The sequence below is a fragment of the Coffea arabica genome, chromosome 6e, assembly GCF_036785885.1.
Source record: "Coffea arabica cultivar ET-39 chromosome 6e, Coffea Arabica ET-39 HiFi, whole genome shotgun sequence".
Taxonomy (NCBI): Eukaryota; Viridiplantae; Streptophyta; class Magnoliopsida; order Gentianales; family Rubiaceae; genus Coffea; species Coffea arabica.
In genome coordinates, this window is record NC_092321.1 from 3882266 (window position 1) to 4007254 (window position 124989).

Sequence of the window (124989 nt, forward strand, 5' to 3'; positions counted from 1 at the left end):
CAAACCATCACTTTTTTTTTATTGAAAGCTCATATGTAAGAAGGACAATATTTTCAAATTTGGACCAGGGACTGAATAGCTTTCGATTTGTGATTAGATTGGTTCAACCAATTCAATTCTGATTCAAAGATTTAATTTTTTTTATATTTTAACATTAAAAATTTTGAAGAGAACTGAATTATTTATTTTAGAAAATAGAAAATTAATGAAAACTGATTGAACATTCAAATTTTTATCCGTTCAATCGATTCTCGATCGAGTTTGACCTATTTAATACATTCTTTGAATTAATAGTTGTTTCAGATCGAAAACATAACCGATTCACGGTTTGATCGATCAAACCAGCCAATTTAGTCCGATTTTCTAAACATTAGTGAAGAGTGATGACTCACTTGGTTCATGATTCATTGTGTGTAATTGGTATCACTATATCACGTGATAGTACAGTATGGCATAAACTTATCATTTGAGCATTATTTTCTACGGATTGGACTACTACTACTACTAAAACAATACAATATTAATTACAAAAGGCAAAAAGATTCAACAAAAATCTAGTAATATTAGTACACACCTGACCACGTGTTATCACTCAGGTTGCATGTTTTGTCTGATGTTTCTCGTTCTTTTCTCCCGGGCCGCTTAGTGATTTTCTCGAGACATTCGAACTTCTAGGTCCATTGATGCCAATCCGTGTAGTTTACAGAAAGCAAATAGCCCAATTGTCTGCTCCTCATGAGTAAATCGGTTGATTTCAACAAGTCTTATTAGGAGCTGGTGTCCAGTGCCCGTAATGGTCGGAGTCCCGTGATTATCGTGTTCGGGGGATGGGGTCTCTCCTTCCGGGCTGGAGTGGGATTAGTCAGGCCCCGCAAGGATTGACCCACACATCCACTCCGTCAGCGAAAAAAAAAAAAAAAAAACCAATTTCTTACCGTCTGATGGAAGCATAGGACAAGTTTTTTTTTTTTCTTTTCTTTTCCGACAGAGGTAAATAAATATGTCGGGCCTGCCTCGTGGCCTCTTTCGTTTTTTATTTCTTACTTACCTTTGGGAGATGGCGGAAACAAGGATAGGAATTTTGGAGAAAGAGCAACAAGTTGTTTTTGGCTTTTTTTCCTGTTCTTGGTCTTGGCTATCCATCGATATCCATATGCGTCGCTTTATTTAGATGGAACTCGGAGGCGTATTAAAGCGAACTTCGCAGCCAAAATTGAAGTGAAAACTGACTAGCTTTTTGTCTGGTTGCACCGCGGAAAGGAATCTCAAGAATGAAAGAAAGTGCAAGAGAAAGAACCAAGAAATGTATTCTAAATTAACCAAGAAATCTATCAAATAAATTCATCATCCACACACACATAAGATACCGCTTCTGCATGCAGTCCTGTTTTACATGTGCCGGCCGTAATCAATTATTCAAAGATTGGCGGATATTAAGACAAGTCTGAAGAGAGAAATGATCAGCCCACCGGTCTGTCATATTCATTGATACAGAAAGAGCAACTACTAATACATCACAAATTATTGCTTGCCTAATTTTGGATTAACTCCAAAGTTAAACTCTTATTTGCTTTTACCTTCTCGTATTGGCTTTATCTTAAGCTGATATATTAATGGCTCCGTTTGGCAAGTGAGTTTTTTGTATGTTTATCTAAAACTTTATTGTAACTTACTGTTGAAATTATAGAAAATATTTTTGAACTGTGTAAATTTTTTGATATTTTGAAATGTATAATTTAAAATTTTTGAAATTTTTTTTAAGATTATTATAATTAAAATTGTTAAAAAACTTGTAACAAATAAACTTCGTAAAAAACTTACTTGCCAAACAAGGCCAATATTATTTGGTCGTGGGAAGCCATTATTATTTTTTCTACCCTATCCACGCAAATGCATATGTAACTATTGTTGCTACAGAATCAGTTTACCAGTAGTATTATGGGAAGAATCCAATATATGTACGAGGAGATTGCGTGCCCCGGAGCTAGAGCTCTTAATCGAGTCGAGTCGAGCCGAGTATTTGGCTGCCGAGCTCGACTCGAGTTTAATTCGAGCCGAGCTCAACTCGAGCTCGTTAGGAAAACGAGCTTTAAAATGTGTTCGAACTCGGCTGGTTAAATGTACATGTGGCTCAAGCTCGAGCTCGTGGAAATTAACCTTAATAAAAATCTATAATTTTTAATTTGTATAATTTTAATTTCTAAAATGACAAATATGCCATTCATTAACGAGCTCTAACGAGCTACTCGAGTATCAAACGAGCTGAGCTTACTCAGCTCGTTAACTAAACGAGCATGTTTCGAGCTCGAGCTCGACTCGTTAACCAAAATTAATGAGCCGAGCTCGAGCCTTAACGAGTCGAGCTCTAACGAGTTTTCGAGCTACTCGATTGACTTAACAGCTCTACCCGGAGCATTATTTTTTTGCTCCAAAGCAAAGAGCCCGAGAAAAGAGATCCTCCCTGGTCCATTGCAATAACTATTAATGGTAGATGTTTAGGTCTGAGGGCGTAGCAGCACTGGGCCATAGGCCCAATTGTTCATGATTAGTGTATTTTTGAGTAAATAAATTATTAACCTATCGAATTAGACTTGTAATTGTGGAAGCATAACAGGCCCGAGTTTGACATATCCGAATGCTAAAAACTAATAAGTCCCCTTTTTCTCTGGTGTAAATTGTAGAACCCTAACTATTACAATTAATCTATATCAATTTGCAGAATTATGGATTTGAAGGAAAAAGATAGGTAAGAGAGGACGAAAATTAGAATTCACAATAAAATATTGTTGGCAATCAAACAATGAAGAAACAAACTCTCGTAACAATAAAGAACCCATGGTGGTGTATATAAATTTTCAGTAAATCCTTTAGACTTCGTTTCGATTGAGAGATTTGATGAAAAATTTGAAATCCTATCAAGTTGTTTTAGTTTTTTAAGAGGCATTTGGATTTGAAATTCACCAATTATTTAAGTACATTTTAAAGGTTAGAATAATTAGTGATTAACAAATTCGAATATCTATTATATAATATAAACAACTAGAGAAATTTGAGGGAATTTCGAAACCCTCTTCAAACCCTTTAATCCAAATGCAGCCTTAAACTCTCTTTGAAATTACTTGGATCAATCCCTTTCTCATAACCCAGATTAATTTTGCATCTTCGTATTTGTTTACAAACTTTGACCCGAGCTATAAAATTAATAATGAGTTTTGGAGCATTATTTATTCAAAATTGAACGAAGACGACTATAGCAGATTTGTAAGCAAAATAAAAACGAAGGGACAACTAAAAGGCACGGCGCAGTAGGTGCAGTCGCAGCTGCAAATTGAGGCACATAAAGATATCCACTCACAGTTGTCAGAAATATTAAACAGTGATTCGTGGAGTATATATTAAGCTAACCGAGTCGTAAGTCCTAAAGCGTGGACAGTAAAGTATTAAATGGCGTGTGATTGTGAGGCAGCCGAAAAGGGTTCTGCTTCTCCATGCATCACTGTCACTTTAATTATCACAATATCAGCTACTATCTTTCATGCTTACTCCATTTATCTTCTCTTTTTTTTTTTTTTTGTGTGTGAAACAGCAGGAAGTTAAACACAGACGCACAAAAATTAATTAATTTTTTCTTGGGTAGGCTTCTTGGCGGTCCCAGTGACTTCTTCAAGTATAGCAGAAAGAAAGAAAGTAGGGATAATTTTAGAAGCCTCCTATTTATCAGATATCTGATAATTTCACTGGCCACCCTTGAAGTTTATAAAATTACATTTAACTCCTTTTGTTAGAATTGTGGGTCCAATTACTTACACCATATGGGGAGATATTACTCATATGCTCTAAGACATTATGTCTTATGGAAACTAATATATAACAATTGAATAATTAGAGCACTGGTTAATTATTAATAACTAATTAACGAGAATAATTGTCAATAATTTCTTTAATGAGGAACAGTGATTTGTAATTATAAAATAAGGCCAATTGATATACCAAATGGCATTATCTTATGATTGATAGAACTTGATAATGATCAGAAACTAGTTGTATATAATGTGAGCAAAAAAACATTTGGTAAAAGAAAAAACACCGGGTAAAAGACGATCGTTCATGAGAATTTTTTCTTTGAAACTCTTAAAACTTTAATAGTTGTAGAGTAATTTTGTGAAAATAAATGAGAAATGAGGAAAAAAGAAAGGAAAGTTTAATTTTTTTTTGTATGTTCAAAATTACAAGAATCATAGCAAACCTTATGTTAAGAGTGTTGATTGGTCTATTTCACTGAATCTTATGATCATCCGTGTAACTTTATTGCTTATTTGTATTATCTAATGCATTGAATACGAATTTCTTGAATAATGAAACGTGTGTATTAATTGTTTTCATTTTATTACTAATACAACTTATATACACATATATAAGGGGTAGTTATGGGATAAAAGTTTCATCTCTCTCCTTAAAATATCTTTTTAATAAGGGGTACTTTTTCTGATTTGGATTAATTTTGTTACTAAAACGTTAACCTCAAGGGAGATTAGTGAAATTGTTAGAAATCTCAGGAGATGTTTCTGAAATTATCCCAAGAAAGTACTAGTTTTAAATGCTTCTTTCTAAAGATTTCATGTCCGGTGATGTATTATACCGAGTACTACCATAAATTTTTAATTTTAAACAGTCGGCCTCTTGACAAAAGGCTAGTTTAACATGTGCCGGAGAGCTACTTTATCAAGAGGAAGAAGATATTTCATCAGATATCGTGTTTTGGAACTCCAAATCAACTGTTCAAAGCTCACTTTTTAAACAAGTTGGCAGAATGCATACGCATGCACGGTCCAGCAAAAGGATAAAAGCAAGATAGTAAAGTATTCTACGACATAACTACATAGCTATATATTTTAGTACTATACGAGAGAACTACGTAACTATTTTAGTGATACAGAAGATACTATACTAAACTATTACTAATTGGTAATCTTGGAGGGCTCGAGGCCCGCATGCTTTGGAATCTCTTTTCCGCAATATTATTGCTTTTCCTTTTGTTTGAATCCGTTTAGACAAAAAAAAAAAAAAAAAAAAAGGGAAGAGGGAAAGAAAAAGAAAAGGATTAGAGATAAAACGATTTTAGCGTTGCTTTAGTACTACTACTAGCTAGTAACTTTAAAAAAGCTACTAGTTTATGTGTTTCTCCCATGGCCGGGGCTGAGTTTCAGAAATCAACAGAAGATGACTTCCCAAGACGGGAGGATTAAAATTTTTTTTTATAGATTATAAAATGTTGATTACACCAACTATCTCTAACAAATACTACTAATAAACTCTACAAAAGTTGGAATTTTCCTACTGGTCTGAATTAGGAAAACTTACTAGTCTAGGTTTTTGTTAAAGATAACTACTCTTTCTTTGTGCATCAAGGAGTTGTATTGAAGGTACATATTTTACAAGGGAAGGAATATTCTTCGGGTTTAAAAAGAAAAAGAAAAAGATGAATAAAAGAAATGGCATCTTTTGATTCATTTTGGATTGGATTACAAAGAAGAGGAGGAGGAGAAGAAGAAGTCTCATATGATAGCCTTGCAGTGCCAAAACCTTTCATACTAATTTCCTGTATTTTTGAGTAGGAAACCATCACTACGTGATTTTCCGAGATGTTGATTAGCAATTTGAAGTTGATAAAAAGTACTTTTCTAAGGTCATGTTTGGATTGCACTTTTCTGGATTTTTTGTAGAAAAATTACTGTAATAATTTGATATATGTAAGGTAAAATGGTGATTAGGAAATACATTCACGGAAAACGTAACAAAAATTTTTTTTTTTTTTGGAATATTGCTTTCCAAAGCCATGACCGAGTGATGATATTCGTTGTCTAAAATTTCAGCCCATATAATAAATTCAAAAGAAACATCATTGGATTGGAATTCAAAAGGAAAAAAAGATTAAAAAAAAAAAACGACCTAAAGAAAGAATGGTTCTGTAGCTCTGAGAGTGCTCAAAGTCCAAAGCTTCAAAATATATGTGTTAACTATTGTTAGAACGAGTGATTAGAACGAATTTTTTAATTTGCGAGTCTTGTCAAGAAAAAAAAATCGGGAGTTGTTGAGCCCATAGACCTTTTTTTTTTTTCTTTTGGAGGGGGGCCAGAAATTAAACAAATGGACTAATTTCGTATGGCTTTGTTGACTGGCTTTCTGGCGCTTCGTCTGGGTTGCAAGCGTTTTCCCATAACTATTCTTTCTTTGTGCATCAAGGAGTTACACTGAAATTACCCATTACCAGTAATACGACATAAAGCCCAATTAAAACTTGTGCTGTATAATCTACCAGTGATGTAATAAATATTTCTTGAGTCACAAAAAGATGAATAAAAGAGATGGCAATTTAATGTACATTTTGATTCACTTTTGGATTACGAAGAAGAGGAGCAAAATGGAAGAAGGAAGAAGAAGAAGTCTCGGATGGTAGCATCGCAGTGCCAAAAACCTTTCATCTTGCAGTAGTTGAGCAGGAAACTATTACTACATGATTTTTCCGAGATGTTGATTAGCAATTTGAAGTTAATTACATGCAGTACTTTTTTGAAATTCATTAAAGCCATGACCGAATAATGATCATATTCGTTGTCTAAAATTTTAGCCCACAGAAAAGATTCAAAAGAAACAATCATTTGAATGTGAATTCAGAAAGGGGGACAAAAAATGCGACCCAAAGTATGGTTCTGTAGCTCAGAGAGTGCTCGAAGTCCAAAGTTTCAAAATAAAAGCTTTTATGGATTTTACTATTGTTAGGTTTGAAAGATGCTCCGAGTAACTCGATATTTGAATAGAATTTGATTTGGTAACGGTTCGTTCAAAGGTTGATTTGCCCAATCAGTCAAACCAAATTTGAACAGCATTTTATATTTATTAACTTTTAACGTCGGTAAAAACTCATTTAAATTCGATTCGATAAATCAACAAACTAAGTTTAAATAAAATTTCGAACTCATTACAATAATTAAATAAATCTAAACACTAGGGTTTTCGATTTGTTTACATCTCTAAATTGATAGTAAATTATTTGTCAAAATTTATTTAATTACATCATCAACACATTTTTTAACTACCTATTTATTTCACATATATTATATCGAAAAAGTGTTATAGTAATTTTTTTTTTCAAAAAATTATCCTAACCAATCGACTAGCCAAACAAGTGATTAGAAGGAAAAAGTGTGATTAGAAGGAATTTTTATTCTCCAGTCGTCAAGCCCGTAGACTTTTTGTTTTCGGGATTTGCAGAAACTAAACAAGGGATTAATTTAGAATGGTTGTTTACTTCAACAACCCACCACCCGTTGACTGGCTTTCTGGCGCTTCTCATGCTTTCAAGCGTTTCCTCGTAATTATTCGTTCCCATTTTTGCCCTTAAGTTTATCCATTGCGCGCTCCAATTCTTCAGATTTTAGAATGACCTCCCACGGCAATTCAAATCTGTTTGAAGAAGAAAAAAGCCATAATAAATTTGGGCTTCGATTTAATCACGAAGACAGGTTTTCTATTTACCATAAAATCTTGCCGGTAACTTTTTTATGATGATCTTTTTTTCCTTATTAGAGCAATTTTTATTGCATGGAAAACTATGAATTTTCAAACGTTATAAATGCTTATTAACTTGCCTTTTCATTTAATGACTTGAATATATTTCTGGGTATTTGAATTGTTCAAAACCATAATATTTGTGCATATATTAAATCTAACAACCATGCATGCAAGAACGACATTATGCTAATTTTATGCTAATTTTTCCATATTCAAAAGTATGCAATTTATTTATTCTCGTAGATGTGTTTTTCCTCCAATAACATCCCACAACAATAAAATGACGTCAAAATATTTTTCCAATTATTGAGAAATACTAACAGCGATGTGATGGAACTAAAATGACAACAAATGGGAAAAGAAGGGGAAAAAAAATAGGGTTTGCTAGTTATATTTCTTGGTAGCACATAAAACGACACGATCATTATTGAAAACTCGGACACAATTCAACAAAATGAATAATAAATAAAAAGAAACTTATAGAGATTTAAAATTCAATAAAATTTGAAAAACAAAGATTGAAATGACTAATCAAGAGCTGCTCTTGATCTTTTATATTAGCTTTAGTTTTAAAATAAGGATAACATGTCAAAAAAGAAAAGATTTAGCAGTATAATAATCTCGTCAAATAATCCAAAAAGATATTATTGAATTAGATAAATGTCTATTTTCTCCTCGTGCACGTAATAATGAAAGATTAGGATGGCAATTTTATAAATAAGAGATTTAGTAATCATTATACCAAATATTCCAAAAAGATGATAAAATGAATAATTGGACAGAAACACCAATAGTTATCATATTGAATAATCAAAATAAGATAATAAATAAATTATTATCCATTTGGTTATAGTGCTGAAAATGATTTTAAAGATATTCTAACACAAAACTCAATCTCCGTATATGGAAGGCAAATCCTAAAATATTCATCATTATGTTATGCATAAGTACAACCGGTGAGTATCTCTAAAAGTCCACAATACACCTAACAAGTAAGTAGTAGCAGTAGACTAGCAGTATACTGTACATACATAAATACATACACGATGCATACAATGTGAAAAGGGTAAATTAGGAAGCCCAAAGTAAACTTTCGACTTTCTAAAATTTCTCTGGTCACAGCAAAGTCCAGACACTTGACCACGGTTAGCCTGCGGAGGACTACTACTATTCACTGCTGCACTTTTCCTTTCTCCTTAATCACTCTCTCTCTCTCTCTCTCTGTGTTACCATACCGTAAGGCCATTAATGGAGGGAACTCGACTTTACAAACTCTCTCTGTCTCTCAACAACACTCATCTCTCTAACTGAGGGTAAGTAGGAGTACTAAATTCCAAAAAGTGACAGCAACATCTTCAACCCTTCTGCCTGTGGCGCCATCTGTTCACCAAACCTTCTTTCAAAACTTTCTCCTAAATCGTCCAAACCCAGTCCTCTCTCTGCCCCCTTCTTTCTCTCTCTTTAGATTACCGTAAATCATTCACTCCCTCCTCGCTACTAGTATTTACTTACTAGTACTATATCTATACTAGCACGTATTCAATTGTACCTGCCTGCTGTAGTTTTTTTTTTTTTTTTTTGTCTTTTTCCTTCTCCAAAAAAAGAAAAAAAGAAAAGCATATATATAGTTTTCTCTTCAAGAAACAGTGGTATGGACTTGGAAGAAAAAGAGAGCACTGAATCCGGGTCACCCGGGAAAACTGAGTCATCCCCGCCGGTGAGCGGTGGTGGCGAAGGGATGGTGTTGCCAGTGGTGATGAACATGGCCGTGACCATGAGCATGGAGAACAGCCTTGGTGTGAGTGCAGCCACCATGGAAGGAGGAGGAGGAGGAGGAGGTAGTGCTGAACCTGGTGGTGGGGTGGTGGTGGGGAGTGGTGGTGTGAGTAGCAGGAGTGGTGATCTGGGGTTGCTCAGTGGGTCCAGGGGTAAAAAGAAAAGAGGAAGGCCAAGGAAGTATGACTCGGAAGGAAACTTGCGACTTCCATATATGGCTACGCCTACAAACCCACCTGGCTTTACTTTGACATCACCAACTTCTCCTCCTCACTTTTCCTCTTCTTCATCGAAAAGGGGCCGTGGTAGGCCTCCTGGTTCTGGCAACTGGCAACTTCTTGCTTCTTTGGGTTAGTTTTTCTTTTCTTTTTCTTGGGTATTTTTTTCTTCCTTGCATCTGTCTCGTCATTTTAATAATGTGAATGGAATTTTGCAGTATCCGTGTATACGCACGTACATGTGAAATTTTTGCTTAGAAAAAGAAAAGAAAAGGAAAAAGAGAATTTAGCCTTGCCAGGAAACTTCTAGTGTTGCTTCTGTTATCAACAAGTATTTCTTTCTTGAGATTGGGGCTTTGATTGGAAAGGAATTAGGTAGAACAAGAGTTAGGGTTGCTCCATAGCGCTTTCCTTGGGAGACTTTCCAATTACTGCGACTGTGAGTAATCTTTAATGATTCTGTACCCTGTATGATGTATAGGAATGTTAAAGTTTGCAGCTTTCATTAGTCGTAAGTTACTCGTGTGTTTTTGTGTGTGTGTGTGAGAGAGATAGAGAGTGAAATAAAAGACCAACTCTGGTAAAAGTAGGCTAATTTATTTCAGTAATTAGTTTATGGTACTGATTTCTGATATCGGGTTACTTTGATTTATTAAGGTGAACTCTTTGCAAGCACAGCAGGTGGGGATTTTACACCTCATGTGGTGAATGTCTATACAGGAGAGGTAATATTGAAATGGATGACATGGCCTTTGTCATCTCTCTCTTTTATAAGTTTATATGCGGAGGACAAACCCCTGCGGTTGATTAGTTATGCGAATTTACGTTGTCATGCAGGATGTTGCAGGAAAGATCCTTTCATTTGCACAAAAGGGACCCCGGGGTTTATGCGTTCTTTCTGCAAATGGGACTGTTTCCAATGTTACAATTCGCCAGCCTGGTTCTTCTGGGGGTATCTTGACATACGAGGTATGATCATTCAATCCGTGGCTGTGGGAATCGTTTTCAAGTCTTTATTGTTTCTCTGCTGCATCACAGTTTGCTTACTAGTACAAGTTATTTGTGGACAGTAATCTTTGGGACAATAACTTTGGATATCGTTTACTAACAATATGTTCAATTTAATTCATCATTCTGGTTGTTCTTGTTGCGTTAAAAGAAGGTTGAGAGTTTTTCAGTTGTGGTCTATCTTTCTTTCCCTGTGAATTGATCTTACGTTAATAGAAGACTATTTTGGCTTTTCCAGTTCAAATCTTGCTTTTCAGTTACAGTAACTGACCTTCTTACATAAGGGAACATTCTTTTGGAGTTTTTTGAGCTTGCGTCTAGCTTTTCACTTACCTTACTTGGTCCTCTTAAGTTACAGGAATGTTATCTTGTTGTTTTTGACTATCAACTTGTGTTTTTGCTTGTTGTTAATTTATCTGTATGCGTTAAAGGAACTCTGGTTTGGAGCTTTTTAACCATTGCATTTTGAACATTATTCTGGAGTTTTTTGAGTTTAAATCTGTGTTGTTTACTTGCCGTTATTGATCGTCAAACGATAAAGAAACATTAACTTATTGCTTTTGGCTTAACATTACTTGATATCTATGTGTTAAAAGAACTCTCTATTGGAGGTTGATTTGTTTGAAATTTCCGTTTATCTTACTTTTGTTTGTATTTCTGGTAAAACTGTTGCCAAATAGAAATTGTTCATGAGATGAATTATTATTTTCATATTGCTGATGTACAAACGTCCTGATAAATGCAGGGCCGCTTTGAGATTTTGACGTTAACCGGATCATTCACAATTTCAGAAAATGGAGGCATCAAAAGCCGATCAGGTGGATTAAGTGTTTCACTAGCTGGTCCTGATGGGCGCGTGATTGGTGGTGGAGTCGCTGGTTTGCTTTTGGCTGCCAGCCCAACCCAAGTAGGCCTTTCTTATGTGCCACAATTTTGCTAGCATCTGTTTATTGCTGAGCTGCCTAATCTGTCATTACTTATTGAAATATAATAACTTTCTTTATGGGGAAAGAATGGTTTCATGTCTTCTTGTCAGCTTTTTGTAACATGATATATAGGAATACATGTATTCTCTAATTACAGAGTTGATGCTTCATTTCCAAGGGAATGGCAAGGATATGGTATTCATAAAACATGATAAACTAGCGTAATTAACATCCCACTACAAAGACCTCACATGTTCAAGCAAAATTCTTTGAGATATAGTTGGGTATGTTATGTCTCTTGGAGATGTAGGCTGCATATGTCTTCTTTTGGTGATTGTAAAAGTACCTATGTAAGATAACCATAATGTGCTTTATCTGAAAGGATTTTTCTAATGAGTGCTTCGGGGGCACTTGGGCACCCATTAAGACACCTAAATTACACCTAATTTACCATGTGAATGCATACACTCGCATTTATTCCCCCTTCCCCTGCAGGGGGGCATTTAGATACTTTTCAAATTAGTTTCACTTCTGCAAATAAAATTAACACGTCAAGCTATCTGAAAAGTCTCCAGTGCAAGTTTGCTGATATCGTATCAAAGGGCATCATCCATGTGCCCTCTCTAGCTTAATGGATGGCTTTGCGACTTGTATAGTGTTTTCACTGTAGTTTAGAGATACAAATCATTGCACAGACACATTAGATATTTTTTTTGACATTCTTAAGTATACACTTGAGGGTACAAATTCTAGGAAAAGGAGGATGAAACACTCACTGCATAATTCTAAATCACTCCTCTAGATGTTGATGGTGTGTTATTAGTCTGTGGTTAGCTTTCTCCACATAGACGTGGTCCAAGAGGCCATTAGGGTCATTTGTTGTTTAGAAGACTTTTGTCTGATAGCCCATTAAAATAAAGAGTAAATCTTATATATTCTCTGGCAGTATATACACTATCACTGTTCGATCCATGACATATGTGTAAAAGTTGAATTTTAAATTCAAATTTTGCATAGTGTTCATTCATCTGAGACTGATAGTGTATGCACTATCAATGTAGAAAAGATTAATCCTAAAATAAACTGGCTAGAAAAATTACTAATATACTTATTGTGGATCATGGCCTTTCTGCAGATAAAGATTTCAGTTTGAATATCTAGTCACTGATGCGAAAACATTTAATGCTGTAGCTTTATCCTCTGCATGCTGATACTTAAGGTTCTTAGGAGTAGATTTGTCCTCCGTAATTACTGATACTTAAGCTTCTTCCTATGAGTTTGGCATGGGTATGCATTCATTCTGATGCTTTGTAGAATCTCACTTGGGACTGCTACTGTTCGTATAATCTCCACGTGTGATTTTTTTGTTGGAGGAATCCATGTGTGATTTCCATTAGCTTGGCATTGATCAGACGTGATATCACTATGTTCATTCTAGTTCTTTCTTCTTGGTAGATTGTGGTTGGAAGCTTCATGCCTAATGGTTATAAAACGCATAGAAGGAAGCACAATTCTGAACCCAGAACAGCAACTGCTGTGCATGGTGCTTTGGATGCTGTAATGTCAGCTAAACCAGTATCTCAAGCACCACCGGAGAGCAACATTTTGCATGCCCCAACATTTAACTTGTCAGTAGAAACTAATGGGGAACTGGAGAACAGCACAAGCAATGCGGATAATCCAAATTCGACCTCCACTGACAATGCTGATTGGAATGTTTCAGATCCCACACCAGATCAGAGGTCAACTCCTGATATAAATGTGTCTGTGACATTTGAGCACCAATGAAGGTGGCGTTGATTGCTTCTGGCGTGAGAGTTTGACTGCATCTTGAATGCGCTGATTGTAATTTGAGGATTGTAGGTTCATCGTGGAGAGGCATAGAGGCTGACAGGGTAGTTAAAAGAAGCTAATTTTACCCTTTTTATCTTGTATTTTCGTAAGGTACATGCAACTCTAGAACATTACATTAGGCTGCCGGTTATTTTATTTTTCCATATTTTTACATACTGGATTTGATGATGGGGCTTATAAAATGTCTGATTTATGTCCGTACTAATTCCTCCTCACCACCTTCTCTTCCTCTGGTTTTTGTTGTGCCAATTCATAACGGGTTTGTGGGATCTGCTGAACTTAGTTGGAAATAGGGTAAGTCCCTGGTCCATTTAACTTTAACAATAACTCCATACAGCACCTACGAAATGCCAAACTTTTATTCCTTTTTTAAGCAAGAAAAATAGTAGCCAAATGATTTGTTCATGTTGTAAGCGTTCTATCTGTCTAAAGCTGCCTTTGTCCTCTGAAAATGCCGAACGACGCTTTCAGAGTAGCCCCAATCAGGATGTAAGGCGGTTATTGCAGGCTGCCCAAGCGCATGTTCTTTCACATAAGAAGGAACTTCATCAGCATCGGCAAGGCCATCTAAGAAGACCTGCAATTCGCCTTTGGGACCTGGTGATTAAACTAGAGGATGAGGCATCTGTCGTACACTTTGCACGGTTATATGCAGTCGAACAACATATTTCAGTGTACCTAAAAATGTATCCTTGCAGTTGTCTGACTTGTACGGATGAGGGAAAATTGATGTATGAGGCTGCAGTCAAATATAACAGAACAAATCAGGGTCCTAAACAGTAGTAAGAGAACCTTTATTATTGACTTTGTAGCAACAAAAGTACGCTGCCAGTTACAGGATTCAGGAGGGCCTTGCAGGGCTCGTCATCAATGAGCAATGTGTTGGATGATGAATATTTGCCACTCGGCCAAGGGAGACTCCGGTCTTTGTTTTCCCAAACTTTATTCAGGTCCTTCAAGAATAAGGGCTTCTGCTTTTTATGCAAGCTCCGAAATCCAGAGTCTATGCATTCTTCCTGATCCTGTTAAAAAAAGAGAAATAAATAAAAAGGTTCCCCAAGTTCAGATTTCGATTAAGCTCTTGGTTTTGTGACGACAGAATTTTAGTAAATGAAATTCTGGCCATAGCGGACATAGACATACATACCCACACAAAGGCAACCTTGCGTCTCACACTATCATCCATGATGAATCTCAGAACATAATCCATATTTCGTCTAAAACGAGAAAAATCGAGCAGAGGTTAAAAAACAATACAGAGAACCTTTTTTTTGGGAATTTAAGGAGAAAGAAAGTGTGGAAAGATGATACGAGGACAAGCATAAGTAAATTGTACGAACTCCCTGGCTGAAGACCATAATCCCACTTCAAATCGCTGGAAACAGAAATTGAGGAATTCACCACAAAATGGCCTCTTGAATACTGTAAGAAAAGAAGATGAAAATTTAGTTTAAGAGCTGAACGAAGGCTAACAATGCAAAAAAGGCTGCCCATAATTCCAGGAACATAACACACTGTACCCAGAAAGTTGCCGTAAACAAGATCCGGACGGCGGCCTTGGACCGAGGCCGAGTGGCGCTTGTGCACCCTGTGCGCCAACAAGCCGCCCAGACACAGTACTAGGAGTTTTTTACTGGGACCAAGCTTCAATTTCTCCAAGGAAAGGCCACCTAAGTCATCTGCTGCACCGTCGCTGCCGTCGTCATCCCCAACAACATTCTTCAGCTTCATGCCTTGGATTTTTGCTGCCATTTGATGATTCAAGAGCACCACGTGTCAATGATTTTCACAGCGAGAGAGGTAGAAAAGAAAGGTTAAATTTATAGATGGAGGAAGCGAAATGAATATGCATTTTTAACTTCTCTTTTACGTGTGTGTCAACAAAGGAAAATCTTTTGGAATTTCGAGGTTCATGCTCATGCATAGAAATACAGAGCCCCAAGGAGGCAGTGACCAATCGAATTCTATACATTCTATTCTTCCTTCTACTGCTATTGTAATGCTGAATTAAGTACACTAGGGGTCCGTTTGCTTTCTCTAATGTTGTGGCTTTTCGTTTTTTTCAATCTGACTCAGTCCCACCGTCGCTATCTGCTTCCCGTGGAAGATTATTATTGGTCCATTTTCTTTTTTGGTTCCCAAAGAAAAAAAAAACGCAAAAGGAGAGGAAATCTGAAAAGCAGAAGGAAGCAAAAATTCTGGGATATAATTTTTGTCATAAATTCCCCATTCCATTTCCACATGTTAATAGTCACTAGTAGTCTCAATTCAAGTAGTTCTCTTCGCCATCTCTGCAAATGAAAGTCCATTATTGGAATAGTAAATTTTTTTTTTTTTTGGGCTGCTTATGAGTTCGTTGAGCCCAGAAGCAAAATCTGGATAACAGTCCCTTTTTGGAAAGGCTAGAGGCTGCTTGATGCCAAACTTGAAGTGCAATTTACCATCTTTATCTTCCGTCGTAGTAGACTACTGGTGACTATTGAGCAGGTGAATTCCTGATTCCCGGAGCAATTGGGCCTTCTGTTGAACCCTTGACGACCCCTGAGTCTAAAATTGGGTCCAGGCAGAGGGACAAAATCATTTGAAGCAAGGCCCACTAGGTTCTCTTTTTTGCCATCCCTTCGCACACCTCTCCACCCTGAGCCATCAGCTCCAGTATCAGTATTCGAACTCTGAACCCGCCAATGTCATTCTTAGTTCCCACTTGGTTCATTATGAACATCATCGTCGTTGCATTAATAACTATGTACTTAATTAATTGGATATTGTGAAAATATTACTCTGTTCGTCTCATGATTTTTATTGTTTCTCGAAAATCAAATTTTTTTGAGAGGAATATGTTGTGTTTGGATAAGGAAGATTTGGGTGATTTTATAATATAATCCTCAAATTCGAAATTTAAAAATATACGTGAATTAAGAAGATTATTAGGAAATATGTTCACAAAAAATGTAATTTTTTTTAAAATATAAAATGGCTTTGCTTTTGCTTTTTTCCAAATTGTACAGTAGCATAACTAATAATAAAATGTTATGTTGATTTTTAGAGAGTGACTCTAATTTCGAGATATTAAAAAATGATAAGTATCAATCAGGCGAAGAAGTATCCAGTAACATCCTAATGGTCCAATGAGCACGTAGCCCAATATATATCTCCTGTTGAATCTCCCTGTAATAAGTAGTTAAGAGCAGAAGTAGGAATAAACGTAGAAGATGACAATTGATTACAAAATAAAAAAAAAAAAAAAAGTATACCTATCCAGCAGCTTCTTAATTACCATTGCAAGAATCTAGAACAGTCGGAACCTTCTAGCTGGTCCTTGTCATCAATTCGCCAGCACCTTCCAACATCCTAATCCTTATTCTTCTATAAATAAATGAATAACCTACCTCGAGCGAAGAAATCAAGACTCAGATTAGCAAGTCGCAGATTAATCTACTTGTAGTAAAACCACGTACCAAATTTCAAAATAAAAAATTATACGACTGGTATATATAACCTCTTATTATCTGGTGTTGAAAGAGAAGATAATTCGGAAGAGAATGAAGCCCGTCGTTCACAAGGACAAGGAGAAGAAGGAGAAAGTGGAAATCAGAGCGGATTGCAGAGCTGAAGAAGGGAGAAAGCACGTGGAAAGGGTCCAGGTGAAGACCCGTGATGTCGATACCCTCAAGTATATCGAAAGGAAGCTGATTGACAAAGGGGTGCAGAGAATGGAGCGCCACCCTGCAGATGGGCTGCCGCTGAAGCATGATCCCAAGAAGGGACATGGAGGGAAATACTCGTGGGAAGGCCCTGACGAAGAGTTCATGAATGAGCTGCAGGCCGCCCCCCCAGCCATTGATGAGAAGGATCCTAATTATGTGGATGAAGAGGCAGAGGCGAGGTTGGTGAAGCCGGGAGAAAGCGCTGCTGGTGATGACGATGATGAGGGAGGAGTGGTGGTGGGTGAAGTCGAGGCTCCCAAGCTTGCTGAGGAAGGGGTGGCAAGGATCGAAGTTCATCCTCATTCGACGGGTTGACCATTGGATGATTTTAAAGGATTTCCGACGGCTTCCGTTGGTTCTGGGGTCTCATGATGATCTCTTATATTCCATCGTTGGTCTGTCTTAACTATTGTGTGTTGGTTTATGCCGTGCGTCTTCGTCTAACACTACTAAGCGTGTGTGTAGAAAAATGTTGGGAGAGATTCTGCATGAAACAAGAGACACTCCTGTGGCTTGTAATGACATAGGCTAATAAAGATTTGCAGACGCTGCAAGCTTCTTTCTATTCCTTTTGCTTATGAAATTTATTGGAATTAGAAATTTATAAGGGGTATGCCCCGTATTTTGTTGTGTATTAATAAAATCATATCTACCAAAAATGTACACAAATCTATTCTTAAAAATCGAGGGTTGGCCCCTTTAATTTCCTAAAAAATGACCCTTGGTATTTATATATTAGGAATTTAGGATATGAGGATATCTTTCCTTTACCAATAGCTATTTGAGTTGTTGGTCATCACCGTAGCTTATTAAGGTTTAGTGGGGGGCTTATTAAGGTTAGTGGGGGGTGAGAGGTCGAGATTTTAAATTTTGTTTTCCATCCTTTGTCATTATATGTGACTATCACTTTAACTGATTTAAATTTTACTTAAATTTATACTGATGCGTGGTACATCTGTTTGATCTGACGATGATTCAAGTTTCGTCGATTTTTTCATGGTCCAAGTGAACCCTCTTTCTAAATATAGGTTAAAGTAAGAGTAAGAGTGAGTTTAGAATAGATAACTGTTGATTGACAAAAAAAAAAAAGGATCTGCCTCGGACTGATATCTAACGCCTATCCAGACATCATCACGTTGTGGGATGTGTATGGAAGTAATATTGGGCCAGGGTAAAAGCAAAATGACGCAACCATATCTGGGCCATGAGCGATCTACAATCGGGAAAGATAAATATTTGTACAGATAAGCAACTTCGAGTTGCTAATTGCAGCCCAGATCTGACCCGGATTAACCCCTGAAAATCATAAATATTATTTGTGCAAGTGGATCTGAATTAAATAATGAAGTGCGGTCCTTTCCTCTAACGTATTTTTCAATCAATTTTTTATTTTATATATATATTAGATTGTTACAATATATTTTTTTTACAAAAATTTTAAAAAATAACAATCGAAACGAGATATAAAATCTTTGACTCAGTAATTCTAATAGTGATAATCGGATTCAGGATGCTAAACTGCTTGTTTGTACATTATCAAGTTGAAACAATGAGGTAGCTCATTGTCTAGATAGACATGCAAGAGAGGTAACTCATTGTCTAGCTCATTGATCGGAGTCTTTAAGTTTCCATCTTTTGTAACATTCGCTGTGTGCAGGGACATTTACGTTTGATGAAATGAAATTTAACGATCTTATTTATTAATTACTAATTAAAATAAAATCTTGATTAAAGAAGATCTTGTTGACACGAAATTTTATTACATTGCAAATAAAACCCACAATAAAGTGAAGCGTTATTTACACTCCAATTTTATTAATCATATTTTTACTATCATTTTAATCATATAGTTTTCATCTATTAAATTATAAAATAAAATAAATAATGAGGGTGTAAATAATAAAAAATAAAATGCAAATACCATTTTCTTCTCTTTGACAAATTAAAAACACGAATGAATAAATTAGAAGGCATTAGTCACTGCATCAGGTGACGGGAACAAGACACGTTACCGCATCCACCAAGTGGCACTCATCCCTCTCTCCCACCTTGCCAACGAATTCTCAATGCCGTGGCTGCCAGCCAGCCTGCCTCTCGGCCTAGCTTCCCCAGGTAGAATCCTCTCCGTCAATAACGTTTCAACAACATTAAAGACCCACGCCCACAACATATTTTTCTTCAGCAGCAAAATAAATAAAAGTTGAGAAAATGAATCGCATAGATGATGATACCAAAGAAACTGTTACGTTCAGAGCCGTAAGCGGAGACGAGGAGGGGCGAAAGCGTGTGGAGAAAGTCGAAGTAGACAGTTCCAACGTGGACACGCTTAAGTACATAGAAAAGAAACTGATTGACAAGGGCGTGCAGAGACAAGACCGTCGTCCTATTGATGGGATTCCGTTAGGCCGTCAGCATAAGTCCGGTCACGGGGGAAAGTATACGTGGGAGGGGCCCAGGGACACTACAGAGAATGAACTGGGTGCAGCTCCTCCTGCCATAGATGAAAACGATCCAAACTATGTGGACGAAGAGGCGGAGGACAGGATACTTAGGGGGGAGGTTAGTGGGGTCGCCGGATTGGTGGTCGGAGAGTTGGAGGTCCCTAAACTTGCTGAAGAAGGTGTGGCTCGGATTGATGTTGATCCTCAATTGCAGACCAATATTTAGTTTTTTTTTCTGTTTTTTCAATTGGAATGATTTAATTTTGTAACTGAGAGGTTTAGTTTGTAGGCATGCAAACTTTGTGCTTTTCTTTTTATTTTTTTATTTTCTGGGTAACTTAAACTTAGTAGTGCTTTTCTGCCTTTTCTTGAGCAGCCCTGCTGTCTCGGTAGTGGTAACATTTTTTGTGGTCGCTTTTTAGTTTTTTTTTTTTCCCCAGTAAAATCAGCGCTTCTGAGTTCAGTTCTCAATAAGCACCAGTATTAGTGTGCAACTGTAATTGAATGCTTGATGGAATAAAGAAACATCTTTCCTGTTGAATTTTAGTGTTTCCAATAAAATTGGGAGCAAATTATCTAGTAGCTATTAAACCTTTGAATAGTTGAGTTTTGGTAATTCAAATATTAGTAATATATTTTTACTCACTAAATTATTAAAAATATAAATTTTGAGTCATTTCAATGTTATTGTTAATTCTGTCAGATTTAACTATTAATAATGTGTCTTGTGACACGTGCATATCTTCAAATTTGATAGAGTTAATGATGAAATCAAACGAAATGTCCTAAAATTTATATTTTGATAGTTGGATAAGTAGAAATATAATATTATTTAAATTCACACATTCGATAGTAGAACAATGTAAATGTAATATTAATCATTAAGTGATCAAATTTTGACTATTAAAAAAATTTAGTGATTATCGAAATACTTTACTCTAAAATTGGAGTTTCGACACTTTTGAAGCTACGCGAATCTTCTGGCATTGTAACGAGGTATCGGTTATTCTCGTTTAGCACCGGCAGTCCGGCACCATCATCGTCTGCGGATGATTCTATTTAGTGAGTATCTAATTTCCATTGCTACAGTGGTCATACGAGGGGATGTAGCTCAGATGGTAGAGCGCTCGCTTAGCATGCGAGAGGTACGGGGATCGATACCCCGCATCTCCACTAAGGACTTATTATTCCAACCGCTAGTATGGATCGTGATGATGCTAGCTCTCCATGGTTCCTACCTTTTTATCCCGCCATCATAGGGAAGTAGAGGAGCAATTACTTTTTTCCCAACCAAAAATCTTTTTACAACTTAAGAGTACCTGCAAGTGGGGTAAATAGGGTTTGTAGATAATACTCTTATTCTCAGGTAACTTAAACTTAGTGCTTTTCTGCCTCTTCCTTAGCAGCCCTGCTGTCTAGGTAGCAGTAACATTTTTGTGCTCGCTTTTTAGTTTTTTTTTTTTAACTAGTAAAATCAGCACTTTTGAGTAGGGACGAGTAAAATTACCCGCTAACTAGAAAACTCGCCATATTCGATTTGATCTGATCCGAAAATTAGGATACTCGATCTGCATTATTTGATCGGGTCAAAAGGAGGTCAGGTACTTGTTTAGATGCGAAGCAGGTTAAGATTACATAATTAAAAATCCATGAGTATTCGATTCGTCCTTCATATATATATTTTTTATTTTTATACATATATTATAAAAGAATATTTTTAGAGTTAAATAAGTAATTTCATTGAACAAATTGCATTACAAATATAAGAGACTATAGTTTATTTACAAGATTCATTTGTAGAGATCATCATCTTATATTTTATAGAAAATAGTTTAATTAACGTGGAACATATATTTTTAAAAAAAGGTACTTATTTCAAAGTTTTATTGATTTTAAATTCTTTTAAATTCTTTTCTTTTTTCTTTTATTCTCTTCTCATTTTGTTTTTTGATGGGAGGTTTTTTTTAGAAAAAAATCTTTATTAAATTTTAAATGAATGTGTAAAATGTAAAATTAAATTAATATAAATCATTTTTTAAAATTAAATGATAAATTGGACGGGACAAGTACTCGTTGATCCTGACTCTATCTCAGCGGGTATCTTATAACTAGGTACTTATTGATATGCAGGGCGGATAATAGTCAGAAAATGGTTGACTGCAAAATACGGGTCAGAATAACCAAATGATTGACGGGACGGGTACCCAACTTGCATCCAATCCTACGTCTAAGTTCATTTCTCAATAAGCACCAGTATTAGTGTGCAACTGTAATTGAATGCTTGATGGAATAAAAGAAACATTTTTCCTGTAGCTTTTCAGTGCTTCCAATAAATTTCTGAGCAAATTATTCAATAGCCATTAGACCTCAGAATGGTTGAGTTTTGGTAATTCAATCATTAATAGTATATTTTTATCCATTAAATTATTAAAAGTATAAATTTTGAGTCATTTCATATGATGTCATTGATAACTTTGGCCCTGTTTGGAAGCTTGGTTTTTTACCAAGTTTGTATAAAACTAGTTTTTTAACAACTTTTGCTACAGGAACCCCAAAAAATTTATCAAAATTTTTAACCTACACACTTAAAATATCCAAAACACAACAAAAAAAAATTCCCTTCCCCTTTTCTTCTTCTTCCTCTCCCACCACCACCTCCATAGCCGGCTCTGTCACCAATTTCCGGTGCCGGTCTTTTTTTTTTTCCCCCTTTTTTTTCCCTCTCCCCCTCTTCCTCCCCTGCCATCATTCTCTCTTGTCTTTTTTTTTTCTCTCTACGTCCGGCGCAAAGGGGGGTGGCGCAGAGGGGGGCGGCGAGGGGGGCAGAGGGGGGCGACGCAGAGGGGGACGGCGGGGGAGAGAGGGAAGGCGGGGGGAGGGGGAAGGGGCAGAGGGGGGTGGCGCAGAAGGGGGCAGCGGGGGAGAGGGGGAAGGCTGGGCAGAGAGGGGCAGCGGGAGAGAGGGGGAAGGCGGGGCAGAGGGGGACGGCGGGAGAGAGAGGGAAGGCAGGGGGAGGGGGAAAGGGCAGAAGGGGGTGGCGCAGAGGGGGGCAGCGGGGGAGAGGGGGAAGGCGGGGCAGAGGGGGGAGGTGAGGGAGAGAGGGAAAGCGGGGGGAGGGGGATGGCGGGGCAGAGGGGGCAGACGGGAGGTGGAGTTGCTGCTGGGGGTGGCGGAGGTAACGGGGAAGAAGAAGAAGGAGAAGAAGAAGAAAAAGGGAGGAAAGAAAAGAAAAAGGAAAGAAAGAAAAAGAAAAAGAAGGGAAAGAGAAAAAAAAAAAAGAAAAAAAAGTTTTTCATCTTACAAAAACTTCTACAAAATTTTTTCAAAAACTTCTACAGTGCGCTACAGTAAAATTTTAGACAAACCCCCAAAAAACTCAGGTTCCAAACAGGCCCTTAGTCAGATTTAACTATTAATAATGTGCCTTACGAATCGTGCAAACCTTTAAAGTTGGTAGAGTTAACGATGGAATCAGACGAAGTGATCCAAAATTCACACTGTTGATAGTTCAACGAATAGAAATATAATATTATTTAAATTCACACTTTTGATAGTGGAAATATAATATTAATCATTAAGCAGATCAAATTTTGACTATCGAAAAAATTTAGTGACTATCCGAATACTTTAATCTAAAATTGGAGTTTGCGACACTTTTGAAGCTACGCGAATTTTCTAGCCATTTAAATTGCAAATCGGTTATTCTAGTTAAGCACCGGCACCATCATCGTTTGCGGATAATTCTAGTTGCTGACCCTGTAATATTCCATTCCCCATTCCCACTGGGTGCACACGAGGGGATGTAGCTCAGATGGTAGAGCGCTCGCTTAGCATGCGAGAGGTACGGGGATCGATACCCCGCATCTCCATTATGGAGTCATTATTACTGCCAACCGTCAGTATGGACCGTGATCTCGCTAGCGCTCCATGGTTCTTGCTACCTTTTTCTCCCGCCATCACAAACAAGTCTCCTGAATTCCCAAAATGAGTGGAAGTAGAGGAACAATTCCTTTTTCCCAACCAAAAATCTTTTTACAACTTACAAGAGTACCTGTAAGTGGGGTAAATAGGGTTTGTAGATAATACACTCTTATTAGTTGCATATCTTTTATATTATATTTTAATGTCGTCGGTTGGCACTGCAAACACGTTCTTGCATTAGAAATGTAGAAAATCGCACAATTTCATTTATTTCTAATGGTTGATTACCAAATTCAAGATCAGTCGTTTGTACAAGAATCTCAATCAATGGAACTCTAAAAACATGGTACTGTTTGCAAATTGACTGCCAAAACGATATTGGATTTGGGGATCATAAAGGTGATTGCTGATCAATCACCGACACCATTCTCATCAAGCGCCTACGTCTGATTGAGATGTAAAGAAGTTTGTTTTTAGCATTAGAGTTCATCAGTTTAGTGGGTTACAACAATCTGATACTATGCATGAATTGGTATTCGATTATTGGATAGGTGATGGCGATACCTCTCGCATCATGATTTTGTACATGACCAGTGTTATTTTTTTAGCATAAAGTTAAAACACGTTAAATGCCCCGCGTGAATGGTCCAGCGGTAGCACCTCTCAATGGTGACCGCGAGATCCCGAGTTCGAGTCTCTACTTTGCTGGATTCCTCCGCGCACTTATCGTGCTAGGATCGGGTTGGGGCGTCGGACCTGGATCGCAGGGGATTAGTCGGGCCCCGTAAAAATTGACCCGGACACCCTGTGTCGACAAAAAAATAAAATAAAAAAATAAAAAAAATAAAAAACGTTAAACAAATAAGCAAATAAATTGTAAAGAAAAGGCATAAGGGTAAATGTCGTAGAGGTATCGTCGTCGTCCTTCATTGGCTCTTAGTCGTCTCATATGTTCGCAAGCTTCTATATATAGGATTCTTCTCTCCATCTTTGAGGAAGGGGGGGGGGGGGGTTGGACCAAGCTTGTCGTCTAACGGCACCATTATATTGTATATAACAATAACAATAACAATAATAATTCTTAGTAGTATACGATCGATCAATGTAATTGCTTAATTCAACGGTTTAGGATTTTCTAAATTTTGTAAGACTTTTACAGGTAGGTAGTTTGTAACACTCAACGTACTATCAATTATATAGTAAGAAGATTAAGAAATCAGAAGCGGAGGCCATGGCAGTAGTATTTCGTAACTACCCACCAACCGCAGAATGTCCATACTTGTTTGTTTGCAACATTACACCGTCAATCTTACGTTCGATCTCCAACTATGACTGTTTTCTGATCTACTTTTGCTATTCAAAATGGTATCGGCTGTATACATACGTTCCTTCCTTCCATCCTTCCTGGAGTACGCAGCTGGCAGTATCCTTCGTATCTTCCCTTCTACTTAGTAAAGGTTATCGTGCATGGATAAACCTGGCGATAATAGTACCTTTGATAATCTTCTTGACTTCTTTCTTTCCAGAACCAGAAGATCTCCAAACCCTTCCACCCGATCGAGTTCCCAGCTGGATATAGAGTACTAGTAGCCCTTCCAGCTCGCAAGTGTTCCGGCCGCTTGGCTCAACTTAGTACGAACGCAGTAGTATTTCAGGAGCGGTAGCATTCCCAAGGAATTCGTATTTGAATTGGTTAACCCACTACGATATATATGAGTATAAGTATAGCAACAGCAGAAGCAACGTTAATTATGAGTTGGCAGTGGCACCGTCCAACATTTTTCTTTTTTAAGTTTTCGTGAATATGGTGGCCATATAATACAAATGCCCTGGGGAAATCTCACGGCCAAATTGTTTAGTACTCCAGAAGAGCAGATGGTATTTGACCTTGGTTTTCTAATGCTACTACGTACTATGCGAGATGAACAGGTCGCTAAAGCTTTCTGAGTTCAATCTCCTAACTAATGCATGAAGCAGAAGCCATTTTCTATTGCTGTGGAATACCAGTAATCCTCGTAAACTATTATGCCACGAGACGAGACTAATTCTGTTTGTCAATGGAAACGAGATAAAAAGGCGATCAACACAATTAAACTCCAATATTTTTATGCGGATTAGGTGCTGAATGATAGTCCGGGTAAGGTCCGATGTCTAATCCAGGGTTAATTAACTATGAACTTCACAACATCTCAGATGAGAACTCAGGAGACAGCTTAGCCACAACATCGCCCTCCATGTCTGCTATGAGAGTCTACCAACTACACTTACCAGAACTTTAGCAGTCAAACCGCGGTAATACTTCCAAACGGGAAAAAAAAAAGAAAAGAAAACTGGAACCTTCTTGATTAGCAATATATTTCTCCTGAAATGGACAGTGAAATTTCATCTTTTACATTCTACTAGCACTATTCTACCCTGCATTTTGCAACTTGAAAATTTTTCTTAGCTTATCAAATATCTTTCTATTGATTCTACTTAATTTAGACCTGTAAACTACTGTAACAGCGATGCTTTGCAACCTAACGAACAATTTGGAGAGTTTTTTTTTCTTTTTTTGGGGGGAGGGGAGGGGGTGATTGTGTTGAAGACATTTTAGAAATTCATAATTGACGGGGATCTTACACGGTGATTAGTTAGAAAACATGTTGTAGTGGGGCCCAGACGCATATCGGCCCGGGCCACGAACAGCCCAGTCCGACCCACGAGCTCGGACTGGAGGTGCTGGGCCACGGTTTCAGGTCGGCCCATGCAGGCGCCGCCTCTCAGGCGTAGGGACCTGATGGGCTGCGAGGTCCGCATCCTTAGGCTTGTGTCATGGAGCCCTAGGAGTCATTCACTCCAGTAAGGACTCCTTGTCCTACCAGGAAGCTACTACCTGAGCATCTATAAATACTACACAAAAGAGAGGCACAAGGTACGCTATTCATAGCACAATCTCTACTCTTTCACTTACAAGATCTTCCTCTGACTTGATCGTCGGAGTTGCTACAGGGGACTCAGCCCCGCAGCTCGCCCGCGTGCAGGTCGGACCTTCACTTCGGCAGTCGCATCAATTGGCGCCGTCTGTGGGAACACGTTACTTTTCTTCGCGAATCATGCCGAAAACAAGGTCTCAAAGGAACGCTGGTGCATCTAAGGGGAAGGAGAGAAGCGCCCCCCTAAATTCTCATCGGGATCCGACACCTGAGGGAGCAGGGGCGGGGCCTTCACGGATTCCGCCTGAACAGCTGGTGCAAACGGTGGCGGCAAACCTGCCCACCTTCGAAGCGATCGTGGACTACCTCAAAGGGCAGTCGGGAGGTTAGTTCGACAAGGAGCCTAAGGTCCAAGGAGCCGACCTGTCAGAGTCCCGAACTGGGAGCCCCAATCACGGGGCCAAACGGGCGCGTCGGGAACTCACGCGAGAGCAGGTCGAGGTCGTGGAACCATCTCACAAGAACTCCCGAACTGAACATCCGGAGCCCGTCCGGGGGCTCTCCCCCCGGAGGGAGCGACAACAGGTACGGGACGAGCTGGACCTGATGCTTGACCCGGAGGCGGACAGGTACATTGCTTCCCCCTTTGCGCTTGACATCGAGGAATACCAACTGCCCGCGAAGTTTAAAATTCCAACCATGAAACCTTACGACGCTACTACGGATCCGGAAGACCACCTGTTCGTATTCATGACGCAGATGCGCTTACAAACGGCCGCAGATGCGGTCAGGTGCAAGACCTTTCCGATGTTCCTAGAAGGAAGGGCTCGGCAGTGGTTCCAGGGACTTCCCCCCAGGTCGATTAGTTCTTTCACTCAGCTCGCGCGACTGTTCTCAGCACAGTTCGTTTCTTCACGAGCCTTCTCCAAAAGCACCGCTCATCTTATGACCATTCAACAAAGGGTCGAGGAGTCACTGCGTGAATACATGGTGCGGTTCAATAACGAATCCCTCCAGGTCCGCGACCGAGATGACAAGGTGGTCATGGCTGCCTTCATTAACGGGCTACGGAAGCAGAAGTTATACACCGAGCTCGTGGAGCGACCACCCAAGTCAGTTCGGGAGATGTTGGATCGAGCTCATGAGAAGGCCAACGCTGAGGAGGCCAATCGCCTGAAGAGCGCCCAGGAGAGGCAGAGGGATGACAAGCGCAGAAGGACAACTGACCAGGGGGACGTGCGACGTGACCAAGGGCGGAAAAGTACCTATGACCACCCGCCTAGAAGCCAACCCTTAGGGGCAGACAAGCCTTGGACTTCCCTCACCGCCCCCCGAGCTCGGGTCCTCGCGGTGATGGAGCAGGAAGGGCTATCCCGACCTCCCCGACCCTTGGCCGGGGATAGAAGCAGGAGGGATCAGGACCTGTACTGTGCGTACCACAGAGATGTGGGCCACGACACTGAAGACTGTCGCCACCTTAAGAAGGAAATTGAGAAGCTGATCCGGAGGGGTCATCTTGGCCAGTTCGTCCGCGAAGGGCGAACTGATCAGAAGCAAGGAGGATTCAAGTGAGATCGGGCGCCCAACTCGCACGACCGACCTCGGGGTCCTCGGGAGCGGACTCCGGTACGCGGGGAGCAGGCTCTGGCGGGGGTGATCAACACTATTGCAGGGAGACCTGCTGGAGGGGATAGCCATTCGGCTCGGCGAAATAACAGACCTCCCCCCAGTGGGGAGAGCTCAAACAAGCGCTTAAAGATGTACGAGGAGATCATCTATGGGCCGGAGGATGCGGTACCCCTAGCTTCCAATAACCACGAGGCAATTGTGATAGAGGTCGTCACGTGTAACTATAGGGTAAAAAAGGTGTACATAGATAATGGGAGCGCCATCGATGTGTTGTACTACAAGGCCTTCAGAGAACTGCAGCTGGAAGATAAACAGCTCATCCCAGTTCGTACCCCCTTGATAGGGTTTGCAGGTCCACCGGTAAGGCCTAAGGGAATGATAACCCTCCAGGTCACTATAGGGGAGTCACCAAGGTGCCGAACTGTTCAGGTAAATTTCGCGGTGGTAAAGGAGCCGTCCTCCTACAACATGATATTGGGACGTCCAACCCTAAACGCGCTCCGAGCTGTCTGTTCGACCTTACACCTCAGCATGAAATTCCCCACTCCCGAGGGAGTGGCCGAGGTGCAGGGGGACCCGGAGGTAGCTCGAGCCTGCTATATTGCAACCCTCAAGGGTAAGGAGAAGCTGGTGGCGCAGACAGTCCTTCTGGAGCCCTGGGAGCCTACTGAGAAGGAGGAGAGGTTGGAGACGGACGAAAATCTACTTGAATTGCTTGTCAACCCCGAGCGACCTGATCGTGTGGTTAAGGCGGGATCTGGACTAAACGAGCAGGTAAGGAGGGCCCTGGAGTCCCTCCTGGAGGAGTACGCCGAGATCTTTGCTTGGAGTGCCGATGACATGCCAGGAGTTCCTCCCGAACTGGCAGTCCACAAGCTGCATGTGGATCCGAGCATCCGGCCAGTGAAACAGAAGAAGAGAAACTTTGCACCTGAACGCAACGAGGTCGTTAAAGAAGAGGTGGGCAAGCTGTTGGAGGCTAGAATTGTGAAAGAGATCCACTATCCGACCTGGCTGGCCAACCCGGTGCTGGTCAAAAAGGAGGACAAGGCTTGGCGGATGTGCGTGGACTTCACCGACCTGAATAAGGCTTGCCCGAAGGATTGCTACCCTCTCCCTCGCATCGACCAGCTGGTCGACTCAACAACTGGGTACGAGATCTTCTGCTTTCTGGATGCTTTCAAAGGGTATCACCAGATAGCTCTGGATGAGGAGGATCAAGAGAAGACTGCCTTCATCACCGAATACGGTACGTATTGTTATACCACCATGCCATTTGGCTTGAAAAATGCAGGCGCGACCTATCAGCGGCTGGTCAACAAGCTGTTCAAAAACCAGATCGGCCGAAACATGGAGGTATACGTGGATGACATGCTGGTGAAAAGCCGAACTCAGGAGCAGTTCGTCGACGACCTCAGGGAGATTTTGACGTCCTACGGAGCTCGCGGATGCGACTAAATCCCAAGAAGTGCACCTTCGGGGTCAGGTCGGGCAAGTTCCTTGGATACATGATATCAAAAGACGGAGTAAGGGCTAACCCCGACAAGGTAAAAGCCATCATGGACATGGCTCCTCCCCGAAGCATAAAAGAGGTTCAACGGCTAGCTGGCAGGATGGCGGCCTTGAACAGGTTCTTGTCGAAATCTGCAGTTCGGGGTTTCCCTTTCTTCAGGGCCCTGCGAAGAGGCCCTCAGTTCGAGTGGACCCCCGAGTGTCAGCAAGCGTTTGACCAGCTGAAAGCCCACATCGCGCGATTGCCGTCCTTGACCTCTCCTGCGTATGGAGAAACCTTATTTATCTATCTAGCAGTAGGGGAGGAGGCGATCAGTGCGGTACTAGTTCGGGAAGAAGGAAAAGTCCAGAAGCCTGTATACTATGTCAGCCGAGCTCTGCAGGGCGCGGAGACAAGGTACACCTCGATTGAGCGATATGTCTTGGCGTTAGTTCACGCGGCTCGGAAGCTCAGGTCATATTTCCAAACTCACCCTGTGGTGGTTATGACCGACCAGCCACTCAAGCAAATTCTTTCAAGGCCTGACGCCTCAGGGAGAATGGTGAGGTGGGCCGTGGAGCTGTCCGGATACGACCTCGGCTACCAACCTCGCACGGCCATTAAGGCCCAAGCATTGACAGATTTTATAGCCGAAGGGGTCTCCTTCGGACAACCGGAACCACAGGTCAAACGGACCAGAGACGCAGCCGAGGCCCCGCAGGTCGGAGAAGCTGTCGAGGCCACGCAGACCACCCAGTCCCGAACGACCCAAGGCGTGGCAGAGGCCAGGCAGGCCGAAAAAGTTGCCCAGGTCGAGCGAGCCACCAAGGCTTTCGAGGCCGAGCAGGCGGAGGGACATGTCAAGGTCGGGCAGGCCACAAAGGGAGCTCAGGCCGGACAGATCGGAGAAGCAGCGGAGGCTGAACATGCCGAAGAGGCTGTCGAGATCGAACAGGCCACTGGCGAAGTTGATCAGATCATTCCAGTCTGGACCCTGTTCGTGGATGGGTCGTCAAGCAAGGAAGGATGCGGAGCAGGGCTCCTCCTGACTAGCCCTATGGGGGATGAGTTGGCCTATGCCCTAAGGTTTGATTTCAGGGCCTCTAACAACGAGTCCGAATATGAGGCCCTGGTCGCAGGGATGGTGATAGCTCGGAAGTTGGGGGCCGAGTCAATAGAAGTCTACAGCGACTCACAGTTGATAGTCAACCAGGTAGGGGGAAGTTACGAAGTTAAGGAGGAGCCCCTAAAAAGGTACGTCGCCAAAGTGCATGAGCTAAGGGCCCAGTTCAAAGTATTCGCGCTCAAGCAGGTCCCTCGGAGCCAAAATAAGAGGGCGGATGCCCTGTCCAAGCTAGCTTCCACCTCGGTTGGCACGTTGAACAAAGAAGTCTTGGTGGAAGTCGTCAGAAATCGGGCGTATGACCAGGTGGACTTGTCTGTTATTCAAGTAGTGAGCTCATGGATGGATCCCATTGTACGGTGTTTAGCTAGTGGAGAGCTCCCTCAAGACCGGGTGGAGGCGCGAAGGGTCCTCCTCAGGTCGCGGGGATACGAGCTCTCAAATGGGGGTGCTTTACAGGAAATCCTACCTACGCCCGTGGCTGAGGTGCATTACTCCGGAAGAGGGACACTACATCCTGCGTGAGCTGCACGAGGGCATCTGTGGAAACCACGTCGGCCCGAGGGTTTTGGCCAAGAAAGGAATGCTGTCTGGTTACTACTGGCCGACCATGTTCTTGGATTCGATTGAGCTGGTAACTCGGTGCAAGTCCTGCCAGCTGCATGCGCCGATCCATCACGCCCCGACTCAGGAGATGATCCCTCTTCAGAGCCCTTGGCCTTTTTTCCAATGGGGAATCGACCTGTTGGGTCCATTTCCCCGAGCTCCAGGGGGTTATGAGCATGTGGTTGTGGCTGTAGACTATTTCACCAAATGGGTGGAGGCCGAGCCCCTTATCACCATTAGCAGCAGGTCGGTGCAGAAGTTCCTCTGGAAGAACATCGTTTGCCGATTTGGTATACCCCATGTCCTGGTCTCAGACAACGGACGCCAGTTCGCTGACGTTGCTCTTCAAGGTTGGTGCACGGAGCTCGGAATCCGGCAGCACTTCACCTCGGTAGGCCACCCTCAGGCAAACGGCCAGGTCGAAAACGTCAACAGGACCATACTGCACGGCTTAAAGACACGGATGGAGTCCGCCCGAACTGGGTGGTTAGACGAACTGCCGACCATACTGTGGGCTTACCGAACCACTCCCCGAACTGCTACTCAGGAGACTCCTTTCGTGCTGACCTATGGAGCAGAGGCTGTGATCCCGGCGGAGATAGGTGTTCCTTCGAACAGGGTTCAGAACTTCATAGCTCAGGACAATGAAGAGGAGCTGCGTCTTAACCTGGACTTGCTGGAAGGAAGGAGAGAAGAAGCAGCTATACGCATGGCCAAGTATAAGGGACAGATCGCGCGACACTACAATGCTAGGGTAAAGCCTCTGGCTTTTAAGCCAGGGGACCTGGTCCTGAGGAAGAACAGCGTAAGTCGGCTTCAGGGCACTGGCAAGCTGGGTCCAAATTGGGAAGGACCCTATGTGGTGAAAGAAGCAGACCGAGCTGGATACTGCAGGTTAGCTCACCTCAGCGGGGAAGAGGTCCCTCGTACTTGGCACAATTCCAACCTGAGGATTTTTCGTTAGGCTCGCACATGACAGTTCGGCTAAAGGTCAAAACTTCGATTAATGTTGATGTATTTCGATAACAAGTTATTCTGTCTTAGAGTAGCTCGTTTAGGTCGGTATCGGGCCGAACGGGTGTATCTTGTGACAAAGTTTGTCGAATAAAACTAAGTATGAAGCAAAATTATGCAAATGGCTTTTCATTGAATTCATCAAGACTGTTCAAAAGGGAGCCGAGCTCACACAAAAGAAATTGAGCGGGGGCAGAGCAAGGCTCGTACAAAAAGAACTGCCTGCCAACAGTTCGGGACCTATCCTACGACCTACTCTAGTTCTCCCCCTCTTCTTCCTCCTGCTCGGATTCGGGGGTGGTCACAGGCAGTAGGGGGTCCGCCACCAGGTCGGCCAGCTTGCGCCCGCGCGTGTAGCCCTCTACCAGACGGTCCACTTGCTCGATAGCCTGGGGGTTGTAGCTTGTGAACTTTCCCAGGTCGAATCCAGGCAGACCCAGCTCTTGCACCTCCTTCAGGGCCAGGGAGTACCCATGATGAAGCACGGGGGTGTTCAGGGCAGCCAGGTCATTCGTAAAGTCTGTCGACCTGAGATAGGTCCGCACTCCCTCTTGGCGACCTTCGGCCCTGGCCGCCTCGATCTGAGCAGACAACTCCGCGCTCTTTCTCTGCTCCTCCTTCAGCTGGGAGGACAGTTCGGAGTTTTTCTTCAGTTCCAGTTCGAAGCTTGAGTGCGCCTGGGCGAGCTGCTTTTTCAGACCTTCAGTTTCGACCACGGCTGCTTCGTTTTGGCTTAGCAGTTTCTCGTTGGCAGCCTTTGTTTCGCTCATCAGGGGGAGCAGGCTCTCGTAGCGCTTTGCCAGCTCGGACCCGACCACATTCACCTGAGCCGCGCCTGTGTAATAGTAGTCGAGGAGGTCGGACGACTCCGTGGCCTTAACCAAGTTGAAGTCTCGCGGTAGGATGGCCCCGTGGGCGAGCTCCCTGGCTACATGTGGAAATTGGGCTCGATCGTTTATGGAGAGCCTCCATTGGGGACAGAAGTGCATTGGATGTTGGTGCGTGACCAACCGCGTCTGCGGGTCGAACAGCAGGGTAGAGCTCCGGTGTTGCCACAGGTTAGGAGGAGCTCCGGCCCGGGCTTGCTCCTCGGCGGTGTTCACACCGTAGTGGACGTCCTGACCGGGCTCAGGCGTCGGCCTCTCTTCCTGAGCTGGGGACGAGGTCGTCTCCACCCTGGCTCTCTTGGCGGTCGTTTTCTTCTTCTTCTTTTTTTCAGCCTCTACGGGCTTAGAGGACTGGGCAGGAGCTGGCTGGAGCGGTGGAACCGGAGCCGAGCTGGCCGGGATGGCTGCGGAGGGCTGCGGGGTGGTGCCCGGAGTGCTGGCGCCTCCGATGGTCAGAAGTGAAGAAAATCTCTTCACTGCACATGAAGAAGATCAGAAGGTCAGTAGATGCATTAAAAAAAAAAAAAAGAGGAAGAAAGGAAAGACTGAGGTCCAGGTCGATTACAGGCTGTCAGCTCGTCCGGCGATAAGGATTTATTTTCAGGCGAGGGATCTGAGGTATTAGCTCGGATCAGCCCCGCCGCCCAAAGCTGGGCATTGCTGAACTCTTTCACCTCCAGTTTCTCTTCCGAGCTGAGTAGCCGGTTGAGCTCGTTCACAGGGAGCGGGGACGGAAGTGGATCCGAGACCTGAGACTCCGCCCTCCAGGTCAGGGGGGAAGCCCAGGTTCTTCACAAAGAAGAAGTAACGCTTCCAGTCTTTAATTGAGGAAGGTGCTCCCGTGAACAGTTCACGGGTGGGGGTTTTTGCTCCACTTCTGCGGGCAAAATAGAACCACCCAGGCACCTTCCCGCTGACCTTCATCTGGAAGAGGAACAGGTCGTGAGAAAATGGGATTTCTAAGGCACGGCATAGGATAAAGAAACCTATGATGGAGCGGACGCCATTGGGAATGACCTGGGTTATGCGGATGCCCCAGAAAGTGAGGATAAAGAAAAGGAAATCAGGGATAGGCAAGCGAAGGCCAGCCATTAGCTGGTCCCTGTAGATCGCCACGAACCCGGGAGGAGGTCGGCTGGCGACCTCTCCTGGGTGGGCAGCCCTAGGTTCAAAATGGGCTGGGATTTCGTACTTTTCTACCAGCACGTCTACGTCCTTTTGCTCCAGGGCTGGGGGGATAGTGTCGACCTCTCCGAAGTCGCCACTAGGTCCTCCCGAGGTCCCTGCTGCCGTCTGGATCGGAGCTGCCTGTTCAGCAGCTCCAACTAGGGGCTGGGCAGGTCGCTCCACTGGGCTCATGTCTCTAACAGGAGGTTGGACGGAAGAAGACGCGGGTATTGGCCCAAATGAAATTGAAGGGGAAGAACTAAAGGAATCGAAGGAGCTGCTATCTAAGAGTATGGGGCTAGACGTCCTATGCCTAGGGGCTGAGCTGGTGACGTCAGAACTATCAGAACTATAAGAAGACATAAAAAGGAAAAGGGGAACTTACTGATGGGAGGAGATCGGATGAAAGGCTGATCTAAGGATAGCGCGAACTGACTCTGGACTCCTAAAGCTGGGCGATCCGACGTGCTCTCGAAAGAAAGAAAGTGAAACAGCGAACTAAGGAGGGGAGGAGCGAACTGACAAAATGAAGGAAGGGGTGTGAAAATGACGCCCAAGAAGCCTATTTATAGACAACTCACAAGGCGGGAAGATGAAGGGACGTGCATTTATTTGAACCGTTATGGGAAACCGTTCCTAACCGTCGTAGCTGGCGGATGTGACGATCGAGGTGACTGACGCGAACCGACGCGACGGTTGCGTGCACCACTCTTAGACAGGGGCCCCACACCGAGCTGACGCGATGCCAGAAAGACGGCTAGACTCACGCGCACAGTCGATGACTCTAGACTAGAGGGGGGCTAGTGTAGTGGGGCCCAGACGCATATCGGCCCGGGCCACGAACAGCCCAGTCCGACCCACGAGCTCGGACTGGAGGTGTTGGGCCACGGTTTCAGGTCGGCCCATGCAGGCGCTGCCTCTCAGGCGTAGGGACCTGATGGGCTGCGAGGTCCGCATCCTTAGGCTTGTGTCATGGAGCCCTAGGAGTCATTCACTCCAGTAAGGACTCCTTGTCCTACCAGGAAGCTACTACCTGAGCATCTATAAATACTACACAAAAGAGAGGCACAAGGTACGCTATTCATAGCACAATCTCTACTCTTTCACTTACAAGATCTTCATCTGACTTGATCGTCGGAGTTGCTACAGGGGACTCAGCCCCGCAGCTCGCCCGCGTGCAGGTCGGACCTTCACTTCGGCAGTCGCATCACATGTCATTATAGGAAGGTTTATCGATCAATCGAGTAACTATGGGAAATTAAAATTTTTGCAAGAAATAGTCAAATCTAAACAGTACATATGATGATGATGGTGTCAATATCTCATCGTGCCAAGTCTATGAGTTGGTAAGAGGCTGCGAAAGACGAAGACCTGTTTATTTAGAGAATCCGATGCGGCAGATCGACGTTTCATAATCTAAACGTATTTAATTGAAATTGATTATAGGACAGAGTTTTCAATTATTAACAAAACAAAAAAAAATTCGTTAAGTTTTTGCACAAGCTACTAACTTGTAGTATAATTCAATCAAAGCTGGGAATTCATAAAATCCAATAACCATAAAGGGCCAACCCTGGTTTTCCCACCCAAAAAAAAAAGAAAAGAAAAAAGAGTCTATGATATCATTCTTCGTGCCGTTAACCACTGTGAAGCAATTCAATCTGCCAGGCCCGACTAAGGAACAAAAACTTCGGGGCGTTTCAGGGATTTGAAACCCAAGCGCAAAATGTTTTCAACCACCAAATTATATGTTTGCGGATATTCTCTGCATTGTGCCGGGGAACTTCCAGGGCACGGTACAGATAGATAGTGCGATCAAACGTTAGATTGTAAACTCAAATGATTCTATGGCATGCCATTGATTTACGGGATGTTGAGAGATCATGGACAGTCGAGCAGTCTCCAGAACATGTCTGTCTTTTTTTTTTTTCAATGTCTAGCTGTAGCAGCTGCGAACTGAAACGACAGCGCGTGCCACAAAACAATTCCCCCAACTCCATCAACTCAATTCTGAATAATTCATCGCTCCACCTAACAAAGACTTGCTAGTATATATGTACGCATGCATCCTAGAACTTGTATCAGTATATATATATTCCTCTTTGGCAAAGTTTGAATACCGTATATGAAAATTGCGTTGTACTCCTTTCTTGAGGTTGTAGCGGTTTTCGAAATTATAATAATATTATTATATAGGAGGAGTGCTGAATGGTACTGAACTAAATTGCGTTGTTCCTGTTCGATTCCTCATCACTGTGGCAGTACCTGTAAATTAAAGGCAGCAATTTCTACTGATACAAGAGTCTTTACAAGGCAAGGAAAAAAAAAAAAAAGTGATTTGTGTAAGAATCTGCAAGTCCATGGAATGGTGACGCAAGGGGTTCTACCCAGTCAATCCATGGACAAATCTTTTGTCAGGTAGCAGCTTTGAGAAGTCTCTAAAGCGAGAAACGCCAATGCTGCGGGAAGATATTATAGCAGATGATTACGTTTCTTCCAGGGAAAGTCCGAATTGGATACATTCATCCGTTTCAGCTCTATTAGGAGGCTAAACAATGCAGCTTACTTTTAAGTATTCATTAAGTTAGATAGGAATTCCAACTGCTAATTTTGTTCTTACCAAGAAGTATACATCCAAATATAATTAAATCCACGGTCAAGTGTGCATGAAAGAAAATAACAAGTATGGGGCCCAAAATATATATGATATTATCTTGAAAATTTAGTGATCGAGAATCTTAAACTTGTTCTTGCTTTTATGCTTGAGTTGGTAGATGGATTAATGTGACAAGCTTGCTAGCTAGTAGACCCATTATCTTTCTATATATAAAAAAGTATGAGGAAAGAGTTTGGCATTGAAATTTCACGTCATCTTTTATTTTTTTTTATTTTCATTCTCACAAAAATAAATATTTACTAAAAATAATTACTTAAGTTTAGTAACTTCTTATAATTTTTACATCCAATAAATTTTTTTATTTGCCAAAAAAATCATAACTTCTTTCTTTTTCAAAATATAAAACTTCCATTGGTTTTAATAAAAACAACTTAATTTTTTCTAATTTGCACACCTTTCTATACATAAAGCATGAGGAGGGCGTTTGATATTAAAGTTTTACGTGATCTTTTAGTTTTCCAATTTTAATCTCACAAAAATAAAGATTCACAAAAAATAATTAATTAAGTTTAGTAAATTCTAATAACTTCCACTTCCAATATATAGCTCTTTTTTTTTCCTTTTAAAAAAAATCTCTTTTTTATTGTTTGCCAAAAAATTCATAACCTCTTCTTCTTTTTTTTTTCTCTCAAGAAAAGAAAACTTCTAATAACTTCAGTTGGTTTTTTTAAATAAGACAACTTAATTTTTTCCCCCAAATCTTACATATATAAAGCGTCCAACGCCTTATGAACAGTGCAGGATAAGCCGGTTATGCCGTTATTTGTCTGGCTTTGAGGGGCCTTTTGGTCCTTTGATGAAGTGGTTTCGTTGTACATTGTCACTTATGTCCAGGTGGCTCTCTATTGGGGTTACAGGGACGGTTACAGTGCCTTGCTTCTTTGGTGAGATGTTGTACCCTACCATTTAAATGCATGAATACGTTCATGAGATATCATGTCTCGAGCTTCCTAATTTTCAAAACCATTTCAGGGTTTAGAAATATTCCAGTGAATGAGTCAGGGGATCGTATTTAATGTGGTGTAGTTAATGAACAATAGGACCTGTGAAGATTTAGTCAAGAAGAATTGGTCTGGTCCACAACCGGGGATTTGGCTCTTTCCAGTGGATCCCTTTTCCGTTGTTTACAATGCATAACATAAATACATTACACCCCTATTTCATTTATCGGTAAAGATTAGGATTAGTCAAATTTAATGATGACCGTGTTCCTTCCTAATAAATAAAACACATGTCATGTATCTAATTATGATGGGCATGGTGAGAAATGAAGAGGGGATCCACTGAAGAGAGGAGCTGAATCTGACAACAAGAACCTGTGAAGATTCATAAGCCAAGTTAAGAAGTAAGAATTGTCTATAAATACTTACCTAATTGTTTGTACTCTTTATATTTTGTTTGTAATTAATTAAATCAGTTTTTTTTGGGACAAATTAATTTTATCATTGACTTGACTTGTTATTGTAAATATACTCGTTTGACTTGTTAGTACTCCAAAACCATGAAGTGATCATTTATCCAAGAGAACACTTTTCTATTCTCTTAAAAGAGTCACACTAAACCTTATAAGAAGGAAGAGGAAAATGGAAAGACTTAACAGCCAAAGGAGAGATTTACAATTACCTAATTACCATTTAGTGTTGTTATCACTGACCTAGTTGGGAAAAAGAACATAGGACTACGTAATAATTTCGGCACAATTCAAGAACTTGGATTTTTTTTTTTCAATTTGAAGTGAGACTCCAAGACTTATGAGGATGCATCTCACAATCATTTAATTAATGGTTAATCATAATTAATCCCCTTAAAGTATACCTCATTTCTCACTTTACCCCCTAACCATTTTTTTTGTCTCACTTTACCCCTATTTTTAATGAATTCTTTGGAGATGGAAATTCATTTGAAAAAATAACTAAACAATAAGGCTCCGTTTGGATTAGCTGTTTTTGGGTTTGTTTTTCAAAAACACCACTGTAGCATTTTGAATCTGAAAAACAAGTCCGTTTGGATTAGTTGTTTTTGGGGTTGTTTTTCAAAAACTATATGAAAAACTTTTACTGTAGATTTTTTTGGATTATTTTTTGAGGTATTTTTGAAACATATTTTTGAGTATTTTTAGAATATTATAAAGTGTTTGGTAACCCATTTGAATAGACTTTGCTACAAAATACATTTTTGAGAGTCACCCAATAGTCAAGTTTATCTCATCCTTAAACTTGAATTATATTTTAAAATCAACAAAAGAAGACAATTTTCTTTAACAAAATATTTAATTTTGATTATCGTTGATAGGTTTAGAATTTACTTCATTTTCCTAAGGTTGCCATGACTTTGGCCTTGGTGGGTCCAACATCTTTAAAATGGCCTATATTGACCGTAAATAGCCTAATGAACTTCACTCTCAGAACTCCGGTCTCTCGGAACTATAGTAGCAATAATTTTTATAATGAAAGAAAAGGAAATCTTACATATATAAAGCGTCCAACGCCTTATGAACAGTGCAGGATGAGCCGGTTATGCCGTTATTTGTCTGGCTTTGAGAGGCCTTTTGGTCCTTTGATGATGGGTGGCAGTGGTTTCGTTGTACATTGTCACTTATGTCCAGGTGGCTCTCGGCTCTCTTCTAATTTATGTCCGTGATTCTTGTGACTTTGAGGGGCGTTTTGGTCTTTTGGTATTGGATGGCAATGGTTTTGCTGGAAATTCACTTGTGTCGGAGTGGGTTATCCAGTAATTTTCACCAACTTTGAGGGCATTTGGTATTATTAGTGGGGTAACAAATTTTTTGGAATGGTTGGTGTGCGTTTAATTTCCTTCTTCAGGTGTGCGTTTCCTTTTGCGAGCAAAATTCATAGATATCAGACTGGCTTGTGGTTAACTGTCCAATTGTACGAAATATATTACATTAAAATTAGGACCATCAAATTAAAATTAACTCCTCTTACCAACAAAAAAAATTAAATTAACTCCGCTTGCGAAGTTTATTGCATGGAAATTAAGACCGCTTCACAAATTAAGATTAGTGGTGAGTGGGCGATGTAACCTTGCACTTTCTGCAAGCTGTTGCCCGGTTGTTTCTTCAGTTAAAATGGTTAGAGGGTCCACCTGTTTTGCAATATATATATATATATATATAAGGATCCCCATGTAAACATTTTTTTTTGTTGCAAAGGATAAACTTTCGTCATAAAAAAATGCAATTTAAGCAATGGATTATAGTTTTTGAACTTTTACAGTAGGCCCAACTTTTTTCTTTCGAGCATGAAAAAATGATTGAATAAATACATATTTTCTAACCCTAAGCACGAGTTTATCACCCCATTTGATAGAATAGTTCCACCAGTTATTTTTTAGCATTTTATTCTAACCATCCTTAAACACAAGTTGATTTGGAATTCACTATTTAAAGTTTCCAACTATCTCTTGATTTTGAATACCATTTTTATTAAAAAAGAAAAGAAAAAGAGAAACTCACCTATTTTAGCACATGATTTAAGAACACAAAATAACCTATAATTTTGCAGCTTATGATACAGATTACCAAAAAAAAAAAAATCATCAACCAAGTAAGAGAAAGAATCATCAAATAATTAAGAATTATAAATCCAAAGAACCTAGAAAGTAGAAAAGAAAAATTTTGAGCTCAAGAAATTATTAGATATTGTATATATCTAAGCCATTATCTTAGTGAAAATTCAAAGAGCTTCTTCCATACTCCTCGTACTTACCACATAAAGTGTTGCCTCCCATACAAAATATCAAAACCAAAATTATCAAAATTTCCAAAAAAAAGAAGAAGAGATAAACAGCCTAAAAAAGGGAAGAAAGAAAGAAAAATAAAAAAATATGTATATTCACCCTTGCAATTTAAAGTTGTTTAATATTGAGAGTCCATGATCATTTTCAATAGATGATGTTTTGTCCAAAGAAACCATTGGTGCTTCCTCAATTCTTGAACACTTTTAATCTATCAATCAAACAATCATCTGAATTGCAACAAAAAGAATAGGATCCAATATGAAATCTTGATTAGGAGACATGTATAGCCATATGCCTTTTAGTTCTACCTAATTGTAGGCATTAATTACTTATTAATGCTACATTAAAAATGTTAAATAATCATGCCTTTTAGTTCTGTCGAATTTTAGGCATTACTTACTGATTAATGCTATATTAAGAATGTAAGATAACCTGATTTCAAAGTCGTGTTTATTTGTGCAATTAGGAAAAAACACACACTCACACACATGACTATTATATCTAATAAAGAAAAAAAAAACACACAAACATAACAGCAAAATAATGAATGAGTTTCTAAAAAACTAGTAGTTATTATAACGTGAGAAGTTTTTGCAAAAGTTTAAACTGGAGTTTTGCAGTACTGGTGGCCTCTTTGGGTACGTAGATATTTGCCTGTATCGTTGACCAGATTGACAGATTTTTGTAGCTTTACCGCGAGGTCTTTGTACCATTATCATTCTAAAATGGCGTACAACGTGGGTCAATTCATTTGGTCCAACTGTATTCAGAATGAACACAAGGTTAGTTCCGTTTTCCCATCATTTTACTCATACTTCCCCATCATTGATTTCTTTTCTTCTTGTTTTGGCAAAGCAACAAGAAACCATATGAAGTAATAATAAGTATGTATCCATTCATTGATGCCAGAACTAGAAAAAGATGTTTGAACTTTGAAGTACTTGGAACCCATCCTACTTCCGACTTGTGAAACTGAAGCATTTGATTGATGAGACATGTTTCTTTAACAGGGCAACAATGGCTATCTCCGAACTGCTTTTTGTTATTCCCATTATTGTTTCCTTTGTACAGTATCACCGGATGTTGACTGACTCAATAGTTTGCCCGTCTGTTAACAAGAAAAGAGAAGAGTTAGCCGCTGCTGCTACCCAGTTTCACTTGCCATCACTCTCCCAAACTCGAACCATTGCGTTGAAAGCTGTTACTCTTGACATTCTACAAAGTTCATGATTTTAAACGAAAATAAAACTGTTATAATAGATGCAGCGGAACAGAAGAACAAACAAGAACAGACAAGAACAACTTGGGAGAAATCAGATTTTATTAGGGTTGTAATCAGAATAGTTTACAGACTAAAATAAGGTGTATATATATACAACCAAACGGACTGGATCCAAAAATAAGCCCAAAACGAGACCCGAAATAAAACAGACACGGTAACTAATATGTACAATAAGAAATCTCCACCTTAACTTGAATCTTCAAAGACCCCCGAACAGTTCAGCGAAGGTCGAAAATCTAATTCAAGGCATCTCAACAAAAACCTTTTAGAAGTTGAAATAAGTAGTTCCACATTTCGACAACATTAACGTTTCTATTACTACTAGAAAGCTGTAATAAGTATCTCCCGACAAGAAACTCAAGCTTCATATAATTAATTAACTGGAGAGAGATATCTCTTCGTGTGTACATCTGTTCGTATTTTCATGTGTGTACATATGACAAATTATAACAGTTGGGAGGTCGTAGTTGTAGTAGGTTACTTATGATTAATACGTTTTAACACGAACCACTCGACTTTTAATTATAACGTCATTTCTTTATCTTTTCCCTTTCTGATGAATTAATTAATTTGTCTTCATTCGAAGTGTCGAACACACAAAAGATGATTTGCAGACTCTGCATTTTGAATTAAGCGAAAAGTTTCTTCAGGAGCTGAGTCCGACTTATGTGGTGTGCTGAGGATGATGAGTTACGTACACAGACAATCGCTGCTCCGGTGGAGTTTATTAATTGAAATTACGATTAAAGTAAAATGCTTGTTATTATAGGAAATAATTATGACTGTTTTGACAAACAAAAGTATGCGAGGGCTTTGTAACCTGGAACCCTTTAAGACCAAACAAGTCATCCAAAATTATTAAACTCGAGTACTCCGCTTCCTGCTCGAAAAACCACTTTTTGTTTAATTTCATATGTGGACATCCTAACGAAGGTCAGTACTTAATTTGACAAGCATCTAATTGTAAAACCACTTTCTAGAGGCTCTTGTTTTTCTAAAGACATTACAGCTTTAATTTGATTAGACAGACATTACTGTTGCGATCATTTATTTGATTTGCCAAAAATAAACAGTTTTTGGGTAATATCCAGCATTTCTCTAGTTTATCGTGTGTTAATCATCAAGCTAATAATTGACAATCTTTTCATGATATACTATCATTTATTTGGCTGTGTAAATGAGGTGATTATCTCTATTCCCTTGTGCATCAGTTCCTAAAGGCGAATGATCAGGTTGTCAGCTTGACTCACGAGCCACATCAATGTCTACTACTCCCTCCCTCCGTCCCACTTTGATAGTTCTGTTTCCCCTTTTCGTCTGTCCCAAATTATAGTCCACTTTCCAATTGAAGAATGTAGTTTTATTTTAATTTTCCTACAATACCCTTATTCAATGTAAGTTTTGTTACTATAAATCTATCCCATTTAATGAGAGTTGATTCTTTTTTTACCATCAATTCAAGTTCCCATAAAGTTGTACTCTAATTAATGTGAGGGTATTTTAGAAAAATATCTACCTAAATTGATTGTTCCAACAAAGTTAACTACTTTTTATTAAACTGTGTGAAAAAAGAACCAGGACTATGAAAGTGGGACGGAGGGAGTATTGTCTTGAATAATTTCAAGGTTCAAATGGTTCAATTCGCTCCCTGAACTTTCTAATTGTTTGAACGTGGTGCAATTAACCTAATCAAACCTCAAATGAAGTTCAGTTTCATCACGTGAGACGCACATGATATTAAGAAAAGATAAATACATCCTGAATGAGATTAATTATTGGGAGTATGATGCAAGTAAAAGCACAAATTGGCCCTCAGTGTTTGAGAATTTTGTCGACAAATAACTAGTTTCTTTGATTTCATCATGCGTATCTCACATGCTGAAATTTAATATACATTTTTGGTTTCTTGAATTGATTGAGTCGGAGAAGTTATACCATAACAGAGCCAAAATGGGAAACATGAAATATCAAACGGGGGAATTTTATGATTGACCCTAATATCAGTGTAGAATATATATTCTCATTTTTTTTTTTTTTTTACCAAGCAAGTTAAGAATGTATATTCTCATGAGTAATCAAAATCAAACCTGAAGCCGTTATCTGCTTCTAGCCCAGTTAGTAGTGGTGGCAGATTAATTTTCATAGCCAACTTGAGAGTCCGCTAGGTGACATAGTTTGAATTGATAATGACTTACCAACTTATGTTCGAAAGTCACCAAAACATTAGAAATGTTTTTCTCAAGAATATTACTAAATTTGGAGAAGAATCTTGAAAAAAAATTATTTGCACTCCTATTTTTGTTAATCACACTCCCACCATCATTTTAATTTTATAGGTTTCATTTATTAGACTATATAATAAAACAAATAGTGAAAATGCTAATAATAAAAAATGCAGCTCAAATAACAAAATACTTTTCAGGAAGAAAAAAAGAATTTAAAGTATGTTTTCTGCTTTTAACTCAACTTCTTTTGTGCCCAAACTTTTATTCAGTGGAGTTAAGAGGGAGCTAATTTGACATCTTTAGGGCACTCATTGAGTTATCTGAGTCAAAGAACGCCGGAATTAACGTAAATAGAGACTTGATATCTAACCCCACCGAGGAAGAAAAATTGTTTTGATTAAGATCAAAAGCGAATTACCCAAAAGGCCATTGAGCTATCACATAGAATGCGACCGTGAGAGGGCACTTGTGTTTCAATTCGTCATAATTTTCCCGGACTCACTTCATCTGCTTGTCCGTTTCATTGATCTCCCAAAATTAATTCTCATTCTTTATTTTCCAAACAAAAATTTCAAAAAAAATAAAAAAAAATTTAAACGTTAATGACCTTACCCAAATATGGAGATTATTACATAATTATATACACGTAGGAATATCAAAGAATGAGCTGTCTGACTGACGTAATTGGTCGGAGGGCATGCATGCCGGGAACTGCATGTAACAGCCGGCGGTGAGTTCCACATTGTCATTCAATTATTGCACGTATAATTGTCAACCGCACACCAGAACCAAAATAATGTACAAATTGAAAAAAAAAACATATGACATATTATTGTTGGCCTTGGTATTTGTGTTCTGTGGTTCTAGACGATATACTGCGAATGAGAAAATTTGAAAGTTTGTAACCAAAAAACAAAAAACTTTAATTGAAAGAGTTGGTAGAGCAAAAACAAGGGGTAAAAATAGAACAGACCCGAACTAGAAATCCCAAACAAACCTTCTATAAAGAGTGATTCTCTTTCTCCTCTCTCTCCGCCCTTCTCTCTCCCGTCGACAATCTCTCTCTTCCGTATTTTCCCTCTCTCTGTTTCTCTATCTGGTCTCCTGCAAACATACATTTGCAGCCATTGCAGGCATTTTTCTGCTTTTGCTCTTCTTTTGATTAAAGAAACCAAAAAACCTTTAGCGTTTTGGTATATTCTGAGAGGTAAAGAAAGGGCCCCAAAAAAAAAAAAAAAGAAAGAAAGAAGAAACCCTCTTCTTCTCTCTTTTCCCCCATGAACATATCCTAATTCTGCATCACATTGGGGAGGGTTTATTTCAGGTGTTATTTTGCGTCTCGAAGGGTTTAATATTTTGAGATATTCAGTCAAGAATCTTTTAGACCTTCCTAAATTTAGTGGGTGGTTCGAGCTAGATATTTGTCTCTGACATTCCAGCTCTGCCACCATTGTTTGTTTTGCGTATCCAAGAAGCAAAAATCAGAGGAAAAAGAAATTAACAATTCTTTTGCTTTTCGCAAGGAAAAAGCTTATATACGTTGAGCTGTAGATCTGTTGGCCTGCTTACCTCGAAGAAACTCCTCTTCTTTCCTCTGTTTTTGTCCGTACTCTATTTTCGTGGCACAAAAACAGAGAAATGGATAGGCATTCATCCGCCACGCTTCTTCCGGATGGCTTTATAGGGGGCAGAGATGATATGACGGAGCAAATTAGCATGGTCTGGGCTCAGATCAAAGCACCATTGATCGTCCCGCTCCTTAAACTCGCTGTCATGGTTTGCTTGATCATGTCTGTAATGTTGTTTATTGAGAGGGTGTACATGGGCGTAGTGATTTTGCTGGTGAAGCTGTTTGCGAGAAAGCCCGAAAAGCGCTACAAATGGGAGCCTATAAAAGATGATTTGGAGTTGGGCAATTCAGCTTACCCTGTGGTTCTTGTTCAAATCCCAATGTACAATGAAAAAGAGGTCCTCTCCTTTTTTCTTTATCCTTTTATACAGACCCATCAGGATTTTCACTCGCCCTATTCCCCTGTTAATTTGCAGTCTATATACTACTATTACATGATTCACCCCCCTTTTTCCATCAGGGACTAAATTATTCATGTATATGTAAAAAAAAAAACAGGTGTATCAGCTCTCCATAGGAGCTGCATGCGGCCTTTCTTGGCCATCCGATCGTATTATAATTCAAGTCCTTGACGATTCAACAGATCCCATTATCAAGGTACAGACACGATACCAAATCAAAACAAAGCCACCAAGCAAGCATAAAACCTCCATTTGCTTTTTATAGCAAGAATGAGTTTTGGAATCTTGAAAAGAACCAGCAATTTCTGACGTCTAGAAGTTGCTGGGCTATTTATGGTTGGTCTGCAAAATTGACTGATGCTTTTCTTGTTATTGGCGCTGCGTGCAATAAATGGGCAGGCATTGGTGGAAACCGAATGCCAGAGATGGGCAAGCAAAGGGGTTAATATTAAGTACGAGATTAGAGACAACAGGAATGGTTACAAAGCTGGAGCATTAAAGGAAGGCCTGAACCATGCCTACGTTAAGCAATGTGATTATGTAGCCATTTTCGACGCAGATTTTCAACCTGAGCCTGATTTCCTCTGGCGAACCATCCCTTTCCTGGTTCACAATCCACAACTCGCCCTCGTTCAGGCTCGTTGGAAATTCGGTAATTTCCATTCCACTACTCTGCAGCACAAATTATTTCTACTTCTTTAATCTAGCTACGAGTCTGGTTAGAAAATGGAATAAGCGAAATTGATTTTCAACTATAGACAATTTGCATAGTCCCGTTGTTTCCCTTATAGTTGTGATTGATGTACCAGAAACAGCTCTGCTTGGTTTAGCTCGTAATAAGCAACTAGCTTGTCGTTGACTCGTAGATTCATAGATATATATAGTAGCAACCACATTTATTTAGACGATTTAAGTGAATTACATGGTTTAGCTATTAGTAGTATCTCCTACTCTAGCCCTCCAAAAGTGTCGGTGACAATCTTCTACCACACAAGGCAGAAAATTCGGTCGCCCATTTTGTTTTGGTGTGCCATATCTTTTTATCAGAATCACAAAAGCAGGAGGATGTATTAAAAATAATCGTCGTGTTACTTCTAATAGTAGTATTTAGTAGTTGGATGCATAAATTCCATAATTGGTTACTACTAATTAACCACCATCAATGTATTAAGGCTTGGTGGGGTGGGTGGCGAGGGTTCAAATTTTGACTCTCACCAATTTATTACAATTAAACGTGGTTTTGCTTAAAAAATTCAGTCTGATCCAGTGGTGGTTCAGTCTTCTTGGATTACCTCATGATATTTCGAAGGATCTCTTCGGCCTTCCCCTCCTATAGTGGTAGGAAGTTATTGTATCGACCAAAAAAAAAAAAAATACTGCTAATTCCTCGATATACTAGTGCTAATGGCCCTCTGGATATGGACGCGTACAGTCATCATGTTGTGGACCCCAAGATATTGGGACCCAACATCCCATACCCACAAGGCCCATATATATTGTGAGTGAGACTTCCAGACTTGTTTTACTATTCTAAAAATGTCTGGTGAACCGAAAACAAAAAGTTAGTATAAGTACACCTGGACCCGGGATATAGAGACGAAGGGTGATAGAAACAGATCCCCAAAGCTGTGTGTTTCGCTGTTTCTTGGTTTCGTGATTGTTGCGTTGGAAGTAGATGGAGGGGTGGATGAAATTAATATCGCTACCACCGCCTGTAGAGAAAAGCTGTGGACGTACAAGGCCCTAATTATGAAGTGATGGATTTCGGGCCAGACTCCGGAGTCAGGCTTTGCCCACAAATCTTTCATTCTTATTGCTTCCCACCCACACACATGTGCGGCCGTGGAATTGTTCGGTATGACCAAGGGCAAAGCCGTCTATTTGTCACAACTTTCTTCCCTCCTTATAATTACAAGGCAGCAGTTGCATGTGCTGTTTTAGTGGTGGACCGCCAAGCTATTCGACAACTTACATCTGTTTCTCCAGCGACTATTTTTCCTGGTTCACATCAGTACAATTAATGAGAATAATTAGCAATTTTAGGGACGAAAAGTCGTGGAAAGTAGTGGTGTAAATCTTGATTTTACTAGAATGTAATGTAGAAGCACATCAAGTTATTTACTACGTACATTTTTGTAGTATATTTGTTTGACTGAGGCTTATTGGCACGGCACGTGGGGGTTTTCTCTGCAGTGAATGCGGATGAATGCTTGATGACAAGAATGCAGGAAATGTCGCTGGACTATCATTTCAGGGTGGAGCAAGAAGTGGGATCCTCCACCTACGCTTTCTTCGGCTTCAATGGTATGGTACTAATCAACTTTCAAGAACCATGCTTCCTTTCCAGCGAGTCTGCTTGTTGAATGTTAATGACTAACTAATCCTAGTACTCCTTTGAGCTCTCCGTTTAGTGATCGTGAATGTTCCCTTAATTTTCATTTTTTAGAGGATCAACCATAGTTTTGAACTACTTGCTCTTTGATGAGTCGAACCCGGGAAGACATAATACATAATATTATTATTGTATTATTCTCAATTATAGTATATTAACTTGCCAGCCTCGAAGATGTCAATTTTCCTTTCTTTGTTCCTGAAATTCAGGAACTGCTGGTGTGTGGAGATTGGCTGCAATTGATGAGGCTGGAGGCTGGAAGGACCGCACAACAGTCGAGGATATGGACTTGGCTGTCCGAGCTAGTCTCCGAGGCTGGAAGTTTGTATACCTTGGTTCTCTAATGGTACGCAGCTTTTCCAGCGTCTCCTGCATTTTGTTGCCTAAGAATAAAAAGTATCAGTAGGAACAGGACCATTTCCTACCAATTCTGATGAATAAGGCACAGAGAGAGTGCAACAGATAAACAAGTAACCAGATTAATGAGCCACTGTATCGGAAAATACGGCTATCATTCTTAAGAACTACAAACAAAATATCTCTAACAACTACGTATTTATTTTCATTCTTGTAGGTAAAGAATGAATTGCCAAGTACTTTTAAGGCGTATCGTTATCAACAGCACCGTTGGTCATGTGGCCCTGCCAATCTTTTTAGAAAAATGGTCATGGAAATTATAAGAAACAAGGTTTGTCCCTTTTTAACCTTTTCCTTGGTGTTTCTCTCTTGATGAACCTATTACATCATACAATCTATCTAATCCATTGACTTTTTTTTTTTTTTTTGGTAATTTTCCTTTTCGTCCTTCTCTTTTCATTTGCAGAAAGTCACTTTGTGGAAGAAGGTTCATGTGATTTACAGCTTTTTCTTGGTTAGAAAGATCATAGCCCACCTCATCACATTTGTGTTCTACTGTGTACTTTTGCCGAGCACTGTACTAGTACCTGAAGTTCAGGTCCCGAAGTGGGGAGCGGTCTATATTCCTTGTGTCATTACCCTACTCAATGCAGTTGGAACTCCAAGGTTTGGTTTCCTCAACAATTATTCTCATCGACTAACTTAACTGTATTGCATTCGTACGGCGGGCCAGAAATGTAACAATTGCTAGTGTTTTACGAGGTTTGATTTCAATTCATGATCTTTAGTAGAAATTCATGTTAAACTCGATAAAGGATATCTATTTTACACGTTAATTACGTACATGGTGAATTTTCTATGAATTTTATTAAGGACTGGTACTACTTCTGTGTGTGTGTGTGTGTTTTTTTTTTTTCAATCTGTCAATCTTAGATCATCACGTACCAGTATTTGTGAATCTTGTTTCTTGCATTCGATTGGGAACTACGTTTCCTGAAGTAACTGAAGAATATCGAGATTTTGGCATTCATGCTTATAGCGTTTCATAATGTAGATCACTCCACTTGATGGTTTTCTGGATTCTATTTGAGAATGTCATGTCTCTCCATCGGACAAAAGCAACCTTCGTTGGCTTGTTGGAGTCTAGCAGAGTGAATGAATGGGTCGTCACTGAGAAACTTGGGGATGCTCTCAAGAACAAGTCAGCCGTAAAAGCAATCAGAAAACCTCGATTTAGGTTTGGAGAGAGGTAAAGAAATCTGTTTTTAAGCTTGATTGATGCAAAGCTTACTTAGTTCCCTGACTTTCTTATACAATAACTTATAGCAGTATATAGCATGCCAAGAAAGTTTTTGTCCCATGATCATTGATGATTTCTTATTGCCAACAGACTTCATCTGCTAGAACTTGGGACTGGCGCTTACCTATTCTTCTGCGGCTGTTACGATGTTGCATTTGGTAAAAACCACTATTACCTATATCTCTTCACGCAAGCAATCGCCTTCTTCATTGCGGGATTTGGCTATATTGGGACTTTTGTTCCCAACTCATAATGCCGTTCTGGAACTGGAAGTGATTCCTTCCAAGTATATTTACCTTCCGAGTATATTGGTCGCCCTGGTTTTTTGTTGCCTCTCTGCTGCAGCACTTAGTAGAAGTGGCGTTTTCAGCAACCTCTCCTTGCAACTTTCACTTCACATTTTATAGAGTATTTGCCCTTTAATTTTTTTTATGTTTCCTTTATTATTTTTCCAGTTGCCTTTACTTGTAAAAAGAACAAAGATGGTCATTCTTTTAGGTTAGGCGTAAGCATTCGAGTAATACCTCGAATAATTTGTTCTTGTGTATAGAACAGAAGTCAAGGGTTTTACTACAGAGAACAAAATGATTTTGCAAATGCTTCACACACAAACACTCAAAAGCGAAAAAAATAATAAAGAAGAATCTGCTGAAGTAAAGAACATTGCTTGTTCCAAGCAGACGGGGAACAAAATTTTTTTTTGTCTTCGAATTTCCTCCTCTATCTGAGGTTTATTAGCAATAAATTCTAGAGAGATGGAAAAAATCCTTGGTGCAGCATCATTTACATAGTGAAATTGTTAAACAGACTACTATGAAGTGTTTTTGTTCTCATGTCTTATCATTCGACTCAAGGGAATTTGAACCCAGTTGCTTTACTCATCAAAACTATTGTACTCAGAGCACCTTTAGGCGTTGCAACGAGGTGTCATCTCATCTTGTAGTACTTCATATTCCTTCTGCAATTGGTATCGTTTCAAAGACCTTTGCAAAACACTACTACTACAGAACAACAACCTCCAACTGAAGTAGTCTGATGCTGCCATCATGGAAACGAGTAATTAATTATACAACTTTTGTCAAAGTTAGAATTAGAGAACGACCACCCACTTATTATTGTTTCTGAGCACATTATTCTTCACTGAAAATAAACAATAGCTTGAAATTTCTATTGTGAAGCGTGCACACAAGTTGTTCTGCATTCAGGGACTCATAATGGTTGATCAACGCCAACAGTCCTTTCCTTTCCTGCATCTTCATAAATGCTCCTACTGAGCAATGATTCATAAACTGACAATTCATTGAGGTGTAGGTAAAATATAGGACTCCACTAATAACCATTCAAAGACAGAATATTCATAGGCATAGAATACTACTGTCAATTCTATGGAAATGATGCTATGCCGCCTGGTAAAATAATTTTTTAATCCGAGAACAACAATAATGCCTCTCGCAAGGTGCACGCACTAAGCTGATGGATACGACTTAAAAGATTGGTCTGTGGCCTGACCTTGTAAGTCACAATGTCACATAATCCAATTGTTTTGGTTTGATGCTGGACTTGGGCTTTTAGTTGAGGTCCATAAGAACAAGTCCTCCAGGACCATGAGAGAAAAGCCCAATTATAATCAAATATGTGCGGCCGAGGCGTATGGACTATGGAAGGCTAAAAGGCCTCATTCAACGACTAGAATGAATCTCAGAACCGAGAAGGCGGCGAGTCTTTTCAAACGTAGGACGGTGGGAAAATGGGGAAACGGATCCGTCTTCTCCTTCCCTCCAAATTTCTCCGCCACAATCCTCCTCCGAATTGCAAATTCCTCTGCTCTCACTCTTCACTCACAGCCATTCCGGATGAAACAAACGCCACCTCCTCCATCACCAATGACGGAGCCGTCGCTGCCGACGAAGATCTCCAAGAACAGCTCCGAAATCTTCGGATATTACTCCAACAGAACCGCACCGAAACTGCAAAGAGGCACCTCAAGACCCTCATTGATTCCCATTCCGTCTCTCAACTTTACACGCTCTTCTCCTCCTCCTCACCTCCACCGGTAAAGCCCATGTTTTTCAACATGCTCTTGTCAATGTACGCTGAATCAAAGCGCCCCATTGAGGCCACGGAAGTCTATAATCTGGTCAAAGAAGATGGTAGTTTTCCTTCCCTCTCTGCTTTTAACCTATATCTTGAATCATTGGTTACTTCAAGTGAGTATAATAAGGCCCTCGAGGTGTTTTCTCACGCGGTAGTTCGGGGCGTTCGGATTGACAAGTTTAGCTACGGTAAGGCCATACAATCTGCCGTGAAGTTAGGGGATTTGCAAGGGGCATTGGAGAAAATGCAGTCCATGCAAAAATGTGGAATGAAGCCCAATGGTTTTGTGTACAATGTTCTGATAGGAGGGCTGTGTAAAGAGAGGAGGGTGGAGGATGCACGGAAGCTGTTTGATGAAATGGTGCATAAAAGAGTGATGCCTGACAGGGTAACTTACAATTCACTCATTGATGGCTACTGTAAATCGGGGAATTTGGAGGAGGCGTTTAATCTAAGGGAAAAGATGAAAAATGATTGTGTGAAGCCTAATATAGTCACCTTCAATACTTTGCTTGGTGGCCTTTGTAAGGCAGGGAGGATGAAGGACGCTAAAAAGGTATTGGAGGAAATGGAGGTTCATGGGTTTGTTCTTGACGGACTTACCTATAGTATACTTTTCGATGGGCACTCAAGGTGTGGAAATGTGGATGCTTCGCTGGCTTTGTATGAGGAAGCTGTTCGAAAAGGGGTACCTTTGAATGAGTATACTTGCAGTATTTTGTTAAATGGGTTGTGCAAGGAAGGGAAAATGGACAAGGCTGAGGAACTATTGAAGAAGTTGATGGGCGATGGGCTTGTTCGGACAAAGGTGATCTTTAATACCATTGTGAATGGGCATTGCAGGGAAGGCAGTGTGGAAAAAGCTCTTTCCATTATTGGAGAAATGGAAAATGTTGGGGTGAAGCCAGATTGCATCACATTCAACACCGTGATCAATAAGTTCTGTGAATTGTCCAAGATGGATGATGCACACTACTGGGTTAAGAAGATGACCGAGAAGGGAATTTCCCCCAATTTACAGACATATAACATCCTAAGTCAGGGCTATGGACGAAGTCGTCAATTCGAAAGGTGTTTCCAGATTCTTGAGGAAATGGAAAGCCATAACGTCAATCCTAACGTTGTTACTTATGGTTCTTTGATAAATTGCTTGTGCAAGGATGGTAGGCTTCTCGAAGCTGAAATAATCCTAAGGGATATGATCGGTAGAGGGGTTTTGCCAAATGCGCAAATATATAATGTACTTATAGATGGTAATTGCGCAAGAGGAAAGATTGATGATGCATTTAGGTTGTCTGATGAGATGATAAAATGTCAAGTAGACCCAACGATTGTGACATACAATATATTGATTAATGGGCTATGCAAAAAAGGTCGGGTGATGGAAGCTGAAGAATTGGCTTTGCAAATCGTAAGCAAGGGTCTAAACCCTGATGTCATTACATATAATTCCTTAATGTCAGGGTACTGCAATGCAGGTGATATCAGTAAGAGCATGCAGTTATATGAGAAGATGAAAGCATCGAGCATAACCCCTACCTTAAGCACATTTCATCCTCTAATTGCTAAATGCAAAACAGAAGAAACAGGACTGCTACAGATAGAGAAAATTGTACAAGAAATGTCCCACATGAACCTGATTCCCGATCGAGTTGTATATAATGAGCTCATCCGTTGTTATGTAGAGCATGGAGAGGTCGACAAAGCATTCTCTTTGCAGAATGAGATGGTAGAAAGAGGAATTAGTCATGATCGGATGACATACAATGGCCTGATATTGGGGTGCTTTAAGCAGTGCAAATTTGAGAAGGCAAAGGATCTTTTCGAGGACATGAGAGCTTGCAGACAGATTGATTCCTAATGCGGAGACATATAACATGTTTATTGACGGACACTGCAAGCAGAAGGATTTTTTAGGGGCATATATTTGGTATAGGGAAATGCTTGAAAATGATCTCTACCCACCTATCGCTATTTGCAACGAGCTACTCTCAGGCCTCAGAGAGGAAGGGAAGCTTGAGGAGGTCCGTATAATTTGCTCTGAGATGAGTGTCAAAGGAGTTCATGATTGGAGCTTGAACGAGGACCTCCATGCTGTTGCCAAAGTGCAGGGTGGAAGCGCATCGATAGCCCATCTCTTGTGACACTTTCTTAAGTTGTACATACTTTAGCTGTTCATTCTTCTGTTCTTCTAGCGCGGAAATGGGGTCATAAGCTGTGATGAATCTAGCAATACGCCATTCCTCTGTTGATAGTGAGGTGATGATATTTATTGTATGTTTCCGATGTCATCAAATTGCTGAAGAATGCGTTGCTTGGTTACGTATCCGTTTGTTCAGTGCTTAGCCTACAGGCTACAGTTAACCTTAGTTGGAACCGACTTCAGATGCTGTTTCTTTCTCTTTTCCCTTTTGTCATTTATTAAACTCAGCTGTATGCTTCGCTTTGCCCGCTTACATCATACTTGTTGATGTTGCTCTGCGCCGTTGAGTTCTTCCTAGGCAGGCAATGGTAGTAACGTTGGGCCTCCGTAATAACTCCAAGACAAATTTTGGCTGCAAATGCGATTGCTTTTCATTCGGAACAATTTGAGCACTTCAGCGAACTTGAGAAGTCAAAACCCGCAGATTAGTGAGGAGTAATTTCTAAGTCTTGCAGATATTAATATTACTATATCTAATGAATTTTAATGAACTGCAAGAGAAACAAGTTTTTTTTTTCTTTTTTATACAGGTCAAACAAAGAAGAAGTTAATTTCATATACGATGGTGTAAGTAGTTATCTTTTTTTTTTTTGACAAGATAAGGAGTTGAATAGGAGCATAATCATTTAAGAATGGGATTAAATTTTTGTTGACATATTCACTTGAGCTATTTGGATTCGGTTTGGGATATAAATGACTCAGCTACAATTTCATCGACTTGTTGAAAACATTTTTCTCCTCGTCCTCGTAAATTTTTGTTTTTGTTTTTTTGTTTTTCCTTTTTGGTTTGTAAAACATCTGCTTCTTCTTTTTTTTTTTATAAGGAATAATTTCATAAATATCTCTTGAAGTTTCTCATAATATCACTCAACTTCCCTGAAATTTTTAAAATCTCACTTACCTCCCCTATTAGTTTGACAAGACACAAATTAATGTCACAAATTAATAACATTACGCTTGCTCTTAATAGCCATTTAACAAAAAGCCAAAGCAAAATAAAATTTTTAGACCAAAAATGTTGTTTAAAGAAAACAAATTGTTATCTAATAATGATCCATATTTCTCTATACATAGGTCAAGGTGAGACAACAGAAGACGTGGATAAATTTAATCTAGTCAAAACCACCTATTTATGAGAATTTTCATAAGTAATTAATGCCTTGAAAAGTTTCATGGACAGTTATAAGGAAGTCGAAAAAGTTTTTTAAGAACTATGTTTTAATACACGATATAGTTTTAATTGTGTTGAAAATTAAAATAATCTCTTCATATATATAGTTTGTAATATTAATCTTACTTATAGGGAAAAAACTCTATAAACAAGTCAAAATTTAAAAAATAATCAAAAAAAGATCCAATGACCAAATATATTTAGAAATATCCTTTTTGTTTGTTAAACACCGTGCATTATATTATATAATAGTTGTTGTATATCTATAAAATTACTCGTTATTGCATTTATAAATGCTCATATTTTCATATTTTTACTTTTTAACCATATTTTATTTTTTACTATTGTTGTGAGCATCATAGGTATGATAACATAAGGGTAGTATTGGAACAAAAGTTTTATCTTTCTTGCATTTTCTCTAAAGGGGCTAAAATGTTACAAAAATGTCAATCTAAAGGAGGTACATGAGATTTTAAAAACTCAAAGGGGGCTGAGTGATATTATGCAAAAAGTTAGGGGAGGTTTCTGAAATTATCCCTTAAGAAAAAAAAAAAAAAGTTTCCTGTCCCTCAAATCACGTGAAAACTTCTCCAACCATCACGTGATGGTTCCTGCCAAGATCCAAGCAAGTACTGCTGCCTTTGAGCCAGCTAGCGTGCGCTGCGTCTGCGTGCACAGCCCAATCCTAATTTCCTCCGCCCAAATCCCGTCCAGACACATACACCACCAGTAGGATTATAATACCTTAGCACTTGTAATCCATCATCATCCATCAAACTCTCTCTAGTCTTACTACCCTCCGGAGCCTACGCTACACGGTAACCGCAGCAATGGCAGCCGCAACCACCACATTCACCCTGACAAAACTCCTCTCCTCGACCCCAAAACCCCTCACCCCTCTCCTCTCCTCCAAACCCCTTTCCTCTTTCTCCTCCTCCTTCGCCGTCTCCCGGCTCCCCCTCAAACTCCACCACCCCCTCCACCTTCCCAAGCCCATCCTCAGATTCTCCTCCACCCAGACAAAAATCTCCGCCACCATCTCCGTCGGGGACAAGCTCCCAGACGCCAGCTTATCCTACTTGGATGCCTCCAACGACGTCCAGACCGTGTCCATCTCCGACCTTACCGCCAACAAGAAAGCCATCCTCTTCGCCGTCCCTGGGGCCTTCACTCCAACTTGCTCCCAGAAGCACGTCCCGGGATTCGTGGAGAAGGCCTCTGAATTAAAGTCCAAAGGCGTGGATACCATCGCTTGCATTGCGGTCAACGATGCCTTCGTGATGAAGGCGTGGAAGGAGAATCTGAACATCACCGGTGACGATGTGTTGTTGTTGAGCGATGGAAATGGAGTCTTCACGAAAGCTATCGGGGTCGAGCTGGACTTGACTGATAAGCCAATGGGGCTGGGAGTTAGGTCTAGAAGGTATGCGATGTTAGTGGAAGACGGGGTTGTCAAGGTATTGAATTTGGAGGAAGGCGGAGCTTTCAATGTTAGCAGTGCTGAGGATATGCTCAAGGTTCTTTAAATTCTTATCTTTTATCTTATGTAGTTTTCTTTGTTCGAGGGATGTTGAAACGATGAGAAATGCTGCTTTTTGTTGCGAATAAAAGGCTAGGGATAGAATTTTAGCTGTTGAGGATACTAATTTCTCTCTGAAAAAAATGGGCTTTTGTGCGAATTAATGCGTTTCTGTTCTTGGTCAATCTGTAAGTTACTAGTTTCTACATTATTGTTCAAAGTCCTTTTTTTTCTTTTGAATTTGTGATTGTCTGAATGAAGTCAGTAATTGGGCAAAATACAATAATTGATTTGATTTCTGGTAGAAAAGAGCTATGACTATGTAAAGTTGAGAAGTTTGGGCGACGGATATAGTCATAGCGTGGTAGAGACTGTGAAGTTGGGAAGTTTGAGACAAGTGTGTTCTGGATGGATAAGAGGTAACCTGAATACAGCGTGGAAGAGAGTAGAGACTGGAGATATGGGCTGGACCTGGATGATAAAGAGGAGGAAGTTATGGGGCAAAATTGCTGAGTCGCGGTTTTGGTACCATGAATTACTGGACGTATAACATATCGTAACCTATGATAACGATTAAAACTAAAAGAGTAGCTGAGCAAGGTCACAATGGCGAAAGTGTTTTTCTTCTTGGGATGTGTCTTCTTCTCTTTCTAGTTGAGCAGGGTTACAATGGCAAGATTTGAGAAGCAAGCTGCTTCTTTCTTGGCAGCTTGATTCTTGCTTCTTTCTCGGCAGCTTGATTTAAAGTTTGACTCTGTTTAGCTGAGCCTATGATGCTATCTATCTTTTATTTCGATAAGTAGTGGGTTTTCCTTTCCACTAGTGAGTCTCGCTTTCATGCTGGTATAGCAAAGTTATGTTCCAATTTTATCGGATGTCCCCCCAAGGGACAGCAAACTTAAGATGTTGGTACTGAAGATTTTTCTACTCTGCAACTTGCACGTACTGTCTGAAGCGTCAGATTTACTGACAATTGTAAAACTCACGCTGGGAAGAGCACAGCTGTGGCTTGTGTCTGATGCGGTTAATACTTCAAACTGGATATTTCGGAGTTGGCAGTCCAGCAAAGTAAGTTCAGTGTTCAAAATTTTTTCCTTGGTTTGGTGAAGAAAACGGAAAGGTTGGTACCTCGTTCATCAGTCTTCCGCTTCCTGTTTTCAATTTCTCTTTTAACACCGAATCGTTGGTGAAGCAACCACTTCTCCTGCCAAACAAACAATAAGTAGTCATTTTGGCGCACGAAGTCTCAGCCACCCCTATGATTCCAAATTTCAGCGACCACAGAAGTCGGTGTAAATCGGGTGTGATTATGGGTAGCAGCCGAGTTCCTTAAGCATGGATAGGGGTTTGTGATTCCAAAAAATGAACCTTTTGATATCAATCCGATGGCGATCCCCCGTTATTGGCTCCGCTAGATGGTGGATACTAATCCATCGCATCAAATGAGATTATTATTTTTATCTAGGATGACAAATTTGTGTCAACTAGGAGGATAACACCGCGCGATGCGCGGTGTAATTTTCACGGTTGCCAAAAATGCCCAGTGATTCAAATTCTTATATTAAGTATGAAAAGTTACACAAATATGCACCAAAAGCTTTGCCGTTCTGTTTTTGTAGTCTTATTTAGTAGTGAATATGAATATTTGTTAAGAAAATGCAAGACAATATCATGATTAGACTAGATCACTAAGATGCTCCTTGCTTCTGCATAGAATGAAAATAGAATTAAAAAAAATAGATACACGTAATCAACGAGAAGCTAATAATGTTGTTCATAAACTTTAATTTGATTGAGCTAGATCATCACGCACAAGTGTTAAAACATTAAAAGAAATCATCATAAAACCAAGAGAAAATGGAATTTTTATAGCCACTAATTGTTAGGGTGCATAATGAACAACTTACTAAAAGTATTAGAAAGGAAGACAAAAACAAAGATATCGAGCTAAGAACTCCATACGCTTTCAAGGCTCCAATATCTAGGCTCTTAATCAATCAAAATTGAAAGAAAAAATTAATTGGGTCCTCTTCATATACATATATATATTATATATACAATTTTTTTAGAATCGCAAGCAAAATACTGGCATCCATTGACTATAATCCGATTCAACTTTTTGTTAAGAAATAATTTAGAATCCAAATACTTACTCTAATAGCCGGAAAAGCCATACCGCAATCATGATGAGATCTAATATCAAGCAAAACAAATAAAGCCAACTCCTCCTACAAAGTTTATTAACAATCTTAGTAAAGGTGTTCCTTTTGTTTAATAGATTGTTTCAAGAAAGATTGACAAAAAAAATTGGGTAAAATAGTTAGAGATTAATTCGCATACAAGAGTTTTCAATTGGGGAATGCAAGAGTTTTCAATTATGCCAAGTAAATTTTCAAATTTGTTCAACTATATCCGCTTATGTATTACAATTCAATGAAAGAAACAATAATCCAAAAAATCACATAATAAGTATAAATAGCCGAGATTGGCTTTATATATGTTTGTCCAACTCAACATTCATGGAGAAGTAACTTGTGCAATAGTATATTATATCAATCCAAATAAAGTACTGTAGCAGCTGCACTTGGCGGTGGGGGGAACAAAGTTTGTAGTCTCGATTGGTTGGTACTTGGTAGTACTTTCTGGACTATACTCATCCATCGAAATTTTAAAGACCGGATGTCTCCTATAACGGTTAGTTTTGGTCAAGTCACATAGGAGAAGGAAAAAAATGCTCCGGAACATTTTCCTGTTTTTTGGGTACAAATAGATTAAATAAAACACCAAGTACAAGCCAAACAAGTATTACGAGGAAAAAAATTTCCCCTCAAATCTTCATCTAAACCAAAAGGTAGTTCATGAGGATAGGAATCCAAAATTACAAAATGCCATTCCATCTTGCCTCCCAGTCTAGCTAGCCATCTACACATCTATTCACTTCTTATTGCAACCGCAATAGGACTCTGTAATCAACAATTATATTGCAAACAATGATTATTATGATTACTGAGAGTATTTGATTTCATTAGAGATATGATGTCAAGGCAGTCAACTTCAATATCTAGGAATTGAATATTTAACTCCAAAGCAAGCATAATTCCGTCTCTAAAACCCCATAGTTCAGCCAAAATATTGATAGCAATTCCCAAGTTTGCACTGTTTCTACTATAGCCTTCCATCCAACAACCAGAGGAGTCTCTACTGAGTTCTTTTGCTCCTGCCAATCCTGGATTTCTTAAGGCTGTAGCATTTCGAAGAAGTTTAGTTTTGTGCATGTTTCTAGCCTACGAATAGAGGATTCCAACAAAAACAACAAAAGATACATAGTGTCGATAATTATGGCAACCAAAACCCAAAAGGAAGAAGGAAAAAATAAATAAATAAGCACAGTCCATATTGATAAAATCGTATTGGATGTGTGAATCAAGAGCTGAACCTAGCAGGACAACCTATATTAGACTGCATTTGTGGGTTAAATATAGTGCAAAAATATCATCCATTACCTAACACGAAACAAAAATGAATAGTTTCAAATATGGGCGCTTACACTTCCTGATTTGCTGTCCAAATCAAATTATTGCTCATAAATACCACAAAAAAAAAATTTAAAAGACCAATCATGTTTGGCTATAAAATTTATCTAACAATGACGAAATCTGAAATGTTTCATATCTCAAGCTAACCTATTTTTGTTATTAATCCAAGCAGTGCCGAAGAATTGAAGTTATTGGTAATTGGAAAGGCTATAAACAAATCATACATAAGAAGTAATTTCCAAGGATTCGTGGCAAAGTTCATTACTTGGATCTTGCCCAATGAGAATCAAGAGCACCATAATAATTCTTGCAAACTGCAACAACACAATTGAAATGCAGTAGCTACAAAACTGATAGAAGATGCGGCAAATATGGCATATATGCCTCAGCCTAAAAACAAAAGTGGAAGAAATAATAATTGTATTCTAAGATTCTGCAAAGAAGTCTATACCATTTTCTCTCAAAGTAGAGGGGTCTTCTTCTACTGGAACATCTAGATGCCATATTTGGCATGGATTATGCATCCTATTGTAATTTACAAGAGAGTTTAGCAAATCTACTTCAAAAGTAACATTTCCTTCCATTAAGTTCTTTCTCGTAGAAAAACTTAAAGGTAGATTGAAAATCTGTTTAACATTCACTCATTGAATCTTTCAATTGGCAATTTGAACTTTAATTGTTGTCCGTTAACCTGTTTAGGGTTCTTTCTCAGTTGGATCCAATTTCACAAAGTACAACAAACTGGCTATAAAAATCAGACTTTCCAAACTTAATCATACTAAAATGTAACAGGGAACATCATGTTTAGCAAATACAGATTTAAAACACCCAAAACTGAATTACCTAGTAATTATTTCCATGTTAAAATTTTTAGAAGTGGTAAGAGGCAACTTAGGGTCATGAATTAAAAGCATAGAGCATTGAAAGCAGAGCACTTTCCAAACAAAATACGGCCATCATTTCTTTTATGATTCAAGGCAAGAAAATGTTATATAGAGGATGAAGTCTAGTTAAGCAAGCAACACATTAGCAAACCTCTTGGATGGAAATAGATTGTAACAAAAATCTTAACTCCAAAAATAAAGTGATAACCGATTCATTGAGTACTCAATTTGCTGGTCACTTGCATACCTCCATTGCTTAACTAATTACCAGTGGGTGAGAAAGTCCGGACCTTCATTTGAGATCAAACTCTTTTTTCAGTACACTTTTGCTGAGGCATATATGAACGACTAAACTAATTTTGTTCATACATTCTAATTGCATATGCATTTTTTCAAGGCGAAATCCTACTTTTGTCCCTGTTTAGTAAAAACTCAATCAAAAAGTGCAATTTTTAAGCATTTGGAAAATAAGAGCATATGTGTCATATTTAAAGATTCTTCAATTAATTCAATTTGACAACCCCAACAATATTTAAAATAAAATGAAAATGTTAATTTCTAAAGTTTTCCAAGCACATGAGTTTCAATTGAACTTCAAAACACACAGCAAGTACAAGAAATAAGAAGACCACGTTTTCTTTTCTTCTATTTCACAAATTCAAAAATGGAGATTTATACAAACGCTACCTGTTTGTTTTGGTATTTTGCAAATATAAGATCTAGTATGCTGTGCTACTTGAAGTGAATGATTAGGAAATAAGTCGAGGGGAAATTTTGAAAAAATCATAAAAAACTTTTCAGCAAGGAAAACAGATATTAAGACATTAAAATCCATTATATTTGCATGAGTTCTTTTAACCTTGAAGATAAAAACATGAAATCAAACAAAAAGGTAATAACCTTTTTTGCCACGTTTACTGAGTTCTTTGACCTTGAACATGAAAGCCTGAAATCAAATATAAAGGTAGGAACTACTTTTTGCTACTTATATATAGAGAAAAAAATTTAGAAACCATAATTGCAAATTAAAAAAGTGGACAAAACAAATCCTCCAAATATAAACAGCAACAACACTTATAACAATAATAAAAAACTTAAAATAGAGCTCAGGAAAAAAAAATAAAAGTAAGCACGGATGCAAAAATTAGAAAACTCACCATGAGGAACGAGAATGCGGGAGAGAAGAAGCACTAAAAATTTTCTAAAAAGAAAAAGGCACATATCAATAACAAGTGAGAAAAAAACAGCTAGTAGAATAACCATATAGATGTTCGCACAAGAAGAGAATAATCACACAACAATAAAGATAATAGTGTATAGGAAAAAAAGCAATAATAAAAAATGTATTTGTTAGAATTTAAAGATGGAAGGAGAAAATAGCCGACTCTCCAAGATAGAAACAAATGATCACGAATTAATCTGTAGGAAAAAAAGCTCACCTCTACCTTTTTCTCATAAAATATGAGACGAACAACTGTTGCCTTCCAATCTGCCCAAGGAAAAAAAGAAAGAAAAACAATGATTGAGTAACCTAAAGTAATCATAATTTTTTCTCTCTTGTATTAAAAAGATAACTCCATGAAACGAAACAGGAAACATCGAACAGTAGAAAGTTGTGAAAAAAAGAATGCAAGATTTGAATCCCCCAAGACTGGAGCAAAAGCTAGCGAATTTCTAATATCTGGGCATCCCTAATTTTGATACAGACCATACATATTAACATTGAGGGTGTAAAGAAGATATCTTTGGGACGAATATTACAGCAGATGGGTTCGAGGAATCATGTGCGGAAAAAACGAAAAGGGGAAAAAAGATTTTTAATATGGCTAAGTAATATGAAGAAAAAATTATGACTAAGTAGCCTAAAGTAAAATAAATGTTTGCTTCCCATTCATTGTTACACCTTGATCAACGGAGAGTAATGGAGCTGGAGAGCCACGGAGAGGCAGATCTGAACAACAGCGAATCAAGGAAAGAAAAGAAGTAAAAATGAGAGAAGAAAAGGAGAAAGAAACCAAGAAGAAGGATTAGATAGGGAGGCCCATTCATTGTTATCACCTTGATCAATGGAGAGTAATGGAGCTGGAGAGCCACGAAGAGGAAGATCTGGACAACAGCGAATCAAGGAAAGAAAAGAAGTGAAAATGAGAGAGAAGAAAAAAAGAAAGAAATCGAGGAGGAGGATTAGATAGGGAGGCGCAGAAGAGACTCTCGGCAGCAGCTTCAGAAACCCTATCTATTGAATGATGAGGTGAAATCTCGATTTTGTCCTCAATTCAATTCATCAGCTCAATCAACGGAGGACTACCATCAATCGGCCAATCACAGCGTGCCACGTCAGCAATTGGGTTCAATTGGAGGGATTGGCATTCACACATTTACTATATATGTTAATGAAACCAACAACGAATTTGTCAAATTGAGGGGAAGTGAAAGTGTGATTAACATTATTATTTTTTTCTTAGTTTTGGTGTCTCAATAAAGTAGAGCATTTTGGTAGGCATGAAAGTTGATTGCGGCTACCAAATCACGAGCATTTTGGTATGTTTTGATCACTTGCTACTAATGAGTACAGTAGATCGATCGATTTACCTCTTCCGTTTTGATTCCATCTAGTTAGTCTTTTGTATCCTTTAAGCTTCAACCCTTTTATTCCATCCTGATTAATTACTTTGAATTAGAACTTTTACAGTCGCAAAAGATGACCATTCTCAGCTAACCTCCATGCACCTACCGCTCCTAATGGGCAGCCAGCCAGTAAACAACGACTAGTACAAAGGGGAAAACATGAAAGAACGGGGCGAAGGAAAAGCAGCCACACTAAGAGTCTGTTTGTTTGGAAGGAAAAGGTTTTCCGGAAAACATTTTCCATATTTTCTTTTGTTTGGTTGTCAATTATTTTGGAAAAATAATTTCCGATAGAAAATCAATTACACCCAGCGGAGGAAAACAACTTCCTCATCTGTCTTTGTGAAGTTATTTTCCTTCCTGAAAAGCAGTCTTCTTTTTCGCAGCGACATCTCCTCATCTCCGGCAAATAAAAGCTTTCAGTCCAACCAAAAGCCTCCGGCGACATCTCATCAGCAAACAAATCCCTCCTTCTTCGCAGGCGGCATCTCCAACTCTGACAAAGACCCAATTTCGGAGGTAACAGATCATCTCCCTCTCTCTCTCTCTCTCTCCAACTCTGACAAGCCAATTTTTTGGTTTAATTCTTGCTTTGCCTTTGCCATCTTGTCTGGATTGTGAAGAAGCTCCGCCATTGCCCATTCCATAGTGGCGGAGGTGGTATCTGTACCGCCTATAAACAAATCCTACAATTGGTTGCATAGATATGCTGTCAATATCTGGAGAATTTTTTGGATACGAAAGGAGAAATTCATTTTTGGTTAATTGGTTATACGAGCAAGCTATTCGTCACCTTATCACTGTTTTGTCCCCTAACAATGGCGTGTTGCAAGAGTTCATTGATAATTGCGTCTAACTCAAATACATTTCCTAATTCATAATAGATTTGACCAGACAAAAATTTCCGAAATAAGAAAAGCAGGGGGTATGATATGCTTATGATAGCCTGTGATTCTTGCTTGGCTAGATAAATTAAGGGTATTATTAATTCAATAGAAAATTCTGTAAGCAACGTTAAGCAGAGGTATTATATGATCCTGCCATTGTTCTGGAAACACTAGTGCATGTGCAAATGCCTAGATACCATTAGAATTTTTAGATTCCCGTTCCTACAATAGCTTTTGTTTTAGTTTGTTCTTACCTGATTAGGGTTAAATCTGATTTGATTGATGCTAATGAATTAATTTGGCTTCTGAGTTTTGGGGGTTTTAGACCATTTGTAAAAGTTTTAGTGAATTCATTGAGTTTGTGAAGCCACGGGCTGATTCTTTTGTAGTTTTAATTGTCTCTAGCTTCTTTCGTTTGATCCTCCGACATGAATTTTGATTTTGTAGATGTCATTTTTTCGCTTTATTATCTGGTGCCACATTTGATGGATGCCCAAAATGTTCTAGGATATAATATGTTTCTAAATTAAAAGGTCAATCCCAAGATATCCCATGAACGATCAATCAGTTTCTTTTGAGGAGCATTTGAGACCCCTGCATCACTCTGCAATTGAGACCCCTGCATTACTCTAGCTTTTTCTGGTACACTACTAATAGTCTACTGCTACGTGAATTTTCATAGATGGATTCCGGTAGTGATGATGATGAGGATGCTATTGTAATTGGTGCTGCCACTTCAGTCCTAGCAGCAGGATATGCAGCTCTTGATGTCTATAAAACTCCAGTTGTTATACCTAAACCACCTCATGTTAATATGGAGCGAGCTAGAGAGGATTACATGGATAGCATATTATATGGAAGTAGTTCGTATTGTATAGACCAAATTAGAATGGACCAAACTACATTTTTCCAATTACTAAATACTCTCACCATTAGAGGATTATTACAACCTACCATTCATATGTCAGTGAGAGAGCAATTGTTAATGTTTCTGCAAATAGTTGGCTATAATTTGAGGTTTCGAGTGGTTGGGGGGTACTTGTATAGGTCAACTGAAACCATACACCGCTATTTTTCCATTGTACTTGATGCCATATTGAAACTATATCCAGATTTAATACAATTGCCAAATGGTACGACTCCACGAGAGATCCGTAATAGTCGAAGATACTACCCCTGGTTTGCTGTAAGTCTAGTTCTTTGTATAAAAATTAATTAACTCAAATAGTAGAAATTATTTTATATCTAATTGATATCACAAAATAGGATTGTGTAGGGGCTATAGATGGGACACATGTTGTTGCAAGTGTACCCCTTGAAATTCAAGGAAAATTTCGAGGTCGAAAGGGTTACCCAACTCCTCTTTGTAGATTGACATTTGCACAAGGCTGCATGATGCTAAATTTTTGGCCTAGCACCAGCAGTCTCTGTCTCTGTACTGAGCTGCTGTACATATTAAGGTGGTTTATTGGTAATTGGCCTTGGACTTTGCTAATCGAAAGCTCCATTGGTCGGCAGCAAGAATTAACAATTATGAATAAATCCAAGATTCCATTAATAATTCCATTTAAGAATTCATGGTATAATATGAATAGATATTTTATAGAAATGATAATTTGATTATAATGGATAGAAACTAAAATTAACTTGTAATGAAATAAATGTTTTGAGAGTAAAAAAAATATTTGCAACATATCAACAAATATATCAGAAAATATTTTCAGTGACAAACCAAACACCGGAAAATTATGAAAAAAGGAATTTGGAAAATATTTTCACTTAATAACCAAACAATAGAAAATTATGGGGAAGGAAGTGATTTTCCAGGAAAATGACTTCGATGGAAAATATTTTCCCTAGGAAAATATTTTCAGTCCAACCAAACGGACCCTAAACCAAAAGGAAAAAAAAAAAACCAAAGGAAATGGATGCTATCCTATGCTTTGAAATTTATTCTTAAGAGAGTTCATAACAATTATGACTCCGACATGGAAAGTTGACTTATGAAATACTAATAAATTCATAGAAGAGAAGATAAATTATGGTATCAAACTTAACTCATTGATGAATGACATGTAAAACCATGCGCGAAGGGAATCATAATCATGGTGATACTTGATAGGGTAGCACTGCACTGCACACCGCTTTTACCACCTTCACGTACTCCTGACTTTGGTTATCGTATACAGCGGGCGATTACAAATAATTTGCTGAATTGTGGAAACGAACGGCGATGTCAGGGTCAACACTCAAAAAGTTAATTTGCAGAAGGGGAGTGTTTTTTAAAAACTAATTTTTTAAATATAATAAAAATTTTTAAAAAGTACTTTAAAAGATAATTTAAAAATTAGTTTAAATTTTTAAAAAATATTTCAAAATATATTTTAGAAACTCTTCTACTCTTAAATATTTCAAAATATTTTTTTAAAATATTTTAAAATATAATCTAAAAATATAAAATTTTTTAAAAATTATTCCAAAAAATAGCTAATCCAAACAGAGTAAAAGTCCGTCAAATATTCGTTTTTCTTCTGAATGAAAAATTGGAACTACGAGAATATTCTTCGTCATATCCCTAATTTTGCACCTACCAGATTTCTTTTTCCCCAAGCATTTGTTTCCATAGTCCAAGTGTCATTCAAGTCATTCAAATCATAGCCGCCCCGCGGTCGGACTTTGACACTGGAAGAACTGCAAAGAAATACTACTGCGAAACATAGCCGAACCAGCAAATTTCCGTCAAAAGATTTATTAGAATAGATATTAGTACGCGCAAATTGATGAACTTTGAAGATATATTGACTGCTGTGTTGCGTTTTATTACTATTTTTCATATATTTTAAACTAATTGGATATATTATTGTTGAAAAATTCTTGATTTATATATTTTTTTAATGAACTGTTACGAATTTGTGTATAGTTTTAATGTTGTGGTCATGTAGATGTTAAATTAATTTTAGAACTTAATAGTTATAGTAATAATATTAAGAAATTAAGGATCAATAAGTGAATTTGGACTAACTCCGAATTAGACTTGCGCTCTGAATATTTTGTGAGCTAAATATGAATTTTACATTTATCAATTCGAAATTGATAACCTGAAACCCGAAAAGTGGTACTAATTATATGAGTTGAATGACTTGTTAGAGCTCAAGTCAAAATGATCCGAATGACATTCCTAATAATTTGGCATTAGAATTCATTGATGGCCATAAGATAAATAATGGATGGCAAATGAAATGTTAAATAATATAATAAAAAATCCAAAAAGTGTTGCATGTAAAAGTAGATTAGTCTCTTTTTGATTTAGGAAACGTTATCTGTTCTCTTTTTTTTTTTTATTATTTGCACTCTCACTATTTATTTTATTATATAATCTGATAAATAAAAATTATTTGATTGAAATAATAATGGGAGCTTGAATAATAAAAATGAGAGTACCCATACCATCCGGAGTCTTCTTTCAATGGTGCTTGTCAGCATAGGTATAACACACACAAGTTTTACTATGAATACGCACAATCACATTTATTATTTCCCATATTTAATGGTTCTCTCAATTAAACCTCACTTATTTTACAACGGAAAATCTAGAGTCTTTTTTAATGGTGGTTCAACATGAGACAAACCCCCTTACTAATACTTTTCACATGATGGTGCAAATGATTTTAAGCCCTTAGTTTATATATAATTTTGAGCTATAAAAGAACTTATTGGTCCAAACTAATTAATGTATTGGTCTTCCTTATTAACTAACTACATGCAAAAGAAACGGGATTTTTACCCATGTAGGCTGCAAACAAGCTCGGCAACTAAAACGTCATATAAACAAAATTCCCCGTTGTGGGACTAAAAAGACCAAAATTATAAAAAAGGAAAGGAAAAAAAACAAGAACAATAAAATAAAGGATTAATCTTTCCTACACTGACAGTGTATACACTATCAGCGTTGGATGATTGACAACTATGCAAAATTTGAATTTGAAATTCAACTTTTGTACATATGTCATGAATCCAATGATGATAGTGTATACACCGTCAGTATAGGAAAGATTTACTCTAAAATAAAACCTCGATGACGTGGTCCGGTGGGGTGTGTGCGCTACTTTCGGTGTTCACGAGAGGAGGAAGGTGGGCGGGGCACACCGTTTTAATTTTTGGGAGTTCTCGTCTTGTGCCGCAATTAACCTACTATTAATCACATGAAATGTAAATCCAACGGTTGTAAATAACCCTCTAGAACTCAAAATCCCCTCTACAAATACCAGCCCAAGGTCCTCCTCAAGCAAATTTCCACTCCCCAAGCCACTGTCCCTGCTCAACCGCTTCTCCAGACCTCTCTTTCCGTCATCACAGATCTAAAACCTCTTCCAATCATCACTTACTTTAGCTTACCAAGACATGGCAACAATCGTCTCCGTCAAGGCTCGTCAGATCTTCGACAGCCGTGGCAATCCAACTGTCGAGGTTCGTTCGTTTTTTCACCTTCTGTTTGTTAACTGTATGTCATGTACTACTTTCCATTTTCCGATCTGTTTTTTGGATTCCGGCGTCTCGTCGGATGAGTTTGATTCTGCCGATGCTCGGCTAGACTGACTTTTCTTTGTCTTTCTCCTTCCTTTGATGTATGATTGTTTCTTCGGGGAAATTAGTTACGAGTTTTCTTTTTTTTTTTGGTCTATTGCGTGTTGCTTTGTGGCGATAAAGATCAAATGAAATTTAGCTAAGCTTTATCTATTATTCAAAAAGCCTAACCGATATTTTCGAACTAAAGTTGGTTGATTCGGGTCGGTGATGGACAATGATAATAGTTGTTATGTGGAACAATATAGGTGGATGTGCATGTGTCAAACGGTGTGTGGGCGAGAGCTGCTGTTCCTAGCGGAGCTTCCACTGGTAAGAAGATCTCTCTCACATCGCTGTTAAGACTATATGCTTGTCTCTGTGGGATCCCAGTAGTGTAATATTTTTTTTCCTTTTTTTTAATATCTTTGGATTCTGGATATCTTCTATGCTTGAGTATTATACATTAAAAAAAAAAAAATTTATACGTTCGTAGTGTAAATTAGTACCTGGATAATTTGTATTTGCTTCTTTGTCTGAATATTATATTTAGGGTAGAAAGTGGACAAACTTTTTCGTTCGGATGTTCGTTTTGCATGCTAGCGATTAGTTTTGATTAGTTTTTTGTATGTCGAAAAAGGATTATAATTAAGTTTAGGAATCAAAGCTATTGAAATATGTAATTGAGTCTGAGCATTTGGTAAGGTCCCTTCATTCGCTTCATCAACTCACATGGAAGCAAAAACGTGTGTTAGTGGTAAATCCAGAAGATGTTCCTATATTGTGATTAACATATTACCATATTAAAACAGCTAATGATGGAAGATCAACAGAATAAAAAAAATAGGCTGAGTGGCTGATGTTTGTTTACGTGACTTTTTTCTGCCTTCAGGAATATATGAAGCTCTTGAATTGAGAGATGGAGGGTCAGACTATCTTGGAAAGGGTGTCTCAAAGGTGACCTAACTCTTAACTGTAACTGCTCTGCCTAGTGTACTAGTGAATTGAAATACTGATATATGGACGCTTTATTTTTTTTCCAGGCCGTTAACAATGTCAACTCAATTATTGGCCCAGCACTCGTCGGCAAGGTTGGCTTTTCATATAAACTTCTGCTCAGGGTTCCTCTATTCTTTGCAAGTGTTTTCATGTCGTTACCTAGACCTTTTTCCAAGGAGTGATTTATGGAAGTCTTATTATGTGATATTAGGTATGAATAGCGTTTCTGTTTTTGATGATGGATAAGTTCTTTTTGCTTGCACAGGATCCAACTGATCAGACTGGTATTGACAATTTCATGGTTCAGCAACTCGATGGTACCCAAAATGAGTGGGGTTGGTGCAAGCAAAAGGTATTTTATTGCCTGCTTCTGTTCTTATGAGCTTTTCTAGTAATTATTCTGACACAAACCGATTTGGATTTCAGCTTGGTGCCAATGCCATCCTGGCAGTGTCTCTTGCTGTATGCAAGGCTGGTGCTGCAGTGAAAAATCTCCCTCTTTATAAGGTATTTTAGATATAGTTCTCCTTTATTCCTTTTGCCTGGTGCAATTCTGTGGGGACTGTGAACACTGATTTTATTGAATTAACATCAACATTTTCTTTAGCTCATATGTTTATTGTGATTCTGATGTATCAAGCACTCATGTAATTGTTCTTACACTTTCTCTGTATCTTTGCTGAGACAAACTAAGCCTGACACAGCTGCATCTTGTTTTGTCAATCCCATATGCAGCACATTGCTAACTTGGCTGGTAACAAGAAGTTAGTCTTGCCAGTTCCTGCGTTCAATGTTATCAACGGTGGATCACATGCTGGCAATAAACTTGCTATGCAGGTTTATCTTTTGTCTCACAATGATAGTCCAGTGCCAGGGATGCTATTTACCTTTGCGTTTTCTTACAAGTTTGTTGTTTCAGGAATTTATGATTCTTCCTGTTGGGGCTTCTTCTTTTAAGGAGGCTATGAAGATGGGAGTTGAAGTCTATCACAACTTGAAGGTGCATTTATGTTTCCTTCAGTAAACTATTCTTTTTCTTGACAAAGTTTCTTCAATCATGTTGGATTTTCTAATATCTAGCCATATTTTAACATGTGGTAGTGCTAGCAACAATTTGGTTTCATGCTTAAATCTCATTTTTCGGAATTCGTCCATTTTATGACTTCAACAGCTTCTGTTGTTATTATAGTGAAACTTTTTTGAAATTTGGTGATTGTGTCGTCAATTCAGGTTTTGAGAATGTATGATCGGTGCCTCTTGATCTATTAGCCAAGTGTCTTTGGTCCTTAATAGTTAACTACTGCACTTTGTAAATGGTATTGAAGAAATAATACTATGGCAGTGAGTAACCACAAGGAAAAGATGTGGGCATTTGTATCCTGCAGCTTTGGAATTGTTGTAATTAAGATGTTTTATCCTCTCTCATATCTGTGAGCGCATTTGATGTGTTTCTGTTGCTTTGACATATACTTGTTTATTGCTGATCTCTTTCTCCAGTCTGTAATTAAGAAGAAGTATGGCCAAGATGCAACAAATGTTGGTGATGAGGGTGGCTTTGCTCCTAATATCCAGGTTAGTCCATGGATTTTTGCTAATATGCTTCCTGTTCATTGTTCAGTTTGGTTGTCATATATTTTACAACTTCGTGACTTTGAAATTTCAGGAGAACAAGGAAGGTCTTGAATTGCTTAAAACAGCTATTGCTAAAGCTGGTTACACTGGTAAAGTAAGTATTGGAATGGATGTTTATACGTTCCAATTCTCATAATTTATTAGGTACAGAAATCGGTTTGAACAGTTTGAAATTGCTACAGGTTGTGATTGGGATGGATGTGGCTGCTTCTGAGTTTTATGGTAAAGACAAGACTTATGATCTAAACTTTAAAGAAGAGGTATTGCTTTTTCATATTTTCCCCCCAGATTGTTATGTCAAACATTTGAATTCATTGCTAAGACAAAGGATAAAATTACATCTAGATTCATAAATTCTAGTCTTCTAAAGGTGGGATAATGTCAATCATGACATATATCTTTTTGGTCATTCTTCTTTATTTAGTATGTTTGCTGCTTTAGTAGTATGTTTGGTGACAGTGAGCAGAAATTTCAGTGAAATGATGGCAACTGGATCATTGTGTTATTCCAAAACCTTTTTGATAGTACAGGAAAATATAACTTGCGTTATCACCTTTGCTTTTGCCAGTTAAGTTTTGCGAACCTGCTTGGTACAAAAATTTGGCTCTTCAGCAATCAACCTTATTTCGAATGAAATGAATCCTGTTTGGTATCGTTATTTTACGTTAGAATGTAATTGCTAGGTGTTGATATCTTTCATTTATTTTTTTATTTCTGGTCTTTCTTTGCAGAATAATGATGGCTCACAAAAGATCTCAGGTGATCAGCTCAAAGATCTTTACAAGACGTTTGTAGCTGAGTACCCTATTGTTTCAATTGAAGATCCCTTTGACCAAGATGACTGGGAGCATTACGCTAAGTTAACCTGTGAAATCGGTGAAAAAGTACAAATTGTTGGAGATGATCTTTTGGTCACAAATCCCAAGGTTAGCTAAATCATATTTTTCTAAGACAGCTGATCTGATACCGATAAGAGTGGTCTTTGCTGCTTATTCTCCCTGTCTGCGTTGGCAAGTTCTAGCATATCTTTACTTTAGCATTTCTAACTTGATTACAGAGAGTTGCAAAGGCAATCAACGAGAAAACTTGCAATGCTCTTCTTCTTAAGGTAATTGTTTGAATTATTAAGATAACTGAAATTGTGATTCATTGGTACTGGTCAGGAACATAACTAACTGCTTAGCTTGCTTAAATGACAGGTTAACCAAATTGGATCTGTGACTGAGAGTATTGAAGCTGTGAGAATGTCCAAGAAGGCTGGTTGGGGTGTGATGGCCAGTCATCGCAGGTAAAGAAAATGAAACCTGTTGAGTTACCTTTCTTCTGCTCTATTATGCCAAATTTTGAAAGGTTTTGTAATCACTGTGCTCTTGGGATTGCAGTGGTGAGACAGAGGATACCTTCATTGCTGATCTCTCTGTTGGTTTGGCAACGGTAATCTTCTATTTGAGTGTAGAAGATATCGTTTCATTTATCATGCTTTTATAGTTCGCATTAACTAATTTGTATTCTCTGATCTTTTCAGGGTCAAATCAAGACTGGAGCTCCATGCAGATCAGAGCGTCTGGCCAAATATAACCAGGTAATTATCATTGCTTTGCATGCATGTTTTCTTCTATTTTTGATTCTCAAATTAGCTCTCTTTGTTATGAAGAAATAACACTTCATAAATGCAAGTTTATTTCTAGTGGTTATTTAAGTTTGATGTCAAATTTAAGCAAAAGATTGGGAGCTACACTGAAATGAAATCCCGCTATTGCTGCAGCTCTTGAGAATTGAAGAGGAACTTGGTGCAGATGCTATTTATGCTGGAGCAAGCTTCCGTGCACCAGTTGAGCCCTACTAGATTTGCTTTAATCTTGAACCTTTTGCGGGGATCGTAGCAAACTTGGTTGAATAAGTCTACAAATAGGAACATCCTTAAATCGATGATGCCTGTTCATTAATAATCATAGCTAAACTTTTTGTTTTAATGTGATTGACAAAGAGCTAGTTTGTAGAGGATAAGCATCTACTCTTCCTTTTGCTCCTTTTCCTTTTATTAGAAAATCCTGATCATGTGAACTTGTAGTAATGATTTTGGCCATATTTTCCTGAATCTTTTCAAGATATTTTTGAGGAGTTTCTATGAACTGATGTATCTGTGTGAATTACTTGTTGGCACTGATTTTGCTGCGAGGACATTTTTCCTACAAAATGTGAATGTAGGCTTTCCCTTGGAAGTTTTTACAATTCAAGGGGAAAATTTAAGTGGACCTTTTTAAGTTTATATTGTCGTATAACGTTTAGAGTTTTGAGTAGGATTTTTTCCCCCCCTAGAACTATGTACTTGTATTGGAAAAGAATAGTTATGCCGTGAATTTTGGAAGTTTTGGGTAACATGGTTGCCACAACTTTCGTGGGAGTAGGATCCTAATCCTTGAATTTGAGCAGAAACAAGCAGTCAACTCATTCTGATTTCTTAATAAAAGGGACTAGGGCAAGTAAATCTGAGTTGTTAGTGGAAGACCCTCTAATTGAGAGTGAGGTAATTTACAGAAACTTCCGGCTAGCTATCTTGATTCCCAGCGCCCCGGGTCCCGATTTGGTTTGGTAGGACTCGGAGACGGGGAACAGAACAGAAGTAAAGAGCCAAAATTGCGATCGAGAGCGAAAAAGCTAGTCAAAGTCACGAGGCGTCCATTGAACAATACTTTTTGCATGGATGTTTTTGAGGCATGTTGCGGCAAATCAAAATTTCTCCGTTCAGAATTTGTAGTAGCGCACGCAATTCACAAACTATAAAAAGAACAAATTTGTGTATGCAAAATTTATTCAGCCCCGCGATTAGTTGTTACTGTTTTTTCTTGCCTCTTCAGTTCTAGTTGTGACTTCAAAGACTGGAATGTAGAATAAAAAACAAACTAACTGGAGAAGCTTGCCTCTATGTTGTGGAGGCAAACAAAAAAATTAGAAAGCACATTAATATGCTGCCAGCAGTTGTTTTTTTTTTCCCCTTTATATTTCTTTTTTATTTTTTGTTACTTTTTGTAGAAAAGGGATTCTTTTGCACCTTCTCCTTAATATATATATATATATATATATTATATAGAGACAAAGAGAGAATTTCTACAATTTCTTGCTCTAAGGCTTCTTTAACGAGTTTACCCAATTGAATATAACTCGTTACTTTTTACATACATTTTTGAATATGTACAGCTCGTTATTATTTCTCTCTCTTGATCATGGAAATTGCAAGCTACAAGCCTATGCAACTCAATCGTATCTTTCTAGAGCAACAAACGCTTCTCAGCCTTGACAAGGTTCAATGCTTCTTCGAAACTCATTGGAGAGCACGGCAGAGTCATAGGCTGTATAGTTTGGCAAGGTTTTAAAACCTGAATCGTTAAGTGAATCGGATGAATTTTTGAATCATAATTCAAATCGATTCAATTTGGTTCAAAGATTTTTTCCCTTCTTTTAAATCCTTTTAATCATTAGGAAACTTGGATGACTTAAATTTTTTTTTTTTTAAAGAAACTTACCATGAACTGGTTCAAAAGTCGGGCTTTGTACTAGTTGGATTAGTTTTTGATCGGATTTCACTTATTTAATTGAATTTTCGGATTTACTAGTGACCAGACCAATATCACGATTGATTCGCAATTCCACTGGTTGATTTGGCCGGTCTATTTCGGTTTTCAAAGGAAGACAAACTTTCAAGTGGTTGTACTTATTTTTCACACTCATCACCCACGTCCACGGGAAAAAAAAATCCCCTTGGAACGCGCTTCTTTTGCTCACATTCATGCCTTGAAGTGTAGTTCTTGCGATTTTTGGTCCTCAACTTCTTTAGTAGCCGCTAAAGTACAAGTGTCACCGCCATCGTTCACCTACACTGATCAAAAGATGAGTGAGGAGGCTTTTGATAAGTTGCTATAGATTATTCTTGATTCCACTCTCAAAATCTAGTTTTTCCTAAAATTTTCCCATAAATTCTCCCAAAACTTTAGCATATATGAAAAGAATTGATTCGACTCTCAAAACTTTTCCATAGATTCTTGATTCGGCGCTCAAAATCTAGTTTTTCCTCCATTCCTATGACAAGAATTGAAATTTGACCTTGAACCAAAAAACAAAAGTAGGAGTACCAAGCAAACTAGAAACAGCAATGAGAAAGATATCGCTTGAAAAATGCCCTTTTCCACCTGCCGAACTTGGAGAAAAGGGGGCACCACTACCATTTTTGTTCAAGGAAATTTGGCTGATTTTTTAATATGTATTCAAATGTAAAGATTGTGGATCCTGTCCGAATTTCAAGCTGGTAACTAAATACAAGTATATTGTGCCAGACAAGATCACTGTTAGTATGACCTTGTTGAAATCTAAAATGGTAACGTGGTACTTCAAATGATAAAAAGTAATAGATAAATTCTGACCCAAAAGAAAAATATAATTTTGCATCATGCCATGGCACAGATTTATTACATCAGAGTCAACTTGAAAAAATAAATATATCTTGCTTTAACTGTTTCTAAATATCAACCCTATTCCGATCTTTTGTCCTTTCAATAACTCATGACAAATTTCAGCCATTTATCAGCTGTGAATCTTTTCAAGTTCATAAAGGTAGATTAATCGAATGGATGGGGGCTGGCTCTCCCAAATCTATGTCAACAGAGTCCAAAAGGCCAGAAAATGGAGAACAACCTGGTTGATACCTTTAAGTCATCTTCTCTTCCACATATGTCCTCTTCTCTTCCAGAACTAAACAAAGTAAAAGATGAAAATATAACAAGAACTTTAAGAGAAAAAAGAAACAATGCAGAAGAACTTAAAAGTAAAATGAGAAACAATGCTGGCCATGGGGACTTAAAGTAAAAAAAGAAAAAAGAAAAAAAAAAGAAACAATGCAGAAGAACATAAAAGTAAAATGAGAACAATGTTGGCTATGGGGTTCAAACTTCGAACCCATGCGCACTTATGTGCAGAAGATCTTAAGTCTATGTCAGAATGGCTGTGTCAGAAGATCTTAAGATCCACAGTTCATTCTACTTAAACTGTGTCAGAATGGCTGCACTATTTGTTTCTGAGTTCTCATTCTTTCATTCAATGGTTGGTTGTTTATAGCGGTGCAAACGAATCGAGCCGCTTGCTAGCGGCTCGAGTAAAAAAACTCTCATTCTTTCACTCAGTGGTTGATTGTTTATAGGGGTACAAACAAATCGAACCGCTCTCGAGTCAAGTTCGACTCGACCTCGAGTTGGCCGAGTCTTTTTGGATTGAGCATTGTCAACTCTCTTTCTGGCTTGATTCTCCCGACATTCTTTTCTTCATCCACAAAATTCAAATTCAAGACTTCGTTGAAGAGGGTGTCAAGTTTCTTGCCATAATATAAGTACCTGTAGTATTGATAGCGCGCACAATGTGAGCGGTATTGAGTCATTCGCGTTAATAGATGTAGTGTGGAGTGTGAGGCCAGTGAGTGGAAGTTGGATTAGTTTGGTTCTATCGTAGCCATTGATGATATGGGGACTGGCAAATGCTCCAAGTCTGGTGGCTTCTGTTTGCAACATACATGTATGTGTGTGTGTGTGAAAAAAAGAATGCTTGATGGTTACCAAGTTGCCATTGGTTGAGTAGTAACAACTTATGGATGCCGCTATAGTGATTTTGAGATCAAGACATGAGAGCAACACATTTCAACAACACTTGTCCAAGTGAAGAGCCAATGCCATGTCAGTATGTCACTATCTGCACACAATGATGGTGCCATTTCATGAGGGGAGGTTCAAGGGCACACGAATTCAGCAATGGAGTTTTTGAAATCGGAAAAAGAAATCAGATTTTTCGATTTCAATTTCGTTTTATATTATATATATATTAATATTTATTTATTTATATATATAATATTTTTTATTTCAATTTTGTTTTATAATATGTTTATTTCAATAATGTATATTATATTATATATATAAATTATATTAATATTAATATGTATATTTCAATTATGTATATTATATATATTATATCAATTGAAATAAATATTATATATTTATATATATAAATATTTTGTTTAAAATATATTTATATAAATATATAAATGTATTTATTTATATATATTTATATAAATATATAAATGTATTTATTTATATATATTTATATAAATATATTTATTTCAATTTTCTTTTATAATATTATATTAATATATATATTTCAATTATGTATATTATATTATATATATATAAATTATAGTAATATTAATATGTTTATTTCAATAATGTATATTATATATATTATATCAATTGAAATAAATATATATATTTATATAAATGTATTCATTTATATATATTTATATAAATATATAAATATATTTATTTCAATTTTATTTTATAATATGTATATTTCAATTATGTATATTATATTATATATATATTATATTAATATTAATATGTATATTATATATATTATACCAATTGAAATAAATATTTATATTGTGTTTAAAATATATTTATATATATTTATATAAATATATAAATATATTTATATATATTTATGTAAATATATATATTTCAATTTTTTTATAATATGTATATTAATATATTAATATATATTAATATACATATTAATACTTATTTATTTATATATATAATATTTTTAAATATAAATATAATTTATAAATATAATATGTATATACATATTAATATACATATTATATTTATAAATTATATTTATATTAAAAAATATTATATATATAAATAAATAAATATTAATATATAGAAACACAGCCAGTATATATTAATATAAAAAAATCCCAAAAAATTGTAAATTATAAAAATACTCAAAAATATATTTTAAAAATACCTCTAAAAATAATTCAAAAAACATCTACAGTAAAAGTTTTTAATATACACAGTTACAATAAAGTTTTTGAAAAACACCTCCAAAAACAGCTAATCCAAACGGAGCCTAAGTTTTGAAATTTTGAAAAATATACCTCAAAATTTGACTTTATGAGGTTCAAGAATGATCAATATAATGTGCGGTAATGGACACGAAAAATTTCTTGTGTTGTTGGAAGTTCAAATATTAGTTACAATTGCAACCTTACTTTTGAATTTCTCCAAGAAATTATAATTTTTTAATTTTTGTAACTTATAGATCTTGATGATATCCCTCTTGATTATATTTCTTGAAATAATTTTCAAATATGGCTGCAAACTATTGACAAATCTCTAAAGGCCTGCATGATAAAGACAATGGATATTTGTGCAATATAACTGCAGCTACAAGTTCATCGCGTGAATGTTGTTGATCGAAAATATAATTGTACAATTCTTTTTTGCCATCATCTTTTTTATTACCACTCCATAGTAGCATTTGCAAAATATCTCATTTAGGTTTTTTAGCACTCCTTTTAAGGTAATCATGCAAGCCATTTGTCTTATAAACACTGCATGTTTTGTACTTATTTACTACAATATTTGTACACATCATAATGAATACCAGCATCACCTACCTCCCAGTCAAAATGAGCCCAAACTTTTGATTTAAATTTCCATTTACCTTCTTCAATTTCATATTCTTTTTTTTTTTCTTGATCTTCTAAATCAATTGGCTCAGCATTAATTGATTTATGGAGCTGGTGAATTATCCCCTTGTTTAGGTGAAATGAGATTTTGATTCTCCCTTTGGTGAATTATTAATAGATGATACACTATTAATATGGATGGATTAGCACATACTATGTTTCTTTCTTTTGAAAGAAGTTATAACTCTCAATTATTATGATGTGAAAATATTAAAACTAGTTTCATGGATGTTTGACAAGATGATTAAATTATTAGATTGATCAGTTTAGAATATCTACAGATAACTATTTCAGTGCCGGTGATATATTCTTTAGATCCCCTGTGTATAAGTGATGTTTAGATCATTATGGTATCTTGAATGTGGATTGCTATACTTTAACTCTCTTAATTATTATGCCATAATTGGGTAATCATATCATATGTGATTGGATATAGCACGAAACATGGAATGATAGTGAGTAATCTATAAAGACTTACCACCTTTAATAATAGAGGAGTTATCTTATTAATGGTCACTTGTTAAAATATAACTCAAGAAATTTTAACTAAATGGAAAGATCTTGAATAGTTGTATCTAAGTATCCATTCAACAAGAGTTATATCTTGGTAACAAAGAAATCATTGAGTGTGTCTGGATAGTAAAGTATTTGGTACAATTTTTTTAAAAATACTGTAGCACTTTTTTGATGTGATGTATGTAAGATAAAAAAAGTGATTGAAAAATATAATGATGATGCAATCAAGTAAATTTTGGCAAATAATTCACTATCTAAACAAACCCATTAATAATTAGAGTTGGCATATACTCCATACTCTGAATTAATATGAGATAAGTATGGTAAAAAGATAACAATTATATGGTACACATGCATGAAAAGAAGTTTCCAATGAAAGATTAAAAGATATTCAAGTAAAAGCTCGAATGACAAGTTTACTAAACTTTTGATTTAATTTGTGAGACAAATTAAATTTGAGGGATTTATGATGCAAATAAATTTAATCATTCAATACAAGAATTGTATTTGAATCAGGAAACTAAATCCAATAGGAAACTAGTTTTAGTTTTCCATAAGGACTTGGACAGCTTTTTTTTTATTTATAAATAATGATTAAACTTTTGCAACCAAGATGAATTAATACACAAACGGTCTTATTAGATTTTCTAGAAAAATTAAAAGAGAAAAATACCCAAAAAAAAATTGTCCAAATATAGAAGAAAATATCATTATCCCATTTCTCCTTACTTGAGACGGTTTTTCAAGGTGAAAATTGGAGTTTCTTTTGGATAGCTTGTGTGGGATTGTCTTGACAACTAGCACTATTCTAGCAAAACCAAAATCTGCCTATGATGTGAATTTTGGGTATTTTTCACTGTGAATTATGACGGAATTTTTCTTCAAAAAAAAAAAAAGTGTTTGTTCCCATAAAAAAAGTGACGAAAACCTCATAGCCAAAAGTGTTTTAAAAAAAGTGAGGCAAAAAGGAAGAGAGAGTGTGAGAAAAGAATGGAGGGTGACGATAGACAATGATGGCCGATGGTAGGTATTGGTGATCTATGGAACAATAAAGTAGTTTCAAGTTTATTTTATTTTTTTATTTTTTAGTATATTTGAGTGTGTGTTTTATAGAGTTATTTTTGGGATTTGTTCTACAAATAAAAATAATTCGTAGGAAAAACATTCAATTCATACAGAGCCCAAAATTTCTCCGTTCAGAATTTGTAGTAGCGCAAGCAATCCACAAACTGTAAAAAGAACAAATTTGTGTATGCAAATTTATTCAACCCCGCGATTAGTTGTTACTGTTTTTTCTTGCCTCTTCAGTTCTAGTTGTGACTTCAAAACTGGAATGTAGAATAAAAAACAAACTAACTGGAGAAGCTTGCCTCTACGTTGTGGAGGGAAACAAAAAAATTGGAAAGCACATTAATCTACTACCAGCAGTTGTTTTATTTTTCCCCCTTTATGTTTCTTTTTCATTTTTTTGTTAGCAAGACTATAGGATTGGCTTACTTTTTGTAGAAAATGGATTCTTTTACCCAATTGACTATAACTCGTTTCTTTCTCCATACATTCTTGAATATGTTCTTTCTCTTGATCATGAAATTGCAAGCTACAAGCCTATGCAACTCAATCGTATCTTTCTAGAGCAACAAATGCTTCTCAGCCTTGACAAGGTTCAATGCTCCTTCGAACCTCATTGTAGCACGGCAGAGTCGTAGGCTGTATAGTTTGGCAAGGTTTCATTAAGTGAATCGGATGAATTTTCAGTTCATAATTCAAATTGGTTCAATCTGGTTCAAAGACTTTTTCCACCTTTTTTAAATCCTTTAATCATTAAGAAATTTGGATGACTTAAATTTTTTTAAAAAAATAGAAACTTTCCATGAACTGGTTCAAAAGTCGAGCTTTTGTACTAGTTAGATTGGTTTTTAGTTGGATTTGACTTATTTAATTGATTTTTCAGATTTACTAGTGACCAGACCAATATCACAATTGATTCGCAATTCCACTGGTTGATTTGGCCGGTCTAGTTTGGTTTTAAAAAATGTTATATTCATCGAGCAAATCTTGCAACCTCAAGGAAGACGAACTTTCAACTGGGTATTACATACTTTTCATCCTCATCACCCACGTTCACAGAAAAAATAAATCCCCTCAGAACACGCTTCTTTTTGCTCACGTTCATGCATTGATGTGTAGTTCTTGCGATTTTTGCCCCTCAACTTCTTTAGTAGCCACCGAAGTACAAGTGTCACCGTCATCGTTCACCTACACTGATCAAACGATGAGTGAGGAGGCTTTTGATAAGCTGCCATGTATAGATTTATTTATAAAGGTTGGAGCTCCTCTCGAAACTTTCCAAAAAATTCTTGATTTGACCCTCAAAATCTAATATTTTTTTTCTCATTTCCCGTAAAAGGGTTGAAATTTGACCTTGAATCAAAAAAAACGAAAGTAGGAGTACCAAGCAAAACTAGAAAACAGCAATGAGAAAGATATCGCTTGAAAAATGCCCTTTTCCACCTGCCGAACTTGGAGACAAGGGGGCACCACTACCATTTTTGTTAAAGGAAATTTGGCTGATTTTTTAATATGTATTCAAATGTAAAAGACTCTGGATCCTGTCCGAATTTCAAGCTGGTAACTAGATACAAGTATATTGTGCCAAACAAGATCACTACTGTTAGTATGACCTTGTTGAAATCTAAAATGGTAACGTGGTACTTCAAATGATAGAAAGTAATACATAAATTCTGATCCAAAAGAAATATATAATTTTGCATCATGCCATGGAACAGATTTATTCCATCAGAGTCAACTTGAAAAAAATAAATATATCTTGCTTTTAAGTGTTTCTAAATATCAACCCTATTCTGATATTTTGTCCTTTCAACAGCTCATGACTAATTTCAGCAATTTATCAGCCTTTCAAATTCATAAAGGTAGATTAATCGAATAGATGGGTGCTGGCTCTCCCAAATCTATGTCAACATACTCTAAAAGGCCAGAAAAAGGAGAACAACCTGGTTGATACTAGTTGCTTTTAATTAGATAGGTGATAGGTCCGATAACCACACAAGTCCTTTTCTCTTCCAAAACTAAAAAATGTAGAAGTATAAAAAGAACTTAAAGAGTAAAAAGAAACAATGCAGAAGAACTTAAAACAAAATGAGAAACAATGCTGGCTATGGGGTTCGAACCCATGCGCACTTATGTGCAGAAGATCTTAAGTCTTCCCCCTTAACCTCTCGGGCAAACCAGCCAGTTGGATATGGCGAGCTTTTATTTCCCTATAACTTTAGCTTTAAGACCTAACTTTGCTTTTCACCTCACGCGGCCCAAACAGAAAATTACAGCACGGTCCTGAAGGCAGAAGCAACAGATACCAAGGAGAATCATAAAGCCATCAAGACCGAAAGAAAATTGGGAAATCCCGACTCGAGATTAGTAAGTGGCAATGGCGGAGCACTTAGCCTCGATATTTGGAACAGAAAAAGACAGGGTAAACTGCCCCTTTTACTTCAAGATCGGAGCCTGCCGCCACGGCGACCGTTGCTCCCGACTCCACACCAAGCCCAGCATTAGTCCTACTCTCTTGCTCTCCAACATGTACCAGAGGCCCGATATGATCACCCCTGGTGTTGACCCTCAAGGCCAGCCCCTCGACCCTAAAAAAATCCAACACCATTTCGAAGATTTCTACGAAGATTTATTCGAAGAGCTCAGCAAGTACGGGGAGATTCAAAACCTCAATATCTGCGATAATTTGGCGGACCACATGGTAAACCCCCCCCCCCCTTCCCCCCCAACACACACACACACACACAAACAAACAAAAAAAAACCCCAAAAAAAAATCATTGTTTCGTGCTTAATTAGAGTGTAGGACTATCAAATCTCTCTCGTGTGTGTGTGTGTATTTTTTTTTGTTTTTTTAAATGTTAGGGTTTTTGTGATATAACCCTTAACTTCAGATTCCTAGTTCTTTATGAACTGCTGGTGGATGGAATTTTTTGTATTCTGGGTTAACGAATTCGGTGATTTTGCTTTAGGTGGGCAATGTATATGTGCAGTTTAGAGAGGAAGATCATGCGGCCGCCGCGCTTCAGAACCTCAGTGGGCGATTCTACGCAGGCGAGTCTTCCTTTCTTAGTCATTTTCTTTTTATCATTATTGTTTTGACAGAATAGTTGTTGCTTTTGTGGTGGCCAAGCCGGAGGTGACTGTTTTTGAGGATTTCTTCCTTCTTTGATCATTATGAATGGAGATTTGATTTGTTTTGTTTTACAATATACTGTACATCTGCTCGGCAGTTTTACCTGGATATGTGGAGGTTTTTGAATGGAAGAAACTTACTTCTTTATCCGGAAATTTAGGATTGGTTGAGGGGAAGCTACTTAGGATCTCTCTTAGGAATACCTTTAGGTGTGTAACACCCTCCAAATGAATTTGGAGCTAAAAACTCAGCTTCAAATCACCGAGGAATGTTTTTGGCATTTCTTACTCAGAAGAGGTGTAGTGTTCAATCTCGGTTCTACTTGGTTGCTGACAGAATCAAATTTTAGCTTTGAATTCAAGTGGAACCGCAAGAATTAGTAAATGCCAAAACAGTTCCGCACATAAAGGGATATAATATCTCCTTGCTCCTAGAAAAGATATTGGAGAAGCTATGGATGGTGCTTCTCCTCCTTGCTGGGAAAGATACTGCCTACATCTAGCTTTTGAGTACCTAGTAGCTCTTGGCATCTTTTGCAAATTTTGTGCTCCATAAAGTTTTGATGTATGACTTCTAGCTTAAGTGCATAAGTTTATTGGGTTTCAATTTTTTCTCTAAATGGTTTACTCGGTTTCAAATTTATATGTTCAGAATACCATAATTAAGTTACCATGTCAGAAATGATTCAAGTGGTCGATATTGTTAGAGAATGAAAGATGCATCACAGATTAAAGTTAGTATCTTAAGCTATGTATACCACGTTTTTAGTATTTGATTCCTTGCCAGTAGTTCTGCTTTTTGGGTGGAATTATATGCATTGTACATCTTGATTTCAAACTTTATTTCTAGGATTAGCATTTTTTTGCAGAATTGCAAAAAATTATGCTTGCTATTACCACCAAAGAAGTAGTCTTCTGGAACAGTGTTTTGAGTTCTTTAACCAAAAGTGCTAGGTGGTTGTCTTCTTATTTAACAGCTAATAGGTGTTTTGAAATTTTAGGCCGTCCAATAATCGTGGACTTCTCCCCAGTGACGGATTTCCGTGAGGCTACTTGTAGGCAGTATGAGGAAAATGTTTGCAATCGAGGTGGCTACTGCAATTTTATGCATCTGAAGAAGATAAGCAGGTGAGTTTGTCATTTGGTTCATTTTAAAACGTGGCTTCTGCCTTATTACCCAGTATTCTCACCATTGATCCATTTGATCCTTTTGCTTCTTTGTGTCGAAGAGAATTGAGACGCCAGTTATTTGGGAGGAGTAAGAGGAGGCGCAGTCGAAGTAGAAGTGCTAGTCCTCAGCGTCAGTTCAACTATGGGGAGCGTTCGCGGGGTGGTCGTGGTTTTCCTAGAAGAGGTGATCATCTCTCCCATGAAAGGAGCAGGAGGCCTAGAAGTAGGAGTCCTGGACGAAGGGGTGGACGAAGCAAAAGCCCCGGGGGAAGGAGAAATCGGAGTCCTATTAGGGAGGGAAGCTTTGAGAGAAGGGCAATGATTGAACTATGGAACAAGGAAAGGGAACAGGAGGGGGGTTTCACTAAAAGTTATAACAGCAGTCCTGGGGAGAGGAGAAATAGGAGCCCAACTAGAGAAGGCAGTGCAGAGAGAAGGGCAAAGATTGAGCAATGGAACAGAGAAAAGGAGCAGGCAGAATCTGCAAAAGGTAGCAGCAGTTTTATCACCAATAATGGCAGTGGTGGTGGTGGGAAGACGGAACATTCATCCAATGATGAATATCAGCAGCATCAAGAGGAAGATGGAAATCATGGTTACTGATGTAAGTTAATAATTTCTCATGCAGCATGTCTTGAGACTTTCTGGCCTTTTATTTTCACACGTACTCGGCTTAGGGGCTTCTTGAGAGAACAGCCTTTTTGTTAAGTTGGTCTTGATGATGCACTTTCCCCATCATCTGAAAAACTTGTGAATGCTTATGTTTCTTGAAAGCAACAATATATTATACTGTTTTGCCATTATCAAGGGTAATAGTATCTTGTAAAAAAGCATTTTTGGTTATTCATAGGTGCAATCTTAATTGTGTGCATTCCTAACTGAAATTTTTGCGGCAACAATCTGGAAGTAATTGCAAAGATAACCCAGTCTTCGAAAGTGGCTTACTGCTCATTTTTCACCGTGCAGGCAGGTTCGCTGCGCTATGATTTTCTCTGAAAGCAAAATTTCTTCCTCCCTCCAATTATATATTCAAGACCAAGACATGTTTGTCCCGGTTATAAGGGAAGTCCACCTTAGAACATGAGCAGTTCATGTTTGTACCAGTTATAAAGGAAATCCACTTTAGAACATGAGCGGGTGTGCCATTACCCTTGAAGTTTCCCCATTTTTCAGTATCATTACAGAAAGATTTTTTGTTTTTTTGGTGGGGGGTTGGGGGGGGGGGGGGGGGGAGAGAAGAAGGGGGCAGGGAGCAGCAGCATGTGTTTACTGATTGTGATCTTTTAAAGATCACTTTCCTCTGTCTAATCTTTATCCTGCTTAAGCAAATTTTAGGACCAAATCTTATATAGGACATAACCTTTTGTATCTTGGGCAGGTGACTAGCTGTAGCTTTACATGGTATTACTCCACAGTTCATCCTACTTAAACTGTGTCAGAATGGCTGCACTATTTGTTTCTTAGTTCTCATTCTTTCACTCAGTGGTTGCAGTGCTTTATGCCTGTCCACACAACCTTAATAATGCTTTGATTGAATAAGAAAGTGGTACATCTCTTCCTTTTCTGGTCGCCCAATAGTAGTTTACACCAAAGTGGTATGTTTGCATTGGGTTGCTGGCTATGACATGACGTGATCTGATTTTCCTTTCAAACAACTGTTTTTGCGAAGGATATCTAAACCTTTTATGTTTTGGGACGGTTTGTCAGATTTATTGTGTTAATGACATCAGGTGCAAAAAACTATGTTTATGGCCCCTACCTGCTAGAATAGCAAGTACTGTTTTTGCATGCTAAGCGCTAGACAAATTTTGCAGGTACAGATATCCTTTCTTGCGAAGCCCCTGCCTTATCTGAATCTGGCTTACTGAGATTTTTGCTTGCAGGTCGTTTTTCCTGTCTAGGAAGCAAGTTATGCAGACTAGAAGCATTTCAAGTGAAGCAATATCAATCCACACCATGAGATTGTTGTTTTTTTTTTTTTTTTTTGAAACAAACTAAAACATGATCCTTGCTGTATCATTAAGCATTTTTTAGGAATGTTCTTGATTCAAGTCAGTGGTCTATACAAATATCCTTGGTGATGGTAGTAAGCGGGCTTGCTTTCAGCTCAAGGATGTAAATTGATGGTTATTAGGTGATTTACTCGCGGTCGTGTGATTCTTCCGTACGACTCCGTTTTAGTCAACCAAATAGCTGAAACGGTGAAGTATAAGGTGATTTGCTTGCACGAATGCGATTCTTCTGTGTAACACCTTTCCAGTCGTCCAAATAGCTGTTTGTGTAGACGTGTACTGCTATATGTATGGATATAAGATATTTGTCAACCGCTTACATTTGTTCTATTTGTTTTGTTTGAAATATCAGTAGTGTATGTTATATGCGGGTTCATCTGGTTAACTAGATTACCATTATTAGAAATTGGTGTGGCCCTTTGAACTGTGTCACTGCTGAGACGCCCTCCTTCCCTAATGCTAAGAGCATTTGGTTAATTTTGGAACTTGACATTTTACATCTTGTTTTTTAGAAACGGCTGTGCTCGCGTGCAAGCTGCTTCTGTTGTATTTTTATTTTGTTTTTGTTCATTAGCGACCATCTTTATGATTTAGATAGATGACCATGTAAGATGTAAACTACAAATATAAAAGTGTGAATCTGAGTTTGGTACAGTAGAATGCCGATTTGTCATGTACATCTTGCTATAAATTATGTTATCCGGTGTCCGGTGATCGCATTTGTCTCGACTAATTTGGAGTTGAGCGTTGTCAACTCTCTTTCTGGGTTGATTCTCCCGACATTCTTTTCTTCATCCACAAAATTCAAATTGAAGATTGTGTTGAAGAGGGTATCAAGTTTCTTGCCATAATATTAGTACCTGGGGTATTGATAGTGTGCACAATGTGAGATTCGTGAATAATCAAAAGCTTGATTGCTTTACATGAGAACGTGAAGAATGGAGGAATTTTGCTTGGGTTGTGATTCCTATTATCTATGTTTTATTTTACATTGCGGCGTGAAGGTGTACTCCCATTATTATTTCGAAAGGAGAAGAAAGGTGATAATTTGGGGATTCTTATTCTATAGTTACGCGGCAACAAATCCTTGAAGGGACAGAGAGGAATTTGAGAATAGGGGATTTACAATTCTATACATTTACAATTAGAACTGTAGGCTAAATAAATTTAGATTACTCTCTCGTGTAAATAGAGTACTACCAAAATGCGACCAACACAATCATTGTTTGAGTCTCGTATTGTGATTATATTTTTTACAATTTATTATTGTTCAGAAGAGATGGGAAAAAAAAAAAGAGACACTTCCACCTTAGCACAATTGTAGCAATTACGATTCTCTCCATTAGTTTTCTCTCTATTATATTTCCCACTTATTTATATATAAAATTTTATAACTCTACAAATTCATTTAATTGTGTCATTATTATTCTTCTGATTCCTAGATAAATATACTAAAAATGATTTTCATTTGCAAATATTTTGACATTCAATTCACAAAAACATTTAAATAGTGAAAAAGAATTAAAATTGTAACAAATTTTGTAATGATTAATTAGAGGACAAAACTTGGTCCATTTCACCCAAAATTTTATGCATAACTAATACAAGTGACGAAATATATTATGAACGGTGTTTATCTTTTAAAATAATCTTTAAACTGATTTTATTGGGGTGAAATGGAGAGAAATTCTCTCCAATGCAATGAAACGGAGCCTAGTCCCAATTGTAGAAGGCGCGATTTAGACTTCAAGGGAGATATAATCGTTCATTAATTTGTTGCTATAATCATTCTGGACTAGTTGACTGGGCCTTGATCTCCACAAATTTTTTGAATTGGGCTCAAATATACACCAAAGCATTGAGCTGACGTTTTAAAGCCCAAATTAGTCAAGCCGATAATCGGTACACTTTACCGATATCTTTATCAAACTTTTTAAATTTTTTTTAATATTTCTTTCTTCTTTTTGAAAGGGATGGCTCCGCTTGATCATTTCTTGTCTTATCAGGATGACCCGCTTGTTTATTATTTATATTGTCACCAGAAACATAGAATTGCAATTTAAAAGTTACATAACTCAACTGCAATAGCACAAACCCCGCAATTGCACGAAATAATTAGGTACCTATGAAATAAAAATAAAAGGCCCAAAACTGCAAACCCAAAGGTTAATGAAACAGCAGCAAAAGGTTTTCCTTCTTCGTAAAATTTCTTTTCTTTTTCTTTTTGTTTTCTTTCTTTTCCCTAAAGATTAGTTAGTATAAAAGACAGCTCACCCTTCCGAAATCTTATCTTTGGACAACTAATCACATTGATCAAAAGGTTTAAAAAGCAACACCTCATCACTTTTCTAAAAATTTCATCCCAGCCCTTATTCTAGTTTTTAGGGTTTTGATTCCATATAAATACGTAATGACAGAGGTTTTAGAAAGGGAGGAAGAAAAAAAACAATTGGGAGAGGTGGCTGAAAAAGAGAGAGAGAGAGAGAGAGATGCAAGAAAAGAAATTTTTATGTAGATTTTGAACCAGGGCTGATCGAGAAACTCTGTTCATGGCTTGATCGTTTCTTTTTTTTTTTTATGTTCTATAAATGCAGTAGAAGAAATTTTATGTTGAAAGTTTTGTGAGAAAACAGCTATAAGGCCACCAAATTTAGCATCAAATTTGACTAAAAATCAACCCTAGCACAACTGCAGCAATCTTGTTCTTGATTTTTCACAAGGATTTGCGCCTTTTACGGGGAATTTTCTCTCCTGTCTCGACTTAGGTAAATCTCTGTAAATAATTCTAACCTCCTCTCTTGGTTGGTTTAACGTTTTACATGTAATTTTTCAAGCCATTATATGAGTTTCATGGGTTGAACTTTTAGATCTTGTTTTCTCATAATTTTTGGTGCTTAATGAACTTGTTTGATATTTAAACAAGCCCCTGAGGCTGCAAGGATCATGTTTGTAGTAAAATTCGACCATAGAAACTCTTGAAAACATTTTTCAGCGAGATTCCGGCCACTAGGCCAGAATTTTTTCAGTTTTCGATGGGTCAACGTTGAAGAGTCGCTCCACCATGGCTTCTTTAGGAGAGATCTCGTCGACCGAGAGATTTCCTATTCTATATCGATGTTCCAGTTAAGGCCGATTTTGATGTGGTAGTCAAAGTTACAATGGAAGGAGAAAGGTGTTTTCTGCACGTGCTGGATAAAGCCCTGGAATGTGAGGATGGGAAGGAAAAATACAGAGAATAAATTGTAGCCTAGACTCGTACATCGTAGCCAAACGAGGGCGGATATATGATACCTATGATGTGCTATTGCCCGAAATTGCCAAAAAAATACGGCAAGGATAGACAATAATTCCAACAATGTAGGTCCTATATCCGATAATTTCTATTAATCTGATTTTTTTAATGTTTAATGTTAAAACAGTCCGATATTCTCTTGATCGGATTATACTGACCGATATTTTCGGGATCTGATTAATCTGATTATTATATATTTAAACTGTGCATTATTTTGATTAATATGATTTTTTTATATATTTAGTCTACAGCGAAATCTTAAGTAACCTCCTAATCCCATGATCATTTTTTTTCAATCTAAAGATTTATTCATATACATATCAAATACTTACTCAAGTAATAAAATTATCCTTTGACGCGAGAGTCAACATTTTTAAATAAATATTTTCGATTACACAACACTTCATATTCTTGAATTATTTTGTATACTATTAATTCAAGTATTATTTTTTATGCGAAAGTCGATATTTTTAGATAAAAATTTTTTGTTACTAACAACAAGAACCATTAAAATAGAAAACTCTTATTCTTCTTCTTTTTTTAAATTTTTCTCTAAAGTAAAGATAATAAATAAACATTTCACAAAAGAATAATTGTAGGAAGAGTATTATATTTATTGATCATATTTAATCACTTAACTTACAAAATCAAATAAAGAGAAAAAATTTCATCAAACAAACAAAATTTAGGCACAATTTTCTTCACTTTAAGAGATATACATTCTTTAAAACATAAATTATAATCACATAATAACATATTCCAAATTAAATAAAAATGAATTTCTATAGTCACATATATTCACTTCAAAAAATAAAAAAATTTTGAGTTACTAATAGTTTGGAACTTTTACCCTTCAGATGAAATTGACAAAATTTAAAAAAATTTTGGGCAAATTTAAAAAATTATTCTCAATGTGTAAGAAAAAAATCAAAATAAAAAAAGTAATACTCCTCTATTATAGTGATTGAAATGGCGATAATATGAAGTTTACAATCTATTGTCCGCAATTCTACAAATTTTTATGAGGTTCACTTGAAACCATTAGTACCTAAAACAAACTATAAATGTTCAATGTATGCTAGAATTAGCACGAGGCTCCACTGTACATTAATGCCTTGGTGAAAGATTGTCGATCATTATGCTAGAATTTGCAAGTACTGATATAACACACTTATAGAGAGAGAAAAAAATGTGCTAATTTTTGGACAAATTTAAAAGTGAAATTCGGCCATCACCTTGTTAATTGTGACCAACGTCTTGTTGGATTAGGCTCACTCCTTTTGATAGATACATTAGGAGATATTGGGAGTTGTGAGATCCAGATAAATTTATATAGTTTTAATTAGTTATTTCTTCTCTACCACAAAAAAAGGGGAGCAAAATACACGCATTTGGATGTCCCTCCCCACCTTTAACTCCTGATTTTATCGACCATCAAGAAACTAAACATATATTTACTGACAAATGATTATAGAAATTAATCTACATAAATTTCAAATCTATATCTATAAAAATTTGAGAAGGGATTTTTAGCAACAAGCCTCCACAAATCTTCCCACTACCAATTCCATTTTTCTAGCATTTCACATTTAATTTAATTTATAAAATATATTTCTCTTAACTTCCACATCTACTTTTCACATTTGAAATTGTTGGTTACTTTTTAAAATCATTGCATTTCAAATTGTTGGTTGTTGGTAGATGTGCATGTTATCCTATTTAAACTTCAACTGATCGCGTTTCCGATTACCTTGCGTTATTTATGATTCTACTCCTATTAAAACTTCTATAAAATCATAACAAGAGATAACAAATATAACATCCTTTCATGCTTTCTTATTAATTTAAATAAGTAAGATTATTTACACTCCATTTTTATTATGCACACTTCAATAATCATTTTGAGCATATAGTTTTCATTAATTAGACTATATGATAAAACAAATGGTGGAATTGCAAATAATAAAAATTGGAGTGCAAATAACATTTTCCTAAGTAAGAAGTGGCTTCCATGCTTTTCTAATTTAAATGAGTAAGAAGTTGCTCCACTTATATAGGAATTTGGTTTGAAGTTTATTAGTGGGAGGATAAATAAAGAGAAAACATTGCCAAACTTAGTAAAAGTAAAAAAGTAAATGATAATATTTTATTTTTAACTTAGTAATCCTAAGTAAAAGAGCAAAATCATATATATATATATATATATATAATAAAGTTGTATTCTCATTTTTATCCCTTCATGTTTTCTCTTTCCTACGTGACTTAACGAGACGGCAAGTAGTTTCCTATGTGGTTTGCTACTTTTTTGTTTAGATATATATCAATTCTTATTTCCTATAAGATTTCTTAATATTATGTGATTCTTATTTCCTACCCAAAAAAGGAACCGGAAAGTAACGCGATATCAATAAAAGAGACAAAACTATCTCTATTAGATATATCTCCAAATTCATGCCAATAATTTGTGTGTTGCATAGGAACCGAAGTAAATGAGAATTGTTATCACTACAAGAAGTATAAAAGTAACTAATTTCAAAAGAAACTATTAATAACAGAAGTCAATATTTGATGTTGGAAAAAGGATTATTAATAAATTTTATTATTAAGTGCGTTATCAAGACATAGTGCATAGCACGAAATTTATGGAAAAGAAAAAGTTAATTGAATTCAATTAACTATATGTATTTGACGCGTACGGTCAAATATAAATTTCTATTTGAGCACGGATTTGTAAATTTCTATAAACCCATTCGTTGTTAATCAAAACATGCTGATTATACTCATTGCTAGGTTATAGGATTCACAATACATCTCTGCCCAGATGGTGTGGAGTATTTAGTGTGTGGACCCACACCATAGGAGTCTATGCACTTAAAGGACTCGATATAGTTGAGGTGGTCTTTTAAAATAGGTAAAATCTGTCTTGAGAACTCACTTTTATTTCCTATAATAATTTTTAATAGTATAGGATTCTTATTTCCTACCTAAAGTTATATACTTTAAACAACTTAAATCAAGAATAAACCTACTTTTAATGTTCTTATCAATATTTCTTTATATTCTTATCAATTCTTATGTCTTATGCCTACACTACATAGAACCTCTAATATATTGATTTCAATTATCAAATTCATGGTTAGATATTTTCAGTGCAAGCGGTTGGCACATTAAAGCATCGATTTTGGATCTCCACTCCTCTTGATTATCAGGTACATCTACTTTTAATACATATTTTTTTTAAAAAAGGCATGTAGATCTTCAATTGTAAAAGTTTAGTAACATATCTCAAATTTTTTTTTATTTTCTATTTTTTTTGTTTTTATTTTCTATTTTTTTTTATGAACACATAGGATTAGTAATATATCTTGAATTAGTAATAAATTTCTCTTATATTTCACATATTAAATCTCACATAATATTTTTGCCTTTAATTTTGATAAATCATTATCAGATTGGTGGAACCGACAACCAATACCAATCTGAAGTATCGTCTTCCCAGATTTCAATTAGTATAACAGATTATTCTAATCAACAACATTTCAATACACTTCACATGAATCATTCATCAGAGGGTTCAACAACAGCCACAGAGGAAGGAATCCTCATAAAAAGATTTGCATGAGAAGATAGATTTAATATATTATTTTATTTTCTTAAATTATAATCTTTACGTATTGTTATACATAACATTGAATGCGATAAATCATTTATTTTTTATACTTAGTTATCCTATTTTGCTATCATGCAGTGATAATGGAAAATCAATAAATGCTGGTTTCACAGACAAATCAAGGAGAATATTCAAATAGAAGAAAAAATAAAAACAAGTTTCTGAAGAGTAGAATATTATTTGATACTATTTACTGCACTTTTTTTATTTATTTTCAAGTTTTTGAATGTTATGGTATTGTCGAATGTTATTTTTTTTATTTTTGAATTATTATTTACTGAATTAGATGTTCAAATTTATATTACAATGCACATATAGTAATATACTTGAGAAAGGTTATAATGAAATATACATTAAGTTTGTATTTCATATTGACATTTTTATAAAACTAGTGTGAATACCCGTACTACGCACGTGCTGATATTATTAAAAAAATAAAATAAAATGGTGAATTAAAAAAGATTAAAAAATTGTACCGACACAATTAAAATATAGTATATGTCTAACAATAGTTTGAAATATGATAGAATGCGTATATTATTTAAAATTTACCTTTTTTCAGAAGATATATCCTAAAAAAGTAATAAAAATTTATATTAGAAAATGAATGATAGATGAATAAAAATGAATGTAATTAAGTGTTGTTAAAATGAAATACTTACAAATATTATGGATTCGATTTGATAATCTTGTATGAAGGTGCGAACACTCTTCACACCAATCAACTTTTAGTACGAAAGCCACAATTGGTGATTTGATTAATTCTATTAAATTTTGTGGAATGCGTATTACAAATGAAAATGCACGATCTTTGCATGAATTGATTCGTTGGTTGAACAACCTATCACCATTGTCCTGAGAATTAAGTACGTGCGAAATTCAAAATTAGTGTATTTTTTTTTTACATAGTTTATAAATAGCATTATAAAAAATAAACATATATCAAAAAATTTCACATTTTTTGTAATTCTCTGATATAAAAAGCATCACAACTAAATATGAATCGTGCATGTCTGTCATGTAGATTGAGATGCATGTTACCACTGGAATCTCTGATTTGTATGTTAACATTGTACCTGTTTGATAAATAAAATGTTATATACAATACAGAAAAATTTGTTGAAATTAAAGGTACGTGAAATTAATTATCTAACAACAGTATCGACCATGTCATTACAATGCATACACACTGTTTTTGAAAAATGACCTTCACATAGTTGTCCATAATTTTTGCATAACTCATAGAACATGTTTTCTATATTAATGCTCTGAATGTAAGCAAGTATTCAAAAATATTTAACCTAGTAAAAATGAAAGAAGGTATAGGTTATGATTATAAATTTAAAATATTTGTGCAGTAATTAAATTAAATAGAGTAAGTTTACCGTATGCATGATTGTATATTCGGATATCCATATTCTCTTGGAATTTGCTATCAACAATGCTTGTGATGTTATAAAATTGCTTGATCTCAACCACGTAACTAACTTTTGAGCACATGTATCTTTTTCAAACCTACAAATTTTTGAAACACATGTTGATAAGAGTATGAAACAACATTAAAAGTTTGATGTAGTGTTACTGATGAAACTCACAAACTGCGCATGTATCTAGCAAAATCTAAATTGTGATTGATATACAATTTGCTAGCTCCAATTGTACAAAGTGATGGTCCTGCATAGTATGGTTATATTCGCTAAAAAACTATTCAAACTATATAGAATATAAGTAAAAGCATTTGATTTACCTCTGAAATTTTGTACGCAAATACCACATGCTAGTAAAATATTATTTTTTATAGTAGACTGATATTATAGGATTTGTAATATATTCAATAACTTGATACTCAAATCACTGATGAGGCAAAGTTTGCCTAAATAAGTTTTACAGTGTCCTAACTCCTTACAAAAGAAAAAAGCGCTAAATAGTCCTAATTGGCATCGCAAGTTAAGGCAACGTGCCAGTGACATCTGGACCTAATTTTTTTTTTGGGCCAAAATCTAGTCCTAATTGGTTCTGCTTTTTCTTGATCATGTCATATGCTTCCGAATTAAAATTGTATTAAAATAGCATGTGAATAAGCATTTGTCTTTAATTAAGGAGTAAAAAAGATTTAAAGTATAAACAACAAACTATAAACGGTTTATGAAATAGATTATGAAAAATTTTTAAATTTTAAATTTGACTGGTGATAGGGTTGGTTATAACCCACTACTTTTTATGTATTAAAATAAATATAAAAATCTAGACAAAAATCTATAACTCACTACTTGTTACGTTATTGGGATTTTTTTTAGGGTTAAATATAGTAAGCCTCTTAACTTTAAATTTAGCTGCACTTTGCCCCCTCAACTTTACATTTAGTTGTACATTTGTGATTTTTTTGAAACGTGATTGTAATTGGCAAAACTCATTTGTATGGGTGGTTATATGGTTAGTGTGGTGACAAATATTTCTTAATTATAAAAATGTAACATTGTATTAAAATAGCATACGAATGAGCATTTGTCTTTAATTAAAGAGTAAAAAGAATTTAAAGTATAAATAACAAACTATAAGTGATAATATGAAGTAGATACTGGGAATGTTTTAAATTTTAAATTTGATTGGTGATAGGGTTGGTTATAACCCACTACTTTTTATATATTAAAATAAATACAAAAATCTAGAAAAAAGAATGAGAAGTTTGCAAACCATTGAGAGGGTCTCTGCTAAAAACCCCTTCTGCAATACATATAAATATAGATTGATTAAATAGTTTATTATTTTTCGAAAATTCCCGTTCAACGAACGGGTATAAAACTAGTTAAATATAAAACAAAAAAGAAAATAATGTCGTAGATTTAAAAAATCAAGAATGATACCATTCATGAAATGTAAATTGTGAAATCACTTAATAAAAAACAAAGTACTACTGGCCTTTTAACGTGGATTTTGTTTTTGAAATATTCATTTTTGATAAAAAATAATGATAATAACAACATCAATTCTACCAAAAATTTTTAAAAAGTAACATTATAGTTTAAGAGAAAAATATAGAACATTTGACTCTAAAATACTACTTAATTTGTATATATCTGGTCCAAATTTGACCATGATTAGATTTGAATAAGAGTGCAAAACCCAAACACTAAGGATAACTTTTGGTATCATTAATTATTTTATGTATTCTTATTGTTGTCTTCATATGTAAATATGTATTTGCTATGTTAAAAAATATATATATTGATTGTAGTACTTGAGGATATTATAGATATTATCAGTTTTTCATCTCCATTTTTAAATACTAATAATTGCAACCATTGTAATCAATTTTCAATTTTATATTTTCAATATGATAGGTAAAGTTAAAGATATTGGGTCGTAGGGATATAAATAGGTTGGGTACGGGGGAAGGAGGGCGGGAAGAAAATGGTGAGGAATTGAAAAGTGGCGAGAAAGGTTGAAGAAGAAATGTTAGTTACAAGGATGGACGGAGAAGGAAAAGAAGAAGAAAGGGGATTGCAGGCATATGACAGAGATGACAAAAAAATAATAATAATAATAGAGAGAATGGTATCATGAGAGAAAATACAAAAGTCGTAGGAGGCATATGATGACTAGCTAGCGGATAAGAGAAGAGGGAAATGATGGTGATTTTTAATAGTTTTTTAAAAATATACGTTAAAGATTATGAAAAACTCTAATCTAAAATGCAGTCAACAATTTTAGCAGTACAAGATAGGAGAAAGATTTTTTTTTCTTCTAAAAATAGCATAAAATAAATTGATTATAATTATTTTTTTATATTATAAATTTTGATATATGGATATAACATAATATTTGTCGAATACTGATAAATTGATTTTTTTTTTAGAAAACTCTTCTCACCTTACCACCCACCCTAACTCTCTCCTTAAATGCGTTAACAATTCCTCTATCATGTAAATCATTATAAATTAAAAATTTTTCAACATGTTAAACATACACTTCTTTAAAATTTTTAGTCTATATATATATTATTTTGTACCACAATATATAAATATATATAATATTATTTTAATTTGAAATATAATCTCGTGCATAGCACGAGTCAAAATACTAGTTAGGAAAAGCAATGAAGCTTCCGGGATTTGAATCCTTAGGGAAAGCTTCACTTATTTGAATTTGTCAAAAGAATGAAATGATAGCTAATGGCAGTTGCCCCATAACCTACCATCTTTTTATTTTATTTTATTTTTATCCAAACTAGATTTAAAACTTTCGGAAAAATTCACCAAACTTTTACTGAATCAAGCCGCCGTGCCTAAATTAAGCACTACTAGGACAAGCACAATAACCTTGCCCAGTGACTGGGGGCATCCGAGAATGAAGATTTGGCCATCTCCGAACATACACCACTAAGACGAGCACAAATACGCCCCTCAAAGGCACAGACAAGACAACTTACCAACGAGCAAAATTTCCTTACTCAAAGACAGAAACAAACACAACTATCAAACACCACTTGAGACGAGCACAATTACTGTGCCGAGTGACTTTAAGACATCCTTCTTTGATATAAAAAAACATGGACAAATGGCTCTCTACGTTGCAAATGCAGATATAATAACCCAAGGACTTCTTTTAGGCAATTCCAGCCATCCAACATGCAGTCAGTACTTGCAGTATTTGCCAATGGAAGCATTCTCTAAATTCTGGGAGACACAGAGAGACCCACGCAACTAGAGCTAGTGGAAAGCATATAACTATTGAACAGTGATGCATAAAACTTTGCCCAAAATAACAAGGCATTTGGAACTTCAATTAAGCAAACCAAAAACGATCGCGAGGGGTAAAAAATGTAAGTTCCATAATCCATTTTGATCTGCCACTGGTACCACCAAACAACGCCCCCCCCCCCCCAACGCCGTGCGCGGGGAAACAAAAAAAAAAAAAAAAACCCAACCCAAAACAAAGGCCGCAGAGAATAACATGTAATAAAGCAGAACCTAGCTAACAGCTCTCAACTTTACATCAGCTGAATCAGCCTACAAATAGTTTAAAAGTCTCTTCCATTCCATCAGGTCTTTTAGGCCATCATTTTGAGAATCCTACTTCACTTTCCAGCACTATGTTTTGCCTTTGTGTGGGATTCCAGAGCATTTTCAGAGCCAAATGCCCTGTTAGGCATTACAAGTGTGAAATTTCTTAATACCAGAAACAGCAGCGCCTACCCAAATGCAAGTCACAAAGCAAAAAGGTTTACCTGCTGCATGTCTTGCAAGAATGCGACCCACCTCCAGATTTTGGAGTTTGCTGATTTTTGTTCTTCCCAGCCTGTTTTGCAGGATGAGGTGTAGCCACATGCCCACTACCCTTCTTGCCATCTACACCGGTAATGGAACAGTACTTGAGAAAGGGTATCCAGAACATAAAAAGAGACCACTCTGTAATACATGCACAAGTGCAATAACAAACTAAAACCGTAACTGCACTAAGAGCAAGAAAATAACCTGTTTTTTGAGGAGTTGTCAATTTAGCTTTCTTATCAGGACCAGGTGTTTTGACGGCTGATTCAATAGCTCTCTTCTTGCTGATTTCAACCTTCAAAAGCAAAGATAAAACCCAACAAAATATTTAATTGGTATACCCATGCTCCTTAACCCAAAATATTCAAATATTACATATCAAGGACTACTACCTTCTTTGGTGTCTCTTCATCGCTTTCATCTGACTCATCATCTCCATCAGTGTCACTCTCATCCTCATCCTGAATAGGGAACAAAAATTACATAAATTGGATGGACCAATTGCCATACATATTCTAAGCAAGAGAAACAAAGACCAACAAATTCTAAGAGGCCAAATCATAAAAATAAATAAATAAAATCAAGGCAGTGCAAAAAATCAGAGCAACTACCAACGGATTCTAGAGATTGAATCACGTAGAACAATAAGCTAGTAACTGTCAACCCAAAAATGCTACAGCTCCTATAGCCAAAATGGAAACTTACATTAATTGAAAAACTAATACTGCATATTTCCTATACAATAACATGGGTGATTTCATGAGGAGGCAAACCACATAAGATGTTGCCAAAAAGACAAGTAATGAGCCTTTCCCTTTATGCATCAATGTAAAGAATCTAAAATGGCTCCAGTTAGGAGCAACTAAGCCAAGCCAAGCAATCATTTTCATACTTTCCTTCCCATGACAAGTGACCTAGATATATATCGTGTGCCAAATGGGATCATGGAATAATCAATTAAAGAATTTAAAAAAACAAAGACATACCAACTGTTCACCAATCTCAATCATAAAATATCTCATGTCCCAAAAAAGGTCAACTGATCTACAATGTAAAGCCCTATCAAATAGAGACAAAAACTACCACAGATGACATCAGAATAAACAGATAACCTTCAGATTTAATACCTCATCCAAAGAGGCATCATCATCTTCATCACTAGAATCATCATCTTCATCACTGGAATCATCATTTTCATCACGTTTAAGGAGATCCTGATTTGGTTCCACAATCTTCACCTTCTGCTTAGAATCCTTCTCAGCTTTAGCCTTTTTATTGTCAGCAGGTTTGTCTTCCTTAACCTTGATCTCGGGTTTACCTGAAAATTGAGATGACAGACTGGAATATATCTGATTTTATAAAATTCAGTATCTCATGATCATAAAACAGAAACACCACTTTCTACACACCATTGTTTGCAATTGTAAGTGGAATCTCCTCTTCAGAATCAGAATCTGAACATAAGATACAGATGTACAGGTATTGAGCACCCAAAAAATGGACAAAAATAAAATCTTTATACAAACAGGGAAAGACTATACTAACCAAAATCACCCCCATCATCCTCCGTGGCGAAAATAATCGAGTCAAGGAAAAAGAACATGGAATTTATAATCCAACAGAGTCAAATGGAAAAAATTGTGATAATATCATCTTGTAGGAAAACTAAGATAGCCCAAATAGCAGGTGCAAAGGATATTCGTCAAAAGGGTTGTTAGCCCTATAGCCATAGAAGTAGACACTTCCGCTTTTCCAGTTATGTGATAACTCAAAATTTCTGTCAAATACCAAGTCAAATTGTTGCTGAGGGAGTTTCTCAGAGAAAAGTGTTCCAAGAACAAGCCTCTGTCCATCCACATTCACAAACAGACAGATGGTTTCATTCCCTTTCTCCTTTTTAACCTCACCAATAGAAGCCTGCATAAATATATCCATCCATTGAGGTTCAATTATCAAAAACAAAAGATTAATCTCAAGAAGTTAATAGTGATCTATACCTGTGAAAGATGCAGAACCATACCCTCACCAGGCTCAACCTTGAAAGGCTCTCCACCTTTAACCTCAGCAGCTGGATAAAAAGCACGTCAAGTTAGATTGGCCATGTTATGTTGCCGTAAAAAACAATAATTACTTATGCATAGTAAAACTAAACAAAACTACAAAAGAAAATCAATCTGTCTGCAAGACAGGACCAAACCATAAATTGTCATTCACAGGGCATTAAATCAAAGCCCATATAACGCTCTAAAAAAATCAAATCGTGCTCCATTTTTTCCATAAAACACATCCAAGTGTAAATTCTAGAATACACAACCACGTATAAAGGTCTTAACTGCAGCATTATCTTTCCAACAGAAAAGCTTGTGTGTCACACTCAAATTAAACCACCAGCAAGTCAAACTCGACTGTGCATTGATACCAACAACGCCTTGTACGAGTTCAACACAATTCAGAAACGGAGGGAAGCATAAAAGACCGTCAGTAACATAAATAAAACAGTATTTCTGTTATAGCGTAGAGCTAATTGTGGACATTTGAATTGTCTCTCCCCTCTCGAAAGTTTACGCCCATAATAACAAACTTTACATATATAATACAAGACTAAACTATAATTTCGCATTATTCAGTATAAATTAGTACAACCACCTTTCATAAGCAATTAAAAGATAAAGATGTTCCATTTTATATGTAAGAAACGAATGTCTATTTTCAGACAATTCAGCCAAAGAAAAACATATAAAGATGTGTCGGTTCATCTTTACATAACGTACAAGCGCGTATATACATGTATGCCTATACGATCAAAACCAGAGCATCAAAACCGCCACCTAACACCGCAAATACAACTGAGAAACTACTTCATCGGCCGTAGATAAGTGAGCAGTCAGCGGCAGTTAAACGAAAACAAAATTACACCAGAAAAGAGGGAAAAACAGAAACCAAAAATAGATAAGAAATATGAGTTGAAATGGAAGGAGGAAGGGAAAAAGAGAGTTACCCCAAAACTCCATTGCGGATTTGCTAAGCGAGAGACGGATAAAACGAGACGAAGAGAGAAGGCTTTAGGGTTTAAGGGAGAAGTGGAAGCTAGGGTTTTTGTAAAAGTAAGGCAAAAAGGAATTTCCTAGGGTTGATTCATTGGTGGTGGGGATTATATATAGAGGCGGAGGAACGGGATTAGACGTGATATGATGCTGCGCGGACTACGGTAATTCAAAATGTCTATGGTGCTTTACTGCTTTTCCATCAAGAGGAATTAGTCAGTGCCCGGATTTCAGTTTTTGTTTTTTCCTTCTTTTTGCCTTTTTAGCAAGCTGCTGCTATTTATTTTGTTAATCCTGTTAATTCCAGTTGTATCCTTTTATTCGTTCTATTCATCAATACTAAAAATAGACCAGCAATTTGCGCTTGGATTGCTATTTTTTAAAATTTTTATAAAAAAAATATATTATAATAATTTGATTTATATAATATATATATATATATATGAAAAATATAATTATAAAAAGCGTAAAAATTATTCACCCCTAACACAGTCATGGACCTAGTAAATCAAGATGAGGACTGTCTTCTATTGCGTTTTGTGAATCCACGTCGCGCCAAAATGGGTTGGTCCAATAGGACAAGCCCATTAAAATGGGCTTTTCGAATGACGATTCCGTTTTGCATGTTCTCGGGGACATTAAATGGTGACAAATGAGATTTGGAGACTCTTTCAAATTAAAATTAAAAAAAGGTTGCTGTTCAGATGATAACATGATAGACGTGGTGGAACAGAAAATTGGGATGGAAGATTAATAGCAATTCAAACTTTTTTTTTTTGGGTTACCCCTTGTGAAGCATAGAGTCTTCTCTAAAGGTTAAAAACTTATTTTATTTTATTATTAACAATTGGACAAAGTACAAATACTTTGTGTTGGCTCATAAGCATTTAAATTTTCTCCAAAGATCCTAAATGAATGAATGAATTTATTTTCTCTTTTTTGGTCTAAAGGAGGGGCCTGTTTGGAACCTGAGTTTTTAGGGAGTTTGTCTAAAACTTTACTGTAACGCACTGTAGAAGTTTTTAAAAAAATTTTGTAAAGATTTTTGTAAGGTGAAAAACTTTTTTGTAGAAGTTTTGTTAAGATAAAAAAATTTATAAAAGTTTTTGTAAGGTGAATTTTTTTTCCTTTTCTTTTTTTTTTCTTTCTCTTTCTTTTTCTTTTTTTCCTTTTTCTTTTCTTTCCTCTCTTTCTTCTTCTTCTTCTTCCTTCCCCCTCCCGCCACCCCTCTCCTCCTTTTCCTCTTCTCCTCTCCTCTGCATTTCCCCCCCCCCGCCTCCTTCTCCCGCCAGCCCCATTCCCCCGCCAGCCCCTCTGCACGCCACCCCCTCCCCCCGCCAGCCCTTCCCAGCTGCCGTGCCACCCCCTCTGCCCCTTCCCCCACCCCCTCTGCCCCTTCCCTTCCCCTCTGCACGCCACCCCCTCCCCCCACCAGCCCTTCCCCCGTTGCCCCGCTAGCCCCTCTGCCCTGCCCCTTCCCCCTCCCCTCTGCACGCCACCCTCTCTGCCCCGCCACCCCCTTCCCTATTCCCCTGTTCCCCTGTTCGCCCGGTTCTTAATCATTTGGAGGTCAGCACCTGCAGAGTAGCGGACCTCGCTCCATCCTTTGGAGATGAACGAGAAAGCCTTCTCCGCTGTAACGATTGAGCGGGACGGCGATGATGATGAAGACGACGTCATCCGGGCCTCCGGGGAGGCTTTCATATTAAGCATCATCTGGAATTTTGGAAATTTAATGCAAAATTTGATTTTTTTTTCCCGCCTGGGGGTTTGCATAGAATTGCAGGATTGAGGTGCTTATGACTTGTGAGAGAGAGCAGAGTTAAAGGAGCAAAGGAAAAAAGTTTTTTTTCCCGCCGTTGGCTAAGATTTTGGAAAAAAGTTTTTTGTGTATTATTTTAAAGTGTGTAGGTAAAAAATTTTGATAAGTTTTTTGGGGTTCGTGTAGCAAAAGTTGTTAAAAAACTAGTAGCTAAAAAACTTGGCCAAAAACTTCACTTCCAAACAAGCCCATTATAAGTTGATAAGGATGTTTTGGGCTTGGGCTCAGCATTCAACTCTACATTCTATAGATTTTGTTTGGATTGACCTATTTTTCAAAAATAAGTTTTGTAAATATAATATTACAGTAATACATAAATAAAAATAACTCAAAAAATATCTCATTCATATAATATATCAAATATTTAAAAAAAAGTTATAGTAAAAATTTTTCATATACACTGTTACAGTAAAATATTTCAAAAATACTTCTAAAAACAGTTAATCCAAACAAATGTGTGTGGTAATTTATATGAAGATGTGATATGAGTTACAAGAGATATCCAAAAAAAAAAAAAGAACTAGTCACCCCTTTTTCCTACATAATTCATTCTTAGGAATCTAGGGGGTGAAAATAGCTAAAAACTGGCCTTGAGGACAACATTTGGACTTTAAGTGAAGTGGACATGTTTTTGGGCCAGCAGGAGTTCTTATATCAAAAGGTAGTCAAAAACATATCGCGGCTTCCCCTTCCCGTCCGCAGCTCCGCATCCCGCAAGAATCCGCCAAGACAACGCAAATGATTTCCAACCATCCCCAAAAAAAAAAAAAAAAAAAAAAAATAGAGGAACATTGAGAAAGAAAAAAAAGAAGGAGCACTTGACTGAGCAGTGGAGAATCAAACGCAGTTTTATAAGTGAACTGAATCGAACTGAACCGCATCAACCAACCAACGTTCCCCAGCCGAAGCCCATAAGATGGATATCAATCCCCTTGTCAACTCCCTCATTCCCTCCTCCATCTCCGTCTGTAATCTTATCTCTGCTTCTCTCATGCACAAACATCACTGGTTTTTTATCTCCCTCATTCAAGGATACATCACTGGCATAAACAGCTTGCTAGGCATAACCTGCATTGATTTAATATTCTTGGTTTTTTATTGTGTATAGGTTGGTTTGCTGCTCTCGTTCTTCACGTACTTGGCAGTTGCTGGATCTATCCTGCCCGGAAAGATTGTTCCTGGGGTCACTTTGACTGATGGGACTCGCCTCCATTACCGTTGCAACGGTCACCTCTCCATCTCTCTCTGATATTTATTGAATCCCAAGACTCTTTCCTCCCCCTCACCCGCGCCCCCCCCCCCCCCAACACCCCGGGGGGAAAAAAAAAGTGCATTGTAGTATAACCTTTAGTTGGTGGGCTCAGGATTGCTATTGCTGCTCGTTTTGATTGCCCTTCTTGGAATCGGGACCCAGTTGGATATTGTATCGCCTACTGTAAGTAATTTTCTCGTTTTGATTTACAAAATCAAGTTAAGCTACACACTCTCCAACTCATTGACGAGTCTTGCAGATAATTGCAGACCGAGGGCTTGAGCTTTTATCAACAACTTTTGTGTTCAGCGTTCTTGTAAGTTTCAGTTTTCGCCCATTGGAAATTTTTGTTGCATGATTGATCTATATTAATTTGAGTAGGATTTCAAAATATTAACAATTTCAAACCTGATATGATACCAACGATGTATGTTTGAGGATTCAGGTTCAAGAATTCACAATTAAGTTCATATACTTAGCTCGGGCATTGGAATTAATCACACGAAGATATATTCAGACAAAATATATATCTGTTGTAAATCTGACTACTTCTCTGAACTTTTAATCTTGTTCTCTTAACCTTATTTTGCTTGTAAATGCCAGGTCACACTCTTATTGTATGTGGTCGGTTGTAAGTCAAGAGATCAGAACTCTTCTCTGAAGCCTCACGTTACCGGAAACTTGATTCATGACTGGTAACTCAAACTGTTGTGGTCAGGTTGTGGATTTTTACTGGGACAATATAACGTTTGATCTCTGCAGGCTCCTATTTATTAAATTAGCTTCCTTTAGTGATTAGATGTGCTGCTATCGTGCCTGAGAAGAAAACAACGTGTTCTAGTATTTTAATCTAGGTCAAGATGAAATTTAGCAATAATTTGCTTAACATCCATGGATTACACTGCTCTAAATTTTTTCCAACAAAATGTTGTTATATTGACCAAGACTAAGAGACATGTACGCAAATGATAAGGAATAGATGGGGTTGGTCTTACTCAATTTATTATAATTTACTAAATTTGCAGTAATTGCACCATCTTAATAGCATCTGCCTAGGTGACTAAAGATGTTTGGTTAAGAATCTTCATGTCGTTAAATGACTCTGCCAGTTCTTCCTTCTGACCATCTCATGTTGCTCAGCCTCGGCAATAAGTCCACAGGGAAATCTTGACTATACTAATTTTTGTAGAACCCTTCAAAGAGCATACATTTTTGCAAAAGCAGAGAATTAGTCAATAATAGCTTACTTTTTTATTGTCCACCTGGCTGAATTTAATTTCTTTTGGCTTACAGCTCCAGGTTTTTCTTTTTACTACTTCACCCAATTATTGCTACCAATGATGCATAATACTTTGTTCTAGGCTGTTTTCTATATAAATATCGTGATTTGCAATATTTATTCATACAGATGCTGAAACATTATCGTAAAATTAGCATTCTTGTAGTTTTGTGATAACTTTTTAAACTCCATTTTATTCATGTTGTATTTCAACTGCGCACAAATGCCTTCTGATTAATCATCTACCTTGTTATTTTTGTATCCAAATGTCATCCAAAAGGTGGTTTGGGATCCAACTGAATCCTCAATTCTTCGGCATTGACCTCAAGTATGTATTCTGTACCTGAAACTTCTTGAAATCTTTATCACTGTGATAGACCTTCAGGATGTGACACAATAATTTACTATGCTTTATTGTTTGTCACTATAAGGGATTACATGTCTTATGCTGGTGTTTATGGTTCAAGATATGTTTTAAGTGTTTCATGTGTTACTTCACATGTTTTGATCAAGTAAATGCTCAAATCTTCACACATTGCTTTGACACCTTTGATTGTATGTATATTTGACTTATGCTCTATTTTTCCTCGCTTCTGAGATGCTCTGTCTATTTTACGTTGTATGTCCAAGTTTGACTTCTTCATTATTTTTCAGTGTTTAAAGTGTTGCCTTTAGGAGTTACATCATTTGCTAAATAATTTGATTATGTAAAAAAAGAAATGACGTTCTATGATACTCTGCTTAAAATATTTTTTTTTCCATCTTTTGCATGTTACACAGTTTAATGCACTCAAATTTTGATGCCATGATTTGATAACTACCAATGTGAGCTTTGTTGTGATAACTACAACTTTCTTTTGCAGATTTTTCTTTGTTAGAGCTGGAATGATGGGTTGGCTCCTCATCAATCTATCCATTCTCTTAAAAGCTCTCAAGGATTCAAATTTAACACAGTCAATGATCCTATATCAGATATTTTGTACGGTAAGTTACTGGAATATTATTTCTTGTCCTAAGGGGTAGAAAGATGGATGGTATCTCACAATTTATGTAATACTTCATATCTTTGCAGCTATATATTATTGATTACTTTTTCTATGAAGAGTTCATGACATCCACGTAAGTAGCTAATTATCATCCTTTCCATTTTGGTTTTCCCAACTTTTCCATCCTATTTCAAGAGATAACCTTTCACTAAAGCATGTAGAAATTCCAGCACTTAAACAATGACAGATGTTATGGACTGTTTTTACAAAAATCATGTATTATGGATGTATTAGTGTATATTGCTGATACCATATGCTTAGTCAAATGGGATAATGCAAATGGTGTGAAGTGGGTACTGCCTAATAAATCTAGGCCCACCTTGCTGTATTGTCACCAGTCTGTATTGTTATGATGGGTACAATTAAGATGGCATACTTAAATGTCTGGTACCTGTATCAGACACTATGGTGGGGGGCATAGATCCAGGTATCCAATAGTTCCCATAGTTTGGCATAATGACTGATGAAGCTATCCTTGTTTTAATTCTTTTGTGGTTCTGTACTAATTCCCAATTTTTTGTTCTAATCTCGTTAGTTACCTACATGAAAAGTTTCCATGCTCCAACTTCATTTCTGGTCTGTAGTCCTCCTTTTGACAAATTTTGAATGCCCACATGTTATATAAGTCTGTCATGACTTATGAATTTAGTTTATATCTCAGGAAGATTAGGTGAAGGAACAGTAGAGAGAGTGAGAGCTCTTCTTGACAAAATAGTACAACTTTTTCATATTGTGAAATATCTTAAAGTTGGCCTCAGCTCCTTCTTGGTTATTGGTCAATATTTTGACATCATCCCTAGAGTTTTGGATTTGATCCCACATAACCCTTTTTTAAGGGAAAAAGAAAGGAATTACATGTTAAAGTGTTTTAGGCTTAGTTCTTGTGGTATTATTAGTGCTATAATCTTAAGCTTCTTAATACTGGTTCATATATGCCTAGTTTATGATTATTTCACTAGTTTGATCACTCTTTTGATGAAAACTGTATTTTTTTTTTTAATTTTATTGCTTTGATATCTGTATATGAAGTGCACATTTAGTGTTTTGCCTTATCATTCAACTTTATAAATTGTTTAAGCGATACGCTTTGGGTATGGCTGTTCATTGCAGATGGGACATAATTGCAGAAAGATTGGGATTCATGCTAGTTTTTGGAGATCTAGTCTGGATTCCATATACTTTCAGTATCCAGGCATGTAATCTAGCTTGTTGCCTGTAATTTAAAAAGGATTCTGCCCTTGCTTACAAATCAGGATTCTCTTCTTGCTTCCTTTCATCAATTTTTTTTTTTTTTGGTTTGTCCCGCTGTATATGGGTATAGGTGGGTGGGCGGGGGGTGTGCTTGTGAGTGAGAGAGAGAGCCTGTCAATATACAGTATTTGGTCACATACACTTGCAAGCAAAGTCCTAGGAGACTTTAACACAATTTGTTGGACTTGTTTACAGATGCCGAATGGAACTTTGAGTTCTTGTAAAACTAATATCTAATGTTAGTCAGCATCATATCTGCAATAACAAATTAACTTAATTTAAAGATCGTCCTAGACTGCTGTTGCCTACCTGTTCTTTTGGTGCTAATTCGCTATGGAATGTGCCTATATTGCTAAACATTCTAAATGGCCCTAAATGTGCTGAAATTTCTTCTGCCTCCTTTTAAGAACCTACCTCCTTCTGACCTTTATTTGATTCATTGGACAAGGACATAATTTCATCACTTCTGAACAATTTGTATTGGTCTCTGATTGTTGGTTCTTGAACTGGAATTAGTAACTGATATATCAGGGAGCCCATTATTGGTTATAGTCAGAATTAACATCCTTTTTTTGGGTAAGTGTCAGAATTAACATCTTGCTCTAGTATGTAGTTGCATTCTAGAATTCCAATTCAGTTATTGAGTCAAAGTGGCCAAAAGATAGGAGCTTACTTTTTGAATTCTCAGATAAGTTTCAAGTAATAATTCGAGGCAATGAAGTGGTAGGATACAATCCATCTATTCTCTTGGCTGTGAAGAGGGGAAATCGATATCTAGAAATTTAGCGTACTTCTGTCATCTGCAGGTTCCTGGTATTGCTAAGTCTAAGATCTCATGTTGCATCTACCATACGTCATGTTCTTTCTGATATATTTGTTAGCCTTTGTACCTTTGATTTTAACTTTCAAACTGTAGGATAAATTAGTTCTTTTCAATTTCTTTTACAGGGTTGGTGGCTCTTGCATAACAAAGTGGAGCTAACAACAGCTGCAATTGTTGCAAATTGCCTTGTCTTTTTCATTGGGTAAACAAACTTCGAATTATTGAAGTTTTTACTAAGTTTTTTATTTTTAATCTGTATTGCCCTTTGACTTGGTTCCCTGTTTTTCTTGGAAGTTATGTTGTGTTTAGAGGAGCCAACAAGCAGAAGCATGTTTTTAAAAAGGACCCCAAAGCACCAATTTGGGGTAGGCCTCCAAAAGTTATTGGAGGAAAGTTGCTAGCTTCAGGTTACTGGTAGGCATCAATTGACTTGTTTGCTTATTCAACTACTGTGAGCAAATTAATATATGTGAACACACTATAATCTATTATCATTTTCTTACTTGGTAGAACCTCAATCAACGCCATGGCATATTTTGGTGTTTCAGCCCGAGCAGAGCTTCTTTACTTTCATAATCTAAAATTTAGTTATCTCGAGTAAACAACCCTATCTAGATATCTCGAGTAACGCTGAGTACTCAAGATATCTTGAGTACTGAGAAACGCCATGGCAGCCTGTGTTTCTGCAGCGTGGCTATTATTGTAGCAGCGCACCATCTTACTGAGTCTGGGTGATTCCAGATTACTTTCAGAAAGCAGACATTGCATGCATTTTAGATTCCCTGCATTTTTTCTCTAGATAGAGTTTTGATGTCTAAATTATATTTACTTGTTAATAACATCTTGTTGAAGGGGCATTGCAAGGCACAGTAATTACCTGGGGGATCTATTGGTTGCACTATCATTCAGTTTGCCTTGTGGTATAAGGTAACGTAGCTATCTTTTCTTATTTTATCACGTTCATGTGCTGTCAGAAACTAACTCCCCCAGATCAATGAATGCTTTTGTAGTTCCCCAATTCCATACTTCTACCCTGTGTATCTTCTTATTTTGCTTGTATGGAGAGAGAGAAGAGATGAAGGCCGGTGTGCACAGAAGTACAAGGAAATCTGGAACGAGTACTGTAATCTTGTCCCCTGGAGGATATTACCGTACGTTTATTAGCTAAAATTACCAATAAGCTGGAAGCATGTATTGACTTAATCGGGCATTGCAAGTTCTGGTGTAGAATTCTGTGTCTGGGAAGAGTATCCTGTTGTTGTACATGAATTTGTGCTATCACTTGATTAGAGCTTTTTGCTTAATGAAACAGAATTAGAGCTTTACAATTGGTTGTGTGGTCTCAAATTATGTCTTAGTTTGTCTTGACATTTTGCTGCTGTAAATGATAGCAATCAAGTTGAAGTTTCAAGCTATCCTATCGCAGAAGTAGCGATACATGTGGGTTGGTGTTCATGCGAACGAAAGGACTTTGTTCCTAGTTAACTTCTTAGTTCGTATAACCATATAGTAGTACTGTGAGTTAATTATATAAAAATATATCCCCGCCTTCTTAAGGAAATGATATTCATACTCCTCCAAAAAACCTCAAGCAATCCTTTCCTTCTTCTTTTGCATTGGACGAAGTTTAAGGAGTGGTTGAGGTTTTTGGTAATATCCATTTTCCAATGTCAACGCTAAGCGCGTGTACCCATTCTTGGTGACTGTCTACTTGTTACTGTGAAGCCCTGTACAAGTGACTATGGGGAAAGTTTGTGTGATATCGCAGCGTTCTGGCAGTGTGGCCCGGGCCATCCTGCCCCACGTCTGCTGAAATCAACATATTTACCCGCCCTTGTCGTTGTCAATCAGCGAAAAGAAGTCTGGCACAGGCAAAGGAAGACGCAATTGCAAAAGGGCCGATGCGACAAAAGAATTGGGGATATTATTTCACTGAACTCCTTTGAGGTTTAAAAAATTATAAATACCTCCCTTGTCATTTAAAATGATAATTTTACCCTTAAATATTTTAATGAAATTTTAGAATGAGTTTTAAAATTATTTTTCATTATTTTTCCTTCTTATTTTTTTTTTAAATTTTTCACCAATAAAACTGTAGAATTATCGTCATTGCCTCTAGATTTCTATTATAACCAAATGCCGAATTAGTAATTTTTTTGACGAATTAATTTTATATGTAATTCAATATTTTTGTTGATTTTTGTTTTCTATTTTTTGGTATTAAAATTAATAATAAATAAAAAAGAAATGACCCAAAAGTATTACTAAAATATGATAATCTCACTATTTCAAAAATTTATAAACTCTAAATAAATTGTTTCAATATTTTCTTTTCTATCTTCTAAATATAAATCCATAATAAAATACCATCAAAAATATCATATCATAGTAATAAAATTATTACCATTGTTGTTTATCAAATAGTAGATATGGACATGAAAATTTTGGTACATTTTCCTTATAATTATACTAAATAATCTTATAACTGTATAGGGAAATAAATTAAAACTCATTCCATAGGGGCATTTTTGGGTATTTATTTAAAAAATTGTCCAAGTCAATATTATTTTAAGGTTTTTTTACTAAAACTAATCAAATCAAAGAAGATAAGTATAATTTTTCAAACCTTAGGGGAGCTCAGTGAAATTGTCAGAAACCTCACTGGAGGTTTCTGCAATTATCCCAAAGAACTGCAAAAACTTGTGCAGGTGCGTGACATAGACAATAGCCTTTGCGAAAGTTTCCCGTACGGGAATTGGATGGCTCATGGCTCATATGACCATGGAAAGAAATAGTACTGCTCTATTAGCTTCAATTTAATTTATATTTTAACTGAAAAAAAAATGTTTCAAATTCTTTCTCATCTCACGAGGATCTATAATTGGACCCATTTCCTATCTTTCTGAGTCTGCGTTATTATTCATCATACATAAACCTTGTTTTGCTTACAGTGGATGCTTAAATAGTTGAAGGTATGAGCCGGAAAAGAATGCTTTACCGGCCAAATATGGATGTCATCAGGCTATGAATGATTTAGCGGGTAGTAAATGTTAGTACTAGAGTTTTACCTGAACGATTGCCGTAGGGAGGGAATGGCCTTCCCACGGTGGGGGAACGGGGAGGGGCTGGCTGGACGCTTGGACAACGTTTTTGTGGTGTTTTTGTAACGGCCTTCAGCAGTAAAGTATACACTGCGGCAAGTTTGACTGATTTTCTATGGAATTCGTTAATTTACACGGTGTACACCCTTCAAAAAAATAATAATAAAATAGACGGTGTAAGTCCATGACTGGTCTTTCATTCGTCAAATATTTCTAGGATTCAGGAATTAAAAGTTACATATTCAAATCTCTTGCCCCTTCTGCACTTCTTATATTTCATCCCTCTTCCGCTTAAATTTTTTTTTTTGAAAAAAAAAAAGTATTCTTGGGGGCAAGTAGTAGGATGAATTAGTTACAGATGAAGATATTTTATTTATTTATTTTTTTGGTATAACTCACAGGTGTCCACATCCGTTTTACGGTCTGCGACTAATCCTGTTCGAGCCGGGTCGGGCCTCATAGGGGTAGCTCTCCCAACGTCATTTTTTCCATTCTCATGGGTTAATGGATGCAAGCCCCTTTCACTTGCACCAACATCCGTTGGTGATGAAGATATTTAATGTTCTTCGCATATTACGTGTCCAAGAATTTCTTCGTGTAAATATATTTAGATTCTTTATTCTTTTGGGGGTGAAAAAGCATATTTAGATTCAGATACATTTCATTGACTACCAAGATGTCAAGTGAATTTCTTTTTTCTGCGCAGGGCACAATTTTGAATACGCCTGTGTGAAGTAAAAATAGCATTGCGCTGGTAGCGAGCAAAGAATAGAACAAGCATGGTATGGTCCAAACACTCTAATTCGAAATTTTGGTTTGTAGAAAGCCAGATCCAACTTGTTGCGTTCCATCTGTAAACAGTTGAATCTAACTTTGTTGCATTCCATCGGTAAAGGAACAGGAGGTAATTAATAAGCGAAAGACTTTAACAGTGCAATCATAATGTGCCCCGGCCCCTAGATATCCCTGACAATATCAGATGCATTCATCATCATTTTTGTGTTCAATGATTATGAACGACGAAGATCAAGAAACGGAAATCTTTGGTTGTGTCCATGAAAATGCGATTTTGATTGACCAGAAGCATTCATCAGACAACGTTACATGATCATAAAACCGCATAAACACAGTACTGTGTCACTGGATAAACATCAGCGAATTCTAGACAAAACCATGGGATCCGTATGGAATACTTAATTATGTCCTGGATATAGCACAGGGGCGAGGTGGGATGAAGAAACCAAGTTTTGCCATCTGCCAGTGCCGGCCACTACCTGCATGTGTAATCCCCGTGTCAATGCTGTGCTGTTTACGCTATTTTGCCACATTTGGCTCCATGCATGCTTAGTACAGTGTACGTAATGAATAATGATCCTCGACAAATCGTCATAAAAAAATGAAGATGCTACTGTATAGTTTGAAACAACACTGGATATGCAGAATTATGCGTTCGTGTAGGCTTAGATGCTTTCATTTTTATTTTATTTATTTTTTTCTTTTTGCGACGCATTGTTTTGGACTTGGTTTCTTTCCGAACTGATTCAAATGCAGGTCTTGTAGAACTTGTCGCAGCTTATGTGAAACCTGCAGACCTTTCAAGAATATATTTACAAAATAATTTAGGTGTGGTTGGAGTGTTTTAATGGGTGCCCAAATTAACAAAAAAAAAACCCAACAATTATTGGGCTCCAAATTAGTATTAGATTTTAAACCTCGAATTACATCACTGTCCTCCTAGTCATATAAATGAAAAATGAAAATTTTTTCATTATCAAGTATTTAATAGACACTAGTTAATACACTTAAATTTATACTTAATTTCCCATTTTAACTAGGTGAATTACAGGTCGGACGAGTCGAGTCATGAAGGCACGAGCTCACCTGCCAAAAATCAAGTAGGCGGGATCTTGTTCCCCGGTTTCACTCTGATGCTTAAATTAGTTAGAATTCGAGGGTTGAATGTGCGGGTTAGATTGCGTACCTCATTTAGGAGTATTATATGAGTATTTATAGTAGTTGTGCCTAGAGATGGAATGATGAGATCTACTCCCTGCCTGACATCATGAGGCAGCATAGGACAGCGGTATCAGATGTAGGTCTGACCAATAGTAGGGTGGCTGATAGTCAAATTACTCCATCAGTCACAAGTCACGCAAATAGCTGATGTATCCATAGTCTTGGGCAAGGAGATGAACGAGGTAGAACATCTCTTCAAAGTAAGATTATCGATCACCTCGTTTGTGGATGTCCAAGATGAGGTATTTGCTATCGATAAGGAGTGAATGGGCTAAAAGAGTCCGGACAGACCAAGGTGTCCACACCACTCAAATGTAATGTATATATTCATGCATGTTGTCCCCTCCTTACATTTAAACACTCTCTCAACTAAACTTTTGCGGCGAGCGCCCATTTAAACACTCGTTAGACAGACCCAAACAAAAAACACCAAAAGGCCTTCCTCTTTTTCGAGCCTGATTTGGACAGGTACTGACATGGCCCAAATCAACTACAAGCAAGAATCCCGTTGGTATGCCGTTCTGTTTTTCAGTTTCCCAAAATTTCAAGTTGAGCGGACAATGATCGTGAATTGCAAAGTAAGTAATCTTATCCGATTAACCTCTTCGATGAATTGCAAAGTAATACACCAAGGAAACATTACTATGTCTAAAACACCCTCCATCCATTTAAACAGCAGATATTTAATATAGAACGTCTAAACCCTCAAGAAACCTGACATTCGCTCAAGAGTCGAGAGTGGTAATAGCAAAAAGATTAAGAGCATACATGTTTGTGACATGGCTTACAGCGTTGGCACTAAAAGAGCAATTTGCAGGTCACATTGCTATAAATGCCATCGCCAAAGGTCTGGTTGAGACCTCTACCCTCACTACAAGAGCACCGGCTAACATCCCAGTATGTGATCTGCAGCTTTGATCATGATGTCGTTTGAAGAACTTGCACTGCAACATGAATTTAAATCATGATTTCAACTCTCTTTCTTTGGAGCATATCCTGAAGTCAATTTCGTGATGGCAACTTTTTTTGGAAAAGCTTTGCTTCGATTGAACACCGTAAAATAACAACAGTAACTCCAGTTGAATGATTTAGTATGTGGGGGCATTTTCACTAAAACACATAAATAAAAGAATAGAAACTGAAGCAAGTTGTTTGTAAAAATTGATTTTTTAAGGGGAAAAAAAAGTAATGAAGATTACTCATGACATGAGCAAAGGTGATGGCAGTTGTTACTTAGACCAAATTTCCTAGTTAACCTTTTTTTCTATTCGATAAATAATTGTTCATTTCAGGCAAAATTCCTAGTTAACTTGTCCTTTTCATTTCAAAATTGTGACAATTCTCTATTATCTTTGTATGAACCTACAGTTGTCAAATAAGAACGGCTCCCAAAAATTTTGACCACTTCGATGAATTGCAAAGTAGTAAAACACCAAGGAAACAAGCACTTGCCAGTATGGACGGACAAAAAAAAAAGTGTAGAATCATCGAACACGTACCTGAAACGGGTGAGCAGTCGACTTCCAAGACCTAAAATCATCGAAGGACCACACAACACCGTTCATCTGTCCCCTCTACACTCTTTCTTTAACTCATCTGTACCACCGATATTGACACAAATCGTTGTTTAGCATGTCCGATTTACCGACGAACTTTAAGCTCCAAAACATGCCAATTTTCAGACCCCTCCGATGTTGCAATCCCTACACTGGTAAACAGCTAATGAGCTTCCAACCCCTCCCATGGACCCCAAAAAACAGGAAAAAAAAAATTAGAAGGCTACGACTTCGTACGGTGTTAGAACTTAGAAGATCAGAACAAGAACGTAAGGATTTTCAGTTGTACTGTAAGTGAGAACGTTTTCCATTTTGTTCCTTTTTTTTTTTCCTTATCAAACAAAGTGACGGTTGGTGTTGGGACGAAAGGTTTCTCGGTCGTTAGGAAGGTAGGTTGAAGTGCATAATACGTTGTAGACCAATTGCAAAGACCAAAGAAACAAAAGTGTGGCTGCAAACAAGTACTGTAATAGTCAGCCATACTCTTTTTACTTTTTGTGTCTTCTACCTACGATTGTGCACGAAAGTCGTGGTTCCATTAGTTAAAACTGTTACCACTTACCAGTTTCCATAACTCTTCTTTGTTACTTTGTTAGGAAATTTTTCGGGCTCCGTTTGGATTAGCTATTTTTTTTGGTATTTTTGAAAAATTTTGCTGTAACAGAGTTTTTAAAATATATTTTGGAATATTTTTAGAAAATACTTTGAAATATTTAAAAGTATAAGAGTTTCTAGAATATATTTTGAAATATTTTTTAAAATTTTAAAAAAATTTAAACAAATTTTTAGATTATCTTTTAGAATACTTTTTAAAAATTTTTATTATATTTAAAAAACTAATTTTTGAAAAATACTCCCATCCAAATATGGGTATTTGAAAAACTAACGGGTCCGTTTGGATTAGCTGTTTTTTGGATTGCTTTTCAAAAACAGTACTGTAGCATTTCGTTTTTCAAATACAAGTCCGTTTGAATTAGTTGTTTTTTGGGTTATTTTTCAAAAACTATATTAAAAAATTACTGTAGATGTTTTTTGGATTATTTTTAGAGGTATTTTTAAAACATATTTTTGTGTATTTTTTAATTTATAATTTTTTAATTTTTATATTTATATACATTTATGCATTTATAATATATTTATAAATAAATATATTTATATATTTATGTAAAAATATATAAATGTATTATATTATATATAATACATAATATAAATATATTTATAAATGTATAAATGAATAATTAATATAAATTTATAATTTATAATTTATAAATATAAATTAATATTATGTATAAATGTATTAATATAAATGTATAAATGTATAATTAATATTATTTATAATTTATAATTTTTATTGTTTAAATATTTATATATATATTTATGCATTTATAATACATTTATAAATATTTATAAAAAAATATATTTAGATAATTATATAAAAATATATAAATGTATTATATTATATATAATACATAATATAAATATATTTATAAATGTATAAATGTAAAATTAATATATATATATTATAAATGAATATTGTATAAATGTATAATTTATAATTTATAAATATATATTAATATTAATATTATGTATAAATGTATTAATATTATGTATAAACGTATAATTAGTATTATTTATAATTTATAATTTTTATTGTTTAAATATTTATATACATTTATGCATTTAAAATACATTTATAAATATTTATAAATAAATATATTTAAATAATTATATATAAATATATAAATGTATTATATTATATATAATACATAATATAATTATAATTATAAATGTAATAATTGTATATTATTATGAATTTATAAATTATAAATGAATATTAGATAAATGTATAAATTAATATATTATAAATATATATTAATATTATGTATAAATGTATTAATATTATGTATATTAATATAAATGTATAAATCTATTATAAATGTAATATATTATACATAATACATAATATAAATGTATATTATAAATATACATAAATATATATAAATGTATAATTACATAAATATATATACATAAATGTATTATATATATAAAGTATTTAATATTTAATATTTATATAAATGTATAATTACATATTTATATTATATATAATTTATATAATATATAATATTTATATAAATATATAAAAATATATTTTAAATACGGCAAAATATTTATAATATGTATAAATAAATATATAAATATATAATATTATAAATATATAATATATATAATTTACATTAATATTAATATAATTTATATATAATATACGTAATTGAAATATACACTTTAATATATATTAATATATTCTGTAAAACAAAATTGCATAAATATATTTATAAATTTATATAAATATATATAAATAAATGTATTTATATAAATATATAATATTTATTTCAATTGATATAATATATATAATATTATACATAATTGAAATAAATATATTTATATTAATATAATATATATAGTATACATAATTGAAATATACATATTAAATATGTATATTTGGAGTTGTTTTTGATATATTGTTTGGATATGATGTTTTTGGAATTGTTTTTGAAATACACATTTACTGTAGCATTTGGAATGTGAAAAACAATTTTTCAAAAACAGAAGCAAAAGCAAGGAATCCAAACGAAGCCAGCGATTTTTTGGTCTTCAATGCTATTGCGGACCAAATCTGGGTCAATTTCGAACTCGACCAATATTTGTTCGAGCCAATCAAGTGTAGGCCGCAGTTCTGGTAAAAGCCAAAATGGTCTGCCACGTCATGCTTTTCAAATTTTTATTGCTTTTCACTTTTTATGAATTTAAACTTCGGCATTTGCAATAAAATTCGAAAAGAGCGTAGCAGCGCATCCCTTTTGATTTAGAGTTAGGATCCTCTCTCTCTATTTAATTTCTATTGACTTTTGGACTCTCTCCTAATGTAGGTGTTAGAACAAAAGTAAGAGTGGGAGTTAACGATAAAAAAAAGAAGAGAATATACTCATTAAATCATCAATTACATGATATTTTATTCCTACGCTTTACAACATAAACCTGTAATGCGTTTGAGTTCTCCATTATTTACAATTTCTCTCTTTTGTTTTAGGGCTATTCTGGTTCTTTTCAATTTTCTACACAAACAGCTACACTTATACTATCATCCTTTACAAAAAAAAAAAAAAAAAAAAGAGAGAGAAATTCGAATGAGTTATATAGAGGAATGAAAAAAAATGTCGACCGGGATAAAAAAGTATGCATTTGCATATCATTTATATTTTTTAACTTTACATTTTTTAACTGTAAAGTGCAAGATTTGAATTTAAGTTTGCGGCGCCGCAAACCATCGCGTTGCATTGCATAATTGTCATAAGAGTCCACGTCACGGGATTGGTTGGGGGCCTAATCCTTATTCGCAGGTTATTGATTTGATGTCGCAAAGATGAATGACCGCAACTAAAACCAAGAAAAGCGAGAGAGGACTTGCCATTTAGACAATTATTTGATGTCAAAAGCCAGAAGGATGGTAATATATACGCAATTCATAAAAGGAAGTTCTATGAAGTACGTGCACTTGCATCATTGGTGAGAACCTGGCTGTATTTTTATGGATTCGGGACGTCACCATTTAATTCAGACCATTTCAATATAAAATGGTTATTTTAAAATTTTTTATATCCTATTTCAATTAATTTACAATCTACCTAAATTTATTTAGGTCGCATTCCAACTTGTTTGCACCTTAAAAGTAAATTGGTGTAAAATAGAACCTGTGAAGCACCATCTCGAACTTTGATTGGACTTTTTAAGAATTGTAAATTGTAATGATATTGGATAAACGAGTTTGCAAATAAACTTGTTACAAAAATATATATATATATATATAGTGCTTGAAATTTTGAGAGATTTTACGGTTCTTTTTTGGTATCATTCCTACGAGTGAAATTCGCCGTTAATAGTAAAAGAAGTGTTATTGACTTTTAAATTAAATATAGTTAAATATTTAAATTTTAAATTATTATCTTTAGTGAGAGATATGGTGTATTTTATAGTTTATCTCCTAATATTTTATTTCGCACACTTTATTTCCTTAACTGATAGTTAAAATAAACATTTACTAATGGTGCAAACTGTTGACATCAAAAGGACAATACTATTCTAAAAAAATACAGTAATGAATTCCTTATACTATATAAGAATGAGTTTAGGACAAAGATTTCAACCGCAAAGATGGGGCCATTTTGGGAATATGAGAGTATTTAAAGTGCAATTGGAGTATTGAATATGAATCATTATAGCTATTTTGGTTATTTAATAATTATTTAAATGTCCTCTTAGATATTTAAAGCTAGGGGTAAGTTTAACATGTGACCGATATTTGATTGAACATTGGGTACAATTGAAATCAACTTGTGTTTTAGTAAAATTACATAAAAACCCTTCTAATCATTTAATTGTATTGATATCCAAGTCTCTTAATTTCTTAAAACCTTTCTCATCAGTTATTTGCAAACTTATGATATATAGATGTTAAGACACAATTAATGCTGATTAGTAGAGAAGTTTGGTTTCTTGGCCGTTGTCATAGTAATCCCCATCTATTCAAATTCATTTAATTTACTTATAACTTTGTTCCATTACAATCATATAGTCTATTGAATTCGGATGTTGCTATATTAGCTACTCCTTTTTCCCATTTTGCAGCATCTTTCTCAATAGGTATGTTTTCTTTAGCTAATCTACTTTTTTGGTTGTAAGAAATATGTGATCTTGCAAGTTGTATGTGCAATACTTCTTTTAATGTTTTAATTCAATTGTCTATGTTAGATAGACTTGATAGGGAGGAGATCATATTTATTAATTGTTATTTTTGGTTTAAAATAATTTTATCATCATAATTTTTTTCATTTATAGATTGCATCTACTTCTTTTGTTGTTTTAACTATTAGTTACTGTAATTTTCAAATTGTTTGCTACTTTATTGATGACTCCATTTAGGCATTTTTCACTTAATTTGATTTCCCAATATGTTTAACTATCTACTTAAAAGTATGTACTTCATTACTTTTAATTCTTGAATTGAGTGGATTATGATGTTTTTTGAGATAATTATTTGTCTAGATTAGTGTGTTAGTTATTGTATATTTTCGCAACTAGGTCAAAAATTGATGTTTTGTAATTGTAACCCCTATCGAGAAGGAGATGCTTTGCTATATGTCCTAAATCATACAATAAATCATAATTGATTGATTCGTCAATGTGGAGGTTTCATGATGAAATGTCATTGGAATCAATATAAATTCAAGAATTTGGCTTGTAAGAACTGAAGTTCCACTGGCAATAATTTATTAAAGTATGCTAACTGTTCAAATCTCACTTATATGATAAGATAATGTGGTGGATTGCCCTCATATCAAGATCAAATTCAAACTAAATAACAAATTTTAATATCCCTAAAGTGCATGAGCAGATATAAGTATATCTTTTATTTTATCAAATTAAACGCAAAATGGTTGATCATATCTTATAATTATATTTCATTGCATATTATATTTTTTGACTCAATATGTAATTTATGATTTTTTTGTTTAATATCACGTAATAAAAATGTCATACTTTAATTCTTATACTACAAAATACCAAATAATAATTATTAACTATCTTTAATTACAGGTACTAAACTCCCGCGCGTGGCGCGGGCTTTTTCCCCTAGTAGATATAAATGTTCACAAGTTCAAGTCGAATATAGCATATATTTCTTTTCTCTTGCGCAAAGTTTCAGATTTATCCATTTGAAGTAATCGCATGAATGATGATTCTTAAAAAAAATTATATTTCAAATTATTTTACTAAAAAGTACCAAATCGAACAATAATTAGTCCATTGTAAAAATCAAAATTTTTAATTTAAATATCCAAGAAATCTCCTTTCGAAAATTTTCAATGTCAAGATCTTCTTAATGATGCATGCCATTTTATTACATTTACAGGTTTCTTGGATTGGTTCTTCCATATGATGTGATGAATAACATCTAAACGAAGAGCAAGAAAATGAACATGAAAAAACGTGAAACCTTTTTTTTTTCTTGTTGTAGTTGCAAAATGTTACGGATGAAAAAGAGAAATTCTTTTAATGTGACGAATGATCAAAACATACAAGAAAACTTTTGGGAATCACTTCTTTATAGAACATGAAAAGTGGCATTTTTGTTAGAAATTTAGCGATTAAAATGGGAGGTGTTTTCGTCAATTGCAATGTTTGAACAATCCATTTGCTAAGTAGGAGTGATGGAGGGGATAAAGTGAGAAAAATAAAATATTAGGAGGTAAAATGTAAAACATATCAAACCTTAGGGCCACTTCCTGTGATTATCCCCGGTCCTTATCCGCAGTCAAATGAATTCACCGTAAGGCTCTGTTTGATAAAACTGAATCTGAATTCTGAACTCTGAATTCTGAATTCTGAATACTGAAACAATTAATTTGCTGAATATTAAGCACTGAAAAGAGATATATGAATATCTGAATCTTAATGCTGAACATATTTATACTGTTTGATAAACATTTATAACTTAATGCTTAATAAGCTAAATTGTACAATTTTGCCCTTCTATCTTTTAATCCAAAAAGGAAATAGAACCTATGATTTAATTAGCTTAAAATTGTTAGGTATGAAAATGAAAATATTTATATTTAAATCAAAGTACTATAAAAGAAGAAATATATTATGGAAAGTCCAAATATCGGTGCAAATATATTTTTAAATCAAAGTTTGATAAGAAAAGTCCAAATATAAGCAAAAGAAAGCTGCAATAAACAAGTTTTAAATTCACACCAAATTATATAGAAATTTAATTACTTCAATGGAAAAATGTTGACGCAAAACAACAAATAATCAATTGGAAATAATGAATTTGAGATCGGTGAGTACGGTAGCAATAAAAAAAATTGGGAGGAAAAAAATGACAAAATTATGAAATAGTAGAAAGATGGAAAAAGATAAGAGTAGACAGATGTGAGGAGCATGGAGAAATTGCAAAAAAGTCATTAAATAGAGAGAAAATAGAAGTAGAAAGCCATTAGACATAGAATGTCAGATTGTTTAATTAGATAAGGATTTTGAATGTAATTAACAAACAAGGATAGATTTGGTAGATAAGATAAAGTAGTTGAAGTAAATCTCTTGATTCTTATCAAATTAAGGTTCCGTTTGATAAAACTGAATCTGAATTCTGAAGTCTGAATTCTGAAATCTGAATACTGAAACAATTAATTTGCTGAATTTTAAACACTGAAAAAAATATGAATGTCTGAATTTTAATGCTAAACCTATTTATACTGTTTGATAAATATTTATAGCTGAATGCTTAATAAGTTTAATTTGACAATTTTACCCTTATATCATTTCATTCAAAAAAGAAATAGAATCTATGATTTAATTAGTTTAAAATTGTTAGGTATGAAAATGACAATATTTATTTTTAAATCAAATTAATATAAAAGATGAAATATATTATATGAGGAGTATGGAGAAGATGTGAAAGTCATTAAAAAGGGAGAAAAGAGAAACTAAAATTCATTAGATAGAGAATATTATGTTATTTAATTAGATAAGAATTTTGAACATAATTAACAAACAAGGGTAGATTTGGTAGATAAGATAAGGTAGTTGAAGTAATTCTATTGATTTTTATCAGAATTAAGCATTCAGTTAGGATTCTTGT

General features: G+C 36.4%; 12 protein-coding genes, 3 long non-coding RNA genes, 3 other non-coding genes and 1 pseudogene across 22 annotated transcripts; 14 read left to right on the forward strand and 5 right to left on the reverse strand.

Moving 5' to 3' along the window:
• The first annotated feature begins 8623 nt into the window (after positions 1-8623).
• On the forward strand, positions 8624-13559 carry LOC113697437 (AT-hook motif nuclear-localized protein 7). Its single transcript, XM_027217047.2, has 5 exons — positions 8624-9698; positions 10224-10291; positions 10404-10535; positions 11320-11481; positions 12956-13559. The coding sequence occupies exons 1-5, from the start codon at positions 9224-9226 to the stop codon at positions 13286-13288; spliced, it is 1170 nt and encodes a 389-aa protein (XP_027072848.2). The 5' UTR covers positions 8624-9223; the 3' UTR covers positions 13289-13559.
• A 74-nt stretch (positions 13560-13633) lies between these two features.
• LOC113697438 (uncharacterized FCP1 homology domain-containing protein C1271.03c) lies at positions 13634-16722 on the reverse strand. 2 transcript variants are annotated; one of them, XM_072054559.1, is made up of 7 exons: positions 16609-16722; positions 14875-15992; positions 14695-14776; positions 14502-14571; positions 14191-14376; positions 14033-14093; positions 13634-13951 (listed from the first exon to the last, which is right to left on the reverse strand). In XM_072054559.1, exons 2-7 carry the CDS (start codon positions 15104-15106, stop codon positions 13773-13775), a joined length of 810 nt encoding a protein of 269 aa, XP_071910660.1. In that variant the 5' UTR covers positions 15107-15992; positions 16609-16722; the 3' UTR covers positions 13634-13772. The 2 variants fall into 2 exon arrangements, with proteins under 2 accessions (XP_071910660.1, XP_071910661.1); XM_072054560.1 differs by lacking the exon at positions 16609-16722 and having other exon boundaries at positions 14875-15099; positions 15796-16358.
• On the forward strand, positions 16490-17626 carry LOC113695572 (uncharacterized). Its single transcript, XM_027214704.2, has one exon. The coding sequence runs from the start codon at positions 16897-16899 to the stop codon at positions 17374-17376; it is 480 nt and encodes a 159-aa protein (XP_027070505.2). The 5' UTR covers positions 16490-16896; the 3' UTR covers positions 17377-17626.
• A 1495-nt stretch (positions 17627-19121) lies between these two features.
• LOC113695442 (uncharacterized) lies at positions 19122-20043 on the forward strand. The gene has a single exon (XM_027214540.2). It carries the CDS (start codon positions 19270-19272, stop codon positions 19726-19728), a length of 459 nt encoding a protein of 152 aa, XP_027070341.2. The 5' UTR covers positions 19122-19269; the 3' UTR covers positions 19729-20043.
• Positions 20044-20602: 559 nt separating this feature from the next.
• On the forward strand, positions 20603-20675 carry TRNAA-AGC (transfer RNA alanine (anticodon AGC)). The gene has a single exon. It is a non-coding gene; the product is annotated as a tRNA-Ala (tRNA).
• Positions 20676-23298: 2623 nt separating this feature from the next.
• On the forward strand, positions 23299-23371 carry TRNAA-AGC (transfer RNA alanine (anticodon AGC)). Its single transcript has one exon. It is a non-coding gene; the product is annotated as a tRNA-Ala (tRNA).
• A 4725-nt stretch (positions 23372-28096) lies between these two features.
• On the forward strand, positions 28097-29425 carry LOC140009620 (uncharacterized). Its single transcript, XM_072055706.1, has one exon. It carries the CDS (start codon positions 28097-28099, stop codon positions 29423-29425), a length of 1329 nt encoding a protein of 442 aa, XP_071911807.1.
• A 50-nt stretch (positions 29426-29475) lies between these two features.
• LOC140009621 (uncharacterized) lies at positions 29476-31107 on the forward strand. The gene has a single exon (XM_072055707.1). It carries the CDS (start codon positions 29476-29478, stop codon positions 31105-31107), a length of 1632 nt encoding a protein of 543 aa, XP_071911808.1.
• Positions 31108-45187: 14080 nt separating this feature from the next.
• Positions 45188-51090, forward strand: LOC140009352 (glucomannan 4-beta-mannosyltransferase 9-like). The gene is made up of 9 exons (XM_072054561.1): positions 45188-46167; positions 46328-46426; positions 46630-46882; positions 48424-48534; positions 48832-48968; positions 49197-49310; positions 49446-49645; positions 50034-50228; positions 50370-51090. The coding sequence occupies exons 1-9, from the start codon at positions 45838-45840 to the stop codon at positions 50530-50532; spliced, it is 1602 nt and encodes a 533-aa protein (XP_071910662.1). The 5' UTR covers positions 45188-45837; the 3' UTR covers positions 50533-51090.
• Positions 51091-51959: 869 nt separating this feature from the next.
• LOC113695331 (uncharacterized) lies at positions 51960-54778 on the forward strand (annotated as a pseudogene).
• A 1613-nt stretch (positions 54779-56391) lies between these two features.
• On the forward strand, positions 56392-57451 carry LOC113697264 (peroxiredoxin-2E-2, chloroplastic). Its single transcript, XM_027216812.2, has one exon. It carries the CDS (start codon positions 56578-56580, stop codon positions 57271-57273), a length of 696 nt encoding a protein of 231 aa, XP_027072613.2. The 5' UTR covers positions 56392-56577; the 3' UTR covers positions 57274-57451.
• Positions 57452-59998: 2547 nt separating this feature from the next.
• LOC140009353 (uncharacterized) lies at positions 59999-64050 on the reverse strand. 2 transcript variants are annotated; one of them, XR_011816750.1, is made up of 5 exons: positions 63745-64050; positions 63590-63637; positions 63132-63175; positions 62844-62887; positions 59999-62632 (listed from the first exon to the last, which is right to left on the reverse strand). It is a non-coding gene; the product is annotated as an uncharacterized lncRNA (long non-coding RNA). The 2 variants fall into 2 exon arrangements; XR_011816749.1 differs by having other exon boundaries at positions 63126-63175.
• Positions 64051-66338: 2288 nt separating this feature from the next.
• Positions 66339-66654, forward strand: LOC140010029 (uncharacterized). The gene is made up of 2 exons (XR_011817286.1): positions 66339-66387; positions 66468-66654. It is a non-coding gene; the product is annotated as an uncharacterized lncRNA (long non-coding RNA).
• Positions 66655-69362: 2708 nt separating this feature from the next.
• Positions 69363-74527, forward strand: LOC113697263 (enolase). The gene is made up of 17 exons (XM_027216811.2): positions 69363-69668; positions 70034-70097; positions 70657-70721; positions 70808-70855; positions 71029-71115; positions 71190-71270; positions 71499-71600; positions 71683-71763; positions 72261-72335; positions 72427-72489; positions 72578-72655; positions 73127-73321; positions 73453-73503; positions 73595-73683; positions 73778-73829; positions 73921-73977; positions 74161-74527. Exons 1-17 carry the CDS (start codon positions 69603-69605, stop codon positions 74239-74241), a joined length of 1335 nt encoding a protein of 444 aa, XP_027072612.2. The 5' UTR covers positions 69363-69602; the 3' UTR covers positions 74242-74527.
• A 9121-nt stretch (positions 74528-83648) lies between these two features.
• On the reverse strand, positions 83649-83731 carry TRNAL-UAA (transfer RNA leucine (anticodon UAA)). The gene has a single exon. It is a non-coding gene; the product is annotated as a tRNA-Leu (tRNA).
• A 95-nt stretch (positions 83732-83826) lies between these two features.
• Positions 83827-88177, forward strand: LOC140003850 (splicing factor U2af small subunit B-like). 2 transcript variants are annotated; one of them, XM_072054562.1, is made up of 5 exons: positions 83827-84250; positions 84521-84602; positions 85685-85811; positions 85913-86457; positions 87737-88177. In XM_072054562.1, the coding sequence occupies exons 1-4, from the start codon at positions 83927-83929 to the stop codon at positions 86454-86456; spliced, it is 1077 nt and encodes a 358-aa protein (XP_071910663.1). In that variant the 5' UTR covers positions 83827-83926; the 3' UTR covers position 86457; positions 87737-88177. The 2 variants fall into 2 exon arrangements, with proteins under 2 accessions (XP_071910663.1, XP_071910664.1); XM_072054563.1 differs by lacking the exon at positions 87737-88177 and adding an exon at positions 86820-87428 and having other exon boundaries at positions 83834-84250.
• An 11391-nt stretch (positions 88178-99568) lies between these two features.
• Positions 99569-103326, reverse strand: LOC113697005 (histone deacetylase HDT1-like). Of its 2 annotated transcripts, none has more exons than XM_027216410.2 (10): positions 103096-103326; positions 102095-102165; positions 101797-102014; positions 101643-101665; positions 101507-101551; positions 101225-101415; positions 100490-100558; positions 100302-100392; positions 100055-100175; positions 99569-99968 (listed from the first exon to the last, which is right to left on the reverse strand). In XM_027216410.2, exons 1-10 carry the CDS (start codon positions 103106-103108, stop codon positions 99905-99907), a joined length of 906 nt encoding a protein of 301 aa, XP_027072211.2. In that variant the 5' UTR covers positions 103109-103326; the 3' UTR covers positions 99569-99904. The 2 variants fall into 2 exon arrangements, with proteins under 2 accessions (XP_027072211.2, XP_027072210.2); XM_027216409.2 differs by having other exon boundaries at positions 99857-99968; positions 101210-101415.
• Positions 103327-105744: 2418 nt separating this feature from the next.
• On the forward strand, positions 105745-111942 carry LOC113697477 (delta(14)-sterol reductase). Its single transcript, XM_027217116.2, has 13 exons — positions 105745-105927; positions 106072-106189; positions 106328-106398; positions 106475-106531; positions 106819-106910; positions 107775-107822; positions 108358-108478; positions 108567-108613; positions 109651-109732; positions 110740-110816; positions 110909-111028; positions 111467-111541; positions 111625-111942. Exons 1-13 carry the CDS (start codon positions 105880-105882, stop codon positions 111776-111778), a joined length of 1110 nt encoding a protein of 369 aa, XP_027072917.2. The 5' UTR covers positions 105745-105879; the 3' UTR covers positions 111779-111942.
• Positions 111943-116302: 4360 nt separating this feature from the next.
• On the reverse strand, positions 116303-117733 carry LOC113695160 (uncharacterized). The gene is made up of 2 exons (XR_003449531.2): positions 117231-117733; positions 116303-116675 (listed from the first exon to the last, which is right to left on the reverse strand). It is a non-coding gene; the product is annotated as an uncharacterized lncRNA (long non-coding RNA).
• Positions 117734-124989: the final 7256 nt, after the last annotated feature.

Coding starts and splice junctions, on each gene's coding strand:
- LOC140009620 (XM_072055706.1), top strand. CDS start 28,097: ATGTACGAGGAGATCATCTATGGGCCGGAGGATGCGGTACCCCTAGCT.
- LOC140009621 (XM_072055707.1), top strand. CDS start 29,476: ATGATATCAAAAGACGGAGTAAGGGCTAACCCCGACAAGGTAAAAGCC.
- LOC113695442 (XM_027214540.2), top strand. CDS start 19,270: ATGAATCGCATAGATGATGATACCAAAGAAACTGTTACGTTCAGAGCC.
- LOC113697438 (XM_072054559.1), bottom strand. CDS start 15,106: ATGGCAGCAAAAATCCAAGGCATGAAGCTGAAGAATGTTGTTGGGGAT. Junction 14,572..14,694: donor TTATGGTCTTCAGCCAGGGA/GTTCGTACAATT, acceptor TTCTCGTTTTAG/ACGAAATATGGATTATGTTC. Junction 14,094..14,190: donor GCAAGGCCCTCCTGAATCCT/GTAACTGGCAGC, acceptor ATTTGACTGCAG/CCTCATACATCAATTTTCCC.
- LOC113697264 (XM_027216812.2), top strand. CDS start 56,578: ATGGCAGCCGCAACCACCACATTCACCCTGACAAAACTCCTCTCCTCG.
- LOC140009352 (XM_072054561.1), top strand. CDS start 45,838: ATGGATAGGCATTCATCCGCCACGCTTCTTCCGGATGGCTTTATAGGG. Junction 46,883..48,423: donor TCAGGCTCGTTGGAAATTCG/GTAATTTCCATT, acceptor TTTTCTCTGCAG/TGAATGCGGATGAATGCTTG. Junction 48,969..49,196: donor TATACCTTGGTTCTCTAATG/GTACGCAGCTTT, acceptor TCATTCTTGTAG/GTAAAGAATGAATTGCCAAG.
- LOC113695572 (XM_027214704.2), top strand. CDS start 16,897: ATGAAGCCCGTCGTTCACAAGGACAAGGAGAAGAAGGAGAAAGTGGAA.
- LOC113697437 (XM_027217047.2), top strand. CDS start 9,224: ATGGACTTGGAAGAAAAAGAGAGCACTGAATCCGGGTCACCCGGGAAA. Junction 9,699..10,223: donor GCAACTTCTTGCTTCTTTGG/GTTAGTTTTTCT, acceptor TGATTTATTAAG/GTGAACTCTTTGCAAGCACA. Junction 10,292..10,403: donor TGAATGTCTATACAGGAGAG/GTAATATTGAAA, acceptor GTTGTCATGCAG/GATGTTGCAGGAAAGATCCT.
- LOC113697263 (XM_027216811.2), top strand. CDS start 69,603: ATGGCAACAATCGTCTCCGTCAAGGCTCGTCAGATCTTCGACAGCCGT. Junction 71,271..71,498: donor AAAATCTCCCTCTTTATAAG/GTATTTTAGATA, acceptor TCCCATATGCAG/CACATTGCTAACTTGGCTGG. Junction 71,764..72,260: donor AAGTCTATCACAACTTGAAG/GTGCATTTATGT, acceptor CTCTTTCTCCAG/TCTGTAATTAAGAAGAAGTA.
- LOC113697477 (XM_027217116.2), top strand. CDS start 105,880: ATGGATATCAATCCCCTTGTCAACTCCCTCATTCCCTCCTCCATCTCC. Junction 106,911..107,774: donor GGAAACTTGATTCATGACTG/GTAACTCAAACT, acceptor GTCATCCAAAAG/GTGGTTTGGGATCCAACTGA. Junction 108,479..108,566: donor TATATCAGATATTTTGTACG/GTAAGTTACTGG, acceptor ATATCTTTGCAG/CTATATATTATTGATTACTT.
- LOC140003850 (XM_072054562.1), top strand. CDS start 83,927: ATGGCGGAGCACTTAGCCTCGATATTTGGAACAGAAAAAGACAGGGTA. Junction 84,251..84,520: donor ATAATTTGGCGGACCACATG/GTAAACCCCCCC, acceptor ATTTTGCTTTAG/GTGGGCAATGTATATGTGCA. Junction 85,812..85,912: donor CATCTGAAGAAGATAAGCAG/GTGAGTTTGTCA, acceptor TTTGTGTCGAAG/AGAATTGAGACGCCAGTTAT.
- LOC113697005 (XM_027216409.2), bottom strand. Junction 101,666..101,796: donor GCTAACAACCCTTTTGACGA/ATATCCTTTGCA, acceptor TATTTTCGCCAC/GGAGGATGATGGGGGTGATT. Junction 100,393..100,489: donor ATGAAGAGACACCAAAGAAG/GTAGTAGTCCTT, acceptor TTGCTTTTGAAG/GTTGAAATCAGCAAGAAGAG.